The sequence below is a fragment of the Rhinolophus sinicus genome, linkage group LG06, assembly GCF_036562045.2.
Source record: "Rhinolophus sinicus isolate RSC01 linkage group LG06, ASM3656204v1, whole genome shotgun sequence".
Lineage (NCBI taxonomy): Eukaryota > Metazoa > Chordata > Mammalia > Chiroptera > Rhinolophidae > Rhinolophus > Rhinolophus sinicus.
In genome coordinates, this window is record NC_133756.1 from 23266494 (window position 1) to 23380319 (window position 113826).

Below are 113826 nucleotides of genomic sequence, written 5' to 3' on the forward strand. Positions count from 1 at the left end.
CCACCTGGTCCAAGCTCTGGATTCTTTTGCTTAGACTCTTTCATTCAAGTCCATTGTGGCTCCAGACCATGTCCTTGCTTCTCATGCCTTGATGACACCCAGTATCCTTAGGATGAAGTGTGACACACTATGTCCTCCAGGATTGTGTCGCTGCTCACCAACTACCATCTCTTCCCATCAAAGCTTCGGCCACACTGGCCTGAGCCACACTGGCATTCCCTGGCTGAGCTGTACCCTGTCACGCCCCCATGCCTTCGTTCCAAGGGCCTCTTGGCCAGGAACGCCCTTCTCTCCTGCCTGTCCCAATGGACGTTCTCCAGACCCAGCCCAAACGCCCGTCCTCTGGGAAGGAGGCTCCCCTGGATCGGTCATCAGAACCCAGGAGACACCCTGAGCGTGCCCACAGCTCCCTGCTTGTGCTGCCATTGGGCAGAAACTCAGCCAAAGGTACCAGCGTCCAGGGCTGCCTGGCCCTCAGGCAGGATCCCTGAGGCGCCCTGTTCCAGGTCATCAGGGTCAGAAACACAACTGTGCACTGGCTTCCAGAGGCCCCTCCTTGGTGCCCTCCTGCTGTCCCACCCATCTCCACCGTGTGAGGTGCCTCCTTCATGAGACCCTGCGTTCCTCGTATGCTAGGATCCAGGTCTCTTCACTCCTGGGTGCCCAGCACCTGGCTTGGCTCAGAGCAGGTGCAAAGAGACTGTTTAGTGAGTGATGAATGAACCAGAGCTCACCTATCTCTTAGTTGCCCATTTTCAGTTCAAAACTCACACGAGACTGATATATGAAACTGATTTTTATTAATTTCCAATGCAGATATGTCTCTCTTTCAACAGCAATCCTCTGGCCCAATTCCAAGTCTCTCTTTCAGAATAAGAGTGTGACACTTTCTAACCCTCAAGCTACTTTTAAAAATACCCCATAGTGACTCTACACACCTCCCCTCCCCCCGGCCAAAATATAATCACATTTGTAGCAGGAAAGGATTCAGGGTTGGGACACCACAGACTGTGTTTGAGTCCCAGTTCCAGTACTGACTTTGCTGTATGATCCCGGGCAAGTGATTTCTCCCTTTGAGCCTCAGTTTTCTCATCTGTTTAATGGGGATATCCATCCTTGCCTTTCTGGGTGTTGTGAAGATGGAAAAGTATGCAGAGAAATAGCTCATTCACTCAGACTCTGGAACCGAAATGCAATCCATACTACAAGAAACCTGGGCTGCTTGGCTGGACCCTGGTCACGGGGTAGGGTAGAGAATGGGACAAGCCGAAGGGCTGCTCTTTCTCCAGACCTTCTACTCTACAGCTCAGAGCCTCCTGGATGACTGGCTTCCCATTGGCAGGATGACAAATGCCCGTCTCAGGTGCAATCTCATGTGATCCGTCAGTAGGATCTGCTAGGATTACTGAGATGAGAAAAATGCCAAGACTGTAGCCAAGCCCAGCAAGTGCTGTCTTAGGGACCAAATGGACAGGAAGTGGCATACACTTCACATATGTACCATCCCTAAGGGCTATACCCCTCAACTTGGTGTTTGAGCCCCAGACTTATCTTTGCTCTACGGGGTGATAAGGTCAGAAGTAGAGGAGCAGATTTCCTCTGTGAGGCCCCAGAGACAGGCCTAAAATCATGGAAGCAGAACTCCTCATCTTTGTTAGGAGCTGCATAGCATGGTAGTGAGGTCCCTGTCATTGGATGCATTCAAGGAGAAGCTGAATATCTTTAAAGCAGGAGAGACAATTCTTATTCAGAGATGACAGTGCATAGATCTCACCAGATGATCTTGAAGGCTCCTTCCTGCCCTCATGGTCTTGGATTTGATTCTCATATGAAGGGTTATCAGTGCCATTTCAACCAGCCTCTCGCTCTGGCCTGGGTGCCCACTCAGGGTCCAGGACAGGCGTACTCATCAGACCAGTCGGAGCAGTGCTGCACGTGGTCCCGGCAGAGGCTTCTTGGGATACAGCCACAATACCTGAAGAAAGTCGAGGGGCAACGCCACCACCCAGGGCCACAGGGTGGGCATGCCGTCACTGGGGAGACAAGAGCCGACAGAAGAGAAGCTGGTGTATCTTGGAATGCCCAGTGCACCAGGATACTCCCTAGCTCTGGCACCTGCCATAGCTCCCAAAAGCTGCACCTCACCTGACATAGGTGGAATGTATCCTTATTTCTCTGCACAAGAGAGAATCGAGACCAAAACTCATAGGCTACGTGACCTCAAGCAAGTCTCTCATCCGGTTTGAGCCTGAGTTTCTTCATCTACTCAAAGTTGTTGTTAAGGAAGAGTGCCAGGCACATGCTCAATCTTCAAACATTAAGGGGGTGCCCAGCCCATTGTCTCCCCAGCCCATCCTCCCTCCCTCACCCCGACTCAGTCTCACCAGCCACCTTAGGGTTCCCTGAGGGGGCCTCACGGACCTCCCTCCTTGGCCCTGTACCCTGGGCCTCCAGCATCCTTCCCTGTACACACAGCCTCTGCCTGTTGAAACCCTGTCTATTCTCTGAGGCCTGCTTGCAAACGGACAAAAGCCTTGCTTGATTCTTACACGACCCCCACCCCATACCAAACACCCTCCCCAGGGCGTCAGCACTTCCTTGTTTCATCAGTATGATGTGAGTCCTCGGGTAGGACACATGTTTGACTCCTGATTGTCCCCCTGCAGAATTTGGCACAGGCTCAGCTCCCAATGGTGCTCAGACCATGTGTATTGATTGAACACTGAAGAAGAGATTGAAAGGAAACCAAGGCAGTGAAACGATGCCGGACTTGCAGTCAGGAGATCTGGGTTTAAATCTAAGCTCCCTTCCTGTCACTCATTGTAGTAAGTCCCTTCTCCTCTCTGGCCTCAGTTTACCTACATATAAATTGGGGCCAGTGGTTCCTGCCCTGCTTTCCTCACAGCGTTGTGGAGAGCTGCAGAGGAAATGAGGGAAACTCAAGTTCAAATCCCAGCTGGGCCACGTATATACTCCTTGCATGATCACCCTGAGACCCCGTTTCTTCATCTGTGTCCTTAAGAGTAAGTTCCCCACTAAAGAATAAACCTCCAGAAGGAGCCACTTGGTGTGGTAGTGAGCACCCCACCACTGGAGGCATCCAAGCAGGGGTGGAAAACTTCCTAGGATGCAAGGAGGAGATGGGGGGGACTTCAGAGATGCCGTGGTCAACCTCTGCCCACTGTGAATTGCCTGGGCACCTGCTCCAGCCCCTTCTGTGCCCAGACCCCCACCTGGGCTTAGTTCATCTGAGCAATCCCCGCAGTTGTTGGTCCCATCACACTTTTGGTCTGAGTAGATCCAGGAGGCTGGGTCTCCACAGCGGGCCACAAGGAAGCTGGGGAGGCTCTGGGGCACATCTCCTGCAGAGGGACAGATGAGGCAGGAGGAAGTCCACACCTGGCCACAGTTGTCTCAGGGTATCTTGAGGTGGATTGTCACAGCCACCCTGGCAGTTGCCAAACTCGGGGTCACCATGCACCCACCCTAGGAAGGGCACAGAAGTTTCCTGGGGAGGAGACTGAGTCAAGAGGAGAGGAGTGTTATTTCCCTGGATACCCAAAAAGATACCCAGAAAGTTGCCTCGCCCTCCTCCATTCCCTCTTCAGCTCTTGTGTACCCCCACCCCACACCATTGCCGGCACTATTCCTTCCTCCAGAAATGTCCTCTTTGACACCTATCCAAAACCATTCCATTTCAAGTTCAAATTCCTTTACCTCCAGGAAGCTTCCTCCAACTGGAACATAACAAGAATAGATGTGACGTCTTGCAATTGGGCCCCTGAACTCCGAACTCAGAGGATGTGTATTCACGTACCATGTGAGACAGAGTCAGACCACCTTTCTTGAAAGTGGGTTCTGTGTTAGGCAGCAGTGTGACAGGACGACCAAAAATTAACATGAATTCAGGCCACATCACTACAGGTATAACTCAACCCCGGGAGGCGAAAAGCCTTTGCTCCTTGGACTAGCCAGAGCCAGTCAGAAATGTCCTAAATGCTTTTGGAGCCTGTCCAGGGAGAAGGACACGGGCAGTTGGTAGTGTTCTGTGGAGTCCTGGCTGGAGGGGGGATGACTGTGGGATTCAGAGTGTGGCCTGGGGTAGGGGACATTCATGGAGGGTAAGAAAGCAATCTCCAAATCCACGCAGTAGACCATCGAGGGAGATAGATTAAACTGTGGTCTGTGGGGCCCAGGGGTTGATGAGAACTAATCAAGGATGCTGGTGGGAGGCAGCGTTCAAGTCAGGACAACGGAGACATTCCCACGGGAAAAGCCCGCAATGATGGGTGCAGCGGCCTCAAGCTGCAGTGCAGGTAGAAGCTGGGTGGCCTCTGCTGGATTCGTTATAGAGGGGATTGGGGCATGAGCTGGGACACGAACCGGATGACTTCTAAGATCTCTTCTAGTCTTGAGGGTCTGTGACGTAATGCCCCCCTCCCACTAGCTTCCCCACCCCACCCATTCCAACTCAGCAGGCTCTCTCCCTCCTACATGGAAAGTGGCCCGGCTCCTCTCTCCTGAGAACTGTCAGATCTTTAAAGTCTGGGACCAGATCTTCCCATTCATTGATTCATTCTGTCAATCATTCCATCATTCATTCAGAGAATCATTCTGGATACCCCTGTGTGTCATGCCCTGTGACAGGGAGTGAGACCCCAAGATCAAGCAGACCAGGCCTGCCCCAGAGGAGATCACAGCTGATGGCTGTGGCAAACGTGCCACGGTGACTAGGGCTGGAACACAGGGAAGCACAGGGGACGTGGGACCCCAAAGCAGGGACCTTAACCTAGTTTGGAAGTCGGGGAAGGCTTCCTGCTGGACGTAACACTTAAACTCTGCCATGCAGTTTGAGTGCAGGTTCTCTGGACATGGAGATGCACACAACAGCAAAGGCATTCCCTAGTGTGGGCACGTATATGTGTGTACGGGTGGAGGCAGGTGTTCCTGGCAGAGGGCACCATATAAGCAAAGGCCTGGTAATTTCGGGCATGGTTGAGCTTCAGTTTGGCCACTGGGATAGTTGGAATTGAGGGGCAACCTCCAAGGGACCCCTGAGGATGCATCTGGAAGAGGGGCAGAACTGAGCAGATACTCACGGCATAAGGCCTCAGCTTCGTCCTCGCCGTGTGAACAGGTGCGGATGCCGTCACAGACCCCGCTGGCTGAGATGCAGCTGCTCCCGTCCTGGCACAGGAAGCCTGTCCTGTTTGTCAGTGTTACACAGGCCTGGGCCCCTGAGTGGGCAAGGGGAGACCCCAGAGAGTCAAGGGTGGTACTCACAAGGGCATCACCAGGTTCCCACACCTGAGCCCCACCCTTAGCTGGACAGAGGGGCTGGGGCAGTGGGGAGGATACTGGGCTCGGCATTGGGGACCAAAGTCTCAGCTCTATCATGTGCCACCTGAGTGACCTTGGACAGATGACTCAACCTCTCTGAGCCTCAGGTTTTCTTGTCTGAAAAATGGGGATTATAGCACATACCCCATAGGACCATTGGGGAAATTTACATAACCCCAGAACATAAAAAGTGCAGAGTAAGTCATAGTTCCTTCTTTTACTGATAGCTTATTGACAGTCTCATGGGAGGCTCCTGAGGACAGGGCTCAGTCAAGGAAGTGGTTTTAATGGTGGAGCTCCTGGTGCCAGGTTAGTTGCCAGAGCAATATAATGGGGCTGGCTGGGGACCATTACGCCATAATTCCTCACATCTGAGCACAACTTTATGGTCTGCAAAGCACTTTCACAATCTTATTCTATTGTTTCCCCAAACCTCTGTGAAGTATCATCACTAGCCCCATTTTACAGATGAGTAAAGGAAGGCGCAGAGAGATGCGACAGGTGCAGTCACACAGCTACTTGATTCTTTCCCATGGCCAGGGCTGCCGCCCCAGTGCCCAGGACATCTAAACATATACGTCCTTCTGAGAATCTTTCTTTCTAGCCCACTGAGGGCGAACACGCACCCCAGGGCTGCCCTAAAGAATTCAAGGAGAGAAACTGGAAGATGAGCTGGGAGGTCCCCCCGGCTCCACAGGCCGTGCAGTGTATACACATGCACGCAGGTTGGAGATGGGAGCGGGTTTGTGCTTGTATGTTGGGGCACCTGGGAGCCATTTCTCAGCTCCTGGGACTGCCTTGGCTCGTGTGAAGGGGACTGCCTCTCAGAGACACTCACATTGTCACACACCTACATATAAACACAGCAATGCACATGCACAGGTGTGCACACACAAGCATACAGACATGTACATGTGCACACAGACACATGCATATGCACAGACACATAAACACAGGCACATGAATGCAACTCCTCACCTGTGTACATCTGCCCTCAGTGCCCGCCTTCCTGCCCAGGCATGTAGAGAACTGTGGGTTTTGCCTCCTCCCCTCACAACCCTCACCCCCAACCACCTGGCTACAGAGCCATCTGTCAGGATTGTAGATCTGGTGACACCGCACCCCCAGCTCAACCCCTTCCCATGGCTCTCTGGATGGTGCCTCCCTCCCCATGCAGCCCCTGGCCCCGTCCACTGCTCTAGCCCTCCGTGTCCACTGGCCTTGCAGTTTCTCTTTCTCCTCTCATGTTTTCTCCCACTCCGGGGACCCCTCACATAGTGTTCCTGTGCCTGGGATGCTTTTGCCACTCCCTCCACTAGCCAATTCCCACATTCCCTTCATGCCTCAGCTCCCTTTCTCTTCTCAAGGTTCCCACTCGGCTCATTCATTTATTCACTCATTCCATCATTCATTCAGCTTATAGTCCAGATTTCGGAGCCCCATGAACCCTGCCTTAATGTGCTTATTTGCTTCACTAATGTTCATGTTGCTCTCCAACATGTTACCTCTGCAAGGGCAGGGGCTGTGTTGGGGTTCACCACTGAAGCCAGGGCGAAGGGATGTATCAGATATGCCTGCCCGAGGCAGACACACAGCTGGATGGCCCCACCCAGGACAGCCAGTCCAGGAGAAGAGGAAGTGCGGGCGCTGTGGGGGCCATTTCTAACCAGCCTGGGGGTCAGGCAAGGCTTCCTGGAGGAGGTGGCTCATCAGAGCTGGGTCCTCTCAATGGCTCATATTACAGATGTGCAAGTGGAGGCTCAGAGCCATGTATATTTCAGGGTGTGTCCATGTCTATGTATGCACCCCCAAAGAATTGTCCAAAAGCCACTTCCTAGAGAAGCCAGTCAAGATTAGGTGTCCCCCATCCCTCTGTGCCCCGCACCCCCTCCCAGCAAGCCCGACCACCTGACCTGGCACACGTGGTGGGTATCCCAGGATGGTGACCAGGGCGATCAGGGCCACAAGAGTTGCCAGCAGGAGCAGCACGAAGGCAGAGAGGCAGGCCCCTCGGCGGGAGCAGCAGAGGGCACTGCGGCCTGCGGTGTGGAGCAGGAAACCAGTGATGGAGCAGCCAGCCCCGGGCCCAGGGAGCTGCGCCTCTGGCCCCTCCTATAAGTAGCCCCTCCCCACCTAGGAGTCTGGGGCAGGAAGGGCATCCCTGGAGGAGGGGAGCCCTAAGCCCACCATGGTGCTCTCTGTTCTGCCTGTGGGCTGCCCCCACCAAGGGTCGGGCCCTGGTCCAGTAGCCGGTGAGTGGCAGTCAGGATGAGGGAGCCAGGTCTCTGCTCCACCGCCCTCACCTTCCTGTCCTTCCAGGAGGCTGTCTCCTCAGGAGGCAGGGAGCAACGGACACCTGCTTATCAAGCCCCTTCCACGGGGCAGAAACTATAGCAGGCCCTTCATAGCCATTATTTTTATTTTTCTAAACAAACTTTATAGTTGAGGAAACTGAGGCTCAGAGAAGACAAGGTCCAAGTCGCTTTGTGCGGAGCTGGGATGTGAGTCCCTATTTGCTGCCAAAACCAGTGCTCTTTCCATGATGTCAACGGATTACGCATTCTGCAGCCTGCCAGCTCCACCACTTCCCAGCTGGGCCCCACTGAGAGGTCACTTTACTTCTCTGTGCTTATTTCCTCATGTGAAAAATAGGGATTATATTACCTACCTTAGGGTTGTCGAGGGGATTAAGCTAGTTAATGTATTAGAATAGAGCTTGGCACATAGTAAATGCTATAAAGTTTTTAGCTACTGTTAGTGTTTATTGAGTACTTACTCTGTGTCAAGCTGTCACCTAAGCACTGGGGAAATAATTGGAGACATCTTGCTCCTTAAACGTACTTTGCTCCTCTAATTTTGCTTGCTTGTAAAATAATGAAAGAAAGCATTATTGAGGACCTACTAGGTGTCCTGCTCTGTAGAGGACACAAAAGCAGACACAGCTCAAGTTGCCCTCTGAAAGTTTGTAGTTGCACTTAGAAGACAAGACATGGACAGGTTAAAAGGAGAATATGGGGACACCTGCTGCCCTGTGGGCCCCAGTTATCACAGAAAAAGACGTAGGAGCAGGTCTGATGTATCAGTGTGCCCAAGGTCCATCCCTGGGACACCATGTGAGGGGCAGGCACATAGTAGGTGCTTTGTGAATACTCTGACCCAGAGATACAGGAGATAAGGGAAGGGCCCCAATTCAAGTCAGTTCAGGTCATTTTCAGTGAATCTACTCACATTTGTGGAGCTACCTACTCTGCTTGTCTACCAGTCAGACCTGTCCCTGAGCAGCTCCCAGAGCCAGGTAGTAAGTGTGGTTAAGGAAGCGTGAGCAAGGTGCCATGGGTGCTTGAAGGACTTTCTACAGGCAGGTGAGCGGAGGGTGCAAGGTGAGGGCATTCCAGGTAGACAGCATAGCAAGAATAAAGGCCTGTGGATGGAGGGGGGGGGGTGCGGGGGGGGGCAGCAAGTGTCCTGGTGTCGCTGGAGCCCGGGATGGGGGTACACTGGGAAAGGAGATGATAATAGGAGATGGGACATAAATCTAAAACCGATGATCCCTACAACCCAGTCAGTGGCTCCCTTGTTGTTCACTGAACACAGTGTAATCCCTGGTAACCAGGCAGAGGGCGTGAGGCTGGGCAAGGAATGCATCCTGGTCAGCCAAGCTCGACTCCTCAAATATTTGTGTAACACAGGCTGGGCAAGATGGGGTCACGGGACAGACTCGAGGCGGAACTGGCAGAACAGAGACCCATACCCGGTGAAGATGCTGTATTTCAAAGCCAGAAAGCCCTTAGGTGCCAATTCACACCGTGGACGGGTGGGGAGAAGGAGGCCATTTGTTCCACAGTCATGCCTACTAAGAAATAAATACCAGTGTGGAGCAACCAAGCTAGCAGGGCTTTGCAACCCGTAGGACTTTACTTCGAATTTGAATCTTGTCTTTCCCACTGCCCAGCTGTGTGGGATCCCAGCTTGGCTGAGCTACTAAACCTCTTTTAGCCTCAGCTGCCTCGTCTGTCATTGCCCCTGTCAGAGCTGTCCTGAGGATTAAAAGAGACCGCACAGTGCCAGGCACATACTAGGGCCTTGAACTTTTATGGCTATTATTGGTATCTACCTCTCTGGGCCTGTTTCCTCATAGATCAAATGTGGACCAAGACAGGGCACATAGTAGATACTCAATAAATGTGTGTTCCTTCGAACTGTCCTGGTCACATGGTAAGTGGCACATAGTAGGTGCTAAATAAGTATATGATCTCACCTACTTTATCCTTTACAGGCAAAGAAAATCGCCCAGGTCACCTATAAGGCAGGTATTTGACTCCAGAGCTTTCTTCTATAGGTTACATGTGGACAGCATGTGGTATAATGCCTCTGAGGCAGGCAGCACATCTCCTTATGCTTGGAGAGAAGGAACAACCCTATTAGTCAGGTGGATGTGGGCATGGTTGGCCAGGAATCTGGGAGTAAATGACGTCACATAAGGGGAGAGGTCTGAGAAACAGTGGGAGCCTTAGGGAGCGCTCTCTGCCTCTGTGGCAAAGGCCCAGCCTCAGGGAAGCCCCCCTGGGAGGCAGCCCACGGGTCACTGTCCCCAGGCCCTCTGTCCTTTACCTTCCTCTCCAGGGAGGGCTTTGGTTCCAGCAGCAGCAATGCCATTGACATCCCCCTGCCCAAGAGAACAGAGTGAGGGGTGGGCTTAGGTGCAGTGAGGTCCAACCTCAGGGAGCCACACCGGAGTTTTTCACAAGAGGCACCAACAGCTTCACGTGGGCCCTCACGCTCCAGCATGCTGATGCCCCAAATTCACCAAACCCGGTTCACATTTCCACACCTTTGTCTGAACGCTGCCTTCTGCCTGGAATGCCTTTGCTTCCACTGTCCACTTGGCACACAGCCATCCTTCAAACGGAGAGGCTTTCCCCGACGCCCCCTCCCATCATGTCAATGGCCCCCTCCCCGGGCCCCCTATTTTCCTCCCAGCACTCACACCAGAACTGGTTCACTGGTTCACCCTTGGAGCCCCCTACAAGCTGAGAGGGAGCCTCCAAGGCAGGGGGGAGCTGAGCCATCTCAGAGTCTTCCCTTTTCACTCCCCACTCCTTACCCCAGGGTTGGCTCCCCCCAGGTCAGGGCAGCTTTTACCTGGGGGAAGATCTTGTTCATGTCTCGGGCACCCAGCTCGTCTCCAGGCACTGGGGCTAGGGCGGCTCAGGTTCCCTGCCTTGTCACCAGGGAGGCAGCCTGGAGGAGGCGGGCAGGAGGCGCTGTCTGACCGCACCCTTCCTGGGGGCAGTCCCCTCCAGGCTGCCTCCCAGGTGGAGGCAAGAGCAGGAGGCCCCTTCTCCTGCCTAGCGCTTCCCGCTCTGCAGTCTGAGGGCAATACTCCAAGGTGAACTTCTCATGCCCTTTGACAGACAAAGAGCCTGAGGTTCAGAGTGAGAACCGGCCAAGTCACACAGTAGGGGGGAGGAGGAAGTTAGCAGCTTTCCAGGACCTGCTTTTTCTTCCACAACAATGATGAGACCTGAGGATCTCAGGCTTCCCATGTGCATGAAGACCCAGGCAGACATACCCAGAATTAACATTCAGGTTGAAAGAATATGTATTTTCCACTAAGATTATAAAGGAGATATAATTTTAAACTATTTTCTTTATAAAAGGGGCCAGATGCATTTACATTTTTCCGGAGAGGGTCCCCGTGATGGGGGAGGAGCAGGGGCCGGTTGTTGACCTAACTAACCCCTTGTGTCCACTCCTAGAGGTTCCTCTGCTGAGAAGACCAAGGCCTGGGAGCTTAGGGGACTGTGTGGAGGCCCCAGACCAAGGGAGGAGAGGTAGCCACCTCCAGAAATGAGCTTGGGGGCTCCAGGGATGGTCTCTTTGCAGCCTGCCTCTGATGTCACTGGGTTGTGTAGCCTGTGACAGGCCTTTTCTTTTTCGCTGGGATATAAACTGCTGAGTTGGGGGCAGGGAGGGGTGGATAGGCAGGAGCAGCGCTCAGGGGCAGCCGGCACTGGGCAGGGCCAAGCCCTCGGTCAGGAGAACCCGGTCTACATGAGGGCCTGCCGCTGGCTCTGCTTGGACATGTCAGTCCCTTCCTCTGCGTCTCAGCTCCCTCCTCCAGAAAATGGAAGGATTAGATTGGATGAAGGGGGTGTCTTAGTTTGGGGATTCCCATAATCAGTTCCCGAAGGTGAGGCAACCAGGGTATTTATTTGCCAGCTCTTGCCAGTCACTGGCTGAGAACTGCCAGCGGGTGTTAATTCCTGGTACCACTGGTCTGTATTAGGCAGAGATGCCAGTGTTGGCAGTTGCAAGCCAGACTGATGTGCCCTGAAATGGAAAGGGATGAGGGGTATGCACAGGGCATCCAGGGGATCAGCTAAAGATGCTAAGTAGATTTCATCTTGCATGCCAACTGCAATTGATCGTGGAGGATACCTGGAACAGGGGATTCAGAATTCTGAGGTCAAGACTCAGGGTTTTTAATTGACTAGGGATGTCTGGCCATGGATGTAAGAGTGGAGAGTGGTATCATACAGGATGACCATTTGCCATTTCTGGACCAACTCGTGCCCTTCAATCTCTGGCCTTCCTTGCTCTGTGATTCTTAAGTGTTTCTTTTATGAAAAGACTCCTCAGGGATGTGAAATGTACCTTTCTCTGGACTCCTGGTCCAGTCCAGGTACAGCCACATCCAACCGTGCCGGAAGCATGGCACCTCTCCGCGGGGTTCAGGCTAACACTGAGAACCCTTGAGTGAAAGGCAGCAGGGGATCCTGGCAGGATAGAGAGAGGTCCTGGTGCCTCAATGCCTGCACTTCCCGATGTCACAGCCAGGTCAGCCCTCAGAGAAGAAAATACTTCGGCTGCCTTGTACAACCTCCACCTCCACTCTGCGGGGCTCCCTGGGCCTTGGCTTGGGCCTGCTTAACCCACACCTGGGTCACCTTCGAGCAAGAGCAGGAACTTGGGAGCTGACGGTCCCAGTGGTCCCACCACTAGCTGTGTAACCTCCGATAGGTCATTTAACTTCTCTGAGCTTCAGCTTTCCCATCTACCTCTCTCAATTTCTTTTCCACTCATTCCTGAAGAAAGGCAGTGTTCCAGTAGATGGACCTCTCTGTCCTTCCCACCCAACACCACGCCTGCACCACCACCCTCCACTACCACCTCCACAACTGGCTTCAACCTTTCCCATCTTCCCCTCTTCCCTCCCCTGGAAAATAAGTTTCAAAAACTAAACAAAAATATAGGGAAGTAGGAAGAATAATTTAACAAATAATCATGTACCCACCATCCAAAGTTAACAAATGTTGAAATTTAGTTTTCTTGTTTCAAACTTTTTTCCGATTACAGCAAAATTGAAGGCATCTTTTTTTTTTTTTACCCCCAATTGTATTCCCTTTCCTGCCTCCCCAGGATCAACCAGTTTGCTGAATATGCTGTGTATGCTTCCAAGGACTGGTTTTTACACACTGCTGATCTCTCTCTAGACACACACACACACACACACACACACACACCTAGAATCACACTGTAGGGGCACCTCAACTTTACCAGATATTGCCAAACTGCTCTTCCAGGTGACTGTATCAATTTGCACTCGCATTAGCAGTGTGTGAGAGGGTCTGTCTCCCCAGCCTTGAACTTGTCAGACTTTCTGACATCTGCCCGTCTGGTAGGTATGAAATGGTATCCTAGTGTGGCTAATTTGCATTCGTCTAGTAATTTCTACTGCTACCCCAATCACTATCTGTGCCACATGCTGTACTACATGCTTTACATTGTATTAACTCATTTAGTCCTCCCAGCCCCAGGAGATGGAGACTATTATCGTGTCCATTTTACAGATGAGGAAACGGAGGCACAGAGACATTAAGTGACTTGCCCAAGGTTCACAGTTGAAAAGTGGCAGTCAGGACACACGCCTGCCTGGCTGAAAGGTTCACACCCTTACCGCTACCTCCGCCCTCTCGCCTCAAAAATGTGGTCCTCAGAGCACTAGTGTCCACATCACCTGGGACCTGGCTAGACGTGTGTCTCACCCCAGACCTAGCAAACCAGAACCTGCATCTTAAGATCCCCAGGAGACATGAAAGCACAATTTGAAAAGCCCTGCCTTTCCCCGTGCTGTTAGGCTGCCCTTTTTAAATAGATGGCTTTCCTCCCTGGTGAATTGCTTTTTCCTATCTTTCCTATGTTTCTGTAGGTTTGTTTTTTTCTTACTGATTTACGGATTTCTTTATGCTGAATTTGAATCATTTGTTACGTGGATTATACATCTCTCTCCCAGTCTATAGCTTAGAGTAATTTGCTTAGAGTGCCTTCTACTGGCTCCCTCTGCGTTTCTAAACCCATCTTTCTTGTCCAGAACCAGGTAAAAGTCTCACTCCTTGCTCCCCTCCATTTACCTTTTTCTATATTTCACATGGTCTGGGGCTCCATCTTATCCTGGCTGTGGCTAGAGGGGACCCTTAGGACACGAGATCAGCAAACCCCAGCTTGAGTCAGACAGACGTGGGTTTCATCCCGACTGCCAAATCAACACCTATCTAATTTAAGGTGGCCAGTTGCAGCCTAAGTCTCAGTTTCCTCATCTGAAGAATGGGGAGAAGAATATTTGCCTCAGAGAGCTGTGGTAAGGATGAAGTGAGCACACATATGTGAACGTGTTCTGTACCCTTTGAGGGTGGGATGCTTTGGTCTGTTTGCAACTACAGAGGGCTCTGCTTGAGGACTGGGGCTGCTGCTAGCCCAGGGCCCGTCTCTGGGTTGGAGAATGCTAAGTGGGCACCACAATTAGATTGACCAGGGATCGGCCAGAGCTGCTTCCAGACCTGCCTGGGCGTCAGGCACAGTACCTACCTCAGCATTTATCACCCCTCCTCCATGCCTTCCACAACTCTGGGAGCCCTGGCTGGCTGCCTCTTCTCTCTGCTTCCTCAACTCCAATAAACTTGAATTAAAAAATTAGGTAAATACAATTAAATTAAATTAAAATGATGTTAAACCCCATCCTGCTCTCCTAGAGGAATGTTACAAGGACCCATTTAAAGTGAAAGGACGGTGCTATAACAGGCTTTGCAAAAGTCATAGGGAATCAACAAACTCCCTGGTGAAATATCAAAGTAAACACTTTTTACAAGATAGCACTACAATATTGTTTAATGCCGATGATCTGAATTGTATGACGTTTACATACTTAAGCATTGTGGGCTCAAATAATTACTGCATGATGATATATCTTGAGGTAACATTATCAAAAGTTTTTGTTAAAACTTTTCATTTCTAATCATTTGCTGCGTCTTTCTAATCAAAGCCTTCAATTAAGGCTGTTTTCAATGATGTGGAACAATTCAAGTTTAAAGAACAAACACATAAGAGGCAGCAAAATAAGCCCAAATAATTTAGAACTGAACAAAAATATTTTACTCTTAAAATGACAAAGTAAAATCAGACAACCTCTAAATCAAGGGTTGAGTAAACTTGGATGGGAAAAAAATTAAATCTTTATTTTTGCTAATGTCTAACTGAAATATAGCATTTCCTTCAATTATGAACATAGGCAACAATTGTCAATTGTATTAGGGGTATCTGTGACTTTATCACCAATAGAAATCATATTTAAATATATTACGGTTGTTGCATATATTTCAAAATAATTTGAAATTACAGTTTTAGAACCAGAACTAGATCTTGTTATTTTAGATGTTAATAAAGAAGTACATATATAACTAGACCACAAACATTTGAAAATATTTTAGTAACTGTATTTTAGTATATTTATTTCCTTTACAATACTTCACATGTAGTTTTACACATTTGAGAACATTATTCTGAGAAGGAGTCCGGTCCATAGGCTTCACCAATATGCCCAAAAAAGTCCATGGCATAAAAAAGGTTAAGAACATCTGCTTTAAGCAAATAAGTCATTAACATCACAGGAAGAGAATACTTCATAGTGAAATATATGAAGCCAACTTCAACAATTACGAAGTTCAGAAAAGGTATATAAACTGTGCTTCAGAATTTAATTACTTGAAGGAGCTGAAAAATCCATACTAACTGTATGGTCTAGCTTCCCACAGAAGACTGCCATTTTCCACTATCTCAGTTTGTTTTTTGCTCTCTATCACGGTACATACCTCCATCCGCAGACTCCAGTCCAGAATAAGTGGTCAAGGAAAGACGAATAAGGTACCTCATCCTGACGATGCTCAAATGCAAACATGAAATGTTTAGCCACTGGAAACCTGGTGGGAGGGGCTCAAGAGCACACCGAGTTGGAGAGGTTGGGTTGGCAAACTTAGAGCTTTAGGACGGTAAGTTGACATAGCATTAGAGTTTAAAAATTTTGCCCAACATGAAGTCTGGTAAGAAGCTTGGGATCCATGGAAAAGCCTTCCCAGTTTGCTTGGCAAGTCAAACTGTGACCAGGTCTCAGAGGCCGGTCCTAGGTTTACCATCCAAACAAAATATAGGGTACAGAGAGCCTTATAGACAAGAGTTCAAAAATATACATGAGGTAAAATGAAAGAAAATAGGAATATTGGGCATTTTAAAAAAGAGAAGTCTGGGAAGGGAATGGAATTTCCCATTTCAGTGTGGCTGGGTAGGTACGTAACTTAACAGATCCCAGCGGTTACCACAGAGCTAAGATACTGATGGCCTCTGGACTTGCCCCTCTGGTCTATCTCCATATTGTTGTTGAGAGTTGTTCTAAAACTCTGTAACTCTCTTGCTTAAGGCCTTTCTGTGGCTTTCCATCATGCTCAGGATCGAATCCAAGTTTAATAAAGTCTTTTATTATCTGGTCCCATCTATTGCTATGCTTTTGCATGCTGTATCTTAGCCTGCTAAATAATTTGTAGTTTCCCACCCTCTTGTCTCTAGGTCTTTGAGCATACTGCCCACGCCTGAAATACTACTCCCTGTATTTTGTTTGGATTTTCCTTTTCCTCCTAGAAGTTAGGGCCCTCCTATGTACTTCCATAGTACTCTGCTTATCTGGTCACAATAATTACCACATTAATAATGTTTCCTTCTTTTAGACTTTGAGCAACTCGAGTCAGGCCCTGGGTCTTGTTTGTTGTTGCAGTCCTGTCATCTAGCATAGGGCCTGGCACTCAGGCTCTCAAGTGGTTGTTGAATGGTTGAACTATAGATCTTTAATAGGACATCTGGGCAAAATCACTGCCATGGGGTGGCGGTGGTGGGGACTCAGTTGAGAATGAACCTCTAGATCAATGATTCCCAATGTGTGGCCCTAAGATACTTAAGCGCCCACAAAAATTATAATAGAAATGGCACATTTATCTATGATAAAGCCATATGAATAACAGGGATAAAGTTGTTTGCTCTTGGCTAGAATATCAGCTGAGTCAAAACACTAGCCTTCACATGCTGATCAGCTGGGCTGATGATACACCATAGGAATTTCTGAGACAAGAGTGATGGACCAGACGATTTAGCAATTTTTGATTTACCAAAAAACAATCTATCATAAATAAAAGGTATCCATGAAGTGTTGTGAAAGACGGAATCCTGGGCCTAGATCATTATGGTGACTATTTTTGTAATTGCCTGAATCAGTATGTCTCTTAGACTAGGGACCTGAACCAAGGACCTTAGGAATCTGTGAGGTTTGAACCAGAGACTGAAGGGGCTTCAGAACTTCTCTAGGACCAAGACAAGCTTCTCGAGAAGATGCTTTTTGTGTAGGAGGAAAGAAGGTGGCACCTGTTTCATGGAAACAAATGAAGCTGGGCCCATCAAAGAAGGGCTAAACTGTTCCTTTAGGAGAAGGGGCCTAGAGGCTCAGTTTGGTTGCCTTGGTTAGAATTTTCAAGTCAAACACTTTTTATGGTGTGTGTGTGTGTGTGTGTGTACACACGCATATATTTTGGGGGGGATATAATTTTTTTCTTTTTTAAAAGTAGAACTTTTTTTTTTTAAATGTCAGTCTCTTTTAATCGTGGTGAAATAAAATGAAGGCAGGACACGAGTATCTGAGTGCCTATTAAATACAAGGAATGATGGGGTATTTCAACATACAAGAATTGTCTCATAAACATGAGCGGTAAGTTTATCTGCACTTGAATCAATATTGTCAGAGGGAACTTTATTTGGCAAGCAAAGAGAAACAAAACCAAGGGAAGGTGAGAGACTGCAGGACAATCATACAGTTGCTCCTTATCTAGATATTCCTTTAGCTTTTATAAGGGAGGCCCTTCCTAACAGTGGGCTGACTCCTATAAATCTGCACATTTTTTATTTCCCCCTTGGTTTGCTTCAGTTAAACCTGTGCCTGATATTAAGGAACCTAAGTATGTCCCATGGGGAGGGAATAAGACAATTGGGCTTTATTTTAAAGGTGAACTCCAATCCATTCCTCATGTTTTGTAACTGTTTTCTCACAAAAAATAAGACAATAACTGCTTGATGTCTGCTTAGTAATTCCTCATCTCTTCTGCATCTGGATGTGGTCACATACTCTCTAACCCTTTAGCTTCCGAATCTAGGCAAACTATTTTAAAACCTGAAACCTATGTTTTGTGAACAAGGTCTTGTTAATTGTATTTTTTTGACTCAGAGAAAGCTGGTGACTAGGCTGTAAGATAAGTGTGTGACTCACTCTTTAGTAAGAAAGTACTACTGCAGTTGTCAGCAATGCCCGTTGGTAAGGAAAGTATTGGCTTGCAAAGTTATTTAACATTTCATGGTATAATGACACCGAATCATGTTAAGATTCTGGTATACTGTGTTACCTGATATCACTCTTGGTTTTAAATCTGTATTATTATAAAAGAATGATAATAATAGCTTTTGCCAAGTGAAATCTATACTTAATTCTGCATCACAAGAGTCTAATTCTTACTGTCAAAATGAAGTTTTCTCTGAAAATATCTTTAAACTTATACTTGATATACTTTCTAACAGAAAAGGTTCTTTGGAAAGACTCATCCAACAAAAGTATACAGGCTGTGCAAATAACATAAAATGCACTTCTGAGAAGATCATTTTTGCTTCAATTTGTTCCCTGATCATATTATATAGCAATAGATAGAACATTTCACAATTTTTGTCTGGGTTGGCTAGGGGTGAGAGGAAAGATTGGAAAATCAGGAGTCTATTAAACTCAATTTCAGCACGTAATTATTCAAATAAAATTTTAATAACTTCAGTTCAATACAACTGAAAATGTAGTGTCATCAAAGGGCATTTCCTGCTAAATTTCAAGTTACAGGCTGTGGGCTATTTCTGAGCAGAAGCATCATAGTCTACTGAGCATTCAGCTTATAAACTAAGGTGATTGATGGCATCGTGGCGAGAGGTGGGGAAGAACAATGATCAGCTCATAGAATTTGGCTAAGAAAGAAAATAAACAAAAACAATGCAAATAATAATTAAAGTAGCTACAGATATTAAAATAAAAATACAACTCCAAATATTCACCTCTTAAATTACTAGGAAAAAGTTACAGGGAAAGTTACAGCAAATACAGTCTTTATAGATTTGGGTAACTTTATTTGCCTTTGTGATTGTTAAGCCCTATATCCAATGAAACCACTTTTAAAAGCTCTATGAGGAATGGAAATTTAGATGTCTATTACACTTTTCTTAAAAAACAAACAAACAAAAAAAACACTTAAATTTCTGAATGGGCAAGATTCACTTTTGTAGGTAGAGGCCCTGCTTCTTCATGATCTTCAGCTTTAGATCTAACAACCACAAGAGAAGAAGCTGGGTATCTGTTTAGCTTTTGTTCGTTCACAAATTCCAAGTCACCATAGATACTCAGCTTCTGCAAAATAAAATCAACACACATTAGCAATTTGGATAATTAACCTCTCTAAGATTTCAAGCAATTTCTTTTTTTTTTTTTTGGTAAAAAAAAAAGATTGCTATAGACATCCTCAAGAATGAAGAATGCTTTGGTCAAAGTGTTACAAATATGAGATTCAGCTGCCAGGGATGGCCAAAAAAGTTTTTTCTACATGTCCCAACTTAAAATATTTAGAAGTATAACAACTGAGTATCAAGAAAAGAATTGCTCAGATTTAAATGAAGTTAGTGTGGCCACACCAAAAGCTCTGATTCTAGATGTTTGATACCCTAAGTGATTAATTCCTTTAACTCTTAACTCTCCAAACAAGTTGTTAAATGATTTAAGTTTCTCTCCTTCTAAATGTTTTAACTTAATACATTTGGAAAATACGTGCTATATTAAAAGGCTATGAGTAGAACAAAGAATATACGTGAAACATTTTAACACTGATAGAAAGATCTTCATAAACATATAAAAGCTCCTCAAATTATTACCATTATATCCAAGAAGATAGTAAAACAAATCAATGAAAGAATAAAACAGTCATTGCAAATGTCATAAAATTCACTGGAGTACAATGGTCACGTCTAATATCTTTGGAAAGTATTTTATTTAGATGTAGGTCTGTCTCCTAAAGGTAAACAAGTGAAGTGAAAAGATTTTACTAAGAAATGGGATAGATTTCGTTAACTCACTCCCTTGGCAACAAAGCTCTGAATCATGAGTTAAAAATTGAAGTTCTGATGTTACTGATAGGGCAAGTGACTAGATTATACAGCAAGAACCACACAGAAGTACTTAATGTTGGAAAGGTGCATTTAAAAGACGTTGAATAAAGAGTTTAAGTACTTATCAACATTGATACATGCTACAACATAGATGAACCTTGAAAACATTATGCTAAGTGAAAGAAGCCAGTCACAAGGGACCACATAGTGGTTGTCTATGGCTAGGAGTGGTGATGATGGTGATGGTGGTGGTGGTGGTGATGCTCGGGAGGAAATGAGGAGTGACACTAACAAGTGTGAGTTTTCTTTTGGGGGTGATAAAAATGTTCTAAAAGTGACTGTTGTGATGGTTGCTTACTTAAACATGTTTCAGATACGGTCTGCTGCCTACACTTTCAAGGCAATGGCTACCCTATAATAAGACGGCCCAAGTACCTTATACTTTTGCAGTAAGAGAGTAACTTCCAGACAAAATTCAGCAGTTGATGGATTGGACATGGAGCTGATATACGTGGCCTCCTTAAAACCCAGAATTAACATGTGACAATTTGCTCTGAGTCATTGTGAAAGAAAATCTTTCACAACTCTACCTAGTAACATTTAAAGACCTTGACACAGCAACCAGTAACTGTCTGAATGATTTCAAACATCAACGTGGAAGAAAGTGAAGAGATGGGAGGTGAGGTAGGAGATAATGTAAGGAACTAAATTCCTCATCCTTCAGTAGGAGGAAGACATTAGATAATATTTAAAGTTGACAAAAAAAAAAAATAGAAGATAAAATTTAAAAATGGTAACTACTTGGAAGTTTTTAAAAAACTACTGACTGATTTATCTGAAGAGAAAAATTTAACTTATGTTACATGTATTACTTCTAAAAGTTAGAAAAATAAATTCAATTAGTAAATACACATTTGGGCTTTAGGCCTGGGCTCTGTCAATAACCATTACACAATCTTGAATAAGTTACTTAAATCTTTTCTAAAACTCAGTTTCTTAACACGTTGCGTACAGCGGGGTGTAAATCCCTCGTGAAGATTCTTGTGATCCGTACGCAACGTGTTAACAGAATTTGGATTAAAAAGCTGTAGCACTTACATTGTTTTCTAATTGACTTTTTTTATAAGACTTAAAGCTTCTACAAGGATCTTGTAGAAAAACAAGGTTCTTGGTGGTGTTTTTTGACAAAGAAAATACTCTTTATTATAGTTTAAGACATATTTCACCCTACTTCCTGAGTCACCGAAACCTTTAACATTTAACTTTCTTCTGTCTTGATCTTCTTCTTCATTGTACCTTTAATCCCTTGAACAGGGCCTGGCACATAGTAAGTTATCCATAAATGTGTGTGATTTACTAACACGAATGTTATTAGGAGTCTTTAAAGCTCTTTGTAACTGACCACACAAAATCAGATGATCATGGTCTTGACAAATAGAGAAAAGGAAGCACACATATAAAGAAATAACAATAAGGCAGCATCTATATCAACATCTGTTGCTACAGCGAATTTCTGAGGCTGCCTGATCTCTAGGAAGAAACACCCAATACTGCCAAACCCCGTTCTGGTATGCCAAGTTTGGCCTGCCTGTCGAGGACCACTATGAATGACAGACAACTCTTTATTATCTTAAATAGATAGCTCAACAAGAAAAACCGCCATCCCATTAATTTTCAAAAATGACATCACAAATGTGACAGAACAGAGGCAAAAAGTGAAGAGGAGCAGAATCTTTATACATCAAGTCAATCAAATGACACTGCTTTAAGATCAACCAAGAAAATGAAATTCTTTGCTAACTCTTACTGCCCATTACAAATAAATGATATATGATAAATACCTAAATACTACATGCAAAGCAGACTAAAGATAAATTATTTCAGAGCTTTCCTAAATAAGAAAAATGAAGCTGCTTATACATTTCTAAGACCACATTCCTGACCTTCATCTCCACCATTTTAAGCTTTGTTTTAGTGACTGAAAAGGAAACTTTTTATATTTCATGTTTAACCTCCAAGAACCAAGGCTGTACTGAAGAGACACATATTCTCTCAACAGGCTTATGATTTCCTACAAACATACAGAAACATATATGTAAGTAACAAACACAATATAAATAACATTGGTCATAGATGGATTATTCTCGTAGGACTTAAAATGGAGTTTCTTAAAATGGAGAGGGGTCAGCAATAACCTATGCTCCAATAAAATCAATGAAAAGACTTTCTGAAAGTAAAGTTTAAAATAGGTGGCTTTTGGCAAAAAAAAAAAAAAAATTGAATAACATTTCTAATGCTAAGTTCTCAATGATTTTTATAGTAAACAGAGGGGGGAAATATTTACACTGCAGTATTTTTAAACAAAAACAAAAAAATTGTTTATACTGAAAGAAATCCACTAAAATGGCAACACGACAATATTTCTGGATGAAAGGATGATTTTTTTTTCCCGCTTCTTTATATGTACTTAACAAATTTCCACACTAAGTATACAGTATTTTTATAATAAAAATATAGTTGAAACAAACTTAATACCTAGCGAAAATGTGGTTTCACATACAAAGTAAAGCCTAAAAGCAATGAATCTAAATAGCTATTTCCACACACTTTTCTAGAAAATATGTCTCCTCAGAAAAGTCTAGACTCTTTGAGGGTGCAGCCATAATTTAATTGTTAAAGCTAGGAAGAAGAGTTCAAAGAGGGGCAAGAAAGTAACATTCAGAAGGCAGATAGTTGGAGAGAATGTAACAGCCATCACCAGGTCTCCACATGGGTCTAAATGCCTTAGGCTTTATGGTCACTAGAATCTAGGAGGCAGAAGTGGGAAAAGTGGGAGAGACTTTCTCACAGAATTAAAGCTATACAATCAAAATTTATTACAACAGAGACAACATCGAAAAGGAAAAGAAAGATCAAGAGTCACCTGGAAAGGAGGGAAAGATCCCCAGATCTAGAAGATGTGACCAAACTACAATGGTAGCTTGGCATTAACATACCTAAACAGTATCAGAAGAGGAGGTTACTTTCATAAGTCAAATAAGGTTAAGAGAGGAAAAACTATGAAATATTCATCTAAGAACTGTTTGGATAAGAGAGTTGGAGCCTCCTGGAACAACAACATGAACCAGGTGGTCTCAGTGGTATTTATCTTCCTAGTGTCACAGGGCACACAGGACATCAGCTCCTGATATGAATCACATAATCAACTCTCCTATTCTGATTCCAGGATAACTAAAGAAACTTAAAAGTACTGGCTCTGGAATCACACTATCTGGGTTCAAGTTCTGGTTCTACACTTACTGGTATGTGACACTGTGGCAATTATATAGTCTCTCTTGCAGTTATTGTATCTGGAAAATGGGGATAATTTTGGCAGCCATTTCACAGAATTAGTGGGAGAAAGAAATCTCTCGGAATTAGTGGGAGCTAATTCATATCAGTGCCTAGTAGAAAGTGCTCAACATTAGTCAGTAGGTCTGGGAACCAGCATGCGCGTTGTGGTAGATTTATGAAGGTAAACTGCACCTGAGGCCAGCCATTCAGTCTTTCCTGGTAATAAACAGATCATTCTCTATGTGTATTTTTTATTCTTTTAGAATATGCATCCTAAGGGTATGGAGAAGGAATTGAGCTAATGAAATACAATGTAAAGAATAAAGTGCCACAGGGTGGGGAGGTCAACAAAGACTTCGAGGGTTCTGGCTTTCTTGCCACAGGATTTAGAAGGCAAGGGGTAACTCAAAAGGAAGTCAGAGGTAAAGGCAATCCTATGTCAGGTGGGTCATTTCATCGACATCAGAACTAAACAAGAACACAAGTAGGTAATGCAGCAAGAGGATGTCATCAGTACATTCATATCAAATGTACTTTTTTTACAGAAATTTATGCAATCTCTAACACTTCTACAATTCCCAATCCTGTCCAACTTTATCGATTTGGTTTAATTTCCTAATTTAAGTTCTTTTAATCAAGTCAGTTCCGTACAGTACTTCCCTAATAGCTAGCTTATTCTTGTCTGTACCTGGGAAAATTGTCCACTCTCCCCTCTCTGCTAATCCAAACCTTACCACCCATTCCTCAAAATTCAGGTTAAAAAGCCTTCACTGACAATCCCAGTACACAGTCTCTGCTTTCCTTAACACTTTACACATTTATTATTTGTGCCACTTAAACACCTGATCAGCCATAGGAAAGATGATACACAGGAGCTGTAAGTCAAAAGAGCTTAATTGTAGTCTCAATACTTGCATTGCTGTGCAATCTCAGCAACTTTAACCAGACTTTGTAAACCTGTTTACTCATCTATAAAATGGATAATAAAACCTGCTGCAGAGTACTGTTGGACTTGTAAGATATAAGAAAATACTTCGTAAATTTTAAAGAACTATGTAAATGTTAGTTGTCAACACTATCCTGCCCCAGTTTCTAGCTGCCTAGATTATATATCATCTTAATTAAAAAAAAAAAAAAAGAAATATGATCTTAATTATTCATGTGTAAATCTTATATTAAAACATATCTTTATAGTCTATTAAGATAAGATTGGTTCAAGAGCCATGCCAACTACTTATTAACAGAGTCTATTTTAATTTCCCTTTCTTCTTTTCTCTCTTTTTCAATCGCACTTTGGTGGCACAAGAGAGCTAAAGTTTATTTCAGTTGGATTTGATGTCAACAGACATTATCATCCTATATTTAGTTATATAAATTTAGCTTTCCTTGAAAGCTAAATTGGATCATCAAATTATAGACTTTCCCCCAAAACAAAACTCCTTTACTTAACAGTTATGTGTCTTGGGACAATTATATTTTAATTACCAAGGATGTCATGATAGTTTTCTCTCTCTGAGTTATATACCAGAACATGTTAACTCAAAATCAAACACTCTAGTTTTGCTGCTTCTAAAGCAGCAATTACTCTTGAACATTTGCGGCAATTAATTTAAAATTTAGTGATTTCTAAAAGTCTTCTTTCTGAAATATCACCTTTGAAACTGGTATCAACAGGTTTTTTCAGTCTCAAGAACCAGAACTGGTTTGGTTGTACTCAAACCAGTCAATATATATGTAACTACAGTACATACATTTCAGTACAGTACACTACAGAAAACTGGGAATAGTGATTCTTGTGCTGCAAACCTGTAATTGTACGTGTTCCAACCCCATATGTGTAATTAAAACTACCAAATCTTTTCTTAGTCTATTAATAGAGGCCTTGTTTTTCTAAACAAATCAAGCATTTCAAATGGTAAATCATATGGCTCAGTCTTCAAATGGCTGAGGTGTTAGCGTTAAATTTACCTCAGAGGGAACATACTGCTCCACCGCTGTAGCAACAGTTGCACAACAAATCCAGAGCAATACCATCACCGAGAGGACAAGAGTTGTAGTTAAAATCCATCCAGAGTTACTGAAAAAAAAATCAACAATTAGTTATGTCAAAAATTTCACAATAGGAGATTCTTAATAATTAAAGGCAATCACCTATACACCCTTAGTTTACGAATACAATTAAAACTTTATATGTACTATCTTTAAAACTATTTTAAAAACATACTTATAGAAGGAAGTATTATAATAGGTACTATATTAAGGTGGTATGATATCCTCTCCTCCATTTCTCAAGTTTCTGTAACATGGCTGTATCACTTTTTATAAGTAAAAAAATCAGATATACTGCCTTTCTGCTAAATGTGTAAAATTAAAGCAAATTATTGTCAAGGGTATTTTTAAATTACTAAATGAGATAAGACAAATGAAACTGTCCTATAAGTTGTATGCTGCTATAAAAATGTCATATATATTATTTTGCAAGGTATTACAATGATACCCGTTTAAAAAAACCCAAATCTCAATCACAGAATAAATTATGAAATGGTCATTTGTTTTACAAAAGGATTCACAACAGGCTTCCGGAAGTTAGCTTCTCTAGAACATTTCAAATATTTAATTTGCTACAATTTACTTTTATTTCAATTTACAAGAGCACATCTAGTATGAGGCATTCTGTACCCATTACAGCATATCTTAGTAAAGATACAGTTATGGGTTTCTTATGATTAAAATATCTTAAGGTAGAAAGCCAGTTACAAGAATCAGCAACTAAAGCTTTTCCCACGATTGACCTATGTTTGCCAAACTATAGATTAAAATTCCAAGAACAGGAAAAAGTCAAGCAATTTTTAAATATTTAAGAGTCTAATTCTGAACAACTATGTAAATACTGGTAGTCCGATTTTCACATCTGTGCTCATCCAACACTATCTAACAAAAGATCTGGACTGACCACCATAACCCATTTACTTGATGGTTTGCCAACGCTTGAACATGCTAAGGAAAAAGTATGCAGTCATTGTTTGTCTCCTTGCAAAAGAGACTGACTTTGTAAAATGCATTGCATCTAAAAGCAGGGAATCCTATATGTTTTAAGTATTCCATTTTAGAAAGATAACAGAGTAAAAAATTTTTTAATGAAAAATGTCTAATTTTCATATTCCAGCCCTAATCTGGGTACTAAGGAATACCCTTCCATGAAATGAAAAGGATACATTTGATATCTGGGTTCCAGTAACAACTAGTTAAACCAAAAAACTGGGGCTCATTTTATAGTCAGGTCACTTCTGCAATCTCTACAAAAAAACAATCCTACAGATTCTCAACCATCTCCACTATCTCCTGTTCTCCTTATCCACCATCCTAGTTCAGGCCTCATAATATCTTGACTTACTAAAGTTCTCCAACCCGGTCTAGGCCTCTTCCTAATACTAAATGATTACTTTCCTGCTCCTATCTAGTTCCTGTCTACCTGGTTTGGTCAAATCTCTGATTCTCCTGACTCTCTATACATATTAACGTATTCTATACATTCTTTAGGAAGCCAGCATAGCTGAAAAAAATTAAGCAAATGTGCTACAACTAGCAAAAACCTCTACTCATCATTTAAGACTTATTTCTATCTCCTCTGTAAATCCTCCCTTTGAAGCCTCTGATAGACTTAGGCATACTCCTTGTACTCTGTACATGAGAGATATGTGTATGTATGACATATAGCAATCACACTGGGCTTTTTTTTTTGCTTTGTTTTTTGTTTTTTTTAAGGGGAAGGGGAACAGGACTTTATTGGGGAACAGTGTGTATTTCCAGGACTTTATTGGGGAACAGTGTGTTTTTCCCAGGACCCATCAGCTCCAAGTCAAGTTGTCCTTTCAATCTTAGTTGTGGAGGGCGCAGCTCTGCTCCAAGTCCAGTTGCCGTTGTTCAACCTTAGTTGCAGGGGCACAGCCCATCATCCCTTGCAGGAGTCGAACTGGCAACCTTGTGGTTGAGAGCATGCGCTCCAACCAACTGAGCCATCCGGGAGCTCAGTGGCAGCTCATTTTCTTCATTCTAGTGGCAGAGGGCGCAGCTCCGCAGCTGGCCCATGTGGGACTCAAACCGGCAACCTGTTGCCCAGAGCTCACGCTCTAACCAACTGAGCCATCCGTCTGCCCGATATAGCAATCATATTGTGTCGTTCATTGTTTGTGTGTCTGTGTCTATCATACTAAACCTGAGGACTCCATAGAGGCAGAGACTGAACATCTTTTCTTAGGTCTCAAGTCCCTAAACAGTGCCTGGACATAACACACTCTGCAAAAAGAAATGACAAGTGAAAAAATGAGTGACCTCAATTTCCATTCTGGATGCCAAGGGTACCTTCCTAACAGCGATGTGATATAACAAAAAGAAGCACTGCAGTAAGAGTCAGAAGACCAGATTGCACTGACTGGCTAGGTGACCTTGTATGCAACCATGAAAAAATCATGACCCTTTAGAAAGCAGACAGCTATGGAAGAACAGGATGAGTAGAAGACGTAAAATTAGAAAACCTTGGTTTGCTTTAACATAGTAGATGTATAATCTTGGGGGTAGTTGATTCACCTCTCTATCTACCTGCTTATCACAGGGTATACTGTTCTAAGAGTCAAGTGAGATCATTAAGGGGGAAAAAGCCTTTAAAAAAGAATACTCTTTATTAAAATGTAGGATACTATTTTAATAATTCATATCTGTGCACAGAAACTCATAGGGTAGGATTAAATCTCTAAAGTTAGTTATTTCGCAAGTTAAACATTTACAAAATTACTTCTAAAATGCTGGATTTAAAAGAACAACATAAAAGGACAAAATGTTAAAGGGCAGTAAGTCACCAATAAGATGCCAGGTAGTGTACTATTGAGACTAAATTGTAACTTATAATTGGTGATTACTTAGCTTTCATAAAACTATCAAATTGCAACAAAAATCCTAAATACTGGAGAGAGAAAAATTGCCCCTCCCTTTTTTTTGCACAAGGTCAAAAGCAGGTTTAGAAATGAAAGGAAGAGAAAATTTAAAGTTAAATACTCATTTTCTTACCCAGTTTAAAGACTTTGTTCAGTAAAAGGCATTAATTTCTAGGTTCCAACATAACCCCACTGATATGATAAAACCTATCAAGAAACTATTTCGATCTCAAGAAACTACAGGAAGCATGCAGTTTGGACTACTGCCGTGTTACAGTTGAGCTAGAACAGCCCACTGGAGCGTACACACTGTGAGGGCAAGCACTTCGCTGCACAACCTACACGCTGCCTGGTGTCTGAAACAGAGTAAATGATTATCAGTAAATGTTACGGCCCACTTTCTTTCTCTTTTTCTTTTCTTTTTTTCTTGTGGTGGGGTGCAGGGGAAGAACTCATTGAGGAGGAGAAGCAGGAATTCTTTGCTAAAACCCTCCTCACCCTCAGACGGCTGGATACTCCTTCTGAATACCAAGGAGGGCATACGGTATCCATTACTCCTGCCTGTCCACTTTTCCCTGACACCCGTAAGAGTCTTTAGCATAGAGTTGACACTCCTTAGTACAGAACACGGAGCCCTCCTTTAACCTGTAGCCCTTACTACCTCCTCCAGCCTCGTGTGTGGCCCTGCAGCTAAAAACAAAAATGCAACCCCCAAACCATTAACATTTACTTTTAAATTAAAGCTTATCTTAAATGGCTAGAGAAGTACGTTTCTTAACATAAATCAAGGAATCCCAACAAGAAAGCCTTTGTACTGTGAAATACCTGCTTGGGTCTTATTAAAATAGTATCCATATTATCTTTTAAACAAACTAAAACACCCCAAAGTACAAGTTTGGTAGGAAAAAGGTAAAAAAGCTTTTTACTTTTGAGCAGGTAATAATAATTTTAAAATAATAAAACTGAATGTATCTCTCAGATACAAATCAGATTTTATCTCCTAATACCCATAGAGGAATACATACAGAGAGAGGCATCTTAAAAAGCCATCACTGTCTCCATCTTCAAGATAGTTCCTGTGTGCTTGTGAACTTCTCATTTGAAGATCTGCTGAAATAATAAGGTTCATGTTTATGATATCCTATACTCCAAGACAGTCTCAAATGACTACTTCTAGATCTATACACGACACTGATATCCAGTTGTTCTCATAAGTGTAATCTGATAACTTTTATAATGAATCCAAGTTCCTATGGCACATTAAACACTAAATGGATATTCTACTACATTAAGGATTTCCTATTTTATTTTCAAATTCTCATTGGCATTGATGCTTTGATTTAATTACATGTGGACATGAATAACAGAATTTGGTTTGTTCTAATGTTAAAGATGGCCTCATGCGCTGTCATTGTCCACCCACTAAAATAATAGGAAAGTTAATTAAATCAGTATCGAAAATAAGGAAAAAGTAAGCTCAGTTTTAGCTTGATGTTTTATATTCCCATGAATTGAAATTCACTTCTAGTGTAGAAATCAAGGAAATATCAGAATATTTCATTAGTTTATACTCAAAACATCCTTCAAAGCAAACCAAATGGTTTTAGAATAGTAGTTCTCAAAGTACGGTCCCCAGACCTGCAGCATCCACAAAATCTGGGAACTTGCTAGAAATGCAAATTCAGGCCCTTTCCCAGATTTAGTAAATTGGAAACTTTGCAGGGGGGCTCAGAAATATGTTTTAACAAGCTCTCCAGATCCAAGTGCACATTCAAGTTTGAAACACTGTCTTACAAATTATGTGTTCACCTTCCATTAGTGTAAAAACAATCACTCAGCCGAGTCTACCACAACCAGATTTGACTGCTGAGGTTTTTATCCCAAGCTGCTTAAAATAAAACTTACAGGACATTTTGCTTAGCGATGAGTCTTTCAAATTTGTAGGCTCCTGTTCCAACTGTGGTGCATACTGGATTTCTGGCTTAGACTAAAATGATAATGAAAGCAATTAAGTCATTTGTACTTCTTAAAGCCTTTCTCAATAGCAAGTTCTATAACAAATCATCTCTATAAACATTCAAACTGAGAAAAAGTAACAGAAATATGATATAAAAAAGAAGACACATTAACCACAATGTATTTTAATTGCACTTCCTAAACATCACATCCAGTGCCTTGCAAAGAAACAGACAGATTTCTGGCATCATCAAGTACTTAGTGTAACTTCCAGACAACATTTTTAAAAAAAAGAAAAAAATATGAGGGACAAATTACAACATACTGCATTAAATATCATATCCTGAAAAAATGAGTTCTAATTGTAGTTGATCAGGAATAATTTAGCAGAATGCCAACATTTTTGGTTAAACACTTATTATCTCTATTTTTTTTCCTATTCGTCTTTAACTATGAGCAATTCATAAATTATAGCTAAACACTCCACACTTTACATGTAACGCTGATCCTCTGAAATGGGGGCTTCTCCATCCTAGTTACACTCAAGTTGACACAAAGAGAGAAATAGCTAATTTCACATCTAATCAGGAATGAATGAGGGCTCCACTCTAAGAGTCAATTTAAGCTTTAACTTAAGTAGCTTTAGGACACTAAACTTACTCATGAATTTAAAGAGAGAAAAATCCCTTCTGTGTTTTACTTATTACAGGCCCAAAGCTCAGGACACAGTGCTAAAAATCACATACTAGCCTCATAGTAAGCTACTCAATTAACAATAATAATTAAAAGGTTTACTTTAATTATTACCAGAGGAGAAAGACAGTGCCATAAAATCATTTGTGGGCTGGTAAATCTGAGGAATTCAACTATGGAATTACGAGGAAGTCAGCATGGCAGGGTGGTATATGAGCCTTGGAGCTAAAGTGACCTGAGTTTGAAGCCTATTTCTGTTACTTACTGGCAGGATGACCTTAAACAATTTAGATAGACTCAGTTTCCTCATCAATAAAAGAGGGATAATACAAATTCATTCAGTTGAAGATATAAAATATATAAATCCCTTGTACATAAGAACCTTCAAGAGATAGCTAATATTATCATCACATTGCATGGTAAACAATGAGGTAGGAGAAAAGTTACTTTTCTAGGAGTCAACATGCTTTTTCAACAAGCTCTCTTACAAGAGTTATGAGGAAAAGCACTAAAAACAACTAAAAACTATGTCATATTGCTGTTCTCTAATATCCATATGTGATATATATACATATGCCACTATTTACATTCAAAATATATCAATTATTCTTATCTCCCATATCTAGAGGTTTTATTTTATCAATTTAACCACTGTAAAATTTAGAAGACTCAGAGTTCTTGTTAGATAAGGACCAATGGGCGTTAGACTTTCAAAGGGCAGAGGGAAGCGTAAGTCACACCGTGTCGTGATGCCCAATGTTTACATTATGCGAAATAAGTAATTATTATTTGATAAATATTAGTGATTGAATACATAGCACTATGCCAAGACATTCATTTAAGACATACACATTTACTGTTGTTGACATTTATTTTAGATGCATCTATGAAGCATAGTTATCACCTGGAATATAACTATTTTTCCATCATCAGCTTGAAGATAAAAAGTCCATGAAGATGTTATGAAGCTCTGTGCAGAGTCCATCATGTCACTCCAGAATGACCTTACCAGAGTTAGAGGGAAGAGTAGATGCATTCTGGGCATCAGGGACATAAGCTTAAAAAAAAAAAAAGCATAAAAATTAAATCATGATAAATATATTATTTTTTATATATGTGTATTCAAAACAGCAACATAATCAAGATTCTCCAAATCCTTATTGGGACAGAGTGTAAATAATTAAATGAATCTACTATCATCATTAGCATTAAACTCTTATCTATGTAAATTAACTATTGTAAAGCTTAAAAATCCCTTAAATTTGCCACCAAACATATTTACAAGCTACTTGTCACCTCTATCAGAATGAAAAGCTTTTGAATCAGGTACAAAAATGGGGCGAAGCTTAAGATTTGATTAAATAAAGACTAGCAAGGGGTGGCCTATTAGCTCAGTTGGTTAGAGCGCTGTGCTCTTAACAACAAGGTTGCCAGTTCGATCCCCACAGGGGCCACTATGAGCTGCGCCCTCCACAACTAGATTGAAACAACTACTTGACTTGGAGCTGAGGGTCCTGGAAACGCAAACTTAAAATAATTAAAAGTTAAAAAAAAAAAAAAAAGACTAGCAAGACCTCAAGAGGTAGGAGGGAAAGGGATAACATACATTTTCATCTTTAATGCTTTCATGTAAAATAAATCATGCCATAATGAACATTATGATGGAAAAGAGGAAGGCAAAAAAAAATCAATCAAAAGAATATAGCGTATTTCCTCGAAAATAAGACCTAGCTGGACAGTCAGCTCTAATGCGTCTTTTGGAACAAAAATCAGTACAAGACCCAGTCTTATTTTACTATAAGACCACGTCTTATATAAGACTGGGTTTTATATTAATTTTTGCTCCAAAAGACGCATTAGAGCTGATTGTCCGGCTAGGTCTTATTTTCGGGGAAACACAGTATGTATAAAATGTGAAATGTGATAACAGGGTAGGGTGAAAAACGTATTTACGGGCTGAATATACGTGTGTGTGTGTATAGTAAGCTACTGATAAAATTTTAACATTAATTGGTATCATCTTTCCTCCGATTCTAACATAAATGTGTGAAATATGCATATAATTTTTAAATGAAAAAGATTAGAAATAATCTACATGTCCACAAATAAGGGAATGCTTAAATACATTGATATATCCATACAACGGAATATTATATAGTGAAAAAACTGAGTAATCTTTATGTATACTTATATTTTAAAAAAATACACGTATCCTCGTATATGCATAAAATATTATCTGCATAGTAACCCTGTCTACTTTAATGGAGAAAAAGTGAGTGGCTGAGAGATACAGGACTAGAACACTTTTCACTATATAGTCTTTTTACCTTTTGAGTTTTCTACCATGTATTTTTTATGTAAAGTTAATAAAATTAAGAAACTTTTCCCAGTATGTTTGCAGTACAGAATATGGGGGTTGGAGAATTATAACATGACATGGGAGAAGTAATCAGGAGCCAGGTTGTGATAAGTGGTTTGAACTTAAACCCGTATGCAATGGGGAGCTACTGAAGTATGTAAGATTGGAGTATTATAAGATGTATATAAGTACATAAGATGACATGATAAGATTTCTACTTAGAAAATAAATACCTGGACACAGACTAAAAGGTAAACTACAGGGGGTTTTAGTGGGAATATAGTTTGGAAGTTAATTTAGTAAAATAGATGAGAAATGATGATGGTGTGAGTTAAGGCAATTGCAGGTGGGATGAAAAAAAAAGGACTCTGAACTATCAAATTCCCTGAGCCCCAGTTTTTTTCATATGCAAAATAGGGATAATATCGTCATTGGATCATGAGAAAAAACAAAATGAGATTATAAATGTGAACATAACTTTTAACAGTAAAGTGTTATACAAAAGTATAATTGATTTTCCTATCTGCTAATATATAATTTGCTTGCTAAAAACTAATTATAAAATATAACACTAAAATGGGATCAAAAGGGTGGTAAACATTTCAGTACAAGTAAGTGCAATCTAAGCAGGCAATTTTGAAAGGCAGTATTGTTTCGTACTTGTTCTTGTCTCAGTTCAGCAAATGGCAGTTGATTCTGGCAACCAAGATGGCAAGCATATTGCTCATCAGATTGGGAATATGCTTCTGTACATGCTGTAAGAGAAAAACAGTCAAATTACAAGAAAGAGAGGCAGAGAGAGAGAGAGAGAGAGAGAGAGAGAGAGAGAAGGGAGGAGGATAGAAAAGGGATTTGGGATTTTATGAAGAAATTTCTTATACTTAAAAAGCATTTCATCAGTATGGATTTTCAAATTTGGTAATAGAAGCAAATGTAATATTAAAAAAACCCCACAAAACTATCTTTTACCTCCCACAAGTCAAATGTTTCAGGTATAAATCTATTAATTTCACACTCAGGTTCTGGCTATATGATGACATTCATGAGGGGAACCTCGTAGCTAGGTTTGCATTCATTGGATAGGTATCCTGAATGAAGTTTTGACTCCATCATTTGTTGGCTGTGTATGTGACCTGGGCTGAGCTGTTTAATTTCTCTGACTATTGATTTCCACATGTGTAAAATGAAACACAATCATCTACTTCATGGGGTTGAACAAAATAGTATACATTATTATGATTTACACAAATATATAATATTACTGTTCAGAACTGATTATTTAGTTGAGAAGCAAGCATATTCGCATGGCAAAGAAAAAGAAAAACAAAGCAATCAAACACCTTAAATTCTGAGAAAATGGGAACTTAGAAAATGTTCTACATCAGGATTCTGGGTCTCTACCAGATATACTCTCTTCATTAGGTTCACCACAGCCATTTCTTTCTTGTGATAGAACACTTCACCACTATGACGATCTTATTTTTCTTTTCAACCCAGTCTTGTAATATACTTCTCAAAGATGCTAGATAATAAAATGAATAGCATTATGCACATATAAAGATGGCTAGTTAGGAGACTGAGCCATCAAAAATCAGGTTATGATATCACAGAGGCTGGATGTGAGTCACAGCACAGTGATTGAGAGAAAGGCACCTTCTGCTACACTGAATAAATAGTGCAATGTAGTGAACGGAAAAAATTCCATTATAGTTCTTTAAAAAGTTAAATGTTAGTTTTGTCCTGATTACAGGTTTCTTTTATTAAACACCTCTCTTTCAGCAAAAAGTAAGAATAGTGGTTTAAGAGATGACAAAGACTCTGGCTACTTCTTTTATTGGCATGACCCACAAAGAATACACTATTAAATACTGAGTCAAAGGCTTGATTCAGTAAAAAACTTGGAGTGAAGTCAACTAGCCTATGATTGAAAGGCTTAGGAAAATTATACTATCCATTGAAAAGGTAGGAATGAATTATGAGAAGGGTAATTACTACTGCATTTGTCTAAACCAAATACTTGGTTAAACAAAGATGTCCTATCCATAGTACAAAATAAACATTGTCTCAACAAACAGATGAAATTTAAAGCCCATGAAATTTCTACAAGCAGCTACTAAAACTCTTACCTTCATAATAATTAAAATATGCTGGGTGACTAGTTTAAACATTATGCTTGTCATTTTCTGAGGAAAATACATTAAAAGTATAACAACTCAAAGAAAACATCAGTGTTATATACTGCTGATGTCATTAGCACAGCATCTTACCAGATTCACATTCCAATTTGGTCCGATTTAAATCAATTCCATCATCCACAAACTGACAAATCGAAAACAGCCTGCAACCTCTCTGACATGCGTATAACTCCTCTTCCTAGGGAATTCAAGAACAGGGAGGATTACCAAAAAATAGTATTTTCCAAAAAATACTAGTTGGCCAAAAAAGGACAAAAATAAAGCAAAGTTAGTAGGGTTTGTTATAAAGTGACCAATAAAAGTTCTATTACAGAAAGAAAATGATAGGAACCAGGTAATACCCAAGACCTTTGCCATGTAAAAAGGTTTTAGTTTCTTATTTTTAAAGTGATACCCAAGAAAAGAAGCCTAGTGGGTAAAAATCACTCTTTCCCCATATTTTGTGAGGAAAAACTGAAAATAAAATAACAGTGACATAATCAGGACTGTAACAGAGGTAGAAATGAGTAAGCAAGTATCTTAGGACCAATGGCACATTTCTGTCACATAAATATTTGTACAAATCATCAGGCTATTCAGGAAAAGTATTGTGATTAGCTTCACATGGCAAATAGTGCTATAAAGGGCCCCACAAAGTGAGGTGTACATCTATAAAAATGCTTAAATGAAATGATTTTTTAAAACTAGGCTTATTTTAAATGAAAACACAAACAAGAGCAACAGTGTGACATACGAGAAAGGCCAATGGAAGGAATCAGACAGAGGTGAGTGACCCTGCCCAAGTTACTTTACCTATCTAAAGATCATATTAGTTTTCTCATCATAAAAGGAGGTAATAGCTATAAATTAGCTCCAAACCCCTCAATAATGCTGGAAGACAGCTATTCCTAGCACAGTGCCTGGGACATAGAAGGTGTTCAATAAATGGTAGTAGTGTTAATCATAATAATAGACTTTTAAAATAGGAAACAATAATCATAGACATCATTGTATATGTGTGGGAGCTCAAGATAGGATAGATTCTTCATTACTGGAAAATGTTAACTGCTTAGTAAGACCAGTGACAATGTCTTCAACAGGCTTTTCTTCAATGAAATACATATAATATTTGAAACAAATCAGTACATGTAGGGGAAGCCCCTTAACTTACTGTGTGATCCACTGTGTACAAACTGGCAGGCACCTAATAAGGAAACAGGATGTGCATATACCAGTTAGCAACCAGTACAACGGTATTCATTTCTTTCCAGCAGAAGGATTAGTAAAATTTATGTAGCAGCAGAAATCCATTACAAAGACATGGCTGCAGTCTAATATTAAACAAGCTTTACTACACAGCTTTGAAGGTAGCGCATTTTTGGACCTTGGTTCTAGTTGCATTTATTGTTAAGGTGAAATTGAAAGACTTTTAACAATTAAAATAAATTTCATACCTGAGTTGCTTTTGCAGACTTTGTAAAACAATGGAAGAATTCTCATGTCTTTGGCGCATCACACATTTCCTTATATTGCGCAGAGGAAGCATGAGCTCATTAGTATGAGCTATACTGCATGCCATTTCATTTTCAGATATGTATGTTTTCTTCTGTTAAACCAACCCAACAAGCCCCCCAGTACCCTTTTCAAAAGAGAGTACGGCACAGTGGAAAGAGCCTAGGTTTGAAGCTCAGCACCACTTATTCTGTACAAGTACGAGCAAGTCACTTAATCTCTCTCAGCCTCAGTTTCCTTATTTGTAAAACAGGGACAATACTCTTACATCAATCATGAATATGACTGTACATTTTATATTTTCACAGTATCATTAATATTATGTTATACCATCTCATAAACAGACATAACATGCATAATATATTTAATGAGCACCCATATGTGCCAGGCACCGTACTAACACTTCACATCTCATACAACACCCAGGACAGAGGAGGCACTCAGTAGGTAGCAATGAAGAATCATATCCTTATTCCAAGCACATGTTTCATGTTTTAGATAATATTACTCCAAGTAAATAATTCAGGCCCTATGTATCCCAAATGACAGGCAAGATTTTATAACATAAATCTCCTCTGATTTAGAGCACAAGGAAATGGTGCTCCCCACCAAACAGAACACCAGCTAAATAATTACAAAGAATCTCAACGATACCATTTATAGATTTTATGTGCATTTTCATATCCTGAGGTAGGTCAAGCTAACTATTGTCTCATTATTCAGCACTACTAATACTATACACACCAAACTGGTTTCATAACACGTAGCAGAAGACATAACTATCTGCTGCCATGTGCTGAGAATGTCACATATATTATCTGTAACCCTCACACTAGTTCTGCAAGGTGTGAGGTTTTTATTTTTTCCAGCTGGCAAAACAAAGTCAGAAGTTAAGTGATCAGCAAGGACACACAGATTATAAAAGCTGCGAGTGGAACCCAGGTTTGTATGGTTCCAGAGCCCACACTTTGTTAAAAAATGACCAAGTTGGCTCTAGTTAGTTTTGTTATTAACATGACATGTCTCTTATATTTGGACCCAGGCAAATTATGCAATTGCACTTTTGAGGAAAGCTAAAGGGTAAAATATAATAATTTTTAAATAAGTATTTGTGAACAGGTAAGATAGTCTACTTTCTTACAACAAATAATTAATTCAGAAAAAAGAGTCATCAAGATGAGAGTTCTATCTGCCAGCTACAAATACCAGAACAAGAGAGGCTATGTGAGCTTGTAAATTCATCTAAATTCACTTCTTATACAACACACTGCTTTTTCCTGAACTGCAAAACCCAATAATTTGGAGGAGGGCCAACAGAAATCAGTGAAATAAGTAAATTTAATACAACGTTATTAACAGAAGATAGCACAGTGTAGCCAGTTTTGGGACTAAATTCCAACTACTCCACTACTTCTTGGCTTTATGACCTTGGGCAAGTCACTCAATCTTTCAGAGCCTCAATTTCTTCAATTGTAAAACCCTATTTTGCAGGGTGGCTGTGAGAATTAGGGATAATGGGTGTAAATCTCTCATCATACTGGCTAACAGAGGGTAGACAGTTAATAAATTTTAAGTCAAGGACATACAGGGACCAGATGATTTAGAGTTCCTGGTGAGAATAGCTTTTAAGAATAAGCGAAAATGACTTACAGATTTCACATCAATTTTTAGAAAGTAGTGGATATTATCCTTTTGAATTATTTAATTATTCTCTTAGCATTCTAATTCATACTACAAACTTGCTAGGAAAATCTCAAAAAAAACCACACAAAACAAAACCCCAAAACCCGCAACCAACCAGTCAAATGATACAAACTAAGTCTCCGCCCCAAACTAGGCCAAATCAATATTAATGAGTTTCCTCATACAATCTTCTTAGATGAGAGGCTTACAAGAAGAGAATAATGTATTTAGGGGCAGTATACATTGATTTAAGCCTGGAAGTCAGAATTTCTCATTTCTCTCTCTTGCTATATATATATATCAACAGGATATTATTTAGGATAATACCCTACCCTACACTTTTTCTGGGAAACTGATAAACCTCATGCAACGTAAAATCCAGCAGTACATTGACATATGGAAAGTGGCAGCATTAAAAACTTTTCATTTCGACCTGAAACACTTGCCAATAAGGAACATCCTAACTTCACTGGGCCTGTCCTTCTGGTCCCTTTGTAGTTTGAGAGCAAAAAGGGCTAGCCACAAGGTTAAGCAAACAGCATAGAGGGGAGGGTGGAAAAACGAGATGAAAAAGACCAGCAACATTACCAAAAGCTTTTATAAATAAAGGCGGGGGGGGGGGGGAAGGGGCGTATACCCAAATTATATATGGGAAAGTGCTGGGTTGTTACCACGCAATTTAGAACGTTGAATAAACCGAGTTCTCAAGAAGCTGAAAAGACAGCACCTGCGGGGGGAGGGGGCGACAGCAGTGAGCGAAAGTAGGGTCACCCCTCTCCTTAAGCTCTGACCCTTTCTCCCCTGAGGGGTGGTCTCATTTCTTTACCCACTACTCCACGAATTCCCTGCCTTGTGCAGTGAATGGTAAATTCTTCGAATGCCGAAGGAAACCTTACTGCTTTTTCTCTTAAGCCATGCCAGTCCCTAGAGGCAGCGCCGTGCACAGTAATTCAACACAGGCAGAAAGCCCTTCCTGTGTGTCTCACAACTCCTTGAGCTGACTTAATACATTTCATACCACAGCGGACCTGTCTACTTGTCTGACTCCCCGAACAGACCGTGCGCTCCCAGCCCAGAGAGGCGCTTAGTGAACATGGGTTGTTACAAACTAACCTTTTGTGTGTGGGCCTGCATATCTGCTCCTGGCCCCCGCCGCTCTTTATGCTCCATGAAGGTGAGGACCCCCGCATTCATCATCACTACCCTCCTGCCCCTGGGAATGCTCGTCTCCCCTGCTGCCCCGCAAGCTCCCAGGGAAAAGGGGTCGTATCTTTCTCATCCTTGTGTTCCCCAACCCATTACGAGGTAGGTGCAGCACAAACTTCCGGTAATCACAGAAGGAGCGGGTTGCGGGTAGGATTAGGGAAGAAAACTGGAGCTATATAGGTGGGAAACAGAGGTTGAATGGTGGAATCAGCGGACAGACGTGCGGGAGAATGGAGGGATGGGCGGTCAGAGAAGGGTTGCAGCCCGGTTCGGACCGGCCCTACCTTGGGGTAGGTGTGCAAGGGGTAGGTCAGCTGACAGGCCCGATGGCAAGACGCCGTATCACCCAAGACCGAATCAAACGCTTCAGCGGAAACGGTTCCCGAGCCTCCGGCCAGGGCCATGGTCAGCAGCAGCAGCGGCGGGAGCCCCAACTGGGCCCCAACCCAGAGGCTCCCCTTCGGCGTCGCCATTTTCTTCCCTGTCACAGCAGCTTAACTAGCTCCTGTTTTCTTTCCAGGGTTTCCTCCTCCTTCCGGGGCCAGCCCCTTCCCCGCCTCACGGGCCACCTCTTCCGCCTCCGCTGTCTCAGCTCCGCCCAGACCCGCTCGAAACTGCCGCCTCCCGCCCCACCCCGGAGTCTACGAACTTCTAGGTTGGCGAGAGGAGATAGAGGCAACAATCGTGAGTACTAGAGCGAACCGACTCTCCCTGACTCCTTCCCTTTGCCCCGCACGCTGGGGCATGTAGTTCTCCACTGGCGGGAGGTGCACGGTGCGGCTGGGAAATTTGGTCTCGGAGAACTACAGCCACCCTGGGCGCGGCCTCATCCGCTTCCGCCGCGGTGCATTCTGGGGAATGTGGTTTGCTGTGTCCCTGGGGCGCTCGGCGGATGGACGGGTCCTCTTCCGAGAAACTACCTCCCTGGAAGGAAGCGTCCGTTTAGTTTCGTCATCGGTGGTCCAGGGGTCCTCAGAGGGTGTTCTCTGGAGGGGTTTAGCTGCTGCCAGAGCTGCTTTTCCTGGTGGGCTTCCTGTCAGGTCGTTGTTAGGTTCCCCTTCCTGTGGGCTCAGGACGGCTGGGGGCAGAGGAAGATGGTGTTTACTTTCCCTCGAGGGTCGGGAAAACGAGAGGAGATAGTCGTTAGGGTTCTCTGATTACTAAGCAATTCTTGGAGATGGCCGCTTGTTGTGAGGACCCTGTTGAGATCTGGAGGTGGCTGTTGATTGCTGGTTACCAGGGGAACCCTTGGGATTATGGCTGTGGTGGGGTAGTTAATTAAAAGAGCTTCATCGAACCCAGTGGAACTCTAACCCTGCCACAACCCAACCTAACTTGAAACAGGCTTTAGAAGTCACTAGGTTCCACAGCGTACACTTCTGACAGCGAGGCACTTCCTAACTCAGGAAGTAGACCCGTCGTTATAACAGTTCCGTTCTTAGGAAGATACTTCTTTTTCAAGAGGAAAGCTTCCTGTAAATTCCACCCAATAGTCCTCATAGTTCAGGAATGCTTCCAGAGTGTGTAGAACCCAATTGTGTCACTTTAGAGAACATACATCCTAGCAATTTTAATGACGTTTTAGAACCTGCCCTCTTTCTTGCGCAGAACACGCTGAAGGTAATTGGAGTTCCCTAAAAATGGATAAATTCGTCATCCGAACACCTAGAATCCAGAATAGTCCTCAGAAGAAAGATCCTGGAGGAAAGATTTACAAGCAGGCTACGATTGAATCTCTGAAGGTGAGAGGGGATCTGGGACTAGAGAAAATATGCAAAGGACTGATAGCAAGGCCGTGTGGAGGCGGTCCTTATTTCTTGCTATGTTGACTGCCCAAAGTATTCCTGACTACTCCTAACTTGTTTCATCCATACCCTGTATAGACTTAATTTATCAATTCGCACACTTCTGGTCCACTTCTAATTACTTTGGCTTTATTGTTTGTTTTGCTAGTGGTAGGGCAAGACCTCTAATTTATTCTTCTGCAAAATTTCCTTATCAGTAATGTTAAAGTATCAAATACAATTCTATGTACCTTGTACACACTCAATAGGCTGAGTGAGCATACTACACTCTCTCATATCTTACTGGCTGGACCTGTATGGACTCCATAGCTACAGCTGAGACTAGGGAAGAGACTGTTTCAATGGACCTTTTGCAACCTCTAATTCAGTCTGATTTCTTTTAACAAGGAATAGGCAGGAAATAGATACAGGATAGACAACCAACAATGAATCCAGTGAACATAGGTACCCAATTAATGGTGAAGTAATTATTATTTCATTAAAAACAAATAAAAACTGCTTGTAATTAGTTCCCTTTGTCTTCTTGAACCTCTCCTACATTTCTGACTTTTTCCTTTTCCTTTTTTGGTTCTTCTTCCTCCACTAGACTCCTGTTTGTGCTCCCCAGAGCTTTGTCACCTTTTATGTATTTGGCCAGGGTGATCTTAGGCATCTTAAGGCTTCCCATGCTGATGCCTGTCATACGTACCCCTCTAGCCTAGATCTCTGAGGGTGACAGTGGAATCTGGGGCTAGAGAAAAGGTGCCATGAACTGCGATAGCAAGGTGGCATTCTACACATTTGACTTACATACTCAGAGGCTTACCAGATCCAGATCAGAAAAGGGAGTATAAGCAGGAGCCCTGGGGTCTAGTCCCTTTTGTGCAACTGGGTGATCTTCAGCGAGTCATTTCGTTCCCTGGAATCTCAGTTTGTCCTCATCTATAAAATGTGGGGGTTGAACTGAATCACTTTCTTCAAAGGAGCACTTTTGTCATTTGGGGCAAGATAATTCATCATTTGGAACTGTCCCTTCTGAGTTGTAGGAAGTTTAACATCCCTGACCCCCAGACACTAAACGCCAGTAGCACTTCCCATTGTGATAAACAAAAATGCCCTCACGTATTCCAAGCAGCCCTTGGTTGAGAGCTACTGAACTCCAGATGATCTTTAAAATCTCTCCTAGTCTTGCAGTCTGTGGCTTTATGGAACACATTCAAAGTTTTCAGTTATCTCTGTTTTTTCAGAGTATTTATGGATAATTGTGTACATCAGTGATTCTGAATGAAGGATGGTGGTAGGCAGGATTTTGATATCAGACTATCTGGAAGAAAAGACGACGGTAGGAACTGAACTACACATACTCTCACTACAGATACCCAGATTCTAATTTACTGCTCCCTTCTGCATCTCCACTTGTGCCCCGGGTGAGAATCGCTGTATGATGTTGAAAATAAATCATACGAGTATGAAGATTATGGAATCAGAACAAACAATAGGCATGTGAAATAACATTTATAGTAAGTACAATAGCTTGTCTCTCAAGCTTGTTTTGTATTCTCATGGATTTACTTTTATATCCATATGCGAAGTAACTGGGACTAAAAACTTAACTCTTTTTGCTCTTATATCCAGTTTTCAATTCTGCCTCCTAAAAATCTTCCTTGCCCTTACATCTCCCACTTTAAATTCAGAAATCATATTCTCATGTAGAGCAGTGCCATGGTCTGTTAACTTGTCTCCCTGCCCTTGGCATCCCCTGTCATTCTCCCCTCCACACATAAGCCAGAGAATTAAGTCCTTAAAAAATGAAAATCTACTCAAGTCACTTCCCTGTCTAATCCTTCAGTGCTTTCTGATTACCTATCGATAAAGACATGCTACCACCCAAAGCCCTCCATAACCGGGCACCTGCCTGCCTCATTCCCCACTGCTCTTATTTCCATTTCATCCAATGTCAACCACTCATAATTTCCTAAATGTGATCTTTCATACCTCTGTACCTTTGCATATGCTTTCCTGTTTGCCTAGACTGGCTTTACTCTCTTGTTTGAGACAATATAGTGTAGTAATTAAGAACACAGACTCTAGAGTCAAACTGCCTGTGTTTAAAAATCTCAGCTCTGTCATTATTACTGGTGTGACCTTGGACAAGTTATTTAACTTCTCTGTGTCTTTCCTCATCTGTAAATGGGATTAATAATAATATCTATTTTATAAGGTGGTTATGAAGTTTGAGTGAGTCAATATATGTAAAGTGCTTGGAACAGCCTGGAACATACTAAGTACTATGTATGCAAGCGTTCGCTATAATCATCTACTTTATGAAATCCTGTTTCTTCCCCATGACCTAGTTCAAGAGTCTTCTCTTTTATGAGCCCTTTCCTGACCACCCTCTGTCTGCCATATCCAGAGCCAATCTAATTACTGCCTTCTTGTTGACCTTAAAAATAAAAGTTATTTTTACCAGCAAAAATGGGTTTATTTGGGAATGGCCGAGAATTGCAATTCAAGACAAACGTGCTATATCAAAAACTATAGGCAAGTTCAGCAAACAAAGGAGAGGAAACTTTATAGAGAAAAAGAGGAAGTTGGGAGGGGCTGCTTTGAACATAAGTCCATTGGAGGAAGGAGAAATTTCAGAGTGATGATGGCTTCTCACTGGCTGAGTGTTGAGGGTTCCATTGGCTGGGCTTGTTGCTGGGCAAGTAGAAAATCTTCCTTCCTCCTGCTCAGGTAGTAAAGTAGAGACACTTTTTGTTGGGCATGTTTGATATGGTCTCTTCCTCTTGGAGCCTGTAATTGACTCGGAGTGGTAGTGGCAGTAGCAGTGCGTGACACCTCTTCCTTCTGGCCTCCCAACTCTGTTTTAAATGAGGTTTCCTTTATTCAGTTTCACATTTTCTAAGCCATCCCTGTATCTTAAACATACCCCATCATTGTACTTTTTGTTCTATATTATAAGTGTTTCTTTACATGCCTGCGCCCCGCTACACTCTAGGCTTCTTAAAAGAGTATGTCTTAATGATTTTGTGTCTCCAGTGCCTGGCACGAGGCTTGGCATATAGAAGGCTGCAGTACATTTTTCTGAAAGGCCAAATGAACTAAAACTCCAAAAGCCTTGGCGTGACATATGAGACCTCTCCTGTTCTGACCTAGTGAGCCTTGTCACCTCCTCCCTTGTAGCTCCCTATTCACAGGAATACATTTCAGGCACTCCCCATTTCTTGCTCTTCTCTGAATAAGCTATTCTCTTACATGTCTCCAGGGCTTTGAGTAATGCTGGTCCCTTTTCCTGGAAAGCCTTTCTCTTTTTACAGAATGAATTCCTACTCATTTGTCAATCTACTCAAATGTGACTTTCCCTGTGAATCCTACATTATAAATTTCACGGGGACCTTGGGTATTTTATTTACCTCTGTATCCTTGGGCCCGTCACAGTGTATATTAAGTGGTTAATAAATATTTGTTAAATAACTGAATGCTGAAATGCTTTCTAGGTCCTTTGAGGGAGTTAATCCTTCCCTTTTCAATATTTTCATAGGACTTGGCTCAAATATCTGTCATGGCACTTACCTTACTATATTGTAATTATCTGATTACTTGTAGTTTTCCCCAGTCTGCTTTGAATTCCTGAGGACTGGGACCAGTGTCTTACTGTGTTCTGATTCTGCTCCAAGACCTAACACAGTGCCTGCTACACTGTAGGTAAAAATTTACTGAATAAATAAGAATCATCTTTATTTGGAGATGCCCTTGCAGGGTCTGAATATTAAACTATTCTATAAATATTATTGTGAAATAACATTATGCCCAGCACTGTGCTAGGTACTCTAGGGTACATAAGAGAAATTTAAGATCAAAGTATGAGCCTTCATGGGACTTCCTATTAGAGGATCATAGCATAAGGAATTATTAAGTAATGGTACAAAATCATATGTGATCCATTACAAAATTGTTTGGACAATAAGGGTTAAGAATTAAGAGAAGAGAGAGCTCAGTGTCTGTTTTTAGTGGACAGAGCACCCTGAAGGGATGGAAAGATTTGGTGAGGTAGAGGGAAACAGTGACATATATCCATTCAATAAGTGGTACTTGCTGTTTTCCTTTATACACGCACACATGCTTGCTTCTATGTGTACACAATGACAAATTAAAATCAAGTTGGGGTAAGTGTGAGTTCTATAGAGTTAACTAGGTCTACTCTCTGCCAAATGACTTATTCCCACACACCAGCATCACATTTTAATACCAAGAATCTGTTGAATGCTCAAGCCTCAATTTCCTCATCCGTAATATCAGAAATAATAACAATATTTAATCTGCAGGATTGTTATGAGGGCTAAATAAATAAGTGCATGTTGAAAGGGGGGCTAACTAAGCACTGTGCCTGGAATGGAGTGAAAACTGATAGTTTCCTCTTTTCATGTACAGAAAAGAAGAGGTTTGTATAGTAAAACTAGAGCTGGGAATGATGATGATGATAATGGTGATGATAGTAGTAATAATGATTATTACGAACATTTATTGAGCCCATTTCTGTGGCCCAGGCATTGTGCTAAGTGCTTCCCACATATTAACTATTTAAATTCTAACAACAGCTCTGTGAAATGGATGCTTTTACCATTTATATTTTACAGGTGAAGCGTCTAAGGCATGAAGAGAGTAAGGAGCTTGCCCGAGGTCATGCAGCTATAAGTGGCAGAGCTGGGATTTGAACTAGACAGTCTCATTCCTCAGTCAGCCCCTTATAGGGTGAACTATAAAAAAAAGGGGAGCTTTCTGAATGCCATGTAGAGGAGGTATAAAAATCTTAGAATATTAGGACCATTGTACTTCTGTTATCAGTACAGTACAAGTAATTTTGCCGTAGCCTTATCATACTCAATGAAAGTGATACTCAATAAAGCTCATGTAGTGTACATCTGAATGGTAAAGGTTAATTTGGTTAATCTCTTCTTGCTCCCTTAAGGAAAAGTGATTTCATCTGTTGGTTGCAATAGATTTTTTTTAATTAAAAGATTCTAGAATATGCTAATTTTTTTAGGTTCAGCACTCAGGAATGCTCTATAAATCTTTCCTCCCTTTGTAGGATTCACTAGCCAATATGTTGTCCCCTACCCCCACCAGTGGATTGGTGCCCATTTTATTGCTTATGAGCAAAACATTTTCCCTGATTGGTTTTGTCAAACTTGATATTTCAGCGACCCACAACTTTTAGACCAGAAGATATTTTGGAGAGCACCTCTTCTTTCTGACGATAACCGTTCATTGTAGCTACCCCATTGGTATTTCATGTTCACCTCCCTTGTTCGTCTAAATAATTCTGATAAGAACTTGAAATACCTCTGTTGGGGCCCATATTTGGATGGAAATAAGGAGACATTCTTTGATGTTTATGGAATTCTTCTATTTTGAAACTGACTGCTGTATTTTTCTGTTTCTGCCCTCAAATTTCAGATCTTAAAACTGTACTGTGCTTAGTCCTCGAGGGTAGAAATGGCTGTGTTCAGTTATACCTACTGTGCACTGGGGATAGAGAGAGAAGTACATTGTTCCACCCTTCATGTTGCTCATAGTCCGGTGGGGAAGACAGCCTTGTGGATAAGTACATGCAGAAAGCAGAGCTGCAGTAATAGAAGTCTGTACAGATTACAAAGGAGCTCAAAAGGGAGTGTGGTCAAATGCGGTTGGAGCGAGGCAAGAATGGCTTCGTAGAGGGGCTGATGCTTGAAGAGAGTCTTAAAACATAAATACACGTTTACCACGTGGTTGAGACAAAGAAAGAGCACCCCAGTCAGGGTGTGTGAAACACTGTGATTCATTTAAGCAACTTGAAAAAGTTTGGTGTATCTGGAGCAAATGTGAGGCTGAAAAGGCTGTCAGGAGCCGAGTCCCATAAGGCCTTTGATGCCGTGCTACAGCGTTTGGGTGTTTGTAGTTTCATAGGGTGGAATGATGAGAGGGGGGACCCCAAACCTCATTCTGAACATGTAGAAATGCTGCACGAAAAGTCTCTAATACAGAGCTGAGTTTGAAAGCAAGAAAGAGAAATGCCCAGGTGCCAGGAAGGGAGAGGATACGGGTGTAGATGTCATTGAGCGTATATCTTAAAAATTGTAAGAGTGAACCCAGAAATAATACAAGCAGAAGGTATGACTTCGAAACCATAAAGTAAAAACAAGATTAAAGAAAACTCAGGCTGTTAAGCAGAATATAACAATGAGGGGAAAAAGGAACAAACCAGAAAGTATGTCCAGTGTATAGCGGTAATCATAATAATTGCAAATAGGTTAAACATGCCTATTAAAAGATAGAGATTCTCATAGTGGAAGGGAGGGTGAAGCAAAATAAAGCAGCCATAGGATATTTAAAGCATAATGACCCAGAAAAGTTGAACGTAAAGGGATGGAAGACCAAATGTGAATATGTCACAGGCAGGAGTTCATCAAACATGTTTACAACGGTAGGTGGGTGGAGGTGGGGGACCCTGAGTATCCATTGGGGTTATAGATTTTAAAATTCTAAGACATTTATATATAAAAATAATGGACTACTATCCAATACTATTGAAGTATATGGGGTGTGTGTGTGTGTGTGTGTGTGTGTGTGTGTGTTTGTGTATGTGTAATGACTGAATCAAGAAAATATGTTGAGTGAAAAAAGCAAGTTGCAGAATAAGATATTTATACCTTCTTCCTATTGAAAATATCCCCATACCATGTAATACTAATAATACTATTAAATACTATTAAAAAAGGACTTTGTTTCAATTTTGGCTAAGGCCTCTAAAGTCTGAGAACAAAGCAATAGGTATCAAATGGTATTCCTAAAGGAGATCCTAGACCATCTATGCAGAACTGGTGCAGGCAGTACATGAAGACCTGAACCCATCAGCCACCATAGGCTATAGTGAAAGTTGAAGTTGAAGGAAGAGAAGAGAGAATTCCTTTAGCTAAAGTGAGAGGGCTGTGGTATTTTCAGTTGGAGAACTTGACTTCAGATCTTGGAGGTGTTGGACACAGAGGCCAGGCCTGTACCTGGAAACATCTGAAAAACGAAGAGTGTCCGACAGATGCCAGAAGGAGAAGTGAATGCACTGGATAGGCTGTTACCCTCAGAAATTTTCAGGGCAAGGATGTAGGCAGTAGTGGAGAAAATGCTGGCTGGCCTGGGGTTGAGTTAAAGAAACTGGGTTCACAAGGATCCTTGGAAGGGCAATGGGACCCCTCCATAGAGCGTTCCTATGACGTGAGCTGCCAAAAACTGGGGACTTCGGGTAAACATGTAAGCAGTTGGCTGGAAGAGGCATTGCCAGTGTTACGGGAACTGCAGGTGAGATCTCAACAAGGGGAGCTCTCCAAGGAACCGCAAAAGCACTCGGAAGAGAATAGGAGTCAGCTTTATGTATCTGCTGAGTCTAGAGAGCACTAAAACCGGGTTAGCATAGTATCCCAACAGAAAGGAAGACTCTGCCTGTCCATTACCTCTCCTTTTCCCAGCTTCAAACCTGAAAGAGACAGAGCCCAAAGCAAAGAAGCAGATCAGGAAGGAGGAGAAGCAAAGATGGGGAAATAGAGTCAGACATCCCCTCCTCCCACCACAGCCTGCTAGGCTGGAAGCAGATCCCAGCCAGGGGAGGGAGTTAAGACATTTTATGGTGTTTTTTTTTTCTTCTTTTTTTGGTTGCTTTTTATTGAACTATTGCATGTAGGAGAGTGGACAAATTGTGAGTGTACATCTTGACAGATTTTCACAAAGGGAACACACCTGTGTCACCAGTATCCAGATCAAGAAACAACATTACCAGAATCCTAAAAATTCTTTAGTTGAAATAATTTCAAAACTACGGAAAAGTGACAACAGTACAAAGAACTTGCCCACCCCCTTCACTCATATTTCTCTTGTTAATAGTTTACATTGAATGGAAAGGGGGTAGTTTCTTCCAGGAATGGAAGGAGGGGAATGAGTTTGGTGAAGGGTGTAAGGAGACTTAAAATTTACTTTATGTGAAATGGCAAAATGTTAACTTTTTTCATTATAAATAGTGACTTCGTACCTTTCGTTGTATTTGAAGTTTTAAAAAATTTTTCAAACAAGAGAGTTTGAGTTTTATCATCTAGGAGGTGGGGAGCTGTTGAAGTGTGCTTTTATTGTTGAAATAAATGTCTTGATGACTTTTCTGCTCTCAGTCCTTGCCTGTGAATTAAGACACTTAAGTGAGCTATAGGGTTAATTCACCTCTGCATCATTTTTCTTTTCTTCTCATCCTATTGCCTCTCACTGCTAAGTGCCCGGTGGTGTCTGACATGGTAAGATTAAAACTTGCACTTTTCCTAATAGATGTAACTCTCTTCCTGATTTGCAGTAAGCAGGACCTGCTTTTAAGCAATTACCCATCATTTGGGGCCATCACACACACTGTGCTTTGGCTCAGGTCATCATCAATAATTCATATGTCAATAGGAGCCCCATTAGCTCAGGTGAAGGCAGATGTCTTTCTGATGCAAATGTTCCATTTTCCAAATGACTTGTCTTTTTCCCAGAGAGTTGTGGTTGTAGAAGACATAAAAAGATGGAAAACTATGTTGGAGCTTCCTGATCAAACCAAAGAGAATCTAGTTGAAGCCTTACGAGAATTAAAGAAGAAAATACCCTCCAGGGAAGTGTTAAAATCAACAAAGATAGGTAGGTTCCTTCTGAGTGTTATGAAAAGTGCTTATATTTTGTCTCCTTCCTTCTTCCTGTCTTCCCTCACGCAAACATTAAGTTATCTGTCAGTGCTTCTCAAACTACACGTGGTCAGGGATCATTGTTTAAAAAATTCTCCATTGGTTGCAGACCAGTACTTTCATAATATATAATAAAAATTACTAGAAAAATAATTAAAATATAAATACAATCTTCCCTTTTTTATTAGATGCAACAGAGGGAGAATTATTCTGTTAAATTGCTATAAAAGTTGCAAAATGCTACTTCAGTTTCTGTACTTACCACGGACTGGCAGTTGGCAGTTATCTGCAGACTAACACTTTGAGTGTGCTTGATGCTGGGTGTGCAAAAATTAAGACATGGTTTGTGACCTCAAGAAAATTAGGATTTGATGGAGAAGCAAGCCTGTAGACAAATGGGAAGGGTAAAGTATTGTGGATTATAAATAAAAACATAAATAATATCCTGGGTTCTGTGCTGGTCTGTACCAGATATGTATGTGCTGGCATAAAGGACAGTAGTCACTTAGATCTGGGGAATGCAGAAAAGGTTCTAGAGAAGTGGCATCATTTCAGTTCAATCTTCAGAGACTTGGCGTTCCTGTCTTGAGTAGAAATAATTTGCAAAGCATGGTTTGTAAAAGCAAAATGATAGCATCGTTTGCTGCTATATCATTTCCTATAGCATTGGAGATACTTAAAAGGTAAGTCAGAGACTACGTGGAATTGCCATTTTAGTACAGTACACAACTGTGAAGAATATGCCAGGAGAGCCACCATGTGTTCCTCAAGCTGCTCCCGGCTCCCCAGGGAGTCCGGGCTAGTCACTCACAGCTGTTCTTCTTGTCCTCACTAGTGCAGCCATTGCCTTCCCTGCCTCCCCTTGACCTCTTGTTCATGAGAACCGGGAGAGAGAGCAGCTTCAGACTGGCGCTAACAGCTGGCAAGAGCTGTGTGAAATCCCCCAGAGGGCCCCCCAAGAGTCTTGAGAGGTGCACCCCTGTAATATAAACCAGAATCTGAGAAAATTAGATGCTTAAAGAACATAAAACCCTATCATTATAGCCAAGGAGATTCTCCCATCTGCTGATGGATTTTCTCTTTATAGGTTGTGGTCACTAGAGGGCAATAAGACCATTCATAAGAGCAGATAAGGAATTTCCACCAGTAGAGGGTACTAGTGATTAATATTTTATGACATGTATATATTTACATATGTGTGTGTATGTTCATATTTAGGCACACACTGCAAATACCATTTACGATCAGATCTTCAGTATCAATATAATAGGCTGGAATTATCCTACAAACAAAGAACATGGTAATTATTTTCAAATCATTTCTGTTTGTTCTTTGAGTAAATTGGGAGTATGCTTTTAAGAACGGGTGTGTCTGATCAGAGATTTCCATTCAAGGATCATAATGAAACCACAAGAAGGGGGTCTCGACTTGGGAGGAGCTGGAAACCATCCAACTTTTGAGTCTCAACCCTACCCCAAGCCTTCCCTAAATCTGAGGTTGTACATATAGGGGTTTCTTGATTCTTTTGCAGTTATTTCAGTTGCTAGGCTGAAGATTCGTTTGGATCATTGCCTAAGAATGTTTACATTCTTCCACCTTTAGCCTTCTGCCTGTCCCTCTCCTGGGGGCTGTGAGGGACAAATATTTACTGAGTGCCTTCTTTGTGCTAGGAACTGTGCTGGCATAATAATGGAGACAGATATTGTCTCCGCCTATTTGGAGCCTGCCGTCTAATGGAAGGAGAGACAATTTAACAAGAGTTTATTAGACGATGTGGCGAGTGCTCTGATGATCGGGAGAGGTTAGCCCAAGGAGTATATGCGTTGGGAGTAGAGGAGAAGATGTGGAAGAATGTGTCAGGCAGGGGGAATGTGTCCTCATGTGAGCTGTCTAGAGGGGTGGAAATAAGAGAGAACAGGATGCATTGCAGAAACTGAAAGAACTTCGGTGTGTTTCAGGTGAAGCTGGAGAGACGGTCTGGACCAGTTGAAGAAGGCTCTTTATAAGCCATTCAAAACTGTTTGGTCTTAGCATATGTATTAGTCGTCTATCCCTGTGTAAAAATTACCGCAAAACATAGCAGGTTAGGTATTTGTTATCTCACATAGTTTTTCTGAGGGTTAGGAATCTGGGAGCTGCTTATCTGAGTGATTCTGGCTCACAATCTCTTACGAACTGTTGGTTGGGGCTATAATCATCTGAACGTTTGACTAGGGCTTAAGGATCTGCTCAAAATGGCTCACTCATAGGATTGCTGGTAGGAGGCCTCAGTTCATCATGTGGGCCTCTCCTTAGGGCTGCTCGTGACACGGCAGCAGACTTTCCCCAGAACAAGTATCCAAAAGAGAATCATCAAGGTGGAAGCCACAGTGTCCCTTCTAACCTAATCTCAGAAGCCATATACTGTCACTTCTATTCTGTTGGTCACACTGACCAACCCTGGTACAGTGCAGGAGGCAGCTACACACAGGTTACGAATACCAAGGGTGAAGATCATCGCGAGCTGTCTTGTAGACGGGCTACCACAGCGTGCATTTTTCTTATTGAACTAGATGTATTATACTACTTGGACGTGCAGATTTATGTTCATTTGTAGAAATGTTACAGCCATTAGCTCTTCAAAAGTGCCTCTCTTTTGTTCTTTCTATTCCTTCATTCTGGGATTCTACAATTAGAAGTATGTTAGGGATGGCCGGTTAGCTCAGTTGGTTAGAGCGTGGTGCTGGGAACACCAAGGTTGCCGGTTTGATCCCCACATGGGCCACTGTGAGCTGTGCCCTCTTTAAAAAAAAAAAGAAAAGAAAAGAAAAAAAAAGAAGTATGTTAGACCTTTTATTTTCCATACCCATTAGCTTGTTTGTCATATTTTTTATGTCCTTGTCTCTTGTAGAATTCTGGGCAATTTCTTCAGATATGTATCTTCCAAGTCATTAATTCTCTTTTCAGCTGACTCTGCTCTGCTATTTAACCCATTCATTGAGTTCATTTATCTTGAAAACTGTTTTTCATTTTTACAAGTTTCCTTTTCCCCCCTAAATCTGTCTCTTTTAAATATTATTTGTACATTCTTATGATTGTACCTTTTATGTCTTTAAACACGTAATGTATAGTTCCGTATTTTTCATCTTACTGTTACAATATTTGTAGTCCTTGGGGGTTTAAATCTGTTGTCTACTGTTTCTGCTGACCCTCATGGTGCTTGCCTTCCTGTGTCTTTGTTGATTTTTAACTGTGAGTGCATGATTTTATTTCAATCTATGGGAATTTTGTGGGACTAAATTGGAGAAGCTTCGCTCGAGAGAGGATTAGCTTCCTTTCTTTTTTTGTTTCTGCCAATAAAGAAGCGTCACTTCTGACCTGGCATACCTTAGCACACCTCTCAATGATCCCAGCTCAGTGTGGGTTGCGGGGTTAGCTCTCCCATTTCGCCACTGGCCCAAAGCTAAGTATTTGAGCAGCAGTGCTGTTAACATCAACCCTTAGTTTAGCCCCGTCCCTCTGTGCCGCTACCCCTTTAGCCTCTGCTGACTTTTGTAAGAGGGCAAGAGATGGTTATTATCCAGAATATAATTTTACTGCAGTGATAGGGTAATTTTAATCCATAATAAAGTGATTATTATTGAAGGGTGTTGGATGAAGGCATGACATATTCACACTTGGATTTTAGAAAAAATCTGTCTGGCTGCCATGTGGGGAAAATACTGGAGAGAAACAAACCTAGAGGCGGGAAGCTCAGTGAGGAAGCTACTAAAATATCTGGTTGAGAAATGAGGGTGGCCCGGAGGGGGCAGTAGTCATGGGAATGGAGAAATGTGGTTGGAATCAAAAGACATAAATGGAATAAAATCCTGAAGGACTTGGAGATTGAGAATTGGGAATGAAGACAAAGGAGTAAAAGCTGAAGCCTAGATTTCTGCTATGGGCAAGTAGGTAGATGGCAGTACCACTCATTAAGATAGGGAACAGCAGGTTTGGTGGTGGGGAGATTAATAAATTCAGTTTTAGACTTACTGTGTTTGATATACTATGGAATATCCAAGGGGAATTGTCTAGCAGGATGTTTGATGCACAAGGCTGAAGCTAAGGAGAGACTGTGAGTATATACTTGGGAGTCACCATCAGCATATAGTTAGAAATTGAGGCAATAAAAATAGATAAGCTTGGCCAGGGAGACTATTTAAGAAAAGCACAGAGCTAAGTCCAAAATCCTGAAGCACACCAATATTTAAGAGACTTAGAGGAGACTGAGCAAGTGTGACCAGAGAAACAGGCAGATGCTGTCATGGAATGGGAAGGAGTGTTTCTGGGAAGCAATGGGTCAGCAGTGTCCATTGTTCTCAAAGGGCCAAATATGATAAAAATTACCCATTAGATTTTGCAAAGTGAGGTCATAAATGATTTGGGTAAGATCAAAGGCAGTTGAAGAGTGAGGAGGAGGTAAGAAATGAAACTGAAAATAGACAGTTCTCTCAAGTAGTTTGGTACTGAAAGAAAAGAGAGAGATGGCAATATCAGGAAGGGAATGTGGGATTGCAGAAAGTTGTCATTTTTAAAATAGTAGATTTTCACCTGTTGAGTGACAAGTTTATGAAGAGACCTTATCAGGGAGAAGGGAGAAGGAGGAAGTGCGAAGATGAGGATGCCATGAGGCCTCTTTCTTTGTTGCCACTTGTACCCTCTCCACTGGCCCTTCCTGCCTTCAGACACACTCAGTCTTCCCCTTTAAATGTCTTTGTCATCTCTTCCAGACACCTTGTTTATCTTCTTCCTTTTCTAGCCAAATTCCTTTTAAAGTGATTGATAATCACAATGCCCATGTCTGCCTCTCCCATTCCTTTATTCAACCCTTTCCGTGCTGGCTTCTTCCACAACCACTATTCTGCTCTCTCAGGACCTGAGTGATTTCATTCTATCCAAACCCACTAGTCTTGTCTCGTTTCTCAACTTCCCAGACTATGAATTTGAGACCATTGATATTTTTTGTCAACATAAATGACACTGAACTTGTTGCCAACTCTTTATTTTTTAAATGTTTATATCCTTCATAGCCCTTATCTGAGTTTGCAATTACTTATTTAATTATTTACTTCTTTATTTTTTTATTTACTAAACAGTAACCCTACACCAGCAGGACCATGCACCAAGTTTTATCTACTAATGCGTTTTCAGCATTAAAGTGGCATATATCAGGAGCATGAAAATGGCAAGGTCAAATGAGAGTTTTTCCACGGCTCCTTCTAGGTTTCTGTATTCATTCCTGTTTCTGCCTTTCTCGGTTTCTTCGGTCCTTGTACCCTCCTTCCTACCAAGGGGTGCTTTTCCATGAAGCTCCAACCTCAGTCTTGCTGCTGCTGTAGAGCACCTCCCCAGAGAATCTGTCTTCTCGCCCGTATAGCGGAGGCCTTTATTCAGACAACTCTGGGGTATGCATCTCCCGCATGATCCATTTTTGAATCTTAGATTTTTATAAATGTTGCTCCAGTTTACATTTTTACCATTTTCTTAAAATCTTACTAATTTAATAAGTAAAAATAGCATCTTGTTTTCATTTGCTGCATAGTACGATTGTTTTCTATGTGTTTATTGGCACTTTGTCCTATTTTGTGAATTGTTCTTTGTCCATTTACTATTGGGATCTTACGGTTTTTGCTGTCTGTTTCTGAGCTTTGTAGATATCAGTGTCATAACACTTTTGAATCCATTTAGCTACCTCGATTTATAAAGAAGGAAACTTGGATCTAGAGAGGTGAAGTGACTTATCCAGGGCCACATAGTGAGTTTGCACCAGAGACGTAGTGACTGCCAGGTCAACAATGTTCTGTCTTGCTTAGCAGACTGCCATTGTGCCCTGGACCCCAGCTGTATGTTTTATGGGACCATCTCTATGGGTTCTGCCATGTGCTCACACTCCCCTCCTTTAAACAGAATGTAGTGCCCTTTCTTGTGTACCTCAAATGCAAGTTTTCTCCTAGCATTCCCATTTTAGTCAATGCCCCTAGCATTTTGCTCTGACATGCAAACTCTCGAGGTAGAAATGTCCAGTAGGCAGTTGGAGATGTGGAATTAAAGCTCAGATGAGAGACACAGACTAAAACTACATATTTGGAAGTCATTTGCCTGGAAGCATTTGCTTAAAATCACCTAAGTGGATGAATTCTCTGAGTAAAAGAAACAATTAAAGGGCTGCAAGATTGAACTTGGAAGAAGATCCATGATGGGGAAGTGGGAGGAGGAAGAGCCCGTTAGGAGGCGGAGGGAGTATATTAGAAGAGAGCCAGAGCCGTACTGTGACATGCGGGCCGAGGAGGAGAGGGTTTCAGGGGGCTGCGGAAATGAGGGGCCTCACTGGTCTGAAGTGGTCTGGGAAGCTGAGGGCCAGCTGGGCAAACATCTCTGGACCTGGCCCTTGTTGGGGCCTTTAAAGGACACCAGTGGGCAAGGGGTATTAAGTAGATGGCTGATGAGGTGGTGGAGTTAGGCCTTACATTCTCAACCTGGTGAGCACGCATGCTCTACTGTGCAGTGCTGTATCGATGAATATTCTGGGGAAAGTTTAATGTCAGTCATACTGATCCGATTTCAGAGCTGTCTTATTTTCATTTATGATTGATTTACCAACAACAACAAAAGCCCGGTACTTACAAAGTGCTTTCCCATCTATGACCTTACTTGATCTGTATAACAATTCTGGAAGGTAAATGCTGTTATTGTCTCCATTTTGCAAATGGGAAAACTGAGGCTCAGAGAGTTTAAAGTAACTTACCCAGGGGATAAAACCAAATAATAAGTGACAAAGCTAAGATATTCTTATACCGTGTCATGCCACCTTCTACAACCTACAGATGTTCCTTTGTCCATGGCAAGCTCTTCTGTGTTTTCCAAGACCGGAAGAAACATAACCTATGTGAAACAGAAAATGTTTGTGGAATGAATAAATGAGTGAGTGAGTGAGTGAGTGAATGAACGGGTACGTGATTTGACTTGCCCAAGGTCACAAGATAAGTTAGTGGCAAGGACCCTTCCAATGGCTACTGTTCTCAAGTTGTGCCATAGTTTCCCATTGCTTCAGCAATCCTGAATTACTTACAGGCTCCTGTATTCATTTTCTGTCAATAATGCCATAATAAATTAATGGCTTAAAACAACACAGATTATTTTACAGTAGGTCAGAAGTTCAGTACGGCCTCAGTGGGCTAAGATCAAGGTGTTGGCAGGGCTACATTCCTTTCTGGAGATGCTAGGGGAGAATCTGTTTCCTTGCTTTGTTCAGTTTCTAGAAGCCACCTATATTCCTTGGCTCTTAGTTTCCTCTTCCATCTTCAGAGTTGGTGGCAATGGTGGGTTGAATTCTCTCACACCTCATCTCTCTGACCCACCCTTTTGTCTCTTCTACTTTCAAGGACTCATGTGATTAGATTGGACCCACCAAGGTAATCCAGGCTAATCTCAGGGTCCTCCATCTCAGGGTTCTTAACCTTAATCACATCTGCAAAGCCCCTTTTTCCATTTGAAGTAACATATTCATAGGTTCTGAGGATCAGGGCATGGCTATCTTTGGGGAGCATTATTTTGCCTTCCATAAGTCCTCAAGTTATGCCATGCTATTTCAGGTTCTGTGATCTTGTTCACTCTACTTCCTGTGTGAGTCCTATCTCCTTGAATCATTGTGGCGACTCAGGACAAGAATTTGCTTCTCTCATGGTATTTCCTGGCCCCTTTGCCAGCTGAATTGACTCCTCTATCCTTTTGGCCCTCCCTGGGGTTCCCCCTTCAGTGCTGTCTTACGACCTGTAACACTTTCATGCATTTGTTTTTGTTTAGGTATCTTCTGTGCTTAGACCTACCTGGACCTCCTTGAGTACAGGGCTGTCTTGGTCAACATTCTCTCCCAATGCCTAGCACAGGGCCTGGTACATACCTAGTATTTGGTATATTTGTTAAGTTAAGGAAGGACTGCTGCCTGCAAGGAATTTGTCTTAACAGTGTGCTGGGATGCTGAAACCCCTTTTCCTTAAACCCAGGAGACTTGACCTAGATCATAAGACCAGCCAGTGGCACTGCTTGCTTTAAAACATAAACTTCATGGAGCAAAGAATGACTTTTTGCAGATCATTAACTTCTTTGATGTAGCTACTGACCAACTTGTGACCTTGGGGATAGGTCATGGAGCTTCGTTTTTTTCACCTGACTCAGGAGGAGGCAGGACTGTGTGATCACAGGGGTAATAGTATAGGGTTAGAGCATGAGCTCTGGAGCCAAACTGCCTGTGTCTGAAACCTGGCCCTACTTCTTACTTGCCATGTCCTTCGCAAGTTTCTTAACCTCTTCGTTCCTCAGATTCTTTACCTATAAAGTGGGGGATCACAATGGTACCTACCTAATACAGTTGTCCTGAGGATGAAACAAGTTAAGGTATATAAAGCATTTAGCACAGCGGCTGTCATCATTATTGTTATCACAAAATTCCTTTTGTGATCTAAAATTTATGATTTTTGCCTTGATTTTTCTAGAAGAGGGTTCCCTGGACCCCCTCTCCTCCTCTCTTTTTCTGCCCCAGGCTGGACTGCCTTTCTGGCTGTCACTCTTTCTTTGGAGATTCCTTCCTCTTGCTAACAAATCTTACATCCCCTGGCCTCCCTTCCAGCCTTGCCCCTCCTGGGATGTTTCCTTGGTGTTGTCAGGGCCTTCTGACCCGTGGGTGGGGCTCCTGCAGAACTTCTCTGGGGAGTGTACTGCCCCCTGCAGACCAGAAGCATTGACTCCACTGCCCTGCTTTGAGAGTCCAAACTTAGGCCCTTTGGCCTCTAGAGCCCTGTGCTCTTCTGATTTGAGAATACCACCAAGGCGAACTACGTTATCTCAACCTTCCCAGTGTGCCAGTCCCTAATAACCGAGAAGTACAGGGCATTAGGGGTTAAGTAACAGGCCCTGGAGTCAGGCTGCTTGTAGGCATATCCTGGCTTCCACACTTACCAGCTGTGAGACCGTGGGCATGTTACTTTCCTGAGCTTTAGTTTCTCGTTTGTAAAAGGAGACATAAAAATAGTATTTAATTCGTTGTTTAGTTATAAAAATTAAGTGAGATAATTCATATAAAATCTGGAGTAGTAAGCAGGAAGAATTCTTAGCAATGGGTAAGAATTAGAAATTTTTTATTTCCCCAATGCCGTTGGATTCCATTCTTTACAGTATCGTTTCATTATTTTGTTTGCAATTGTGTGATTTTCCCAATCAACTGCATACATATTCAAATGCTAGTACAAAACCAATTTGAAAGCCAAATGTAAATTTTTTATTTAACTGTTTGATTCAGTTTAGGAAACATTCATTGATTTTTGTCTGCTAGACACTATTCTAGGAGCTAGGAATATAGCGTGGAGTAAGGTATGAGTTCTGCCCTCAAGATGTTTACAGTTTAGAGGGGAAAGTGAGCATTGAAACATTCTAGGCAGAGGGAACAGTGAGTTGAGGCACAGAAATGTAAGAAGGCCAGAGGTCCTGACTGTAAACGATGGTGTGCCAGCTGCTCTCTATGGATAGAACTTAGTGCAAGGAGGTGAAGGGTACGGGGGCTGGAGGTGAGCAGAGGGAGAAAAGAGGACGACATGGTGAAAGGTAAGACCATAGAGGCTCAGGTCATCCAGAGCTTGAATGCTGTGCTTAGAAATTAATTTGAGGGCAGTGAAGGGTTTTTGGTGAGGAAAGGATGTGACCAAATTGTGTTTTAAAAAGGTTATTTTTGACTTCAGTATGGAGGCTAAATTGGGGAGGGCCCAACTGAGGACAGAGATTGGTAAGTAAGTCATTGCAGTAGACCTTGGCGGAGTGCTGAGCTGAACCAGGGCAGCAGTGAGGATGAAGGGGGAGGAGAGGAAGGAAAGGAAAAGATACAAGAAATGTTAAGGAGCCTGACGTGGTGGGTGAATGGGGGTGCCACTGTGCACAAGAAATACAGGAGGGACTGAGGGGGACATTAATGAATTCCATTTTCCATTTTAGGAATGTCGAGTTGGAGGTGCTTGGAAAACAAGCAGGCAGGGATGTCTGTAGGGGAAGGGATACTTGGGTCTTGTGCCCAGTGAGAGCCCTCGGGCTAGAGATGTGTGTTTGGTAGTCACCTGCTTGCAGGTGGTAGTTGGACCACAGGAGCGGGTAAGATTACTCAGGGAAGGCAGGTGGGAAAAGGAGAAGAAGCCAAGGACAGTGCAGGTGGGGTTCACAGGTAACTAAAGGTTGAGCAAGGCATGCAGCCAGCAGGAGAGAGAGAGAAGGAAGAGGAGAACCAGTAAGAGGTGGTGTCTCAAAAAGCAAGGGAAGAGAGTATTTCAGAAGGAAGAAGGCAGCAGTGTGAGCGGCCACACAGAGATCAAGGAACATCAGGATGGAGAAGAGCCATTGGATTGGACAAGCAGAAGGACTATCTGTTGAGAGACTTCTTCTGTGTCTTCATTTCTCACATATAAAGCTGGATCACAGTGCCTTTCTTGGAGAGAGAAAAGGATAAGGTGGGGAAGACAGAAAGAGACAGGTCTCTATTCTGGAGAAACCTGAATACACACCTCTGTTAGCACAGCCTGCACTGTTAGGATTGCTTATAGGTTATAAGTTGAGCCAACCCACAAGATTGCATAGATGCATGCCGTCCCACTACTCAGAGGAGACCTGCTAATAATTTCATTATAAATTCCTTTAGACTTTTCCTTCTGCACATAAACAAACATAAGTGTTGATATGTGTACACAAATGTAATTTTAAAAATAAATATTGGCTCATACTGTGTGTGCTCTTCTGAGAACTTGCTTTTTTCACTTAACTGAATAAAGCAATCATCTTTGCATGTTACTACATGTGTTTCCCCGAAAATGAGACCTAGCCCGACAATCAGCTCTAATGCATCTTTTGGAGCAAAAATAATATAAGACCCGGTATTATATTATATTATATTACATTATATGATATAAGACCCGGTCTTATATTCTATTATATAAGACCAGGTCTCATTATAGTAAAATAAGACCAGGTCTTATATTAATTTTTGCTCCAGAAGACACATTAGAGCTGATTGTCCAGCTAGGTCTTATTTTCAGGGAAACAGTATTCTAGTCTTTAATGGCTACAAAGTATTCATTGTTTGAATCGACTCATTTATTTAACGAAATGGACCCTTAATGATGAGCGTGTAAGTTGTTTCTAGCTTTTCACTACTGCAAACAGTACTGGAATGAATATTCTTGTGCACATATCTTCTTTGCACACTGTGTCAGGATTAGTGTAGGTTAAATTCCAGGGACTGCGTCTTTCTCATCTTTGTACCCTCAGCACTAGCCACAAAGTAGGAGCTCAGTAAAAATATTCAAATGTCCTGAATTTAGGCCTTTGAGGTTCTGCAGTGTCTCATTTATCTTTGTATTTTTAGCATCTGTAACAGTGACCAACAGCACAAAAATTTTTTTGATGAATGAATAATCTGAAGGATATGGAGAAATCTACTCAGAAAAGGAAAGTATTAAGTAGTGACCAGCTTTCAAGTGATGTGTGTGTTTCAGAAGCACTCACTGAGCATTGCCAGCTGGGAGGCACCTTGAAACATTTCTAATGAGTGCCCTGCATTCCTCCTTCTTGCTCTCCCTGTGTTGAGTGTTGATGTACTCCTTTCCCTGGTCAGTAGAAAGGCTACATGAAATTTCCTGGTAGATAATTGGTTAGCATGAAGGAAGTTAAAGACTCTTATCGTCCCTTCAAAGTTACTTTTTTTTTTTTACCTGCAGGATGCGCTTCACAGGAACATTTTCTTGTTCAGTTCTGCATGACTAGTGCCTCGCACAGTACCTAGAACAAAGAGTAGACCTTCAGCAAATTGTGGAGAGTAAATGAATCATTAAGTATGCAGCTATGCAGTTGTTGGCATAATCTGAGAAACTTTGTGTTTTTTACCATTTTCTCACATGTAAATCCTTTTTCTGCTTCCTTTGTTCAATGATGACTCTTTTATTATATATTAAATTCTTGTATATAATAGGGTCTATTCCTGAGCGTCATTTTTTATTCAATAGGTCTATCTTTTTTTGGTGCTAGTCCATATAATTTTAATTATTGTTGCTTTATAATACAATCTGATATCTTATAAGGCTACTTATACATCGTAATTCCTCTTTTTCAAAATATTTTACGCTTTTGCCCATTTATATTTCAAAAATAAGTAGAAATATTTGGTTGTATTCTAATAAAAACTGCCTGTTGAGATTTTTTTTATTGAGATTACATTAAACCTACAAATTAATTTCTATATTGGCATCCTTTTACCAGTCTTTCCATCATATAATATGGCAATTTTCCCCTTTTATTCAAATCTTGTATTGCATATTTTAGTTAAAAGTAATGTTATTCTTAATATGGGCCTCTCATTCCACCAACATTTATTGAACACCCACTAATTATTGTGATGAACAGAAGCCCAAGGTGCTACGGAAGCCCAGAGGAGGGGTACCAACCAAGACTGGGGGTGTTAAGGAAGAATTCTAGAGGCGGGAACTCCCGTACTGTCTTAAAGACAGACGGAAGTTAACCAGATGAAGTGGGAAGAGAGGGTATTCCAAGCAGACAGTGTTCCTAGGAGTATATATTCAAAAGTAGAGCCAAGAAAAAATACTGAAGCATTTTAGGAGCTGCAAGTAGCTAGAGTATAGAATGACCGTGGGATAGCGGCTGGAACTGAAGCTACTAAATTAATCTTAGAAGCCTTGGAATTAGAAAGCAGGTGGGAGAGTGGCAGATTGTGAAGGGACTTGTGAGACAAGATAAAAGTTTGGATATAGGCTTGAAAGATTTAAGTGGAGCAGTGAAATGGCCAGATTTATGTTTTAGAAAAAATATCCCTAAAAGAGAAAATAATAAAGTTAAATAAAGGCCACTCTGGCTACTTGAGAAGATGGCATTAAGGGGTTCCAAACATATCACATTTGGCAGTTTGGACTCAAAAGACTTAATCTATATTAGTCTTTGACCTTTACTCTCTTTTTTAAAAAATGGCCATTGACCATTATAGAAACCAGGTCTGTTATCCTGTAGAAGTTGCCGCATTCTGGATTTGTCTGTTTCCTTATACTATAGCTTATTCCTCTGTTTCTCATATTTTCTATAAACTGGAGGTTAGCGTTGAATGACTCATTGGATTCTGGTTCATCTCTTTATTTGGGAGGAGGGTACAAAACTACTTCGTAGGTAGGTTTGTGAAGTGCTATGTTTTTCTGGTAGTTCCGCTCTGAGGAATGCTGAGTGTTCAGTGGTTCAGGTAATGCAGCTCATCCCTCCGTTACACATTTCCCCATCCACCTTTCATCGAATGACTTCATCCACTGATGATTATCACCTGAGTGAATTATTTCATCATGGGCTACAAAATTTTTTAAAATTCTGTCAATCTTTTCACATTTATTAGCTGAATAAAGAACATTCCCTCAATAACTAGAGCTATTTGGTTGTCCTGAAATATAATATGTACCAAAAAGATAAGATAAATGCATAATTCATTTTCTTTTATTGCAATTTTTGGATGAAGGAGTTGGTACCTGTTCTAAGTATCTATTGATCATGCTTCTATTCTATGACTTATTGCATTGGCTTGTCCAATGATTCTCCCCCAGTGATTATCTTGTTATCTCAGCTTTTGAGAAATGGTCTTCATTTGCACAAGAGCCTCTACATCCTTAGATACGTGAATGACTAAGTGCCACACACATCAGTCCATCTAGTCCTGTACTTTTCAGAAGACAGAATAACCTTTCCTTTGGTTTCTCTTCTCTTGTTCCAGGTCACACTGTAAACAAGATGCGTCAACACTCAGATTCAGAAGTGGCTTGTCTTGCCAGAGAAGTTTACACTGAGTGGAGAACTTTCATTGAGAAATATTCGGATAGACCTTCCATTGAAGTGCGAAGTGATCCCAAAACCGAGACATTTAGGAAAAAAGCCCAGGAATTAATCTCGGAAGCTTTGGAATTAGAGGTAATTTTGGTTGGAATGTGATTGCTAAAAGCTCTTAGTTAAATGAACCTCACATTTTCATAATGAACTTTCGTAGTCTTAATGCTGTAGCTGTATTCTAACTGCTTTTTCTTTAAGGGTTCTGGATTTGTAATCATTCTGGGACACAGTGTTGTAGAAAGGAACTAGCAAGACCTGTATTAAACCCTGACTCTAGTACATACTAGTTGCGGCACCTTACACAAATCCCTCAACATTTATGAGACTTGACTTTTTAATCTGTAAAAGGATTACATTCCTATTACCTAAAGTTACTGGAAAGATTAAACAAACCATTTATACAAAGGAATAGTATAGTGCCTGGTGATTAGAAATCACTTCATGAATGTTGGTTCTTTCCCATTTAAACTTCTTTCCCTTCCCACTGAAGCAAAAATTCTGGGATGGACTCTGTTATGGAATATCAATGGCAAAAATAAATAGCTGTCTCTTTAAAAGACTCTACTCCCCCAATTTTTGTCCACAGTCATACCTTTCGTCGCAAAGCATATAATCAATTGGCTAGACATAATTCCTATGATTCATAGCCAACAGTTTAGATGATATTAGTGATTTGAGGGACACATGCTAGAAGGATTTTTGCTCATTAAATAATATTAATCACCATCATCATTGAACAAATCTTACAGGTTAATTAATACTCTGGGAAAAATCAGATGTACAACATCCATATTTTTTCTTCTTAAGATATTCCTTCATTGAAGTATCCTTAAAGAATAATTAAATATTATTAACAAAAGAAGCAATTCAGAAGTCTGATTTAAATCCTAGATCTTTTACTGCATTCTCTGAAAAAATATTTTAACCTTTTTATCTCAATTATGCATCCACAAAAGAAAGGCAGATGGACTGGCGGCATATTATTTACTTCTTTAAAATAAAGTTTTGGGTTTTTTAATACAAACTTCTGATAGAAAACGAGAAAAATATAAAAAGTAAAAATAAGATCACCACTGAACTTACTGCCCAGATATAATCTTGTTAATAATTTGGCGCATTTTCGGTTTTGTAAATTATTATAGCTTTTTAAATGAATACTGGGCAAATTATGATTATCCCAGATTATTAAGAGCCAATTATGTGCCAAATGTTCCATACTATCATTTTATTAATTATTTGAATATGATTGCTTAAAATTGATAATTATTTACATTTATTATCTTTTTATTCTTGATCAATATCAGTGTCATTTTGTATATCCTTTTCTATATATCTTTATTTTTTCATTAAAAAAATGTTTAATGTCTATTTGATAGTTCAGTGAATTGTTATGCTGCTAAGTTTGCTTACCTTTTCCTAAAGGAAGCTTTAATACGAATATTAAACCCTTGGAAGAGAGAAAAAAATATGAAGGTTGTAAGGCTAATTTTCCAGAGTATTGATTAGCCACCAAGACTTGCTATTTGGTATTTTAAATAAAGTTTATTTTTTAAATAAACCAAAATTATTACTGAAACATGGAGTGTGGGTATATAATGTGTAGTTAATGTGGTGGTAAATATCAGTTCCCTATGGTATCTTTTTAAGTAAATGATATTAACAAAGCTATGCTTCTAAGGATTAATGAGCAGTTTGCGTGCTATATTAAACTCCATAATAATTATCCTTTTAGTTTATCCATTAATTATCCTTTAAATGGCACATCAAGTGGTAAGCACTCAAGTGTTACAAAGCAAAGTTAAAAAAGTGATACATTCGTTAGTGCTATCAAACGTAATTGGAAAAAATATCAGATTAAGCACAGTTGAATGGTTTTGTTCTCAAAGAATAAATTTTAAAAATTAGAAGTATACATTTTACTATTCCTTGGCCTAAAAAAAAAAAATCAACCTATTTTCCTTGCATAAACAGTATTTGATAGGAATTTCATCAGTTTGATATGTCAGAGAATTATGAATACTTCTGTATAAAGTTAACTCTTAGCACGTATCCTCATCTTAACCATTTCCATATTAGGGTAAATCACTGACCCATCTAATCCAGTATCTGGGCTTTGACTGTAACCAATGTTGAGTTGAGTGCATTCAAATCAGGCATCGGATCTCCATAAATGTGCTTTATCAGGTAGTAGTAAACCACTGGGTAAGTTATTGGCCCAATAACTAATAAGCCTTTACAGTTTGATCCCAGCATGCGTTTCTGCAGATCCACTCATTACATTGTTGTAGAAAAAAATGTTTTCATATTATTTGTTTTGGTCATATTCTTCAAGAGTGAAACCCACAGATGAAGAACACACACACACACACAGCCAAATGCATCTCTATTACTTGACAGATCTTGCTTTCAGGATTCATGGATTGTTTCATTGTTCTTGGCAAAATGGAATAGATGAATAAAAACTCCATTGTTGAGACCCTGGCTCCATTCCCCTTTACTTTCTCCCTTCTGGATCTTCTTTGTTCTTCCCTGTCTTTTAGATCTTTCCTCATATATACGTCCCCTGTGGTGTCATTCTCTTACTTCCCCTTCCTCATTATCCACTCTCCTTCCTACCTCATGGCCTATGATCATTTTCCTATTATGTCATTTAAAAAAATGAACCCGATTCTCAAAGTGAGCCTGTATCATTAAGAGTTATGAAACACTGCTGGTTGGCCCAGTTGGTTGTCAGATGGTGCTAATGAGATCCAGGTCAGGGGTACGTCCCCATATGGGACTGTTAGTTTTTTCTTTGTTTAATGGCTTCAGACTGCACCTCTGGCTTTGACCAGCTCTTTTCATAAATGTATTCAACTGGTCAAAAAGGAGTATGGGTGGATATGTACAAAACCAATCATACTATGTGTGCCAAAACTCACATAAAGTTTGTTTCCAGTGGATATTCAATTCAACCAATGTTTAGTACCACTACTACTAATGCCAGGGGAGAACACAATATAAGTGAGTTGCATTCCCTATCTTAAAGCTTACTGTCTCCTGGCTGAGAGCCTGTAAATATGAAGCAGGATCACATTTATCTGAAATAGTGGTGCTAGCACGTGGTGTAGACACACAGAGGACAGAACGTGAAATCGGATAGAGGAATCTGGGAGGTTTCGTTAAAGAGATGGCAATTGAACTAGCCTTTGTAAGAGGGGTAGGATTTTGCTGACTAGAAAATACATATAAAATAGAAATAATTATATTTCATATTTGCTATGTATAGGATGTTATTGAAAGAGTAGGAAAGGAGGGAGGTTACGTGGGGGGGTGGTAAGGACATTCGTTTAACAAACATTTACTGAATATTTACCATATGCCAGTACCTATGCTAGGAAGGAGGAATTTAGAAATGGGTCCAACACAGGATTAGCTCTAGAGGAGCTCACAGTCTTCCGAGGGAGCTAGGCATATAAACAGTCACACTACAATGTGGGAAGTTCTGAACTTAACAGTAAACACATGAAGAAGACCTTGCTCCCTTGCTTTGAAAGGGCTTACAGGTGTAGCAGACATCACTAATTATGGCACCATGTCCCACGGAGGCTAGAATCCTTGATGAAAGACAGCTTTACGTGAGCGTGGTTTATATCTTCTCTCAGGTGTGGCCAATTTGTCCAGGATTGGACCACCGAATAACTCACAGGTACAAATAGATAAGGAAGGCAAGTCAGATTTCCTGTCTCTGAGAAATGTGAGCTAGGACATACTAGAAAACAACAGTGGGAGTGTTGAAACAGAAGGCATGTTATGAAGAAGCAGCAGCTGTGGGTAGAGATGTATAGAATATGGGGAGAGAATAGTGAGCAAGGCAGATGGAGGCGCACAAACCTATGAGGAAGAAACCAGGCAGATCATGAGACACAGAAGGGATATATGGTCCCTAAATAAATCCCTCGATTTCTTAGAACATTCCTAGTCCCATTCCTACAGATGCATCTCACAGCAAAGCCCCTTTTTCTCAAGGTCTTGGTGAGACTCTGGTCCTTTCACCCAAAACGGCTTACCTAAATCACCAGGTTAGGACCCGTTGGAAAGGACTCACAGCTTAGGTAGGCTTGGATTGTCCAACAGCAGTCGCAAGATAGGCACTCTTCACTTTGTGCACTGAAGTTGGTGTACACAGGGTGCAGGATGAGTCATTTTCCATTATAATTTACATTTCAATATCACTGATGTTTTTCTTCATTCTGATTGGCCTTCATTTAATAAGAGGCTGTCATGCAGGGTCTCTGGTCCCGCTCCCCGCACAAGAACGCAGGACATGGTGAGGCCAAAAAGGAACACCCACGGAGCCATAGGTAGGGGAGTCACACCACTATACTCTCGCTGGCGGCTGGGTTTGGAGACACAGGAAGCAGGAGCCACACGATCCGTAACCTGCCATCTGCTTTTCTGCCAACCCACCTCACTTGCTAACTGCAATCTGTGCTCACCAGCTTAGCCACCATCTTCTTGCCAGCCCCCATTTTCTGCTAGCGTAGCCACAGCAGTTATATTAGTGGCCAGTGGCTCACTGGTTACAGCTGACAGCCAACTAGCCACAGCTGATGGCCATCCAATCACAGTTGATGGCCATTTACTACCTGAGCCAGGACCTTTCCACGTAACACTGAAAGCCTGGAAACTGCACTCCTGGCTCTGTCCCCACACAAGTTTCTTTTTACTATTTGTTTTAGTGTGTCTGTTTCTTATGTTAGGACATTTTATCAACTGCCAGGTGATCCTTTTATATATTTGGTGCATTTTTTCCTTAAACTTTTCTTTTTAAATAGAAGAATAGTACATATATCGAAAAAGTACACAGAAGATTTATGTACAGCTCAGTGACTTTATCACAAAGCAAACGCCCACTTTCCCTAGCCAGATCCTACTCGTTCTCCACGTCTCAGGGTACACACCATTTCCTCCCGAAGCCAGGCGCTGCCCTCCCGTGTTAGGTCCCTTTGCGTAGCTCCGCGCCCTAGCATGTGTTCCTGTCCCCTTTCCTAGCGCTGAGTATACTCCCGACCCCTGTTCACTGCCCGTCTCTTCCTGGACGGAGCTCTCCCTGGAGTCAAAGACGGTGCAGCCTCGTTCACTGCTGTTTCCTCTGCCCAAGCACAGAGGCTCGCACATAGTAAGTGCTAAATAAATATTGGAATGAAAGGGAATAAAGGAAGTGAGAGAGAAATTTGCGTCCTGTGTTCACGAAACTCACTATTAGGGGAGACAGACGAGAAATCGATCATTATATTATGATAATGACTGAGGGAAGCCCAGGATATGGTGGCAGCCCAAGTAAGAACTCTCAGTTCTCTGAGCTAGGATTTGTGTTTTTGCATTTTGCTTTTTAGCTAAGCTTTGACATACAAATAGAAATGTGTTTCTTGGGGAAAGTGCCTTGCTGAGGGAACGTGTACTTGTGCAGAGGCGTGGAGGTATGTGAAAGCAGTTTAGCGGGCTCAGGCTGGGCTGTGGTCAGGACTGGGGAGCGGAGGAGTGGGGCGGGGATGAGCCTGGAAAGGAAGGTAGGGCAGAGGGCTTCCTGACCGACCAGCAGCTCAGCCTCGCCTGCACCCAGACCATGTGGACACAGTCCCAGACCTGTCCTGCTCTGATTACGTCTGTGACCTCAGGAGAGCTTGGGCCTGAGCCAGATCACCCCAGAATTGCTGCAGGTTCCATCCCATAGGCCTCTGCTCAGGTTACCCTGCAAGGGTCTCTCTGCACTCAGCTGGTCTCAGAATGTTGAGGGGGCAGTTAGGACGGTGCAAGGGAAGAAACATGAACTTTGCAGTCAGGGGCTCTGGGTCAGAGTTCCAGCTCTGCCTCTTAGTAGTTGTAAGACCTTGAACCTTTCTTTACCTTTTAACCCATTTCCTCAGCTATAAAATGAGATAATAGGAATTATGAGAATTAAATGTGAAAAGTGATTTATAAACTGTTCTACACACGTATTAGGATCCAGATCCAATGTTTCTAAAGCGCTGTAAGGGGTTAAAAGGTACTTTGAAAACAAACCAAAAAAAAGTATAAATTGTTATACTGATTTATTATTCTTGGTCTTCGTTTCCGAGTTGGTAAAGTACAGGGCGCAGTACCCGTTGCTTAGTTCAGGCCAGTTTCCTGTTATAATGGCAAATATTACCACCCGGCAGGGGTTGTGAATGAGGTCCCTGTCACAAAGCACATGGCCTTGTTCCTTAATTGCCAGGGTGGAATTAATTTGCTCTTCCTGTTTCTCTTGTGACAGGAAGTAGATGTCCTTGAATTTCAGTTGATTAATGGAGGCCTCTGAGCAGAGTGCTCCAGCCTCTCTTGCTTTTAATCCTTATGCAACGCAAGGCCCTAATTTGATAATTTTGCTGTTTTTTTTAGATGGATCACCTACTGGTTGAAAATATCGAGCGGGAAACGTTTCATCTCTGCTCTCGCCTCATTAATCGGCCGTACCGGCGGACGGTGAGAGCCCTGGTCTTCACATTAAAGCACCGAGCTGAAATCCGGGCTCAGGTGAAGAGCGGCTCACTGCCGGTCGGCACATTTGTACAGACCTACAAAAAGTGACCTGAAGATGGTTCCACCCCTGGGCTGGGCAGAAAGGAAAATGTGCCCCTCTCTGCCATTCAAAGACTCTTTTGAGTGTGGGTGATAGCTGATGCTGGCTGTGCTAAATTTTCCCATGGTGCCATCCCTTCAGACAGAGGATGCAGAGAGCCCTGAGAAACAGGCCTGCAGGAAATGCTTCATTAGCTGTAGTGCGCCTAACAGGACATGCGCTGGCTGTCACTAGGAAGCGCTGCTGTATGGTTGCCATCACCCAACACGGCAAAAAGGTGACGGATTGCACTGCGAGTATGCCAAGGACACCTCTAAACTTCCCCCATGTCAGGCAGATGAAGTTACTACTTTATTTCGCCACCCTGCAGGTAACTGAAACTCAATTACTGCTGCTGCTCACTCGGTGCCATCCCCCTGAGTTTAGATAGCGCTGGTGCCTCTCAGAACTCCCCTGTCTGTTCTCTTTGCTCTACCCCAGGGGTGAGCCTGCGGAGCCAGCCAACTACCCCTTCTTTCCAGAACTCACTTATCTGAACGTTTCAGCTCTCCCTGGAAGACCTGCGTTGGTCTCCGGAGCCCCCATGCTGAGGCTTCTAATGAGGAACTGGCCTGAAGCATCCCCACGCCTTGGGGTTTATTTGAATACGTTGCCTCTCTCAGTTTAGGGCTCTGTAGAAGATACATAATGAAATTCCTCTTGAAATGAATTACTGTAGTAGAAAAATTACATACATATGTTTTAAAATGAAATACCTCTATCTAGACCTTCTTAAACAATTATGTAAATGATATTTGCTTTTTTAAGAGTAATAATAAACTGGGACTTTTTTCTCTTAAAACAAAAGATACAGCTTGTTCATTGAAAACTGTTTTGAGTTGAGAAAAGGGATAGCTGATGAAAATAAAGAATGAAGTGACAAAGAATTTGAGGGAGATAGCAAGACCCAAGGAAGGTTTTTTTAGGTTAGGGGAAGCTGGAGCCTGTCTGTAATCTAAAAGAAGGAGCCAATAAAAAGGGAAGATTTAAAATACAAAAAAAGAAGGGATGGGTCAAAAAAAGCAAGGACAGGGAAGGGACTAAAACTGTCTACCTTCCAGGCGCTAGATCCTTTTCCTAAGATAATTTATTAGCATTTACATTGATTTTAGTAGTTTTTTTAAAATCCTGTTTAATCCTCTCACCTGTTGTGTTAGTAGGTCTTGTTTCAATTTTTTTGGATTTCTTCGTTCATTCAGCAACCATTTACTGAGCACCCATTCCCTGGGGACCGTGGAACCTAGCAGGAGCTACAGATGAGACCCCGCGGCTCACCAAGCAGGGAGTTTCCCTCTGCTAGGAAGTACTGGAGCTAGAATAACAAATTAACACCTACCATGTGCTCAGCACTGTGGTAGACATTTAAATAATAATAATGCCCAATTAGAGATGAGAAAAGCCAGGCTCACATGGTTTATAACTTCCTCAAGTTCACATAGAGAACAAGTGGCAGAGCTGAGATTCAAAACTCAAGTCTGTTTGACTGGATACAGTCTCCCTGGTAAATTTCATCCACTCTCATGGTTTCAAGCATCGTTTACATGCGGATGACACTCCAGTTTGTATCTTCCATACCGGGTCCCTGAGTTTCCGAGGATATCTCCTATAATAGATGCCCATGGCATCTCAGCTGTAACACGTCTTCTCTCACTCGGCAATACTGGCAAACCAGGCGCTCTCGCTAGGAAGCCGAGGGTCAGCCTAGACCCCTCCTCTCCTACCCTCAGCCAGCCACGTCCTCGTGGTTTACTTCTCACATATATTTAGAATCTCTTGTCTCTTCTCCATCTCTGGTGTCACCTCAGGACTTGATCCTCTCTGGCCTGGATTGACTGACTACATGGCTTCCTAACTGGTCCTTCTGCGTCCAGTCGTCACCCCTCCAAATTTACCTCTCTGTGCTAGAAACAAAGTAACATCGAAACTGGGCCACCACGGCACTCCCCCTCCGGCATTTTCACGTGCTATTTTCTCTCCCTGAAATGCTGCTCTACCTAATTCCTTGTCATGCTGCTACCATAATGCCCTGTGTAGTATTCTAGACATACCTACATGTTCTGTGGTTGTGCTTTTGATTCTATCCCCCCACTAGATTCTAACAAAAACTCATAGACACAACAGTATGGAGGTTAGCAGAGGGGGAGTGGGGGAGGGGGGATACAGAGGGAAAGGGGTCAAATAAATGAGGATGGAAGGAGACTGGACTTTGGGTGGTGAGCATACAATGCAACATACAGATGATGTATGCTAGAACTGTACACTGGATTTACCAGTGTTGCCCCAATAAATTTAAATTAAAAGAAAAAAGGATGTAAGCTTCACAAAAGCAGTGTCTTTGTTTGGCTCCCGCTGTATCACCAGCACCTAGACCAGAGCCTGGCATAAGCTAGGTCTCCATAACTATTGAACAGTTGAATGACTCGTTGTGGGTGTTCAGGAAAGGCGTCTAATCCAGTCAGGTAATACTTACTGGAGGAGGTGGTACCTGTGTGCAGTCTTAAAGGGCAAAAGTAGTTAATTGGGTGGTTGAGGTGTATGACTGGCAGAGAAAGTAGAGTATGGAAAGACTCAAGTGTGAAATAATCTGGGAGGTGATCAGTATGACGAATAGAGGCGAGTAGCGCGAGCAGAAGCTGGAGAAGAGGCAGGAGAGGGAGGCAAGGACCAGGATCAAAGCTGAAGGGTCTCAAGCCACAGGTGAAGGCATGTGGACTGATTCCAAGCAGGAACTGGTTAGTTTTTCAACAAACTGTGGAAGAGAAGCTGGCGCATGGAGAAAGACTGGAAGTAGGAAGCTTCATGGATAAGCAACCAAACAATTCTAAGTTAGGAACCCAGAGTAAGTTGAAAACAAATTGCTCTGTGGCTGAAAGGCTTCAGTGGTGATAGTTGGAAAGTAAAATGATTGCAGAGATGTGCTTTGGAGATTTGGAGGGCAGGCTGTGTTATTTGTGGCTGTTTTCTCCTTGATGCATGTGCAGAATTTCCATGAACGCTAATGGAGCTATTCTGAGTGTCTGCCAAAGGGAAGGAAGCTTGCAGAAATCCGTCCAAGCTGACCCACCTGGTAAGAAGCACCTCTGAACTCCAGCCTGTTAAAAACGAAAGGGTCAGCTCCTGAAACAGGGTGAGAAAAGTTCCTAGGACCTCTGAGTTACCTGGAAGTCTAGGCATGAATATGTTTTCTAAATTTGTTTAGTTGCTAAAGGAAATCTGGGGAATTAAATCTGATGAGTCTGCTTCAGCAGCTGATGGATCCTTTTCTTCTGGTGGTGATAGTGGAGGTGCTGGTCCTTTGGGTAGGGACTATTTCCATTCATTCGTTCAACAAACAAGTGTTGCCTTTCTGCTGTGTGCCAAAGACTAGATTGACACTGGGGAAACTGAAATAAATGAGAGAATAATTTCTATCCTTGAGGAGCTCTGAGACTGGTGGGGAGACAGACATAGGGAAATAATTACAGTGTAGCATATTAGGTGATGATTGTAAATATTTGTTTAACATGTTGAGAAAGTGGAGAAGGGAGTGATTAACACCATTCTAAGGGAAGGAAAGTCTTCACAGAGAGTGAATGTTTGACTCAGGTCTAGAAGGATATTGAACCAAGTCTTGAAGGATAGAAAGAAGTTCTTAGCAGAGCGATCAGTACGTGTACAAAAGCCCAGAGGTGTAAAGTGCACACCTTGTTTCAGTAAAGGCAGGTAATATGGGGTGGTAGAAGCATAAAGTTCTTAGGAATGGTAGAGAGAAATGGGGCAAAAAAATTAGTGACAGCCTTAGAGGTCTTGTGAAGGAATTTGGACTTTGGCCTTCACATAAGGAGAGGCCATGAGAAGTTTCTGAGGAGGTGAGAGACCTAATAAGATGTGTGTTTTAGAAAGATAAGAATGTTCCTACATAAAGAGACATTTAAGAAAATTTAATTTAAAAAAAAACAAACGCAACAATTTAAGGCAAAGGAAAGAAACATTCGAGATTTAGTAAATTAGAGATTTTTTTTTTTCTTTTGGACAAATGAAGTTTAGAGTTGACCAAACAGATATCATTAGAGAGTCCCAGGTTTGAAAAAATGGCAGGAAGCTCAGATAATGCATTTACTGTGTTCAGTGGTGAAGGAACAGGCAGCTGGCCTTTTTTCATTTACAGAATATCAGGTTCTTACACTTGTGCCTGTCAACCTTGGTTTTCTTTTGCTGCAGCCTCAGGCCTCAGAGCCTCATTCTGAGATTTGTAATATGTTTTGGATGCGTTTATCACAGCCATATGGGGCGAGGGCTCAGTTTGTTACTGCCCATTATTGCTATCGAAGGGAGTCCATCCAGAAAACAAGGTTTTGGGAGCTTCAATTAGTTCAGTGACACTGCCTTGGTTTCAAAAGAGCACTGGTTTGACTGGATGATATTGTATGTTCTTTTAAATCAACCAAAATGATATAATTGCTGTCAGGGAGAGGCTTACCCATCATCTAAGGAGGTTGGTGTCAAGATTCAAGAAGACCAGGATGTCCAATCAAATGCTGCTTTTTCATCTTGTTAAAAATCATTCATTTAGTGCCTATTTATTGAGTTCTGATGGGCCAGGTCCACGGGTCACAGGGGTAAATTAGACATAGACTCTGGCCCTAAGAAGCTCACAATCTACTGAAGGTGAGTGATGAGGACTAGATAAACCATGAAAAAAAGGCACACGGTTATGAATTATGTGAATTCAAAGAAAAGGAAATAGGCCAATAAACATGTTAGAAGATGCTCAACATCATTAGTAATCACAGAATGGCGGAGACAAATGCCGTCCTTGAAGACCTAGTTCGCCATCTGGCCCCCACAAAAGTCAGGTGGATCTTGGACGACGACAGTGGACTACAGCAAAACAACCAAGTGGTGGTTCCAGTTGCAGCTGCTGAGCCAGATGTGGCATCTTTCCTAGCACACATTAACATGTTCTCAAGTACGTGGTATGTAGCCATTGATCTGGTGAACGTTTCTCTTTGCCTTCCCTAGCCGAAAGGAAGATCAGAGTTATATTCCCTTGGAACAGGCAAAAATATACATTTACAGTCTTGCCCCAGGGCTGCTAACTCACCCACCTTCTCACAACCTAGTCTGATAAGACCTGTACTGCCTAGATGTCTTGCAGACTGTCGCACTGACCCACAATATTGACGATACCAGCTTATTGGGCCAGATGAGCAAGAAACGAAGAGTATGTTGGAAGCTTCAATGAGATACATACATTGCAGAGAGTGGGAGAAAACACTGAAGATTCAGGAGCCTGACATAGCAGTGAAATTTTTAGGGGCTGATGGTCTAGAACATGCTGGGGACATTCCCTCCAAAGTAAAAATAAATTACTGCATCTTCCACTCCCCCAGTAAGAAAGAAGCGCAATGCCTTGTAGGCCTTCCTTAGGCCTCTTGGGTTTTGGAGGCAGCATATTCCACACTTGGGAATACTGCTCCATCCCATATAGTGAATGACAGAAGGCTGCCAGTTTTGATGGGGGCCCAGAGCGGGAAAAGGCTCAGCAGCATATCAGAGTATGGTACACGCAACCCTGCTGTGTGAACCATATGATCTGGCAGAACCCACGGTATTTGAGGTATCAGTGGTGAGAAAAGATGCCTGTGGAGTTTATGACAAGGCCTAGGGGGAGAATCACAATGTAGACTCCAGGGGTTCTGGAGCAGGGCCATGCCATCTGTAGCCAGGAATGACACACTTTGCAAAACACAACCGAGGTGCTATAGGATTCTGGAAGAGACGGATCGTCTGAGCATGGGTCATCCAGTTGACCGTGCAGCCATAGCTGCTCATTGTGAGCTGGTTCCTGTCAGATCTACCAAGGCCTAAGGTCAGAAAGCCCAGCAGCAATTCATGATAAGGTGAACATGGTACAACTGGCATCGGGCACAGCAGGTGGCCCAGACAGCTCTGTCACCCACCACCTTTGCACCAACCAGGGCCTCTCCCTCAGCTCCCCTCTGGCTGCCTGAGGAGCTCCTTATATCCAGCTGGAGGAGAAAAGAGGCAAGCTTTGTTCTCAGGTAAGTCAGCTCAGTACAAGTGAGCAAGCCAAAAATAGACTGGCTGCACTGCAGTTTCACACGGGGCTGTCCTTGAAAGACAGCAGAGGGGAAATCCTTCCAGTGGGCAGAGCTTTGGAGAGTGCACCTAGTCATCCACTTTTTGTGGAAGACAAGGGCCCAAGGTCAGAATATACATGCATCCCATCGGCAGTGATAAATAGCTCGTCTAGTTGGTTTAGGGGCCTGGAAGGAATAAGATTAGAAGACTGGGGGCAAGATCTGGGGGAGAGCCATGTGGGTGGACCTACGAGAGTGGGCGCCAAGTGTGAATATCATTGCATTCCATGTTAACACCCACCAGAGTGTGTACCGTGGAGGAAGCACTGAACAGCCACGATATGCAGTGACATCAGCCAGCCTCCATCTAAGGCCACCCAGAGCTGGCACAACAAGTGCATAAATAGTAACCATGGTGGCACAGAGAGAGGGTCTGTATGGGCCCAATACATGGGCTCAGACCAAGACTGATGCAGCTATTGCTGATGCTGAGTGTTCAGTCTACCAGTTACAGAGACTAACTCTGTCTCAGACACGTCTCCATCGCTTGAGAACAACCAGCCACTTGACAAGTTCATTATGTTAAACCCTTTCCACCGTGGATAGAGCTGCAATTCATTTTTACTGGAATAGACATATATTCCAGATATGGCTTTGGTTGTAGGCCTTTATCCAGCACAACTCTCAGGGTTTACAGAGTGTGTCATCTACTGGCTGGGGATCCATATGACCACAAGGGAAGTGAAGCAGTGGATACATGGCCATGAGCCCTCTCATCCTTTTACACACTGCACTGTCCTGAAGCTGTCAGTGTGGAGCAGCCTGTTGAAGGCACAGGGAAGGACCCGCTCAGAAACAATACTCTGCGAGAATGGGGTACCATTCTCTAGGATGCAGCATATATTCTAAATCACAGACCGTTACCCAGTGCTTTGTCGCCAACAGGTAGGATGCATGGGTCCAGGAACCAAGGGATGAAAACAGGAGTGGTCTCACTCTTACCATCACTCCAGGAAGCATTTGTGCTTCCTGTCCCCGCAGTTCTGGGTCCTGCAGGCTTAGAGGTGCTACTTCCCAAAGGGGCAACAGTTCCACAAGGAGAAGCAAGATGACTATTGCACTTTTAGCTGTGACTGCCACCCAGGTACTTTGAGCCCCTTGTGGCAATAGACCAGCAGGCAAGAAGCGGAGTCACCATTCTTTCAGGGAGAATCACGGCTGATCATCAGGAGGAGCTAAGGCTGCTTTGAAGCAGTAGAGGGCAGGGAGTTATACCTTGGTACCCAGTTGATCCTTTTGGAGACCTTAGTACCCTTGCCAGCATGTATGGTAAGTCAACAAATGCAGGGGCCACAGCCTGAGAAGGATGTGGTGACCACAGGTTCAGACCCCTGACGATGGAGGGTCCAGATCATGCCGCCGTGTAAGTCACTGAGGCCAGAAGTGCTCGCTGAGGGTAAGGGGATCGAGAATGGAGAGCAGAAGAGGGAAATGGTGAGTATCACTTGTGGCCTCGAGACCAGTCATGGTGGGGGGAGTTGTAGTTTGTCCCGCTAACTTGTCTCTGTGTTTCCCCCCAGGAAAAGAGGCCCACCAGAATCCTCGAAGAGCTGCTCCCAGAGCTTAAGGAAGAAGTGGAGCCATGTGGCACAAGGTTTGGGCTGCAGTGATGCTATCCTGCCCTGCCTAGCCCTCTTCCGCCCCGCACACCCCCCTCCCCCAGGACTGATGGACTTATCCCTCTCAGCTAGCAGCCCTCGCTGGGACTTCCCTCAGCTGAAGAAAGTTACCTCACCCAAGGTCATACCACTTCCCCAGTGCAGGTTGATTCAGGGTTATAAAGGTCCAGCCCCACTGCCCCAACTCAGGACAAGTCTGAAGGACCATCCCCGCTTCAGAGCTCCTGTGGGACTGGCTGAGGTCTTAATACTGCATCGCCTAACTTATCTCTCTGCGTAATCTCGCTCCTTTTCCTCCCTGCACCCAAGAGCAATACCTACAAACCTCCTGTGTGCTAACCTCCATCTCAGTCTACTTTCCAGGGAACTGGACCTGCCACGTAGCTCTTCCTAGCTGTTAGTAACAACTCTTAGAGCAGGGATCAGCAAACTGTTTTTGAAAAGGAAAGACAGTAAAAATGTTAGGTTTTGCAGGCATATGGTCTCTGTCACAGCTAGTCAGCTCTGCTGTTGTAGCATAAAAGCAGCCACACACAACATGTCAATGAGTGAGTGTGGCTGTGTTCCAGTAACACTTCATTTACAAAAGCAGGCCCTGGGTTGCATTTGGTCTATGGGTCTTACTTTGCTAACCCCAGCTCTAGAGAAATTGTTCTACATGTGCACAAAGTAGGCATGTTCAAAGATTTTAATTAGAACATGGTTTGTAATAAAATTTTAGAAAAAATCTAAATGTACATTTAAAAAGGATGGCTAAGTAAATTGTGGTACTTAACACATTTTTGGAATACTATGCAAGAGACAGACAAACTGAGTTTAGCTCTATACAGCACCACCCAATAGAAATATGTGAGCCACATATGTCATTTAAAATTTTCCAGTAGTCACACTAAACATGTAAGAAGAAACAGATGAAATTAATATATTTTGAGCTCAAAACACCCAGAATATCACCTCAAAATGTGATCAACATAAAAATTATTGAGATGCGGTACATTCTTTTTTGTGTACTGTCTTCAAAAGCTGGTGTATTTTACACTTACATACAGCACATCTTAATTTGGGCTAACTACATTTGCAAGTGCTTAATAGCCACATGTGTCTAGTGGCTGCTGTACTGGACAGCAGAGACCTGTAAGTACAGACATGGAAACATCACTGAGACAAGTTAAGTGAAAAAGGAAAATTGCAGAACAATATATACAGTATGAACTGTTTATATAAGGAAAGAAACCCCTATTTCTATAGGAATATATTGAAAAAAAGAGAGAGAAAGAAAAAAAGACATGTACAGATACATACACAATTTAGAGAGGCTTTGGATGGAGTGGGGGCTGCGGGGTGGGTGCCAGGAGGGACTCACTCTCTCCTTACCTGTTTTTTTTTTTAATAAGCTTTTTATTTTGGAATTATTTTAGATTTACAAAAAGTTGCAAAGATAATGCAGAGGTTCCTATATGCTCTCACCCACTTTTTCCTATTGTCAACATCTTGCATTAATGTGGTACATTTGTTGAAATTAAAAATCTGCCATGGGTCCATTACTGTTAACTAACCTGCAGACCTCATTCAGACTTCACCAGTTTCCCACTCATTCCTTTGCTGCTCCAGGATCCAATCCGCACACCACATCGCGTTTAGTCATCATGCCTGTCTAGTCTCTGCTCTGTGACAGTTGCTTAGTCTTTCCTGTTTCCCATGACCTTGACAGTCCTGAGCCGTGCTGGCCAGGTATTTTGTAGAATGCTCCTCACTTTGGGTTTGTCTGATGATTTCCTCATGTCTAAACTGGGGTTATGGGTTTTGGGGAAGAGTGTCACAGATGTGAAGTGCCCTTCTTGTCACATCTCATCATGGGGTGCAGGATATCCACATAATTTATCACTGGTGATGTCAACCTTGATTGCTTGGCAACGGTAGTGTTTGCCAGGTCTCTCCACTGGAAAGTCATTGTTTTTCCCTTTCCATACTCTAATTCTTCGGAGGCAAGTCACTAAGACCAGACCCTAAACAAAGGTAGGGAAATTAAACTCCACCTCCCGGAGGAGGGTAGAGTATCTACTTATATTATTTGGAATTCTTCTCTAGGGAAGATTTGTCTAGCCTTCCCTATTTATTTATTTAATATCAGTATGGACTCACATATTTATTTTATACTTTGGGTTATCCAATTGTTTTTTTACAATGAGTGTAAATTCACATATTGTGTGTGTGTGTGTGTGTGTGTGTGTGTGTGTGTGTGTGTGTGTATAAAATGCAGAAAACATGCAAACAGCCATGCTGTGTGAGACGCAAACTATATGACTGGCAGGATTTTTTCCTCCACAGCTTTCCAGGACTGCCTTTGAGTAGGATAATCATTGGCTTATTGCTATTCAACTAGCAACCTGAGACAAGCTATTTTAACTCTCCAGGCCTCAATTTCCCCATGCGAATAAGAAAATGTTTCACAAAATAGTCTCAGAGGAGAAGGGGATGTATATATGTTTATAGGAGTACAGGTTTGTTTTTGGTTTGTTGTTATTGTTGTTTTGTTTTGTTTCTGGCCTATTAATAGACCTTAAGTTCCTAATGGCAAAGGTTATCTTATTTATGTTGGAAAACGAACCCAGAGCTAATAGTCTTTGAGAACGTTGCATAAACATAATATTTATATCCCCTGTCACAACCCCAAACAGTGCTGCCCTGCTCTCTCCCTTCTCTAAGTGGGATTTGGTTTTCTTATTCTTTTCTGCTCCAGGACTCAGTCCAGGATACATTACACTTAAGTCATCATGCCTCTCAGCCTCCTCCGTTCTGCGACAGCTTCTCAGTCTTTCCTTGTTTCCTGTGACCTTGACAGTCTTTTCCTAGTCTTTCCCAGCTATTTCTCCAGTGGGTCAAATGTAGCGTGAGGCCTGGCATTCGAGGCCCTGCCCTTACAGGCATCTGCCGCCCTCTTGGGCCTCCTTCTTGTCCGTCTCGTCTACCTGTACTGCAGCCACGCCGCCGTACTTATCACCACCATGAATTAAAATGCTTCCGGAATATCTCCCTTCTCTATGTGAGGCCCTGTCATAGGCCCCAGGGCACAGAGGTGAACCAGAAAAGGACTCTGGATCAGAGCCAATGGGGGCACCGAGTCATCAATCCACACAATCTGACAACGGAGGGTTGAGGAGAGGACGGTGGGAGCACAGTGGAGGGAGGGCCTCACTGCTTATGGAGAGGCCTGGTCTGGAGAGAATCAGAAAGGCTTTGCGAAGATGCTGCTTTTGGAGCTGGCCTTTGACAGGTGTATAGGAGTTTACCAGGTAGTGAATGGGAGAAGTGGTGTTCCAGGTACAAGGAAAGGTGTGTACGTGCAAGCCAGAGAAATGTCAAAGAACGGGAAACAAAAGTAAGTATAATGTGTCTAAAGCCAAAGTACAGGAAGGAAGAATGTGAGACAGACGAATGAGGTGAGGGCCAGTCGTGAGGGACCTGAATTCTGGGCTGGGGATTTCTACTTGGAGAATTTTAAAGACTTTGAAATAAGGAAATACCTAAGTAAAATTATAGGTCTAGTTTCAGGGGCTTACTATGTAGGTAACTGTTCATCAACAAATATTGAGCACCTATAAAACAGCAGACACTATTTGTTTGTTTTCCCCTCCACCTAGACGTGAACTCCAGGGCGGGGACTGTGTCTGACTCCCATCTCTGTCCCCTGCACAGTCTATACAGAGCAGGAGCTCAGGACACAAGCATTGAATGCGTGACGTAGAAAACTGGATGAGACACCCTGCCTGGGTTCTGTTTAGGATCTCACCGTGCAGGATTGGAGTCAAGCCTTCCCTCAGCCACGGATTTCTCATGGTTCTGAAGAGTTCCTGGGTTGGGAAATCTCAATACATTCCAGAGCCCCATCCCCACCTGCCTGATGCAGTGAGCAAGGCTCCCCAAGGAAGCACTAAGCGTTGGATTGCTTCAGGGCCAGAAAATGCACGGCCCATGGGAGGTTCGCTTCAGAGGTCAGCGGCCCACATGGCCATGGGGGGACATGACGTGAGGCCAGCCCACAAGGGAAAATGGCATCTAGCATTGTCGTGGGCCAGTACAGAAGCTGATCAAATATCGGGATCCTTACAAGGTATTATTTGGGGGAGGCTGTTTGGCAGAGGAGAATCAAACTAACCAAAACGCCAGCCACCGTGTAGTGAGCGACTGCTGTTTACTAGAGTCTGTGCCGAGTACTCCAGACTCTGCATTGTTACCTCCAAAAGGTAACCCCAATCCTTACTCTTCTCCCCATTCCCAGTGCCAGCGCCTCTCACCTCATCTCCTTGGGGGCGCTCTCATCCCTCCTAAAATCAATTCCTCACCAAGCAGCGAGTGGGAACTTCTAAAACATGCTGCCAGTTGTGTCCCTCCCACTCAAAGCTCTGTCTAGGCCCGCATCATGCAAAGTCCTTACCCTGGGCTACAATGTCCCCCATGTCGTGACTTCTAGCACTGCCTCTGTTTTGTTTCCTACCCCTGACCCCCCCCCCCCTCCGACCTTCTGTCCCTCAGACTCACCTCCTGTGGCTCTTCCTTGGGGGCATTTGCAACCACTGTTCCCTCTGCCTCTACCCTCTGACTCCTTGTCATTCAGATCTTTCTTCCTCAGAGAGGTCCTCCCTGGCCTCCCCCTTTAATTAGGCCCCTATCCCAAAGTCACTGCCACATCAGTGCTTTTTGTCTTCACAGGACTGAACACCATCTGAATTTACCGTACACATGTATTTAAGTTTTCGCTTCTCCTACCGGAGAACCCCCTTCATGGGAACAGCGACCTGGTGTGTCTCTTCTCCACTGGCTCCCCAGTGCCTGGGCTTGGCCCCAATAGGGCCCCATACATCTATACTGAACAAATGTACGTGTGCACAAATGACTGGCTCCCCCTCCACACCTCCAGGCTCGCCCATGGGAGCCCATGCCAAGCGGCACGGTCTGCGCTACGTAGCAAAAGCTAATCCCAAGCGTGTGGACCGACAGATGGTATGGAGTCCTGAGCTGAGACGAGGCTTTTATTAGTCGGAGTTGCTTTTGCTTGGAATAGGATTAGCATAAATACCATCCCAGGCAAGTGGATAAGTTAAAGCTCTGTTGGTTACATTCAGATTTTGTTTCCCTGCTGCAATCCAGAACCATCCTTTTGCTGGGTTAGTCCAATTCCTGGCTAAGGGTGCTGCTCAGAGAGGTCAGCTCGAGTGGGAGTGGGGAGGGTCACCCGATCCTCAGTCCTCTCTCCACATGAACCTCCAGAGTGACCTCTCTAACCCCTAGAATCTAACCTTACCACACCAGGCAGAAAGCCTTTTCTGGCCCCTACTGTCCCATAATGAAGCCCATGTGCCTTATAATAATGAAGATGAAGATGTGATGCTGGTAGCGACCACATGACTCTCTTACAACCCGCACAACAGCCCTGCAAGGCAATGAGTATCATTATCCTCATTTGTCAAATGAAAACCTGATGGCTCAGAGAGGTGCAGTGACTTGCCCAAGGTTACACAGCCAACGTGCCACAGAGACAGGCTTCAAGGCTGTGGGCTGACGGGCATTCAAGGCCCTTCCTGAGCAGGCCAGCCTCCCTCTCCAGCGAAGCTGCCATGCTTCTCCGGATGCCCAGGTATAAACCAAGTCAAAGGCAGGTGTTTGCCCGTGAAGCTCCTATTTTCTGTCTGAGAAGCATCACTTGATGAAACTGTTCCACTTCAGCTCCATCAAGGAGCATTTAGCTTTGGTGGGGGGAATCGTTTTCCACAAAGAAACAGTTCTTAAAGATGGCGTTAGAGTAATATATATAATAATAAAACCTAACATTTATGGAGTATTAAGTGTTAAGCCTGTGCTAAATGCTTTACATGCATTATCTCATTTTGAAATTCAATTTATTTATTTGAATAAGGAACCCCTTCCACGTGATTTTTTTTTTAAAGAGAGTTACAGAAAGGTATACCGTGGAAAGTCCGTCTACCTCCACTGCACTCCTGTCTCCTACTTCCCTTCCCAGATGTGACCACTTCCTTGCATGTCCTGCAGAGCCCATGAATTACCAACATTTCATTTAATCCGCTCAACAGCCCTTTGAGATAGGTATTATTATCCTTGCAGTACATATCAGGAAACATGTTCAGAGATAGGAAGCCACTTACTCAAGGTCACACAGCTTCCAGTGGCACAGGTGGGATTTTGCCCCTGATGAGCTGACTCTAAAGCTTATGTGTGTTCTCACCTGGGGCCACCCTGCCTCCCACCAGGAGGGGAGAACTGGACAGCTGAGCTAAGAAGTGCGTGCTGGGCAGTTGGCTGGACTTGCTCACTGACAGGCTTTTGTTCCACATACTGGTCTTGCAGCAAAGAATTTAAATTTGGGCCTCAGTAAAATGACAAAGTATGACCTGTCACAGGCCATCGAGGCTATTCACAAATCATCAAGACCTCAACTATTCGAATCGTGAATCCCTCTGGTCATCAGTCCTTGCTGTTTCCTGCCTTCTTGCTCCTTCACGCCCTTGGTGTGCCCTGTGGAGGCGCTGGCTCTGACAAGCTGCTTAGTGTAAACAAGGTGAGGTGAGATGGAACAGAACGAACACAACTGGGCAGCTGTGAAACCTGGGTGATGCCTCAGCTCTGCCCCTCTGGCCTGCGTGGCTGTGGCGGGTCATGTCACATCTCAGGGCCTCAGTGTCTTCACCTGTAAGATGGGAATAATTACATCTACCTTCAAAGGATCCTTGAGTGAGATAATGAAGGCCAAATGGCGAGTAGCAAAGCCCCGTGCAAATGGCATGATTTTCAATAACAGTAAAAGCTGGTGTAAACCTGGTCGTCTCCATGGAAAAGCACCTGGCTAAGGTCACACCTACTGTGTGTTCACTTCTTTCCATCCTACCCACCAACCTGCCTTCATAAAATCTGTCACAGTTTACCAGATCCTTTTTGTTTTACCAGTCCTTTCCTAATCCCTGAAAGGCGGAAGGGGCAGGAATTGTCACCCCCAGTTTACAGATGAGGAAACTGAGGTTCCAAGAGGGAAAGTGCCTTGCCCAAGGTCACAGAGCTAGTGGGAGGTGGTGTGGTCCTAATACTTGGCCCTGTCACTGCCCTGCCCTCACCCCCGGATAGAGCATGTGCACCTCAGCCTAGCACTTGAGGCTCGTTAGGACCTGCCCCCCCCCCACCCCCCGTCAGATCCATCTCTCAGCACACAGCCCTTTTATGCTTCAGCCTCTCCAAATGGATCATCATTCCTCAAACACACAATGACCTTTCTCAGCCCCTTGTCTGTGCACCAGTGTTCCCTCTGCCAGGCTGCCTGGTGGACCCTGACCCATCCTTTGTCCGTTTATCCCCTAGACCCCATGACAGGTGTCTGACAATGTTGTCACTGATGTCCTCACTACTGTAGTGATCGCTTTGCAGAGTAACTCAGAGCCCAGGTTATGGAGCCAAACGACCTGGGGTTAAAGCCTGACTCGACCACTTTTTAGCGGAGTGATCCTGGGCACGTCACTTAACCTCTCTGTGCCATGGAGATGTGTTCTCAACTACATCATGAGGGACCTACCTGCTGGGGTTGTTGTGAGGAGTAAATAACCTGTGTAGAACAGTAAGCGCAGGGCCAGGCCCAGAATAAGCACTCAGTATTAGCTAAGTATTATTTTCTATTACTTGTATTCAGTGATGTCTACCTTTTCCCAGTTCCTGTGCTGAGCACACCAAGCTGACTCAGGCTCAGGGTCTGGCCTCAGAACCCAGGGGAGGAGAGAGGCATGTCAGCACTCCACGACGAAACACTCATTCTGATCAAGTCAGTGTTTTGCCTAAATCATCCTGTGCCTGTTCTACAACCGCCCCTCCCCTCACCCATAGGTTGCCTGGGTCCTCGGGCCCGGCCCCACTGAGTGCCTCCTCCATGGGGCATGGCTTTGTCAGCTCCCCCTTCTCTCCCTGGTAACCCCAGAGCACAGGGAAGAGCCAGCGGCAGTACTATTTATCTCCCTGGGCTGCTTCCCCAGCTGAGATTTATAGGCTCTGCCTGTCACAGTGACCCTGAAGCCTCAATTACAGATCTGCTTCCAGGCTGGACGGGGGCAGGAACCTGCCTAAATTTGCCAAGCGACCCTGAGAGAGCCATGGGCCCTGTCAAACCGGGGACCGCAGAAAGCGTGGGACCCATTCAGCTTCCTCGCTTGTCACACGTGAGGAGACTGAGGGCAGAGATGGGGGAGATACATTCCAAGTTCCTACCAGGGAAAATGGGCCCAGTGTAAAGCCTAACGCTGGCCTCTGAGGACCATCAAAGGAGCTTATTTTACTGAGTACATGACTTCATTATTACTCATATACCTTTCTTTTTATGAAAACATGCTTTGAAACTTAAACCTAAAGAAAAACATTACCAGAGGGTAAGGGGGGTGGGGAGTGGGGGTGGGAGATGAGGGTAAGGGGGATTGAATATATGGTGATGGAAGGAGAACTGACTCTGGGTGATGAACACACAATGGGATTTATAGATGATGTAATACAGAATTGTACACCTGAAATCTATGTAACTTTACTAACAATTGTCACCCCAATAAATTTAATAAAATAAAATAAAATAAAAAAGAAAAACATTTCATTTCCGTAAACAAAGACCATATTCTGTCCACACAAACACATTAGGAACATATGAGGTGCGGCCTAAACATTGCCCGGCTCCACCAGCCTGTGACTACAAAATGGAGCCCCATGTTTGTCCAGAAGACAATGACCCTGAGCCCCCTTCTACATAAGCAGGAGCTTATCCTTCTCAAAGGATCCCCCAGTTATTTCTAGGAGTCCCCAGAAGTAGCCACAAACCAGCCTGTCAACTGCAATCACCGTAAGATAATTGCCTGTTCTCCCTCCCCAGCTCCAATGCCTTCTTCATTTCTATCCTCAACTACTGAAGTTCTCAGAGAGTCCCACTGCTGCCACCACTAATAGTGCCTCTGTGGGGACACTGTCTCTTCTCTGGGCATGACCCCCAGTGGAGCTGTGCCCCCAGGGAGGGGATCCAGGTTCCTTGACACCCAGTCCTACGAGGTGCAGGGATTGGGTCCCGGTGTGGATTGAAAGCTTATCAGCTGAGAGTCCTTGGTCAGGCCACCTCCCCTCTGAATCTGAGCAATTTCAACCATGACATAGAGATGACAGTGCTTACTTGCAAGAGTTGTCATGAGGATTTCATGAGGACACATGTACAAGATACCTGGCACGTAGTAGGCATTCAATAAATGGCAGTTATTATTATACTGTCTGAGGTTGGGTTCCCCAAGAACAAACTCTGAAACAAGTGGTTAATTTTGAAGGTGATCAAAAGCAGCATCAGTAGAGGTGTTGGAAGGTGAGACAGAAGGGAAAGAAGTGAAGGGTGTGTTATCAAGGAAGTTTCTGCTGTCATCAGCCAGGGCTCAATTCCACCAAGGAATTCTGGGTGATAGTACGTTCCTACACGTTGTCCCAATTCAGGGGCAAGGAGCAGTGTGTGTATCCACCAATCCCGGCTGGGATCTGCTGTGGGGGAGTGCATGTTAAGTCTCGGGCAACTTTCCTGCATGCACACCCCAGGCTGCGTGGGCACTGAGGCCAGAGAAAGTTCTCAGGCAGAGGTGCAGGGCTGGCACTGGGAAGCTGTCAGGTCAGCATGCACAGAAATGGTGAACAGCAAGGGACACAGGCAGGACACGCAGAGCATCCGTTACAAATGCCATGTGTCGTGTCACTTTGTCTAAAAGACAAGATGCTAAAAGTATCTCCTTCAGGCTGGGGATGCCTAGGAGAAGAGTGGAGGCTGCTTGGGTTCTAGCTCCAGTTCTGTCCCCTTCAAATGGACTGTGACCTGGGTCTGAGCAGTCTCTGGTCCTCAGTTTCTTCTCCTGTCAAGTGGGGAGTTCAAAGCAGATGGATCTTGAGGTCAGCACCCAGAAGCTCCATAATTCACCTGGCTTTTTTAATCTGAGCCTCACAGCACCTCTTGAGAGAGGGTAGGCAGGACCAGTTGAGAGCTGAGGAAATTCAGACTCAGAGAAGGGAACTGGCTGGGCCAGAGTTTCTCAAAGTGTGGTCCCTCCACCTGCGCCATCAGCATCGCCTGGGCACTCGTTAGAAATGCAGATTCTTGGGCCTCATCCCAGACCCACTGAATCAGAAACCCTGGGGTTGGGGCCTAGCAATCTGAGTCACCAATTCGTGATTCTGATCCTGTGCAAGCACGAGTTAGAGACCAAGGTTACACACTGAGTGAAAGGCAAAGCTGGAACTAGAATCTAAGCGCCTGCCTCCCAGGCTGTATCTGCTCTCAGCACAGTGCCTTGTGCTTGGTGGACCTTCAACAAACAGCAAGGGAGTCTTTAGGCCCCACCCCCATTTCTGATCGCTCCATCTCCAGGGATCTTTTGTGTTGTGCTGTGTCTGCTCCTGGTCTCTGCAGGACAGTTTGGAGCCCTAGAACGTCAGGGCACTAGGCAGTCGAGGGAATCCACCATAGAGATGAGAAACAATCCTGGAGAAGATGAGCCCCTCGCCCACGGTCACTTAGCGAGGAAGTGAGCCAGCCAGAGCCAAAGCCCAGCATCCCTCTCCCTCAGAGCTCTCATCACCGATGTGAAGGTCGCCTCTGGGCTAGGCATCATGTGGCAGCTCCAGGAGACTAGACCAGGTGCCAGCTAGCAGGGAGGTGGGCGTGGGGCCCTTTGAGCCATCTGGATGCAAGGCCAAGCCTCCCTTGGACTTCAGTGTTCTCCCAGATGCTTTCCCCTTTCCCATCTGATGTGCCTGACGCTTATGAAAAATCTCAGCTCTAGGAGAGGGAAGGACAACCATAAGCTTCTAGTCATCCTTTCCCCACCTACCTACTTCCCAGGGCCACTTTAAAACGGGGGCACCCATCAGTGTTCCCCGAGGTAGGGAGTCCTTTGTCTGGCAGAGCCAAAAGGCCGGGGTCACAGCACCAAGTGAAGGCTGGTCCTGGGAGGCTCGTCAGGGGCAGCAGCTAGTGAGGATGAGTAGAGTCACGGCAGATGCTCCAAGAGTGGCCGTGCAAATGCTGGGAAGGGGAGGGGACGCAGCCAAGTTTACTCAGTCGGATACTGGCTTCCTGACCAGGGCCAAGGCTGACCAGACGACGCTTTGCAGCTCACTCTTCACATACCTCTCCTGCAAGGGCTCTTGGGATTACCCTGATTTTGACCACTCTGCAAATCTGACTCCACGCTCACTGGGCACTGAGCCTGGCTTCCACCTTCACATGTCACTTGCCTGAGTCACCAGTGCTCTCCTCGTTCCCAAATACAAATCAAGGTTGTCGGCTATTACCCAGACTGATGGCTGCCACGTCAGCACTGCTCACCACTTCGTCCTTGGAACCTAGTCTTCTGTTTTTCCAACATCATACTCCTGGTTTGTCTTCCTAGGTCTTGGGCTATTGTGGACTCCTTCATTCGTTCATCTAGGATTTAAGTGGCTATTTTTATGTGTTGGTCATTGGGCTGGGTCTGCTGCCTCAGTGGTGAGCAAGAGCCAGTTCCTGCATTCCAGTGCATGCAGTATAACAGGACTCTCAGGGTGCTGTTCTCAGGCCCCGCCCATCTCCCATCTCTCTCCTCCTTCCTCCCTCCTCCCCACTGTTTCCTGATGACTGTGTTTCCTGCCCAGACCTTTCTCCCAAGCTCCACACCCACACCTCTAACTGCTTGGAGGACATTTCCACCTGGATGGTCTACAAGCCACCCAAACTGTGAACAAGGTCCAAACCAAACTCACGATATTCTCCTCAGTCTGCCTCCCCCACCAGGCTGTGTGCTGCATGAAAACCTTGTTGAGGTTTTGTTTATTTCTGTGCATGAGTCAGCAGAGAAGAGGGGAAGAATGTTAGTGCGGAGATTACTGAGGCGGTGAGCTCTCAGTCTAGGCGGGTGAGTAAGACAAGAACACAGAGGAGGGAGAGATGAAGGCCAGTGGTGTAGACAGGAGAGAACCACCCTGTCCCTGCAAGGAGCCCAAGAAGCTTCTTGGAGGTGGGCGTTTGAGAGGGCGACATTTCTACAGACAGAGACAGAGGCTGTCAGGAGAACATGGGTAAAAGCAGAGAGGCGGGAACCCACTTGGCATGGAGGAGAAGCAGAGAATAACTAGTCGTCTCACAGCAGTGATTCTTCATAAACCTTTCAGAGCCACAGAAGCCTTCTTACAAGGGAGGTCATATAAGGAACCCCAATCCATAAATCAGATACAAATGGAACTGCTCTGGCTGAAGTACACATGAGGAGTCTGAAAGCCCTATTCTGTTGCTACCAACACAGTCACACACTATCCCAACCACCACACACACACACACACACACACACACACACCAACCACCACACAATCACACACAAATACACACCATTCACACACATCATCATTCTCCACAGAACACAGTTAGAAAAGCAGCAGCACAGGGGTAGAGGCAGAACGATGATTAAATGGCACTCCAAGAGTGACAGGGCTGCTCATGCAGAATGGGAGATACCAAATACCACGGAAATGGTAACAAAACCCCCAGAATAGACGAGACTGTCCAAGCTGCCTGGGGCCAGGAAGCACCCCCATGGGGTGAGGGGCCTCCGCTGACCCTTCAGACTAAGTTAGATTTCCGGGAAGTTGTCTCCACTGCACGTTTTTTTTGTCCTCTGCCACACTTGCTCATCGAGGGTGACTTACTCGTCCAGTTTGCCCAGGACCGCCCTGATTTTAAAACTGCAAGTCCCATGTCCCAGGAACCCACTCAGTCCTGGGCAAACCAGAACAATTGGTCACCTTTTGCTTCTCTCGGGTTTAAGGGTTTGGTTGGTGTCTGTCTAATCTGCAGTAATAGGACTTAAGAGTCAGGGGAAGGAGAAGGATGCCAGGAAGAGTTAGTGACTGATTTGGGATGCTGGAGAAAAACATCAGGGAAGCATTTTATAGCTTTCCCTGCCAGGAAACTGGCACAACGCAGATGTAGTGGCTCAGTGAGGCTCTGGGGGTGGTTTGGCCTTCCAGGTCTCCCAAGCCACTCTTCCCCGTCACCATCTCTCTTCAGGGAGGCCATCGGTTTCCTGGTGATGCCATAGATCCCTCCCAGCAGCCCCACAAGGTGGCGCTATACCCAGCACTAGCCCAGGCCTCTGCCAGGTGGGCAGAGGGACCTAGAGAGCACCGCCAACCCTCTGAGCCGTCTCCTCCACAGCTCCCCAAGGCCTGGGGGTTCAGGAACCGTCTGGTGGAAGAAGACACTCCACCCATCCACAGCACACATGGGCTTTCTCTCTCACCAGGCGTATATAAACCCTGACACACTCTCTTGCCCACACAGACCCCAAAATACCCCAACACTGACAGCCCTGCAGGAACAAGCTCAGCAGAGCTGGGAGGGACCTGAGGGATCACGCCCAGTCCCCTAGACAGAGTGCCCACATGCGTGCAAGCGTGTGTGTGCCTGCATGCACACACACACGAACCACCCTGCACGTGCACACACACACACACACACACACACACACACACACACAGCTGCCCCTGCGGTCAGGCCCTTCCCCTCACCCAGTGCGGAGGTCCGAGCCCCCTCTTGGTCTCCCTCTCTCCACGACCTCTGCCAGGCCCCCTCACAGCCCTGTGCTGGCCATCAAATGAAGAGATGTGTTTCATAGACGGAAGCAGGTCGGGCACACGTGAGGGTGCAGTGGTAGTAACATTAGACACATACGTACATATGCAAACACACCCAAACACATCTGCGCACACAGAAACACAAGCTCCTCACACCTGCGCCCAGACACACTCAAGGCAACTCCTGTCCAGCCATGTGTGTGAATGCCAGCAGAGGGACACACAGCACACAAACTCACCTGCTGCTCAGAAGTGCAGGCCTGGCGTGGACACCAGAAACCCAACAGACCCCTCCCTTCCAGAGTCCCGTTCTGCTATGAAAGAACTGGCAAAGAGGGCCAGTGCTCAGGCCCTCCAGACTGGGCCCCAGCTAGCCTCAGGGTCAACTCTGGCTGGAAAGGTGTCCTTGCGACCTGTCGTCCCACCCCACCTGGGTGGAAGCAGCCTCATAGGCTACTTGTTTCTAACCCTAGATCTGTCATCAGTTCACTGTGTGACCTTGAACACATCATTTCACCTCTCAGGCCTCAGTTTCCCCCTCTGTAAAATGGGCAATGCCTCCTTCTCAGGACAGGTATGAGGATCAAAGGGTATAGTGTTTGGGTAAAGCACTCTGCCAACTGTAAAATGCTGGGCACCTGTCCAAGGGAGTTTTTATTCAAACAGCTTCCTGGCCTTTCCTGGGTGTGAGCCAAAAGGTGTGTGCACCCCACAGGCCCAGGCTGCATTTACCTGGAGCTCAGGTGTGGGGCAATTTCTGTTTGGGGTTTGTTTGTGTTTGATTTCAAAGACAGGGAAACTCCCTGGCCTATGTGATGTTGTGATTTGGGCCCGACCTGGTCAACATAGTTGCCAGGGGAATCCCGAGGGTGGGGGGCCCTGACTGCCCCCCATGGTGATCAGGCAGAAACTTACCACCCTGCCCCCAGGAACGAGACAGGGTAGTGAGATTGCACTGCAGGGACAGAGTGTCCCTTTTGTCCGTTGGCTTTTCTGGGCAACCTTAGGGCAATCTCCTTCTCTCCTAAAGCCAGTGCAAAGGATTTATGATTTGGGGACCCCCTTACACCCCAGAGGAGGCCTGGGGACACCAAATGGGGACCAAGAGCTGACATGGCCGCTATGTGGGAAGTCTCTTGCCAGCCAGGCCCTGTCCCTACCTGCCTTCTGGTCTCATAACCTCCACTCTTGTCCCATTATGTGCTGTCACACCCGGTGAACTTGGGGTTCCCTTGAGGCTCCCAAATCGCTAATCTCCAGCTGGCCCTGCCTGTCCTTCCTCCCCTTCTTCTCTCCTTCTGAATGACCTGTTGAATGTCTACTCATCCCCCAGGATCTGCCTGGGTATTACCACCTCCAGGGGGCCCTCCCTGATTCTTCTGGCCACAGTACTGACCTGCTTTGTGTTACTGTTGGTTGATGAGCAGGTCTACCCACACCACTGATATTGCCACCGTCTCCCCAACACCCACTGGTTCAGGGCCAGGCACTCAGAGTCATGAATGAATACCCATGAAGGGTCCTCTTGGCACAAAGAGCAGGGGACCATCTGGGAGAATCCATGTGGTTTGGTTTCATGGAAGGAGCTGGGCTCAAGTTTCTGTGCTACCACTCACCAGTTGGGTGGTCTTTGGTAAGTCCTTCAGCCTGGCTGAGCCTCTGCTTTCTCATCTGTAAAGTGGGGTGGTTGTGAGGATTAGAGTGGGTGAAGCAGCTGCATGCCTTGAGGCTCAGTAGCAGGATCCACTGCTACTGTGTCCCCATTAATGCCAGTGATTCTTAGGGAGATGGCATCCAGGGCTCTTTGCAATATAGCCACCACCACCACCAATGCTGCAGCAAGGATGCTATGGGCAGCAGTGGGATCTAGGCTCAGGTGGGGCCAGGGCACTAAGGTAGCCAAGCAGACTTCAAATGTGCCCATGCTCCTGGACCCTGGGCGCGCTTGAAGGAAGCAGCAGAGGGCAGTGAGTCCCACTGATGATCCAGGAGGGAGGCCAGCCGGGGGCATCGTTGATTTTGGAGGGCAACAGGGAGGGCCCTGGGAGGCCCTGAGGCTCCGTGGCCAGGGCAGCTGGGCCTGACTCAGGCACTGTGTGTTCCACTGCCTGCGTGAGCAGAACAGGCAGGCCAGGGAGGCCACAGCTTCCCAGAAGGCTCCACTGGAAGCAGCCTCAAGCTGACAAGGCACCTGCAATGGGGCAGCTGTTCGTCGGAACCCAGAACCCATTTCACAGCCTCACACCGGAACTGGTTAATACTTCCCAAGCTCGGCCGCTGGGTGGGAGCAGGGACTCTGAAATCAGACTACCTGGTTTGAGGCCTGGCTGCACCACTAATTAGGAATGTGACTGCCATGCAGGGACTCAGCTCCTGCTCCCTGCACAAGAACGCAGGACATGGCGAGGCCAAAAAGGAACACCCACGGAGCCACAGATAGGGGAGTCATACCACTATATTCTCGCTGGCGGCTGGGCAAGACACAAAAGTAAACATCTGCCAGTACCCCAGCGAGGGATCTTACCTGCACCTCAGTCTTGCTGCACCTCAGTCTTGCTGGCGGCCGGGCAAGACACAGGAAGCAGGAGTCACACGATCCGCAATCCGCCATCCGCACCTGCTAGCTGCAACCTGCCGTCGGCTTCTCTGCCAACCAACCAATCAACCCCTTTCTAACTGCAATCCACACTTGCTAGCGTAGCCATGGCCATTATATTAGTGGCTAATTGGCTAACTAGCCCCAGCTGATGGCCAACTAGTCACAGCTGATGGCCATCTACTACCCGAGCCAGCACCTTTCCATGTGAGGCCGTGAGCCTGGAAACTGCTCTCTGGGACTCTGTCCCCACAGTGACTGTGAGTGAGACATGCATCTCTGTGCCTTAGCTCCTCTATTGTGAGGCCTAAACAAGCCAATACAGATGAAGTATCTAGAACAGTTCCTGGGAGCTGTTAGCTGTGACCTCAAGCAAGTTACTCAGCTTCTCAGTGGCTCAGTTTCCTCATCTGTGAAGTGGGACTCATACTGATACCCACCTCACAGCATTACTACAGGGATTAAATGAACTAATTTATGGAAAGTGCTTAGATTCTGAGAACAACACCAGGCACAAAGAGCTCAATAGTCATGTCTAACATGTATTTTGTTACAGCTACAAATGTAACTTAACGGTTGTTATCTGTTTTTCTCATTAATTCCTCTCACCTGTTTTACTGTAAGGTCTGGGCTCTGCAGACAGACCTACTGCCTGGGTTTGAATCCCACCTCTACTGTTTCTTAGAGAGAATAATGATAGTTACTGTTTAGAAAATTAAAGAAGAAAATAAACGCAAAATAAAATCTAGACAAATGCCTGGTATTGAGTACATTTCAATAAATGTTCCAACTTTTATTCTCAACTTACAGATGAGGAAACTGAGACTTGGAGAAGTTATGGAAAGTTAGTGGCAAAACCAAGATAGGAAGGCCACTCCCAAGCCCAGCTCCTGTCCTGACACCAGCTGTGCCCCATTCCTCTCTGGATTCCAGCACCCTGGCCCAGGTCCTGGCTCACAGTGGGTGCGGGGAAGTGCCTCCTGAAGGAGGCCCAGAGAATTGGTGGATTGACAGACCAAGGTTACTTTGCCAGGAGGAGCTAGATCCAGAACCCAGGGCTCTGCTCGCTGGGTTAAGCTGGTTTACTCCCAAACAGTGGGGTGTGGTGCTGACAGATCAAGGGCCTTTCCACATGGGGGTTGTGTCCCAGAAGACATCATTGGCAGAAAAGAGTAATCATGTGACCCTCTTGGTCCAGTGGGTACCTTCATTCTGAAGCCAAGGACACAAGGGCTGCTTCCGTCATTCTCAGAAAAGCAGCTGGTGTTATCCAGGTGACCTAAATAATAACTTCCCAGCCTGCCTTTCTAAGTTCATTCCAACATACCTCCCAAGCCCTCCCCACCATAGCACTTTCTCTGTCTCCTTGTCATGACATACTCCTTCAAGCCTCTTCGCTTAGCTCATGCCATTCCCCCTCCTCTACCTGGTAAGCCTCCTGGCAGCACGAATTGGCCCTCTGGGCTCCTCTAACACTTACACACGTTGAGTCAGTAATTTTAACCCAGTCTTGTTTCCCAGGCCGTTGAGAGGAAAGCGCTTTGTTTATTTTTGTGCTAGTCTCCATTTCTACCTCCAGATCCCGTCATTCTTCTCGACCCTGCTCCTTGTCCTGGGGAGACCGACCCACATGGACTGCATTTCTCTGGGTTAGGCCAGTGAGAGACTGGAGACTGGAGGGCAGGAGGAGAGCGAGGGGTCCCCTGGCTGGCTGCGTTCCTCCCCAGAGCGCAAGTCTCCTCACGCTTCAGGCCTGAGAATGGTGAGGACCCACTGTCACTACCCCCAACTTCTGCATTCTCCCCTGTGGTTCCCCTGCACCTTTGTAAATAGCCCCTTTATTAAACTCACTTCACATTCCTGACTTCAGTGGGCCATCTGCTGGTTCTTGCCCACCTCCGGTGACCCAGTCTCTTCGAGCGCTGTGTGCCTTTGAACCGGCTCTTCGCCCCCAGAGGGAGGGGCCATGTCTGAGCCCATCTGCACCTCTGTGAAGAAGGAGGCCCAGAGAAGACACCGGAGAAATGTCCTTGACTCCTTGCACCAAAGTACCAATACTACCACACACGTGGGGGTGAATGAATAGAATTGCGTCGAATTCATCGATTCAGTCACTGGTTTGCTCACTCAGTCATCCGTGGTACTCACTGAAGGCCATGCCAGGTTCTGGCAGGGATGGACAAGGAGAAGACCGCCTTCCTGGAGCTGGCACCGCAGTGAGGGCAGCGGGCATGAAGGAACAAAAGCAAACACACCCCTCACACCATTTCAGATGGTGATATGTTCTATGACAGAAATAAAGCAAGGCCAAGGGGAGCAAAATGACAGGTGTGGGGTGTAATGATACGTGGTCAGGGGGCCGTTGGGCAGAGAAGAATGTGAAGGAGCCAGGTCAGGCGATACTCTGGACATTCCACACACAGAGACCAGGAGATAGAAAGATGGGAGTGGGAACGACCCTGGTCTCCTGAAGAACAGCGGAGAAGCATGGAGGTTGGGCAGACTGCATGCGGGAAGACTCGTGGGTGAGGGGGGGAGACTTGCTTCCCTGTCAGGCCCCTTCCAGGTCTGGGATTTGAGGACTCCTCCAGGAAGCCTTTGCCTGGCCTGGCCTGCCAGCCAGCCACTTTCCGAATCATCCAGGTGGAGGCCTTGTGAGGAGGGTCTGTCTACCCCTATTTCACATGGAAAGAAACTGAAGCTCGGAGAGGTTAAGCAACCCATCCAAAGGCACACAGAGTCAGGGGAAGAACTGGAAATGAACCCAGGTCTGCCTGACACGCAGCCCAGAAAGTGTTTTCCTAGGGCCAGCACGTCATTTGCCAAGGCCTTCCTCATCCGTCACGTTGGCCCTGCAGGCACAGGCTGGCAGGAGGACACAAAACTCCCAGCTAGGCACGTCCAAGGCCACACAGCCAATGGGGAGAGATCTGGGGTTGAAGCACGGCTCTTTCCACAGCCCCCCACTCTGAAAAAGGGAAATTGGTAGGTGAGCAGGAAAGCTGTGCTATGCTTGCTTTGCCCTGACACTCTTCCAGGACCAGGGCGTGTTAGCTAATGGCTATCATTTCAGCCCTTTCATTTCTAGTAGATACTGTGCTGTCATAAAGACTGTCATTTCCTGCAGCTCATGCAGGATAATCAACATGCTGGCCGCCCAGAGGGCTGGGAATGGCAGTACCTGGGCACGTTCATAAAGATAAAACCATCCTCTCCCTCTTGGTCATTCCAGTCCTTTCCCAACCAGACACAGCCCTAATGTTTAAGAGCACTGGCCTGGAGTCCCACGAAGCCCCAGTTCGCTGCACAGCCCCACCCAGCTCAGGAAAGAACTCTCTCTTCTCAGCCTAGCTTCAACATTTTATAGCCATGTGACGGGCACTTTCCCTCCCCAAACCTCAGTTTTCTCATCTTTAAAATGGGAGCAATACATCTGCCTCACGAGGTGGCTTAAGTGAGATAACACATCTTACACACCTGCTATGTAGTCAGTGCTTAGAACATGGTAGCTATGACAGTGATGGTGCTGGCAGTGATATTGGTGGTCTCGCTTAAAGCTGACATGGTCTGGCCATACAGCCTGAGATCTGGCCTCTGTGCAGTGGCCCCTGAAGATCAGCTGCTGAGAGTAGAGGCCCCCAACTTTCCCACATGTGTGCATGTCCACATACACACACACATACTCAGCTTTGAGAATTAGCCTTCGCATAGGCTGGGCTATTGGCTCTCCCACCCTGATAAGCTGACAAGAACAAGGCCAGCTTGGGTCCACCTGCCCCAGGTCCTACCTGTACCCCCCCAGCCCACCCATGGGTCCTAGAGGGCATAAATTGGGGGGCACCCTCAGAGAGTATCTGGTGTGTCCAGTCCTGCCTATACCGGGAAACTGAGACCCAGGTGGTTTGTGAGGTGCTCACATTGCAGACTGGGGAAGGTAGACTCACTCAGTGTCGAGAAGAGTCTGAGAGTGAGAAGGTGGGTGGGAGAGAAAAAGGAAGGGGTCTCTGCTTCAAACACCCCAGGATAGAAGTCAAGACTCTACTGTTATCACATTCATTACCGAACAGATCACCTTAACTCACCATGTTGCTACATCCTCACAGCAAACTATAAACGGTGGTCCCATTTTACAGGTGGAGATATCAAGGCTCATAGAATCAAAGTGACTTGCCCAGGCTCACACAGTGAATAGTAAGAGACTGGACTTGAACCCAGTTCGCCTAATGTCCAGGCAACTCTTTTTAATTCACTTGCTTAATTCACTTCTTACTTTGTTGGCTCTCTTCTCTCCAGTTCTTTTCTCCTCAAGTTACCAGTACACCTTCCCTCCCCACCCTGACTATGAGCACCTTGAAGGCGGGGCTTTCTCTGACATATGTTGACTGCTGTGTGCCTGGAGCCTGTCACAACAACAGGCACAAGCTGAACACCAGTGACTATTTCTTGAATTGCTGAAGGAACTGTAATTGGGCTACAATTTTTAAAAGTGATGCTAGCGGTCAGCATGGTCAATGTGGAGATTTCTGTTATTGTGAAAGGACTCACTTGAGTGATTCATTATGCAAACACCCAAGTGAGCAGGAGAACAGGGTGCATTAGAAGTGCATCTTTTGTTTATTTTTCATTAACAAAATTGCTCCACTTCTTGGTATGTAGGGGTCTTGGGAGGGATGGACCAATCGCAGAAAGATGCCAGAGGTCTTGTCACAGGGCAGCACTGGGAACCCAGCCCGTCCCCTGTGATGGGAACTTAGACGTTGGGGTGAACTGGAGTAGCTCTGAGTGAAACTCAATGGCAGGAGAAGGTCCGGAGGCCTCCATAGAGAACCCGTCTGAAGGGGAACGGTGCGCTGCTGGTCTAAGTTCAACATCAGCGGTAAGGACAGAAACACATGGAACTTCAATCAGCTTTGCAGTCAAGTATCAAAAGATACTTAAGGAAAAGCTCCAACCTGAAAGAGACCCCAGTCCTCTGCCCCCAGCCTCACGACCGAGCACAGTGTGGGTCTGCCCATGGCTTACAGGGTCTGACCCAGCAGGGCACCGCCACCTGGGTGAACGGGCCGGCACCAGGACGCACACAACCGGTCTCCAACAGCGACACCATGTGGCGAGGCCTGAAACGACAGCACCCCGAAGTCCTCAGGGTTCTTGGGTCCATTCAGGAAAATGGAGGCTCCTGGATGGATACTCAGCTTCCTGCTAATGAAGGCTCGGGATGAGCAATAAGTTGGAAGAATAAGAGGTGCCCTTATTTGTACCTCAGCTGGAGAAGCACTGTTTCAAGTTAGACGAGTCAGGTTTACCCACTCTGTCACGAGTAACAGTAACACACACAGTTCTTTTATAGCTTTAAAATTAATAACAATTGCACACACATACATGGCATGCTATAGTTTACAAAGCTCTTATCCATTCATGCTCTTCTCTAAGCCTCACACCAGCCCTGTGACATACGCAGAGTGACGGTCCCTAGGAAGCTGAGGCTCAGCAAGGGACAATGACTCGGCCATGGTTACCAACAAACCAACAAGGCCTGGTCCTGCCCCTGTTATAGAGTCCCAGCTGCCTCCCAGGGATGCCAGACGCCAGGCCCCTGCCCTGCCTGCTCCTGCTCACAGCAGCATCAGGACCACGATGGCAGTGACCATGAGGGCTCCGGCCAGGATGCAAAGGCCCAGGAAGACAATGTCACTGGTGTCCTGGGCGACCGTGACCACAGGGCCCTCCAGTGCCTCCGCCTCGTCCCCAGGTGGTGCTTCCTGCAGGTGCTCCACCGTGGCAGCATAGGGCCCAAGCCAGTCAGAGCCGGACAGCAGGTGCACAGAAGCCTCCTTGCGCCGCGGCTCACAGCGGACCTCGTACTCGTGGATGTCCTCCTGCCCGCCAGCCGAGAAGTCGACGTACAGCACGCTGACAATCACCGAAGTGTTGTTCCTTCTCTGTGGGGGTCACGGGCGCTGGCTCACATCTGAAAGGGCCAGAGCTGACCCTGTCCCCCTACATATATGGGGACTCAGTACCAAGAGGGCAGGACCCAGAAGCCTGGGTTCTAGTTCCAGCTTGGCCACTGACCCCCATCCCACATGGCATCTCAGTGTCCCCGTCTGTACAAGGGGCACTATGAGGGTGTCTGAAAGGACAATATCAGCTTCGATGGGTCAATGTTTGCTTGCTTCAAGCAGGCGGGGTCTGTGACAGATAGTAACAGTAACCGCAGGGACATTTGCCCCGCTCCAGGTTCTGTATTTTAAGTGTATTATCTCATTTAATGCTGACAACAACCCTCTCTTATTGGTACTATTAATATCCCCTTTTCACAGATGAGGAGACTGAGGCCCAGTGGTTTAATCTCGTCTGAGGTCCTGTCACACAAGTGACAGGAAACATATTGTCACCCAGATCTTTCCAAATCTTAACTGTGCTCTTAGCGCCTCACTCACACCAAACAACATCAAACCATAGGGGACTTTCAGGGCATCTAGTTCATTCTCCTTTCATTGGCAATTTACAGATGTGACTACTGAGGCCCAGCCAAGGCAATAATGCCCAGAGCAAGGTCGGGAAGCCAAGTCTTCTGCCCCCCGGATAGAAGCTCTGTCCCTGGTGTTATGTGCCTTTCCTTCTGGAAACTTTTCCCCCAATTATGTCTGCAGCAATTGTGTGTCCCTGCTGTTGGGTCCCTGGTCACCAGCGTGACACCACCTTGAGGGTGCGAAGAGCCATTGAGGAATGAGATGTGAGGGCTTGGCATACTGCTGCCCTCCCCACCCCCAGATGAGAGAGGCAGGAATCAAGTTGCCTTGAGAAGGTGGGGTGCTTGGGCCGAGGACTGGGTATAGTACTGGATGGGCAGCCTGGTGTGGTCTGGAGCCGGGGCTGCAATGATGCAGGCTACTGTCTCCACCCACCCCAAATCTGCAGCAGCCACCACACTCCTCAGGCTGCCCAACTGCCCCTGCCCAGTGGTGGCACTTCTGAGATGAGGCTTCTACAAATCAAAGCTACCTAAAACACAGTGAGCAAGCACGAGCAACAGGAGGCGGCTTTCACTGGACACTTTGGAGAAGGGTGTGAAGGGGAGTCACAAATCTGGAGTTTTGTGGACCACGTGACCTCGAGGGTGTCTCCCAACTCTAGGCTTACAAAAGCCTCTGAGTCCAGTCCCAATGAACTGCATTCGTGCCCTCAGCCTGTGTGCCATCTCTCAGGAGGGCTGGCAAACTGGAGTTTTGTGATACAGAATTGGGACACTGGAAAAAGAAAGACAGAACCTGAGAATGGAAGGGGAACCGGTGAAAGAGCGGAAGTGAATCTACATAATAAAGAAAGGAGAAAAAAATCATAAAATGGGGGTGGTGGAAAGTTTTTGATGAATGAGAGGCTTGAGGGAGAAAGAAAGGCCACACAAGGTGAAGTGCTAGTTACAGTTATGAAATCAAGTCTGCGCTGTTTTTTTAAGAGATGCACAGAAAGGCTTTTGACCATCTGAGCTGTGCATCTTTGAAAGCAACTCAGGGCAGACTGGTCCTCGTAGGTCTAGGCTTTTCAGGGCTGCGCTAAGAATCTGTGAGGCTAAGGTCCTCAGCTTTCATGTTTCTATAACATTGACTCCAAGGTCCTGTGATTCCATGGTCCCAAGTTCTGGTGGTGGTTCCGTGACTCTGAGACTGAGTGTCTACAAGTCCTTCCTTCTAGATTTCAAGATCCCCTGCTTCTGGGACTCCCAGCCTTCATCATTTCATGACTCTGTGCAACGTGGTTCTGCCCCAAAGAAAATCCCTGGGGGATTTAGGGCATGGAGTAGGGGTGAGGGCAGATAACTTGGCAGCCAAGACTGACCCCCATTTCTCCTCCTGTCAGGTCAAAAGGACAGTGGCTGCCCAGAGGCCGGGGGAGCAGAGGGGTGGACCGGAGGGGCCAGACGCATATTCAGCTAATGCTGGGGGGTAAGGGAGTCAAGTTTGCTGGAAAGAATTCCTTCTGCCAAGCCCGTCTGGCAAGTGCCCAGATACCAAGGCTGGGGGGATGGCCCCGTAGAAGCCACAGTTCCTTCTCCCTGTTTCTCCTGCCTGAGCTGTCCCTAAGTGTACAAACATCCAAGGTGCCTGGGCCACTGTCCAGAGACTCTGAGGGGCCAAGCTTGGGTTCAAGGCCTCCAAAACACAAGGATAGTAGAAAAAATTGATTTGCAAGCCTCGCTGCCTTTGGAGAAAGGTGGATCCTGTTACCTGAAGGGACCTTTTGTTTTGCGGAGCCCAGGGAAGAAGTGGATCGCAGGCTGGGGAAGCAGTGGGCAGGAGGCAGCTGGGCTCACACAGCCCTGCATGTTAAAGGGGTGAGGCCTGGGTTGCCCCGGGAAGCTCCAGGGAGAAAGGGGGGGAACAGCGGGAAGGCCTTGGGGATGGTCAGCCCACAGAGCCTCGTGGGAGGAGCCTGCGCTAGGAGTCTGGGGGTTGTGCAGCTGGACCCCTTTCTCTGTCTCCTTTATTTGTTGTGTCTACACTGAGCAAGTCTGTTGAGGTAAAGCCAAGAGGGGCTGAGTCCTGCACGCAGGCTTGTGCAGTTGCCAGAGTGAGGAAGAGAAGCTGAATGCTCAAGAATGGCAGGTGTCTCTCAGCAGGAGCCAGAGCCCCTTTCTCATGCTTGCCCTCCGCCCCCAGCCCCTACCTGAGATTCAGTGCCACAGGTGTCAAAACGGGCCTGGATCCGAAAGGTGCTGCCGACCTCCTGGGCAGCACAACGCCTGCTGCCCAGGTAGACCTGGGTCCGCCCCAGTGGGGCCAGTGCCTGCGTGGACATCAGGATCTGGAAGTCCGTGCGGGAGCAGCTCACGTTCATGGGCACAACTGGGGACAGGAGGGAGGCGCGGGAGGCCTTAGAGGCAGGCAAGCTGACCCCCACCCTCCTCGAACCCCCACCCACAGCAGGGGATGGGAAAACTGAGCCCAGGGCAGTCCTACGGGAATGTTTTACATGCATCACTCCATTTAACTCCATCACATGATGAGCCGCCCAGGGCAGGCCCCAGGCCTGCTTCTCAGGGTCCTGTGAGCTCAGCACAGAGCTTGGCAGGTACAGTAGATGCTGAATGAATGCATGAATGAATGAATGAATGAATGAATGAATGAATGAATGAATGTTCTTAATCATAATTAAAGCTACTATCTTTGATTACTTTGCCATGTGCCAGGCAATTCATTCAATCAGGTAACAAATATGTATTGATGGCCGACTATGTGCAGGCACTATTCTGCGATTAAATACCATAGATACAGAAATGGGGGGGGGGGAAACCAGCCAGAAATTCTTGCCCTCTTGGAGTTTACATTGTAGCTGAGTGAGGGGGCAATAAGTATGCAAAATATACCTAAGTGTCAGAGCGGTGTGAAGGCAAACCAGGCAAAGAAGAAACACAGGGAGTGCAGAGTGTGGGGGGAACGGTGAGTGGGTGTTGGGGAAGTTGAGGGGTGAGGTTTGAAAAGGGTGGTAAAGGAAACCTCACTCTCTCCCTGCAATGATACTATGAGGTAGATGGAACTAAACCCACTCTACAGCTTTGGAAACTGAAGCTCTGAAAGCTGAAGTTGTTTGCAGTGGTTGAGCTGGGCTTTTAACCACTGAGTCTGTAGGATTCCAGAGGTCTTGGTCTCTCTACCCTCTCTGGTGGCCCCCTGCACCCTCCAGGCCAGGACAGTGTGACTCTAAGTATCTGGGTCAGTGCAAGCATGTGTGTGTGCTTGCACATATGTGAGTGTGGGGCAGCACTTGCTGGGGCAGGGTGAGCATAGGGGAAAAGAAGGGGTCAACGGTGGGAGGAAAAGGAAAGAGCTGGCAGGCAGAGGCCTGGAACTCTCGACCCCTCTTCAGGAAATGCCTCAGACATATTTCAGCCTCTGGTGTCTGGACAGTTGGGGATTTATGGGCCCGCCGTCTCCCACAATGATCTTGGTGGCGCTGAACTGTGTGTCACCCTGATTGATGCTGAGGCTGTCCTCCAGCCAGCAGGCCTCCTGCAGCCTGGGCCACATCTGGCACCTCGCCCAGCATAAGTGCCCCCGTCTGACCCTGGGTTCCCACAGGGACTGGGAAGGGAGGTGGGGTGGGAGTGGGGGCTCCTGCCCCTGAACAGGAGCTAGGATTAGAGGTGCCCCACCCTCAGTCTCTGGGGGCACCAAAAGGAGAAGGGGCTTGTCCGAGGTCACACAGAGCTGGGAGGGGATCTAGGCCTAGAAATAAGTCTATGGGAGCCAAAAGGAACTCTAAAGCTCCTTTAGCCAATGTCCTCATTTTACAGGTGGAAAAACTGAGACCACATAGAGAAAGTGACTTGCCAACTAGCTGTGGCACCTGGCTCTCTGGAGTGCAATCTAAGAAGGGGATTGTTCTAACAGAGCGACAATTTAGGGATGGAACTGACAGGTCCAGAGAGGGTGGGTCTGCTTAGATTACTTCACTGCTGCTAGCTTGCTAGCTTGGCAGCTCTGCTGTTTCCTTCCCCATCTCTGGGACCCCAAACTCTTTTTGTGTGTGAAGTAAGGAGAGAGGAAAGAGCTTTCAAATGCAGAACAGGCCTGAGAAACGTGAGAAAAAGAAATCCACCTTCAGCAAGGATGTCCTCAGAGCCAGGCTGTGACCTGTCACCTCATTTCATTTTAATGACTGCCTGTCTAGGGCATTCATCAACCCCTTTTTACAGATAAGCCCGATGGATGGTCGGTAAATCACAGCAGTTGGATGTGGCCCTGGTCTTTATGAGCTCAGCCCTCGGCCCTTTCCCCAGGGTTTGCTCAGCCACACAGAAGGCAGTGAGTTCTAGTCTTGGCTATGCCAGCCACTGCCCATGTGACTGCAGTGAAGTCTTTTCCTCTCTCTGTACCTCCATTCTCATACCTGCACAACAAAGAGCTTTAGGCTGGTCAGGCAGAGGGCAAAATGGATCCAGAGCACAGGCATTTCTGGATCCATGGCCCAGGGAAGGGTGGTACGAGGAGGGCAGGGATGGTGAACACTATCAGCTGGCAGATGGAACTGGCACTCTGGAGGCTGGAACAGCTGAGTACCAACCTCCCAGCCTCCTCTGCAGTTAGGCAAGTCCATCTGACCAAGTTCAAACCAATGAGACCAAGAAATCTGTCCAGGGCTTCTGAAAATGCTTCTGCTTTCCTGATAAAAGGACATTTGTGGCTGGCACCCTCCCTACCCTCTTCCAGCCTTGAACGTGGACACGATGCCTGGAGCAATGACAGCTATTTTGCAGCCATGAGACCAAGAGAATCCCAGAGATACCAGCTGGGACCGTGTTGAGTCCCTGAACCAACCGAGCAGCTGCCTAGCTCCAGACTTCTTGTTATGTGAGGAAAACAGAGGAGGCCATTTGTTCAAGCCTCTGTCAGTCAGGATTTCTGACTGACACAAGCAAGGCTGCTTGGCATTGCCGTGGTTACACCAATTATTTACCATAAACAGTATTACTATATAGTTTGTGTCTTACCCCTAGATACAGAGGATCAACCGTAGTACAAAAGAGGCCAGATGGGGAGAGATTAGGGATCGTGGAGTTGGAAGCTGGAAAAGTAGGAGCCTGTAAGAGTGGAACTAAGCAAGGACCACAAGTGGCACTAAAGGTCCCAGGGCAGGAGTCAGCCATGGTGGAGCGGCCCGGGAAGAGGTTGGGGGAGACCATTCATGAGGATCAGGACAAGTTGGTGGGATAGAGGAAGGAAGCTACAAAGACCCGGGGCCCCTGCCTCGCCTTCCCCCCTCCCCCCAGCGTCCCACCCCCTCAACCCCAGCTGACCTCCAATGTAAGCCACAGAGAAGCCCCTGTAGGTGGTGCTTCGGTCCGTGTGCAGCAGGAGCAGGAGCTGGTTGTGGCTTGAGGTGACCGGTGGTGGCAAGTGGTGGCCACACCAATTCCCCAGCAGGGGCGCCTCCTCGCTGGCCCCATCAAAGGCTGCCAGATGGTCGAAATCACAGGTCTTGGTCAGGCTGTTGGGCCCTTCCAGCTCCAGGTCCAGGAAGAACACCTTGACCCTGTAGCCAGGAGGCAGGCGGATGGTCCAGTGGCATCGGATATTGTTGGGGTAGGAGCTGGGGTACTGTGGGCTGGAGAAGTTGCCCCGCACAGCTGTGTATACGTCCTGGCATTCCCCTAGGGAACAGCGGGTGGGAGGAGCAAATGGTAAGGGTGGGAACTGTCACCCTCTGCAGCTACAGCTTGGGCAGCAGGCGCTACAGGGGTCCTAAAACCACGCTGGCAGGTTGTGGACACCATGGCCAGCAAACCGGACAACTGATCCCAAAGCCTGTTTAAACTGAAACTAGCTGAAACCTGGGACTCTCCTTCCAGTTGGCAATCCCCTTCACGAGTGATGGCCCTGTTAGAAATTCAATAACAGTACCTAATACCTGTCCTTAGGGTTGAGTCCACACTTGGACTTGACGTGATTCATTGTCCTTCATTGGGGGTCCCTCATTCAGGGTCCCTCATTGACCCTCAACCACCTTTACCTTCCAGCTTCACCAAACATCTCCTAGTATGACATACCCTCTCTGTCTTCTACACTTTGCACATGCTGATCCCACTTAGAACACCCTTCCCTTCCTTGCCTCAGGCTAACTCCTTCAAAGCACTGCCTAATTCTCTGTTCCTCCAGGATGTCATTCCTGATTCTTACTGCTACATATGAGTTGTCACTGTCTGTTTCCTTTTCCATCTCCTCCTATAGATGGTGAATGCCCCAAGGGATCATTCATTCTCTTGTACAAACAGTCATTAAAGACCTACTATGTGGCAGGTACAAAGATAAGCCCATCGGAACTACAGTCAGGCAGGGGAGATCAACATGCAAACCACATACAGACGTGACGTGTTAGATCATTGCTGTGAAAAAAAACCTTCTGTAAGGAGTTGAAGAAAGGGATTCATCCTGAGTGAATCAGGAAGTCTTCACAGAGGAGGTGATGTTGGCCAGGCAGGGAAGGGTGTGCTAGAGCATTCCAGGCAGAGAAAGCACAGGAAGCACAAAACCCAGAGGCAGGAAGTGTGACCCTCTCTCCCCACAAGCATACTGGGGAGGCAGGAGCCCAGCACGCACAGGGGCCTGGGGTGCATCCCCCGACCCCCCCCACCTGAGAAGTAGTAGGCCTTGAAGCCCCGGCCTCCGATGTTGAAGTCAGACTTGAAGACCACCTGCAGCTCGTGGCCCAGGGACACCAGGGTGGGGGGCCTGGTGCTGCCACAGTAGTGCTGCCCATGGGGGGGGCCACGTCCCCCATGCACGGCCACGTAGTCGTAGGTACACGTCTCACTGGCCTCCACCTGGAAGTCCATGAAAGCCAGCTTGATGGCGGCGGGGCCCATGGCCTGGATCACCCAGCGGCACTCCACGTTGTTGGGGTAGTTGTTGGGGTACTCGGGACTGGTAAGGACCCCCGACAGGCCCGTCAGGACACCACCACACACATCTGCAAGAGAGCCCGCTTGGATTGACCTTTCTCCCTCCCCGTGGCTCCCCAGCCTCCTCCACAGGTGTTTCACGGGACCCTCAACACCACCCACTGTGCACTGTTAAGGGGCAGGCACAGCCCTGGCGTTTAGCACCGAAGCCATCTTTGAAACTGTCACCATAACCCTATGAGGGGTGTGCAGTGGTTTTTCCCATTTTACAAGGGAGAAAATGGAGGCACAGAAAAGTGAAGTAACTTACCTGTGTGAGTTTGGGTTCACCCAGACAAGACCCTGAGACAAGGATTTGAGCACAGGGGACCCCATATGGGCAGTGAGGGAGTGATGGCCAAGAATAGGCAGGGAAAGGGAGATGGCCACTACAGGGCATTGTCAGGTCAGCTGCTGAGCCCTGTCGGGGAACTCTGGGAAATGGCGGAAAGCACATACCTCACGGTTATGTCACCTGAGAGTAAGGTAGCTGGGGTATTCATACACCGACTCCCGAGAGTCCAAGCTGAGGGCTGCTGGGCATAGACATGACCCACAGACTTCAGGAAAAGCCCTCAAGCAAAACAATGAGGAGGTTGGCAGGAGCCATTCAAGTGGCAAGTTCCAAGGGACGTGGGTAGGGCCCCGACAGCAGGTCACCTGACTGGTGACATGGACAATAGGGTTTGACTAACTGCACAGCCTATGCACTGACCTTGCTAGACTCACTGTCTACTCCTACCAGGCCAGTGGGGTACAGAGACTGAGGGGCCTGAGTTCAGAAATGTTATTAAATCTCTCTAACAGATGAGAAAATGAGGCTTAGAGAGAGGATCTAATGAAGTAGAGATGGGCTTGAGGTCTGAGGCAGGTGTCTCCCAACTCTGCCTAATGTTAGCTGTGTGACCCTGGGCAAGTAAACCAACCTCTCTGAGCCTCATGGGAATATTAGAAATCATAAAACCTGCCCAGCCTGATCCACCGGCCTCAGACTCGTGCAGAATCTGAGAAGATGCTGGTGAAACCCCGGCGGAATCTAGTTTAGCCAATAAAACCACGAGGTTAGTGATAATGAATGCCATGACTAGCTGGGGGCCAGGAGCTGGGAGGGGCACACTCAGATGTATTTTGTGCAACTCCAGAATCTCTCACCCCACGTCATGGCTTTGTGAATGGAGCACTGTGCCGGGCGGCTAAGGACTTGACTTCTTGTCCCAGTGTTTCCCCTCTGAGCTGTGTGATCTTGGGAAGGCACATGTTCTCTCTGGTCTCAGATTGTTTGTGAAATGGGAAGGCAGGTTTTGACAGTCTGTGAGATCCCTTCCAAGGCTAACACTCTTAGTCAAGCCTTTCAAACTGTGCTCCAGGGGTCCACAGTGGCCCTCTGGGGCTCCCATCTGCAGGCATGGCATCTGGTGCAAATTTCATTCGTATGCCGTAATCAACCTATGTTTTAATGCAGTGAAAGGCAGCGTCCACAGTCACATGTCTTCGTGTAAACATGTAACTTACTGGAGGCCATCAATATTGACTTACGAGTATGTTTTCAATGATGGCTTACAATAATACATGTTAAAAATATGAACTTACAAAATAAATGCACACCACTAAAATGTTGTCTTTATCTGTTTTATAGACCAGGGATTATTAATATAAGGTTCCATTTCATAGTAGGGCACTCCTGTTCTCAAACGTGTTGGAACACACTGCCCATGGTATCAAGACTTTGATATCTTTTTTTTTTTATAGACTTTGCTATCTTGACATTCTTAAAATCTAAGGGTCTAAAATTCCAATTCTATGCCTCTAAAGGCAGAGGGAACTGGTGCGCCACCTGAGCCCCGGTTACTGTCGGTGGACACTGTGTACCAGGAGCCTCAGTGGTTGTCTATTGCTTGAGTTGCCATGAATAAAGATTTTGGCTTTGGCCTTGGAAAAAGGCAGGAGGTTTGCGTCTATGCAGAGAAGCCTGAGGACAGGAGGAACGAGAGAAGGAGAAAGGCAAGGAGAGCAAGGCCTCCGCCTCCCTTACAGGACTGGAGGGCAGGTTGCAAGCTTAGCTGAGGGAGGGAGGGAGCGGTTAGGGACGCACGATACAAGAGGCAAATTCAGGAAAGGCTTTGGGAAGGAGAGAGTCACCAGTTCCACACAGACCCTCGTGCCCCTCCACTCTGGAGGACATGGGTGGGGGGTTCCCATGCCCAGGAAGTGATGGGATGCTGCAGAGGCATCAGCAGCAATGGCAGCCTGGCATCCTCTCCTGTGTCCTGGTGCCATGGCACGAGATAAGAAAGAGAAGAAGAGAAGAGCACGAGGGGCCTTGTTCCTGAGCACACTGAGACCCCCAGGAATAATGGAGGGAGAAGTGGGGCGTGTAGTCTCAATTACTGAGACTACAAATGGAGGCTGCCTTGGTCCCATGAGCTACGACAGGAGGGTCATCAAGTTATGGAGCAGCCTACATGCTAAGGCGCTGAGCCCCTGCCAGTCTCAGCTTAGCTTCCCTGCTCTCGTCCCACCTCTCCCCCAGGGCCACTCTCTCCACTGCCAAGGCCCCTTGCCTTTTTGGTAGCCTGCAGAAAAGCCGCGGCTGGCCACGTGCTTGTCTGAGTGGAAGACGACAGACATGACATGCCAGGAGGAGGTGAAGGATGGTGGGGGCACCTGGCCGCAGAACCGCCCCAGCAGGTTGCCCCTGTCTCCTGACACCCCGTTGTAGATCTCCAGGAAGTCGAAGCCGCAGGCGTCATGGAATTCCAGGTCAAAGGCACGGAAGGTGAGCACCACAGACGAGCCCTCGGCCACCACAATCAGCCAGCGACACTCTGTGTTGTAGGGGTAGAGCCTAGGGAAGTTGGGGCTGGAGAAGTTTCCAGAAGGTGCTGAGAGCACACCCCCACATTTGACACCTGGGGCAAGAGAGAAGAAGGGTTCAGAGTCAGTGCTGGGGTCTTAGGGGGTGGGTGCAGCTACAAAGGTGGGTCTTTGGGACGGGACGAAAGAGCATGAGGCCATTCACGGTCCTAAGTCAGTTCATTTGTTCATGGATGTGTTCATGTATTTACTTATTCTTCAAATACTTATCAGACATTCTGTTAGTCATTCAACAAACGTTGTTTGAGTACTAGGCGTTATTTTAGGTGCAGGGGTTACAGCAGGAACAACACAGACAAAAATTCTTGCCCTCATGGAATTTACATTCTGGTGGGGAATAGAGACATAAACACAATAAGTAAAACACAGAGCATATTAAACAGAGTTAAGTGCTATAGAGAAAAATAAAGCAGGAAAAGGAGATAGCAAGTATTGGGTGGGCGGGACCATGTTCAATTAAGAGTTTGTCAGCAGATGTCAAAAACCATGAGAAAAGTGGAACTGACCCTGAAGCCAAGATGCCCGGGCCAGGGGCATCCCTGAGCCTCGCTCAGCTATAATCCTGCCTCCCTGGTTACAGAGCCAATGCATTCCTCTTTTTGCTTCAACACATCCAGGTTGGGTTTCTGTCGCTTACAACCAAAAGATCCTGAAACATACCCTTAACCAACGTTCCTGCAAGAGAAGACACACTCATCAAGCAAGTGCCCTGTCCCGGGGCCCCTCCCTGGGAGCTCACAGTCAGGGGGTGGGGTTTCGGAGTCAGGCTAATGAGACAAAGCCCAGCAATGTGATGGTGCTGCAGTCACACAGGGGCCCTGGGGACCAGAGGAAGGGAGGCCAGTCTTGCTGGGGCCAGCACTATGAGGGGAGGGACAAGAGTCACAGAGGAGGTGATATTTGAGTTTGACTAGGAGGAATGAGGAGGTTTTGTTAGTTGGGAAGATTAGAGGGAGGAGATGGCATGAACAAAGCCTCAGCCTCACCATCACTTAGCCTTCTGAGCCTCAACTGTGCATCTGCGAAGTGGGGATAATGACATTTCCCCTGCTTGGTGGCACTGATGACATAAAGCCATGCAACGGCTGCAAATGCACACCCAGTTCACATTACCAACTCCCTGCCTGGCCCCTGGGCCAGACCGGGGCAGGAACGGTGTCTGATTCGTGCCTTTATGGCAGGAGGACAGAGGGACACTCTGTCCAGTGCCTGTCCCTGTCCTTCCCCTAGCCATGCCCACGGGACAGGAGGCCCCAGGTGCCACCACAAGTGGAGGCCTTGTCCTCCAGGACTGAGCCAGGCTCCCTGGCCCGCAGGGTCACCCCAAGGCCACTGAAACCCTGGTGGTTGGAAAACGGGAAGAGCTAGCTCCTTCCACCACCGAGGCACGGAGCTGGACGCCTGGGTGCCCAGCCCATCTGTGCCACTAACTAGGTGACGGGCAAGTTACATTTCCTTCCTGAGCCCCCCTTGAGCCCACAGGAAAATGAGACATTGATGGCTGTTTGCTGAGAGCACACTACCTGTGTGCCTCTGGAAGACAGGTGAAATGATACTGCCCTCACTTCACAGACAGGCACATAACACTCGGGGGGTTGGAGCAACACAAAATGGCCTGGGACCAGGGTGCCAGATGGGTTCTGGGAGCTCCACGGAGTGAGCCTGAGGCTGATGAAGGGACACGGAAGGCTTTCTGAGGAGGCGGTGTTTGACCTGAACTTAACAGATGAGCCAGATGTGGAAAAAGAGAAAAGGAACCTTTCAAGCAGAAAGGCCAGCGGGTGAAAGCCCTGGGGGTGATGAATCTCCAGAAGGGGGTGTGACGCTCTGACAAAACATGGGATGCCCACGAGACATAGGGAACTGAGGGTGGATACTGTATAGAAATCAGAGCCAATGCTCTGAGGGCACTGAATGCCATAAAAAGGAACTTTGATTTCAGTTGGCTGGCAGCAGGGAAGTACAGCAGGCTCTCAGCAGAATAAAGACTCCTGCCAACAACAAACCTGTAATAGTTCTCTGAGCCATTCCCTTTGCCCTTGGTAACCATGCAGCCTTGGACAGGTTACTTAATCTCTCTTGCCCTCAGTTTCCCCATCTGTAAAACGGGACACTAATACCCATCTTAAAGTTGTAAAGTTTAAATGCAATCATGTATGTAAAGCATCCAGCACATGGCAGGCACTTAGTAAATACTGTCTTCTCCCATCTCAGAAACAAATCTATCCTTGACTCAACCAACTACTCCAAAAGGGCTTCCTGCTTTCTGGCCTGCCACATAGAAACCTCCTGAGACCCTGGCTGCTGCCTGCCCATTCTTCTCCCCCTCCTCCTGGTTCCTGCCTGTCCCCAAGAGTTCCTACCTTTCATGGCTTGGGCCCTGGGGCCTGGGCCCAGTAGTGCCACTGCCAGCAGCAGACAGAACCTCAGCTGTGCCAGCATCTCCTCACTGGGGGTCCCCAGCTCTAAGCAGGCCAGGATCTGAGGGTCTGCAGCAGGGGAAAGACAGGTAAGGCTGAAAGGGCCTCCAAGTTAATGGTGGTGTGAATAATTCATTGGCTCCTTGAATTAGTAAGCTGATCCCCAGGTTCTTCCTTCACTCCACCCTAAGGTGACAGATCTAGTGTCACCAGGTTTACACGTTCTGACATCTGCACTGGCCACACTGCATCAGGAAAGGAAGC

General features: G+C 45.0%; 4 protein-coding genes and 1 long non-coding RNA gene across 14 annotated transcripts in view; 1 reads left to right on the forward strand and 4 right to left on the reverse strand.

Moving 5' to 3' along the window:
* Window positions 1-783: 783 nt before the first annotated feature.
* LDLRAD1 (low density lipoprotein receptor class A domain containing 1) lies at window positions 784-10608 on the reverse strand. 2 transcript variants are annotated; one of them, XM_019742768.2, is made up of 6 exons: window positions 10483-10608; window positions 9952-10006; window positions 7254-7379; window positions 5100-5237; window positions 3234-3362; window positions 784-2033 (listed from the first exon to the last, which is right to left on the reverse strand). In XM_019742768.2, exons 1-6 carry the CDS (start codon window positions 10501-10503, stop codon window positions 1885-1887), a joined length of 618 nt encoding a protein of 205 aa, XP_019598327.2. In that variant the 5' UTR covers window positions 10504-10608; the 3' UTR covers window positions 784-1884. The 2 variants fall into 2 exon arrangements, with proteins under 2 accessions (XP_019598327.2, XP_019598329.1); XM_019742770.2 differs by lacking the exon at window positions 7254-7379 and having other exon boundaries at window positions 1733-2033.
* Window positions 10609-18485: 7877 nt separating this feature from the next.
* TMEM59 (transmembrane protein 59) lies at window positions 18486-40347 on the reverse strand. 4 transcript variants are annotated; one of them, XM_019742809.2, is made up of 9 exons: window positions 40031-40347; window positions 36517-36549; window positions 35439-35544; window positions 33832-33926; window positions 31717-31869; window positions 30069-30150; window positions 29189-29273; window positions 25201-25309; window positions 18486-19147 (listed from the first exon to the last, which is right to left on the reverse strand). In XM_019742809.2, exons 1-9 carry the CDS (start codon window positions 40217-40219, stop codon window positions 18992-18994), a joined length of 1008 nt encoding a protein of 335 aa, XP_019598368.2. In that variant the 5' UTR covers window positions 40220-40347; the 3' UTR covers window positions 18486-18991. The 4 variants fall into 4 exon arrangements, with proteins under 4 accessions (XP_019598368.2, XP_019598369.2, XP_019598370.2 ...); XM_019742810.2 differs by having other exon boundaries at window positions 29189-29270; window positions 40031-40345; XM_019742811.2 differs by lacking the exon at window positions 36517-36549 and having other exon boundaries at window positions 40031-40346.
* On the forward strand, window positions 40303-71614 carry TCEANC2 (transcription elongation factor A N-terminal and central domain containing 2). Of its 5 annotated transcripts, none has more exons than XM_019742815.2 (5): window positions 40303-40401; window positions 41355-41488; window positions 50077-50218; window positions 64073-64266; window positions 70588-71614. In XM_019742815.2, the coding sequence occupies exons 2-5, from the start codon at window positions 41387-41389 to the stop codon at window positions 70774-70776; spliced, it is 627 nt and encodes a 208-aa protein (XP_019598374.2). In that variant the 5' UTR covers window positions 40303-40401; window positions 41355-41386; the 3' UTR covers window positions 70777-71614. The 5 variants fall into 5 exon arrangements, with proteins under 5 accessions (XP_019598374.2, XP_074190855.1, XP_074190857.1 ...); XM_074334754.1 differs by having other exon boundaries at window positions 40339-40430; XM_074334756.1 differs by lacking the exon at window positions 40303-40401 and adding an exon at window positions 40415-40434.
* LOC109453237 (uncharacterized) lies at window positions 44137-90149 on the reverse strand. Of its 2 annotated transcripts, none has more exons than XR_012497228.1 (3): window positions 89919-90149; window positions 62025-62091; window positions 44137-44394 (listed from the first exon to the last, which is right to left on the reverse strand). It is a non-coding gene; the product is annotated as an uncharacterized LOC109453237 (long non-coding RNA). The 2 variants fall into 2 exon arrangements; XR_012497229.1 differs by lacking the exon at window positions 44137-44394 and adding an exon at window positions 49356-49729.
* Window positions 90150-99398: 9249 nt separating this feature from the next.
* Window positions 99399-113826, reverse strand: part of CDCP2 (CUB domain containing protein 2) — a 15482-nt gene continuing 1054 nt past the window's right edge. The window contains exons 2-7 of the mRNA XM_019742879.2: window positions 113506-113631; window positions 110830-111177; window positions 107962-108297; window positions 106628-106981; window positions 103498-103676; window positions 99399-100769 (exon numbers count right to left, since the gene is read on the reverse strand). Of these exons, the coding sequence (XP_019598438.2) occupies window positions 100443-100769; window positions 103498-103676; window positions 106628-106981; window positions 107962-108297; window positions 110830-111177; window positions 113506-113584 (1623 nt within the window). The 5' untranslated portion in view covers window positions 113585-113631 and the 3' untranslated portion in view covers window positions 99399-100442. The remainder of the gene's footprint in view (window positions 100770-103497; window positions 103677-106627; window positions 106982-107961; window positions 108298-110829; window positions 111178-113505; window positions 113632-113826) is intronic.

What these genes read in the sequence shown, in the direction of transcription:
- LDLRAD1 (XM_019742768.2), bottom strand. Translation starts at nt 10,503, where the DNA reads ATGAACAAGATCTTCCCCCAG. An exon ending in TGAACAAGATCTTCCCCCAG is followed by an intron (nt 10,007 to 10,482) that starts GTAAAAGCTGCC and finishes TCTCTTGGGCAG; the next exon opens with GGGGATGTCAATGGCATTGC. An exon ending in CGAAGCTGAGGCCTTATGCC is followed by an intron (nt 3,363 to 5,099) that starts GTGAGTATCTGC and finishes GTCCCTCTGCAG; the next exon opens with GAGATGTGCCCCAGAGCCTC.
- TMEM59 (XM_019742809.2), bottom strand. Translation starts at nt 40,219, where the DNA reads ATGGCGACGCCGAAGGGGAGCCTCTGGGTTGGGGCCCAGTTGGGGCTC. An exon ending in CCTTGCACACCTACCCCAAG is followed by an intron (nt 36,550 to 40,030) that starts GTAGGGCCGGTC and finishes TTTCCTTATTAG; the next exon opens with GTGCCTGCCAGTTTGTACAC. An exon ending in TTTTTAAGATGCCTCTCTCT is followed by an intron (nt 25,310 to 29,188) that starts GTATGTATTCCT and finishes TTTTTTTTTCAG; the next exon opens with TAACTCTGGATGGATTTTAA.
- TCEANC2 (XM_019742813.2), top strand. Translation starts at nt 40,605, where the DNA reads ATGTGGTTTGCTGTGTCCCTGGGGCGCTCGGCGGATGGACGGGTCCTC. An exon ending in TGCCAGAGCTGCTTTTCCTG is followed by an intron (nt 40,771 to 41,354) that starts GTGGGCTTCCTG and finishes TTTCTTGCGCAG; the next exon opens with AACACGCTGAAGGTAATTGG. An exon ending in CTACGATTGAATCTCTGAAG is followed by an intron (nt 41,489 to 50,076) that starts GTGAGAGGGGAT and finishes TCTTTTTCCCAG; the next exon opens with AGAGTTGTGGTTGTAGAAGA.